This window comes from Hordeum vulgare, chromosome 7H (assembly GCF_904849725.1).
Source record: "Hordeum vulgare subsp. vulgare chromosome 7H, MorexV3_pseudomolecules_assembly, whole genome shotgun sequence".
NCBI classification, from domain to species: Eukaryota; Viridiplantae; Streptophyta; class Magnoliopsida; order Poales; family Poaceae; genus Hordeum; species Hordeum vulgare.
This window is the reverse complement of record NC_058524.1, coordinates 39793899-39938077: the sequence shown is the minus strand read 5'-3', so window position 1 is coordinate 39938077 and position 144179 is coordinate 39793899. Positions and strand designations below refer to the sequence as shown.

The following is a 144179-nucleotide window of genomic DNA, read 5'->3' as shown; positions in this document are numbered from 1 at the left end:
TCTCTACATCATGTCATCTTGCTTAAGGCGTTACTCTGTTCGTCATGAACTCAATACACTAGATGCATGCTGGATAGAGGTCAATGTGTGGAGTAATAGTAGTAGATGCAGAAAGTATCGGTCTACTTGTCTCAGACGTCATGCCTATATGTATGATCGTTGCCTTAGATATCATCATGACTTTGCGCGGTTCTATCAATTGCTCGACAGTAATTTGTTCACCCACCGTAATATTAGCTATTTTGAGAGAAGTCTATAGTGAACATTATGGCCCCGGGGTCTACTCCACACCATATTTTCAGCCTTACTCTTTTTCTTCGTTGCACTTTCCGTCTTCATATCTCACTTTGCAATCAATCTTGAAGGGATTGACAACCCCTTTATAGCGTTGGGTGCAAGCTCTTTGTGTTTGTGCAGGTACTCTGGACTTGACGAGATTCTCCTACTGGATTGATACCTTGGTTCTCAAACTGAGGGAAATACTTACTTCTCCTGTGCTGCATCACCCTTTCCTCTTCAAGGGAAAACCAACGCAAGCTCAACAGACGACACAAGGTTTCCGTCGACGTAGTAGAAGGGTTTCTGGCGCCTTTGCCAAGGAAGGACTTTTTTGCCGTAGCAGAAGAATTTTTGGCTGCCGTTGCCGGGGAGGATCAAGTCAAGTACTCATCCAAGTAAGTGTCGCAAACTCATCTCTTGCATTTACTTTTTTGCCTCTCGTTTTCCTCTCCCCCACTCCTGAAAAAAAATACAAAAATAACTTTGCCTTTTTTGTTTGCCTTTCCTTTGCTTGTGTGCTATGTGCCTTCAATATGCTTGCATATTCGCTTGCTGAAAATCTAGTGATATGGATCCTCACCCACTTGCTAATCTCTTTAAGAGATCCACTTATGTGGAACCAATTGCTAGTGAGTTGAGTGCACTTGACTTTCTCTATGGAGTTTTGCTTGAGACGCGTGATTCTGAAAATCGTGATGAAGAAGTTTATGAAATGATTCACGAGGGCTCCTTGAATGAAAAGCATGATTGCAATGATTTCATTATAAATTCTATTAATGACAATCATGCTAAAAATATGCAAAACCCTAAGCTTAGGGATGCTAGTTTTGCTATGTCCACTACTTGTTGCAATGATATTTGCAATAATATTGAAAGTGGGTTTGGAGAAGTCATGACTTTAGTTGATGATAATCCCACTATTTTTGAAGAGCGTCAACTTTGCATGCATGTGGATCATGAAAATAATATCCTTTGTGATAGCTATTTTGTTGAATTTGATTATGATCCCACATGTAATTGCTATGAGAGAGTAAAATATTGTGGTAGAAACTTTCATGTTACCAAATTACCTCTCGTTATGTGGAGATTGATATTGTCTCTTTCTTCTTCCTTGCATATGGCAACTATTGGTTGTATTGACAATCTGTTTTCCTATAAAATGCCTATGCATAGGAAGTATGTTAGACTTAGATGTGATTTTCACATGCTTTATGATCCTCTCGTTGTGCTTCAATTCTTGTCTTTTGTGTGAGCATCATTGATTTATCAATGCCTAGCTAAGGGCATTAAACAATAGCGCTTGTTGGGAGGCAACCAATGAATTTACCTTTTTCTTTCTGTTTTGTTGCATCCACACCATCATAATTATGTTATGATTATGTTTTTTGTGTTTCTTTTTGAGTTTGAGCCAAGAAAAACCTTTATGACTGGTCTGGGTAATGGTTGTTTGATCCTGCTGGAAAAAGACAGAAACTTTTCGCTCACGCGATGATTTTTCATTTTTATTCAGAAAGAGCTTTTGAGTTGATTCTTTTTGCTACTGGTTGATATGACTTTTTCCCAGGCAGTCGTAATTGTTCCGAAGTTTTGAGGTACCAGAAGTATACGAAGTATACCGATTGCTACAAACTGGTCTGTTTTTGACAGATTCTGTTTTTGTTGAGTTGGTTGCTTGTTTTGATGAAACTATGGATAGTATCGGGGGGGTACTAGCCATAGAAAAGTGAGAATACAGTAGCCTAACACCAATATAAATATAAATCAAGATTTCTACAGTACCTAAAGAGGTGGTAGTTTGTTTTCTTGTGCTAATGTTATCACAAGTTTCTTTTTAAGTTTTGTGTTGTGAAGTTTTCAAGTTTTGGGTGATGTTCTCATGGACAAAGAGATAAGGAGTGGAAAGAGCTCAAGCTTGGGGATGCCCAAAGCATCCCAAGCCAAATTCAAGGACACCAAAAAGCCTAAGCTTGGGGATGCCCCGGGAAGGCATCCCCTCTTTCATCTTCAATCCATCGGTAACATTACTTGGAACTATATTTTTATTCACCACATGATATGTGTTTTGCTTGGAGCGTCTTGTATCGTAGGAGTCTTTTCTTTTTGTTGTGTCACAATCATCCTTGCTGCACACCTTTAGAGAGAGACATGCACTCATCGTGATTTTGCTAGAATGCTCATAGTGCTTCACTTATATCTTTTGAGCTAGATAATTTTGCTCTATGTGCTTCACTTATATCTTTTATAGCACGGCGGTTCGTGACTTGGTAGCGAGATGTTTCAACGTCATACGCCAAGCTAGATCGTTGCACATCCCGGTACACTGTCGGAGGCATTTCCTATAGAGTCATCATCATTCTAAGCTTTGAGCTGTGAGTAAATAAAAGTGTGATGATCATCACTATTAGAGCATTGTCCCATGTGAGAAAATAAAAAAAAGAGGCCAAAGAGACCATACAAAAAAAGAGAAAAAAAAGAGGCCCAAGAGCCCAAATAAAAAAAGGAGAGAAAAAGAGAGAAGGGACAATGCTACAATCTTTTTCCACACTTGTGCTTCATAATAGCACCATGTTCTTCATGATTGAGAGCTGATACGTCCATTTTACATCATGTTTTAACGTAGATATTTATCACTTCTTTCGCTGTTATTTCACTTCACTGTACTATTCTCATGCCTTTTCTCTCTTATTTTGCAAGGTTTACATGAAGAGGGAGAATACCGGCAACTAGAATTCTGGCCTGAAAGTAGAGCAAAGTTGAGGTACCTATTCTGCGCAACTCCAAACGCCGTGAAAATCAACGGAGATTTTTTTCCCAATATATAAAAAATACTGGGCTGAAGAAGTGCCAGAGGAGCGCCAGGGGGTGGCCACAGGCCTGCACGGTGCGGCCACCCCCCCAGGCCGCGCCATGGGGGCTTGTGGGCACCCTGCTGGCCCACTTGCCCCCCTCTTTTGCTATATGGAGTGTTTCGTCCAGAAAAAAAATCAAACGGGAGCTTTTTCGTGGTTTCGCCGCCGCCACGAGGCGGAACTTGAGCAGAACCAATCTAGAGCTCCGGCGGGACGATCCTGCCGGGGAAACTTCCCTCCCGGAGGGGGAAATCGTAGCCATCGTCATCACCAACACTCCTCTCATCGGAGGGGACTCGTCACCATCAACATCTTCATCAGCACCATCTCATCTCCAAACCCTAGTTCATCTCTTGTAACCAATCTCCATCTCACGACTCCGATTGGTACTTGTAAGGTTGCTAGTAGTGTTGATTACTCTTTGTAGTTGATGCTAGTTGGATTGCTTGGTGGAAGAGTTTATGTTCAGATCCTAGATGCTACTCATTACACCTTTGATCATGATTATGATTATGCTTTGTGAGTAGTTACTTTTATTCCTGAGGACATGGGACCAGTCATGCTAATAATAGTCATGTAAATTTGGTATTCGTTCGGTATTTTGATATGTTGTATGTTGTTTTTCCTCTAGTGGTGATATGTGAACGTCGACTACATAACACTTCACCATTATTTGGGCCTAGAGGAAGGCATTGGGAAGTAGTAAGTAGATGATGGGTTGCTAGAGTGACAGAAGCTTAAACCCTAGTTTATGTGTTGCTTCGTCAGGGGCTGATTTGGATCCACTAGTTGAATGCTATGGTTAGACTTTGTCTTAATTCTTCTTTCTTAGTTGCGGATGCTTGCGAGAGGGGTTAATCATAAGTGGGATGCTTGTCCAAGTAAGGGCAGTACCCAAGGGCCAGTCCAACCACATATCAAACTATCAAAGTAACAAATGTGAATCATATGAACATGATGAAACTAGCATGATAGAAATTCCCGTGTGTCCTTGGGAGCGTTTTTCCTCTTATAAGACTTTGTTCAGGCTTGTCCCTTGCTAGAAAAGGGATTGGGCCACTTTGCTGCACCGTTGCTACTTTTGTTACTTGTTGCTTGCTACGAACCATCTCACCACACAATCACTTGTTACCGACAATTTCAGTGCGTGCAGATTTTTCCTTGCTGAAAATCACTTGTCAAATCCTTCTGTTCCTCGTTGGGTTTGACACTCTTACTTATCAAAATAACTACGATTGATTCCCTATACTTGTGGGCCATCAAGACTCTTTTCTGGCGCCGTTGCCGGGGAGTGAAGCGCCTTTGGTAAGTGGAACTTGGTAAGGAAACATTCATATAGTGTGCTGAAATTTCTTGTCACTTGTGACTATGGATACTAATCCTTTGATGGGCTTGTTCGGGGTATCTTCACCTCGAACGGAAGAACAAAGAGTTACTCCTCAACCTGCTGCACCTAATGAAAATATTTGCTTTGAATTTCCTTCGGGTATGCTTGAGAAACTGCTGGCTAATCCTTTTACAGGAGATGGAACATCACATCCAGACTTGCATCTGATCTATGTAGATGAGGTTTGTCGTTTATTTAAGCTTGCAGGTGAGCCCGAGGATGAGGTCAAGAAGAAGGTCTTTCCTTTATCTTTGAAGGATAAGGCGTTGACATGGTATAGGCTATGTGATGATACTGGATCATGGGACTACAATCAGTTGAAATTGGAATTTCATCAAAAGTTTTATCCTATGCATTTAGTACATCGTGATCGGAATTATATTTATAATTTTTGGCCTCGTGACAGAGAAAGCATCGGTCAAGCTTGGGGGAGGCTTAAATCAATGCTATATTCATGCCCCAATCATGAGCTCTCGAGAGAAATTATCATTCAGAACTTCTATGCTCGGCTTTCTCATGATGATCGCACATTGCTTGACACTTCTTGTACCGGTTCTTTTATGAAGAGAGATATTGACTTCAAGTGGAATTTATTGGAGAGAATTAAACGAAACTCTGAAGATTGGGAGCTTGAAGAAGGTAAGGAGTCAGGTATGAATTTCACTTTTGATTGCATTAAATCCTTTGTTGAGACAAATACTTTTTGTGACTTTAACGCTAAGTATGGACTTGACTCTGAGATAGTAGCTTCATTGTGTGAATCCTTTGCTGCTCATATTGATCTCCCCTAAGAGAAGTGGTTTAAATTCCATCCTCCTTTAGAAGTCAACGTAGTTAAACCCACTCCAGTTGAAGATAAAGTTATTGCCTATAATGATCCTATGGTACCCAGTGCTTAGATTGAGAAACCACCTTTCCCTGTTAGGATAAAGGATCATTCCAAAGCTTCAACTGTGATACGTAGAGGCTATATTAGAACACCTACACCCCCTGAGCAAATTAGAGTTGAACCTAGCATTGCTATTATCAAAGATCTTCTTTCTGAAGAAGTTGAGGGACATAATATTCACTTTTGTGAAGATGGTGCTAGAATTGCTAAACCTCACGCTAGAAACAAACATAGGCCTGTTGTTGGCATGCCTGTGGTTTCTGTTAAGATAGGAGATCATTGCTATCATGGTTTATGTGACTTGGGTGCTAGTGTTAGTGCAATACCTCAATACTTATACGATGAAGTCAAAGATGAGATTGCACCTGTTGAGATAGAACCTATAGATGTCACTATCCAGCTTGCCAATAGAGATACTATCTGCCTTGTGGGAATTGTTAGGGATGTTGAAGTCTTGTGTGGTAAAACAAAGTATCGTGCTGATTTCCACGTTCTTGCTACCGCTCAAGATAGCTTTTGTCCCCTCATATTTGGTAGACCTTTTCTCAACACTGTCAATGCTCATATTGATTGCGAGCAGCAAACTGTCACTGTTGGCTTTGAAGGAGTGACACGTGAGTTCAGTTTCTCTAAGTTTGGTAGACAACCTCATGAAAAGGAGTTGCCTAGTAGGGATGAAACTATTGCCTTAGCCTCTATTGTCGTGCCCCCTACTGATCCATTAGAGCAATACTTGCTTGAGCATGAAAATGATATGCATACCGATGAAAGGGATGAAATAGATAGAGTTGTCTTAGAACAATATCCTATCCTTAAGAATAATCTGCCTGTTGAACGGCTTGGGGATCGACCCCCACCAAAGGGTGATCCTGTGTTCAACCTTAAACAGTTGACTGATACTCTTAAGTGTGCCTATCTTGATGAAAAAGAGATATATCATGTTATTATTAGTGCTAGCCTCTCGTAGCATGAAGAAAAGAAGATACTAAAAACTCTCAGGAAGCACCGTGCTGCTATAGGATATACTCTTGATGATCTTAAGGGCATTAGTCCCACTCTATGCCAGCACAAGATCAAAACTGATCCTGAATTCAAACCAGTTGCTGATCATCAAAGGAGATTGAGTCCTAAGATGAAAGAAGTAGTGCGAAAAGAAATAATAAAGCTCCTGGAAGCGGGTATTATCTATCCTGTTGCTCATAGCGATTGGCTGAGTCCGGTGCATTGCGTTCCTAAGAAGGGAGGCATCACCGTTGTCCCTAATGATAAGGATGAGTTGATCCGGCAGAGGATTATTACTGGGTATAGGATGGTGATTGATTTTAGGAAGTTGAATAAGGCCACTAGGAAAGATCATTACCCTTTGCCTTTTATCGACCAAATGCTAGAAAGACTATCCAAACACACACACTTCTGCTTTCTAGACGGTTATTCTGGTTTCTCCAAAATACCAGTTGCAGAATCAGATCAGGAGAAAACCACTTTCACCTGCCCTTTCGGTACCTTTGCTTATAGACGTATGCCTTTTGGCTTATGTAATGCACCTACCACCTTTCAAAGATGTATGATGGCTATATTCTCTGACTTTTGTGAAAAGATTGTTGAGGTTTTCATGGATGACTTCTCCGTTTATGGGTCTTCCTTTGATGATTGCCTCAGCAACCTTGATCGGGTCTTGCAGAGATGTAAAGACACCAATCTTGTCTTGAATTGGGAGAAGTGCCTCTTTATGGTTAATGAAGGCATCGTCTTAGGACATAAAATTTCCGAAAGAGGTATTGAAGTGGATAAGGCTAAGGTTGATGCAATCGAGAAAATGACATACCCCACACGTATTAGAGGGATAAGAAGTTTCCTTGGTCATGCTGGTTTCTATAGAAGGTTCATCAAAGACTTCTCTAAGATTTCTAGGCCTCTTACCAATCTCTTGCAAAAGGATATTCCTTTTGTTTTTGACGATGATTGTGAGGAAGCCTTCGAAATAATTAAGAGGGCTTTGATAACTGCACCTATTGTTCAACCACCTGATTGGAACTTGCCTTTTGAGATCATGTGTGATGCTAGCGATTATGCTGTTGGTGTTGTTCTAGGGCAAAGAGTTAATAAGAAGTTGAATGTTATTCACTATGCTAGTAGAACTCTAGACAGTGCCCAGAGAAACTATGCTACTACACAGAAGGAATTTTTAGTAGTCGTGTTTGCGTGTGAGAAATTCAGGTCTTACATTGTTGATTCCAAAGTCATTATTCACACTGATCACGCTGCTATTAAGTACCTTCTGGAGAAGAAGGACGCTAAACCTAGACTTATCAAATGGGTTCTCTTGCTACAAGAATTTGATCCGCACATTGTTGGCAGAAAGGGTGCTGATAACCCAGTAGCAGATAACTTGTCTAGGTTGGAGAACGTTCTTGATGACCCATAACCTATTGATGATAGCTTTCCCGATGAGAAATTGAATGTCATCAATGCTTCATGTAGTGCACCTGGTATGCTGATTATGCAAACTATATGTGAGCCAAAAGACGCAAACGGTCCCGGCCAAGGTAAGGTGGCAGCCGTGGATTTTACCGTGCGTGAGGCCGCAAAGTGATGTGATGTGTTACAGGCTGGGTTCTTATGACCTAGGATCGGGGTCCCGACAGCTTTGGTATCAGAGTTTGACTGCCTGTAGGATAACCAAGCCAAACTGGTCGATGTTGAGTCTAGCAACTCGTTAGTTACATAAGGGAATTGTTTGTGGAAGGGAACGTAAGGCTCTTTTTACTCCTTTCCTTGTGTCGTTCTTATTCTGAGTCACCCTCTTCTTTATTCTACGGGGTTTACGAATTAGGCTTTCTCATCTATTCATTAGGATGACGAGTTACTATGCTGGAGACATATAGAAAAGTTGTTGTCTTCCTGGATCAGTGTCTCCATAAGAATTCAATGGTTATGTTGTTAGTTTTCTTGCAGGTTGCCTCATATTTCATGCCCATACAGCCGTTATGCTGTCCGAGTTTTCCAAAGTTCCCAAATAGTCTGATGTGATTGCAAATTCCTTCTTTTGTTTCCCAATGTCTTTTGGCCGTACAAAGCACACTAATAATTGTGTTGAGGTACTCTATTACCTCGATGTTTTGTTGATGTATTAGGAAAACATGTTACTCCGAAAACTACCCAATAGTCTAGATGTGTGCTATGTCTTCCAGTGTGATAGTTCTGGCCATCATTTTCGAAAACATCTCATGATGTTATTTAGTTTTTAGGTATTCTATTCTGGGTCATTGAATCCAAGGATCATTCTTCTCATCTCTGTTGACAGTGTTGCTAGTTCCTTTGGGATGATTATAACCTTGTTGTAGCTCCCAAGGTTCATGGTATATCATTTTTCCAACACCATGAATCATCTTTGGCAGAAGTTCTCCGTGAACTAAAGATCATAACAAGAGTGCTCGTGATGAGTTCTCTACTCCATATTGTGATTCTGCCTACTTCGCCCTTCTGCATGGGTTATCCGGAAGAATTATGTTGAAACCGTTCGATATTCTAATCCATTCATCCACAACTCAAGAAACCATGTGCTCTTGAGTTGGCCTTGTCTAGTTGTATTATGACCTTCATCCATGAGAGGATAGTCAAGAATAGTGGTGCATTCGTGTCATTAATGTCTTTTATTTCGTGGTCTGTCAAGTTGTTCTATTCTCCAATGACTGGGAGAAGCAAACTCCAGTACCTCATCCATTTCTTGGATTGGGTCAAAGTAGTTGTATTCCGCAGATCGAAATGCTAAACCAGCTTTTGTTCAGTTCTATCTTGGAGTATTACCCTCTTTTTGTCAAGAATGTCGTGAGAATTGCACCATCTCCTAGGAACTCTTGATGTAGTGATACTTCTCGCTATCATTGTTCATCCCTCGGTTTTCCTGTTGGTTGTAACCGGAATATCGACAAGTGAACCATGATGTGTGAAATCAATACTCCTAGAAATGCCATTGTTTAGTAGTTAATGGACAATAAATTCACTCTTATGGTGATGGTGATTGAATCATCATCCTAAGATTGAGCGTGCTACCTAGTCCATGTTTCATGGTGCACTTTTCGATCGATGGGTTAGGATTGTGTCAATCCCTCGCTATATTGAACACATCATCTTGCCCTGAAAAGCGAGATTGTTCCCGAGCTTAATAATATATGGGTGGTTCGTGATTTTCCGAATATCTTCTCGGAAGTATTACCAGGTTGTTTCCTGACTGTTATGATAGAGCTCGTGATCAAGTTGGTTTTTCTGTAAACTAACCCCTTCTCCAAGAATCCGTATTGGATTCCCCGAGCTAGTTGGTTAATCTAAACAACAACTTGGAGAGTTGGAAGATAAAAGCTTCGCCTAAACTTAGCTCATTTAAAATGGATATTTTTCCTGTTGTGTGAGTCTGAAGAAAGATGATATTTTCATCGGTTGATTCGTGTGATCAATTGTTGCATATATTATCTTGTTCAATTTTGATTTGAGCATGGGCTATTGTCAAATCAAAATCAGAACCAAAGATTGTAGTAACGGTGACTTACTCGTGGATTTCCTTGAGCCTACACTATTGGATTCTTTGATCTGACCAATGCTATTATCTTGCTCACATAGTTGTGGAAATCCATTTATATGGGTATCTTGATGAATTGTTGTTGAGCCCATCGACAACATTCTCATTTGTTCCATGATCTATGTTGGACATTAAGCTAGTGTTGGAAACTTTGTAGACATTGTCTTCGTGTCTCGTGCATGAGGTATATGTTAGGTGTAAGAAGTGAATTCCTCTAATTCATGTGCATCTGATGCAAGTTGTCGCCGTGAATTCGAGAAAAGTTAATTTGTTTTCTTCGGAATCATCTCAAGTCAGTCATGCACGTGCGAAGTATTCTATGGTCTCACATATTAGCTACCTCCATTCCATATGTATCTCCTAGCACACCAAGCCACTAATTGATTTGTTCAAGGAAAAGAAGTTAGGTGTTATTCCCGAAGGGCCCAAACGGAGTTGCACATGGCTTCGATATCCGCAATGATGGTTCCCAAATCAGAACTCAGTAGTGTTTTTTTGTAAAACTTTTTCATGTGCTCATCATTGTCTTGAGCAGAGTGTTCACGTGGGTCTTGCAATCCAGCTCATGTTTTGGAGCTGTCTTCCGTAGTTCATTCCTGAGAGTCTCGCAACGTTATCTTGTCAATTTGTGTTGCAAACCTTCTTTTCGGACATGCTGAGTCTAAAGCATCGTGTCACCAACCGGAGCTGAATCTCAGGCAGTTATAATGGTTGGAACTTTCCCCAAGAATTATAATATTGGTCTCTAGGTAACCCGGTAAAGTGATGTAATGGCTAACACACCTAGCCGGAAGACATAATATTATAATATCTTGTATCAGCAACCTTAGCCATCTCCCCTGAGGACTATGTATGACTTATTTCAAAAGTTGTTCTTCATGGACCTTTTGAGTCCCGAAGTCCGACCTATACTTGATGTGCTAAATATCAAGCATGATCTATAATTGGGTTGTGCTAGTCCATCAAGGAGAACATTAGAAGCGGAGTGCTAAATGTCTCTCGGTCGATCAACCAGATTTCGTTCCCTTGGCACAGCTAAGGAGAAATCTGAGGAAGTGTTGTCTTCCTTTGCATTTGCATCCTCCATCATTGTTCGTCATGGTAGTATGTTGTGTCACCAAGATCTTGGCACAGATATTGGTAAAACTTTGACGAATATGGAAATGCTCAAGTTCTTGAGAGCACGCTCAGGCACTAGGTTATATCCTCGGTAATACTTGGAATGTGCCTTCCATTCACCGAGTTATTCTATAACTCTAGTTTCTTTCCAACTGAGTATGCCATTCTTTCAATTTCCTCCAACAATCATTTGTGAATTGTCTTACTTTGGTATGAAGAGTTTCAATGATATTTGGATCAAAAGTAATTCTTTTGCCACTTCAAGGAATACCTCTATGAGTCATCTTCTAAGGTGCCCCGTTATGGTATGAAGGGCAATTTAATCCTCGCTACTTTGAAACCTTGTCACCATCTGATTTAAGCATGGATTTGTTGCCTACCAATCGCACCTCTGTTATATGTCTCATTTCCTCGTCCGTGTTATGTGTGTTGTGTCTCAGCTCAAGGGACGTTTCCACGTCTCATTCTAAAAATTGATCTTGAGTTGCTCGATCTTGAGGAGATCGAATCTTGTAGAGCCTTCCTGTTCTTTTGTTGTCGAGCTAGATGAAGATCTCAAAGACAAAGATGTCAAGATCAACATGATGCAATGAATCAACACCTTCAAGAAGGGCAATTGGATCGTGAAGATTCTGATAGTCTAGTGCCCCTCTTCCTCTTCTCGACTACGCTTGAATCTCGGGACGAGATTCTTGTTTAGTGGGGGTGAGTTGTCATAGCCCAAGTTTGCCTTGCTTGCCATTGCATTTCATGCATGCATTCAAATTGCATTGAATCTAGAAATGGAAGTGATCAAGCCAAATGAGTTGAAATTGACAAAAAGGCAATAAGAATATTACCTTAAAAGGAACCACAAAAATGTTCCAAATATTTGGGAAAATAGTGACTGGGAATAAATTTGTCAAACCAAATTTCTAAATCACGGGAACTTATGAAAAGGATTTTTGATTGGATTAAATAATTGTTTGGAATGGAGTTATTTTGTTTTCTTTTAAAATAAAATTTCAAAAATGTTGAAACTATTTTGTGGCATTGATTATTTTTATTACTGTCACATAATACTATTTTAGGGTTTTATAAAATGATTAAATGTTTTATTAAAATCCTAAATCTAAATGCCAAAAAGAAATAAAACAAAAATAGGAAAAGAGAGAGAGGGAATTTACCTGTCGCTCACCTGCTGGCCCAGCCCACCAAGGGGGTCTCCCGTGTCGTCTTCCTCCTCGTGCCAGAAGGCAGAGGAGAAGGAAGGCACGGCGCCCCCTCGCCACCTCCTGCTTCCACCTCCTCCCTGCATGTCTGCCTCGTCGCCCTCCTCTCCCTTATCTTCGCGCCGCTGAGCCGTCCCGATCTCCTCCTCTCCATTTCTCCCTCTCTCCCTGTTTCGTCTATTCTCTCGCTGCCATTGTCGAGCACTGCTCAAGTTCATCGCCGTCGACCCCGGCCACCCCTCTCCTCCCTGAAGAGCTCTACGGCTCCGCCCCGACGTGTTGTTTCTCATCGTCAACAACCCTGAGCTCCAGGGCCTCCACGGCGTCGCATCACCGTCTTCTTCCCCTTCGGCCACCGTATCTCGCCGCCGTCGATTCGTCGGCCAAAGAGCCCCTCCAACCTCGTCGATGCTAGGAATGGAACCCCCATGAGCCGCTGACTCTTTCCCCTCTCCTCCCATGCTCTAACGTGCCCCGTAGCCTGTTCCCCCACCGTGGCCGAACTCCGGCGACCTCTCCGCTCGTCGCCGGTGATGCTCCGGTCCACTCTAGCCCCAGTCGTTGCCCCCGCTAGATCGGGTGCTTCGCCAGCTCTCTGTAGCCGTCAACGCATGCAAAATGGGCCTGTGTAGCGCCGTTTAGTTCATCTCCCGCGAGCCTCCGCCGCGCCCCTGGTCGCCGCCGGCCAGGCTCCGGTAGCCCTGACGTGGCCAGTCATTAGCCAGTACTAACCACCACCCCTAGCCACTGCCAGAGGGCCCCACGCCTGGTCAAACCCCAATTAGGGGCTGGTCAGCGCGGGGTTAGCCTCTGGGTCACTGACCAGTGGGCCCCACTGGTCAGGGTTTGACCTGGACCGGCTGGTTGACCTGCTGACGCAGGGATGACATCAGCCTGACGCAGTAATAGCTTTTCTGATTTAATTTAATTCCAGAAAATGCCTAAAACTTCTAAAAATCATAGAAATTAAAATATAACTCGGATGGAAATAATTTATATATGAAAAAGGATCACAAAAATCCAAAGAATCTGATTACGGCATTGTCATGCTGGTTTGAGAAAGTTAACATCAGCAAATAGGCAAAATGATGATTACGGTAAATTTAATAAATAGTTTGGAGTTGGAATTTGATTCCTATTTGAATTCCACTTCAATTACTATGATCAAACATTGGTCAATGTAAATCAGTACCTCAAAATACTAACTCCATGCATGTTGGAACAATTTGTTATGAGCATCAGGTCGAATCAATTATAAGGGTACTTGGAAAAATACCCGGCTTGAAGTGATGTTTGAATCCTAATTCAAACCAACTTCAACTTAAGAAATGATAGCCACATTAGCACTGCCGCCTTTCATTTCATGTCTTGAGCATGCATCATAGTGTTGCATTTCCGTGAAGTAATTGTTGTTCTTTCTTGTTTGCCGGTGTTGTTCCCTCTCGGTAAACGATGTTTCCGACAATATGATCATTGACATTGATGAAGACTCATTGCTATCTTCATACGTGTCAGGCAAGCAAACCCCCCTTGAGCATATTGAAATAAACCCACTCTCTGGCTCCTGCTCTCTTTTACTGCATTAGGACAAACACGATTCAACTGTACATGTTATCGGTAGTTGAACCCATTCCTCTGCATGACCTGATTTTTTCATAGTAAATAGTTGAAACCACTTAGCATGAGTAGCAACTGCTTGAGCCTTGTTGTGCTTACTCATCCATGCTTGTTTACAATGCCTGCTATGCTTAGAGTCGTGTCGGGTCTGACCCATCTGGATGATGAATCAGAATGCTTGTGTTCATGTGCTACAGTGTGAGAGTAAAAGTGTGAATCCGATTTGGTAAAGGTAGCGATGAGAGCCCATGTAGGAGTACATGGTGGGTTGTCTCATTGGGACCGTCCTTAAGAACTGAGTTCTGTGTATGTTATCCAAGACAAGATACTACCATGCATTGGGCCCTGAAATATGACCCCGCTCGGCTTATTAATTGCCTAGATCCCTATCCAGGAGTTGCAATTAGTTTCTGATGTTTGTAGAAAAAGTGTTGGCGGCCGGGTTTAGCTCTGTTCGACGGGGTAGGCTTATCTGCGGTAGATACACAGTGGCACCGTGTACCAAGTGGCACCCGGATGGTGGGCTTGGGAACCCTGCGCACATCTATTGGGGCCATGGAGGAAACCTTGGCCGGACTTCCTTGCGGGTTCAGTCTCAAATAAGCGATAATCCTGGACTAGGGTCTTGTGTGGTTAACGGTCGTGGCCGACACCCACGCCAGTGCTTCCGCTTGAAGGTTGCCGAGATGCATGACGTGCACATGGTGATAAGTGGTGGGAGCTTGTGTGAAGAAGTATACCCCTGCAGGGTGATTTAATCTGTTCGAATAGCCGCGTCCTCGGATATGGACTACTTGGAAACATTACGTGGTACATAGACAATTTAAATGGATACTCTAAAACATGCAAGATAAGTGTGAGTGCTATGGAAGGCCTTCTCGTAGGGAGACGAGAGTGGATCCATAGTGGTGTATTGAATTGGTGAATATGTGGACTCGTGTGCGCTATCCCACCTCAAAGAAAGAACTTGTAGTCGTAGTGCAGGTTAGCCAAGAGTCAAAGTTGGCTTGCTGCAATCAAACCCCACAACCCTTTTCATTGAAACATGATGGATATGTAGATAGTTCTGAAGTAAAACTTGTTGAGTACCTTTGTACTCACGGTTGCTTTATTTATGTTTTTGCATAGAAGACTTGGACTCATTAAAAGGTTCTATGCGATGTGTTCGATGTTGACCAGAATAGCTTGGGAATCCCAGACAAAGGTCTGGCTCCTCTGGTAGGGTCGTAGTAGCTTTCAGGCTCTTCCAGCCACTTTTAGTAGATGTCTGTACCCAGACATGATTTGCTTCCGCTTGTTGTTTGTATGACTTGAGTGTCGGGTCACGAGACCCCTGTTTGTAATATCACACTATGTTGATTCTTATGAGTCCTTAATAAAAGCTTGAGTCATAGAGTTATGTTGTGATGCCATGTTGTATCTACACATATCGTGCATATTGTGTGTATGTTATGAAATGCATTGTATGTGTGGGATTCGACACCTAGTTGTGTGCCTTTAGTAGTACTCTTTACAGGGAAATGCCTCTTTGTGTTTCCATCGGGCCTTGGTAGCTTGCTACTTCTCGGAACACATTGATTGACCGGCATGTATCCTTCTTTGTTGTTGTGTCTGTCCCCTCGGGGAAATGTCACGCGGTGTAATGGAGTCCTTGTAGCTTGCTACGACTCGTCTACACACGTTGATGACCGACACCTGGTTTGCAGGGTTATGTATGCGTGTCCCTGTACGGATGTGCCGCTTGGGTTTATAATTAGTCATGTCGACCCGGGTTCTTGTCGTTTGAACGCTAGCGACACATTCATATACGTGAGCCAAAAGACGCAAACGGTCCCGGCCAAGGTAAGGTGGCAGCCGTGGAGTTTACCGTGCGTGAGGCCGCAAAGTGATGTGATGTGTTACAGGCTGGGTTCTTATGACCTAGGATTGGGGTCCCGACACATGCCAACTTGGAACCTTTTCAGAGTTCATTTCAAATGCTTTTCAATTTCATGGTCTTATAGCTCATAATAATGAGTAAATGCATGAAAAATAACAAATGAAGTCAGAAAGGGTTGTAAATTGATGATGTGGCTTTGAATGGTGCATTTTCAACACAGAAAAACTAAGGAGTTCAAATAAGTTCGAAAAAATGAAATCCTTTTGTAACAAACGAGTTTTCGTATGAAACCGTGATACTTCGAAAGAGATTGTCCGTTTTGTACAAGAAGTGCATCCAGTTTTTGTCGTAACCCTCTCAACTTTCTCGCACATGCTATGTGGGTGAAATGATGATACCATGCCAACTTGGAACCTTTTCAGAGTTCATTACAAATGCTTTTCAATTTCATGGTCTTATAGCTCAAAATAATCAGTAAATGCATGAAACATAACAAATGAAGTCAGAAAGGGTTGTAAATTGATGATGTGGCTTTGAATGGTGCATTTTCAACACAGAAAAACTAAGGAGTTCAAATAAGTTCAAAAAAATGAAATCCCTTTGTAACAGACGAGTTTCCGTATGAAACCCTGATACTTCGAAAGAGATTGTCCGTTTTGTACACGAAGTGCATCCAGTTTTTGCCGTAACCCTCTCAACTTTCTCGCACATGCTATGTGGGTGAAATGATGATACCATGCCAACTTGGAACCTTTTCAGAGTTCATTTGAAATGATTTTCAATTTCATGGTCTTATAGCTCAAAATAATCAGTAAATGCATGAAAAATAACAAATGAAGTCAGAAAGGGTTGTAAATTGATGATGTGGCTTTGAATGGTGCATTTTGAACACAGAAAACTATGGAGTTCAAATAAGTTCAAAAAATGAAATCCCTTTGTAACACACGAGTTTCTGTATGAAACCTTGATACTTCGAAAGAGATTGTCCATTTTGTACACGAAGTGCATCTAGTTTTTGCCGTAACCCTCTCAACTTTCTCGCACATGTTATGTGGGTGAAATGATGATACCATGCCAACTTGGAACCTTTTCAGAGTTCATTTGAAATGCTTTTCAATTTCATGGTCTTATAGCTCAAAATAATCAGTAAATGCATGAAAAATAACAAATGAAGTCAGAAAGGGTTGTAAATTGATGATGTGGCTTTGAATGGTGCATTTTGAACACAGAAAAACTATGGAGTTCAAATAAGTTCAAAAAATGAAATCCCTTTGTAACAGACGAGTTTCTGTATGAAACCATGATACTTCGAAAGAGATGGTCCGTTTTGTACATGAAGTGCATCCAGTTTTTGCCGTAACCCTCTCAACTTTCTCGCACATGCTATGTGGCTGAAATGATGATACCATGCCAACTTGGAACCTTTTGAGAGTTCATTTCAAATGCTTTTCAATTTCATGGTCTTATAGCTCAAAATAATCATTAAATGCATGAAAAATAACAAATGAAGTCAGAAAGGGTTGTAAATTGATGATGTGGCTTTGAATGGTGCATTCTGAACATAGAAAAACTATGGAGTTCAAGTAAGTTCAAAAAATGAAATCCCTTTGTAACAGACGAGTTTTCGGGACTAAAGATCCAGCGAAACCACGTGGCGTGACGCGCAAACACGTGGTGTGCCGCATATGTTATTAGTCCCGGTTCAGGACAAAAACCGAGACTAAAGATCCAGCGAAACCATGTGGCGTGCCGCACAAACACGTGGCATGCCGCATATGTTATTAGTCCCGGTTTTAGATACGAATCGGGACTAAAGGATTGCCTATATAAACCCTCCCCCCTCCCACCCCTCTCCTGTGTTTTTGGGCGTCGAGGTGTGAGCATGCATACCATGCTCTTGCCACTCTAGGTCATGCATATGAGAGAATAAGAATGTCGGCTGTTGTTATGGGGGTCGCTCTTCCTTCTTCTCCTTGTGCTAGATATTTGTTATGCATTAGGGGAAGAAGGAATAGCGGCCATCATTGACGGTCGAAAAATCAGGTAAAGGAGTGTCCACCGTATATGAGAGAAAATTTAATAGCAAAAAGAATTATCATAAAATAAAATTAATAAGTAATTATAAACAAATAAAATAAAATAAATAAGTATTTTGTTGTAAGTAGAAACAAAACAAAATAAGCTAACTAGCACTTTGAATTTAAGTAGAAACAAAACAAAATAAACAAAAGAAAAAATAATCACTAAATGCAACTAAAATTATCAAAGTATTTTCTGTTAAAAATCATTAAAAGCAAAAAATAATTTTGATAAAGAACTTTTTTTGTTAGAAACTTTAATGGCAAAAAGAATTATCATAAAATAAAATAAATAAGTAATTAGAAATAAAAAAATAGAAAAAAAGTATTTTGTTGTAAGGAGAAACAAAACAAAATAAGCTAATTAAAAAAATAAACAAAACAAAATAAAGCAAAAAACAAAACAAAAATAATGGAAAAAAATTTAAAAATAGATGTTCCTCTCCACGTTGCAGCCGCAGCGGAGCTTATAAACAGGCTCGGAAGCCCTTCGCTTGGCGAGGTGGGACTAAACATTCAACCGCACCACGGTTGTGGAAGGCAACCGGTACCAATGCAAAAAAGAAATAAAAGAAATTAACCAAAAAAGAAAACAAAAAAACTGGGAAAAAATAAAAAAAATTGCCACCAACTAGGACACCACGACGTGAATACGACTAGAAACCCATCCATCGTCCAGGATTCAGGCTCGCGGTAGGCCCAGAAGGCCCATCAGGCAAAGCATTAGCAAGTAGGCATGTAAGCTTGCAGTGGAGAGGAGCTCGACAGGGGTGCGGCAGTGGGGCTTATAAACCATTGCGCGCCCCTCTCAACTAGCGAGGTGGGACTAAACTTTGGGCGCGACGCGGGCAACACAAGGGCCTTTGGTACCGGTTCGTGGCTCCAACCGGTACCAATGCACCAACCGGGAGTAAAGGGGGCATTGGTACCGGTTGGTTCCACGAACCGGTACCAATGTCTTTGCTATATAAGCGAGTAGTTGTGAACATTTTGTCAGTTTCTTCGATTCCTCCGACGACGACGCCAGGCTGCCCGAGCTCGCCGTCGTCGCCCCTGCCCCCGACCACGCAGCCGTTGCCCGGCCCGACAACGCCATCGTCGCCCCTGCCCCCCGACCACGCCGTGCGCCCTCGCCGTGCCTCTACCGCGCCCCTACCCGCCCCGTCGACGCCCTTGCCGCCCTTTGCCCCGTCGATCGCCATCGCCCTTGCCCCGACCACGCCGCCGTCGCCCCTGCCCCGACCACGCCGCCGTCGCCGCCCTCTACACCGACGCCGGCGCCGTGCCTCTCCTTGGTCAGGTCGGCGCCGCCCACCCTGTCCTCTCCTTTGTTCATATAAATGATGATTTGTTTTTTGCATTTTTATAAAAATGTATATATGTATGTATGTTCTGTGTGCATCTAAAAGTTATATTTTTAGTACATTTTAGGTTAGTTTTATCTATATATGTTCTCTGATTTACTACATTTTAGGTTAGTTTCATTTTTACAAAAGTTTTATATATTTAGGAGAAGAAGGAAGAGAAGGAAGAAGGAAGAAGAAGAAAAAGTTTTATATATGCAAAAGTTACATTTTTAGAAAAGTATTATATATAGCTAGGAAGATAATGAAGAAGAAGAAAAAGAATGAGAGGAGAAAAAGGAAAATAAGAAGAGGAAGAAAGGAGAAATAAATAAGAAGAGGAAAAAAGAAGAAAAAGAAGAGGAGAAGAAGAAAGGAATAGAGGAGAAAGAAGAAAAAAATAGAAATTTCTATTTTTTTCTTCTTTCTCCTCTATTCCTTTCTTCTTCTCCTTTTTTTTCTTCTTCTTTTTTCTTCGATTGCTTCTCTTCTATTCCTTTCTTCTTCTCCTGTTTTTATTTCTTCTTTTGTCTTCTTATTTTTATCGGGTATGTCGTTGTCGATATACCCCCTCCTGATCGAACTTCAACACGAGGGGGGCGTACCGATATACCCCCTCCCCGATAACATTATTTTCCCATGTATATGTATGTCGCGTCATTGTCGATATAACCCCTTCCCGGATAACTTTGACATGAGGGGCGGTCGATATATATACCCACTCTCGACCGTGACAACTTATACCACGGGAGCACCCCCCTCGGCCCTCTCGCTCGACCAAAACTCTCGAGGACACCCAAACCCTAGAGAAAAAACGATGTTGGTCTCCTACCCCCTCCCGCCACGCCCCTACCGGACAAGCTCTCTCAAGGCCACCCAAATTTACCAAGTTAAAAGAGCGTTGTCGTCGAGGCCACCCCAAACCCTTGAAGCGTTGTGTCGAGGCCACCCCAAACCCTTGAAGCGTTGTCTAGGCCACCCCAAACCCTAGAGAAGCAGCGTCGAGGCCACTAACATGATTCCTTATTGTGATTAGCTATCCAGTTCTATGTTTGCCACTAATATATATTCATCTGTACCATGTTTGAATAATAATTGACATGTTGTAAATATTTGCAGAAACTATGGATCACTCCCGAGAGGAAGAGGAAGAAGCGATGTTGGGGGAGATAATCGCACAAGGAAGTGATGTCATTGTGTCGTTTCTCCGAGACACCGATGGTCTGGAAGGACCGGGTGAATAAGAGGGCTATATTCATGATGATATGGAAGTACCGGCTGAAGAAGAGGGCGTTCACGATGATCTGGAAGGATCGGGTGAAGAAGAGGGCGTTCATGACGGCTCCGTTGACCGAACCGAGTCCGGCCAGGTATATATATATTAGTTAAGCCCGTGCTGACTAGTTAATTGATGCATTCATTTTTTTCATATGTACACATATTAGTTAACTCTCGTCTTTCTTCTTTTTTCTCTAGCCCTCCGGATCGACCTCAACTTCGGTAAAGAAACGAGGCCCGAAGAAAAAGTTGCGCTCGGATGAAAGGTTTGAGATCACAGCAATCGCGCGCGATGGCAAGTCGATTGAACCCATCCAGACAAGGGATGCATTTCGTGCTCAGTGCGGGGTTCTTGTTAGGGACAAGATCTCGATCAGTATCCAGCAATGGTTAAAGCCAAAAAGGAAGACCCTAAGGTGCCGACGTCTTATGTCTCCGATAAACAGAAAGAAGATCTTTGGACAACGCTTAAGGAAAATTTCACCCTATCGCCAGAGGAGGATCCAGAGAAGTCAGTTAAAGAGGAATTGATCAAGTCTCATGCTCTTAAGAAGATGGCAGAACTATTCAGGAGGTGGAAGAATGAGCTGAAAACGTTTGTCGACAAAGAAGAGACACCATAATTCACCGGCCGGTTTGAGAAGATCAGAGATCAATGGCCCGCATTTGTGGCCCACAAGACATCGGAAAAGAGTAAGAAGATGTCACCGAGAAACAAGAAAAATGCTTCGAAGAAGAAGCATCACCATCGCACGGGGTCAGTTGGTTACCTCAAAGCCCGACCTTTGTGGGACAAGGCTGAGAATGACCTGATTGCTAAAGGGGTCGAACCAGAGACACTGAGATGGCCAGACCATTGCCGGACTTGGTTCTTCGGGGTTGGTGGAACCTTGGACCCTGTATCAGGGGAGTGCGTTTGGACAGAAGAGCAACTGCGAATACCCGTCAGGAAGCTGCAGCACTATATCGCCGGCACAGGAAGGGGCGTTCATTCCAAACACAAAGAATGACGAGCTCACAATGGCCCTCGGGAATCCTGAGCACCCTCGACGGACATGAGGCACGCCAGGCTCCCTTCTGTGGAAGGCTGGGTCTCCGGACGCAGGGGGTTACAAAACCCAGGAGAGGAGGAAGAAAGCGGAGCATAGCCAACTACACGCACTGCACGAAAGGGTACAAGGGCTAGAGGAACGAGAAGAAGATCGCAGCAAACGACCTACCGAAGCTTCCCATGAATCTACCCCGCCATCTTAGCGGAGAAGCAGTCTCGCTTCCACCTAGCAGACTCAGCAGCTGGAGCCTATCTTCACGTGCTACCCCGTGGATGCTATCACAGAGTCTCAATATTGCTACCTTATGACGCAATGGATGACATTCAAAGTCAAGGCGGCTGTTGGCTCTGTTATACCTAATGAACCTGGCTCAACCTACCATGGCCAGCCGATTCCAGAAGGATATGCTAGGGTGATGGTGGATCAAATAACGAAAGGATTTGAGGACCTTGAGCTTGACCACCCTACGGGTGAAGGGGAGATTCGGTTGGGTTCTTCTTTGAAGACTCCATGCCTATGGCGGAAGGAGCTCATCCACCTTCCGAACTGGACGCCTCCGCCTCCTCCTCCTCCTCCGGTGAGTCAGGGCCCGCCTCCTCTGGCGAGTGATAAGGGCACTCAGCCTCCTTCTCCGGCGCGTGACGGCACTCCGCCTCCTTCTCCGCCTGCGCCGACGCGCCCGAGCAGCCAGATGCCTCCTCCTTCTCCGCCTCGTCAACAAGGGCTGAAGAGACCCGCCGCCGCTCCGGCTCCTCCGGTGCGTAGTCCTTCTCATCCACCTGGTAAGAAAGGAAAGACAGTCACAGCCGCTCCGTCTGCTCCGACGTGTAGCAGTACAGCCAGAGTCACGCAATACAAATACGGTCCTTCTCTGAAGCCTCTAGAGAAGTTACCATACGAGAGGAGTCCGAAGGAAAACGAGAAGATCGTGGAAGCCTAAGTGAAGAACTTCTTTGAAGGGGTGAAAGCAAAAAAACATCCAGCTCCGGAGGAGAAGATAGATCCGGAAAAAGCAAAGCGTACTCTGGCTGCCCTGAAGAAACCACCAAAGTCTCTGACGAAAGGCAACTATGAGCACATTATTACAAAGTCATTTATCGAAGCGCAACGGTCGGGAAGTACTGTTAGTGATCAAAGGTTAGCAGAACAACGAGCTGTGAAAAAAGTTGCCCAGCTCGGCGAACAAGCGAACCAATCGTTCCGCCCCGCTCAAGGTGTCTAGCGATATCGTCGCTAATCATCCCGGGATCTTGTTGCCTGGTACCAATCCTGCAGATTACCTGCCCGATGATGCACATTTTGATTTATTGGAGGTGGACGAACACAAATACGTGTACGGGAAGCCTCTCGTCAAAGATGAAAGATCTCTAACAACGATGATGCGAAGATTCCATGATTGGTACATGAAAACTTGCAAAGAGTCTGGGGGAGTAATATTTTGACGCTGGGAGTTAGAAAGGAGCATGACCTCATTGGACTTGAACTGTTGATGGTTCCATTTGAGGAGTTCTTCCCGTTTTTCAATCTAAAGGCCCTCGATAAATTAATGATCACTTGCTACTGCCTGTAAGTAGTACTACTTCTGTCATTAAGTCTCTATATATAGGTCAGCTCTTTCATTGCATGTATTTTTAATTATCCTTGCTATATTATATGCATATTGAAGATCGTCAAATTGAAGAAAAGACAAATCGGTGATATTGGGTTCATTAACACAAATCTCGTAGATGCATTTATGATTAAATCTCGAGCCAAAGATACCGAGGCCAACCTGCCACGATCGTTTGTATTGAATCAAAACAAAGCTATAATACTCTTCCCTTATGAATTCCAGTGAGTGTTACTGTCTTGTGCATATTCGGTTTCCCTTATTAGTCAAGGTTATAGTAATGTAATTGATGAGTTATGCATGCGTGCGCAGCTTCCACTATATTCTCCTAGAGATTGAGCTTGAGCAGGGACTAGTAACCGTCTTAGACTCGAGACGAAAAGATCCCAACGAGTATGCGGACATGACTGAAATTCTAGAGAAGTAAGTTAAATCGATCATTATCGCACCATATCGGCAACTTTGTTCATTTCCTGATATCAAGTAATTGTTTTCTTTGTCTGACAGGGTTTGGAAAAAATTCACCGCAAAAACTCCGGGACTGCCAAAGAAGCTGCAATTTAGACACCCGAAAGTAAGTACTATAGTAGCATGTTCCACACATCTCCTAGTGATTCAAGCGCTAGTTTCATCAATACCATTTAGCATGCTTGCTAACTATCAGTTTGATTGACCTCTATTTCTTGTAAAGTGGTTGTGGCAGGAACCAGGGACTGATTACTGTGGATACTACATTTGCGAGTCCATCCGCCACATGACCTGTGAGCGGGGCTACTCTGACGAACAATATGACGTGCGTAAATAATAATATTCACAAATTTATTTTATTACCATCATTTGTGTTCAGTTTCATTTAATCATATATATGTATTGACCCCCTTCTTCAAATTAGATATATCGGATGCGGAATGAACTCCTACCAACAGATCGTATGCGAGGAATTCAAGAGGAATTGGCGGCATTCTTTCTTGACCACGTGATCGCTAAAGACGGAGAATACCATGTGAACCCTAATGAGTTGAATTTTAATTAGGAGATTATATCGTAAGAGATAATTATATTGTATATATGTAGCCAGTAGCGTCAGATAGATATACGAGAACTTGTTGTTCGACCAATCTCTCAGAGAAGGAGAGGTGGTCGATATCACTTCTCTTTGTATGCATATGTTCATGAGGATCTTCTGTTTCCTTCATTTGCTTACTAGCTAGCGTGTCTAGTCCTCTCTATACGTATAGTATGCAGCATCGACCAAGCATGGAGATAAGAGAGGACACTTCTATCTATTCATTAGCTAGCTAACACAATATATGAAACACCTAAATTAACCCCCCAAAACCCCCTAACCCCCCCCCCCCCCTTCAAAAAAACCATCACTTGAAATGCTTACGCGTGGATGCCTTTTGGTCCCGGTTGGTGTCACCAGCCGGGACTAAAGGCCCCCCTGCCCGGGCTCGCCGCACCAGCCACGTGGAGGCCCATCTGTCTCGGTTCGTGTAAGAACCGGGACTAAAGGCCAAGGGTATTAGTAACGACCTTTTAGTCCCGGTTCCAAAACCGGGACAGAAGGCCCTTACGAACCGGGACAAAGGGCCCTTTTTCTACTAGTGCTCTCTCTCTCTCTCTCTCTCTCTCGTGTTCTTGAGATGTCACGATCTTGATGTATCACGGGCTTTGTTAATATAGTCGGATCATATGGTGTTTGTCCCTTGCTATCTCGATGTGATGAATTGAATCTTCCCTTTGAGATTTTTTTTATGTTGAATTGAATATTGGATTTGAGATCACTTGTATGTATTGGTACTCAACTTGCGGATTCGCGTGGTGACAATGTTGTAATGTATGCATTGGGGTTGATAAATGGTCTTCTCCTACTTTCTCCGATAGAAATCTTGGGGTACTCTTCAAAGTTCTTTGTGTTGGATTGAATATGATGAATCTGAAATTGTTTGGTGCATGTCGAATAATTAACCCACGGATACTTTTGGTGACATTGGAGTATCTAGGTAACGTTAGGGTTGATTGATATGTATCATAGGTGTTATTCTAGTACAAACTCTAAGGCTGTTTGTGACACGTATAGGAATATCCCAATAGATTGGTTGGAAACTATAACTTTGAGGTGGTTCTACTACCTACTATAATTTCATCTTATGTTCTCTGCTAGATATGAACTTTGGAGTGATTCTTTATCGCACGTTGAGGTATGATCATATGATTCTATTATGTTAGCATTGTTTAGAGATTGCACTAGTGAAAGTATGAACCCTAGGTCTTATTCCCTAGCATTTATACAACATTTTGCTCGCAGTTTTCCACTTGCTTTCTTGCTGTTTTTATGTTTTAATATTACAAAAACCTATATCTACTATCAATATTGCACTTGTGTCACCATCTCGTTGCCGAACTAGTGCACCTATACAATTTGCCATTGTATTGGGTGTGTTGGGGACACAATAGATTTCTTGTATTTGATTGCATGGTTGTTTGAGAGACTCCATCTTCATCCTACACCTCTCAAAGATTGATAAACCTTGGGTCATCCACTTGAGGGAAATTTGTTGTTGTCCTACAAAACTCTATACTTGGAGGCCCAACAACGTCTACAAGAATAAAATTGGGTAGTAGATATCAGCCCTCACTCGAAAGCATCTAGCTTGATGCCACAACGGCCTTGTCGATGTGTTTGTCATGTGTGCCATCCATGTTCGTCCCGCCATGACTCGTGTCTTCCACAACCCTAAGGCACAATGTCCTCCTCTCACAACATGTGTCCAAGGTCGTTGTACACTAGCTTAATGGGGTAGCTACGGTCCTCCTTGTTTTACCCATTCACCCTGTTGGGATGCTTGTGTGACACTAGTCTGGTGGCGACCACCTCATTGTCCTAGTCTTTCTTGCCAAGATGCTCGTGCTCCACAAGCTTGACGGTGACCGTCTCACCATCCCCACCCTGTTGGATGTTTCAATCATCTATCCTTCATCTGTCACCAACTCGATGACACAATGATCGTCCTTCTATCATCCCTCTCGCGACAATAATTAAGTTTTCTATCAATATCTAATAGCTAGAGTGACCACTGAAAGTTAGCCCCATGAAATTTCGGGATTCAATTAGGTTGGGTTCGACCATCGCCTCAACTCGGAACTTTGACCATGTTCAGTCCCGACAGCATGCATTTTTGTGTCTGTGCAAGCATGAAATCATGAAACCTTGTTTGTGAAAAATGAGAATTTATTTTAGACCAAACAAAATATTTAGGATGAAAGGTGATATTATTGGTAATTTCAGTAAAGTTGAAGGACAAAAGGTGAACTTTCTTGGCCTACGCTTGTCTATCCCTCTTCTTCCTCTGTTTCTTGGCATTATCGCCCCCATGCCAAGTCCTCTCCCTCCTCCTTTCGAGTGTGATGATGAGCCCACCTCCTTCGACTACCTATAATGGGAGTACCTTAAATAGTAACAATACACATATCTAGGCAAAATAGATGATGTGGCAAGTAATTAATGAGGAAAGAGAGGTATGTGGTAACATAATATGTTACTCACACTATGAGTAACATCACACATACCAAGATAAGATGAGTCTACCATCTAATAAATGAAGTGTTGCATGACAATACACATATGTTATTCTCGACTATAGACTAGTAACACATGAATGTTATTACTCTAAGTTACTTCCTACTACGGATAGTCTTCGACCTCGGGCTCCCCATGCACCCACCCGAGAATGTACATCTTCCATCTTCTTAATGTAGCCAATCTCGGCAGATTTCTCATGTCGATGTCGCTGATCTCTCTCATATCGTATTTGCCTCGATCCAACCATACGGATCGGGTTTGCTCTCACCGTCACTACAAGAAATATGCTAATACACGGCACTATATTTTCGTCACTACATCGTCACGGTTTTTAATTTACGACGATCTAACGACAAAAAACTAAGCGTCGAAAACAAAGCATCAAAAACTAACAGCAACGACATTTTGATCGAAATCGTCGTAACTTTTATGACGATTCCTGGATCGTCATAACCTTTACGACAATCCTAAATCATCGTAGGAAATCTAACCCAGTCCTACGTGGTAGTCCTACATGGCAAAATTATGACGAAATCAAAACGTCATGGTTGAAATCAGCCCAACCCATTTCAATTGATCACATGGGCTGGTTTTATTTTTTGGGCTTTTTCTTATTGGGCTTCTTTTTGGGCCTTAGCCTATTTAGAGCCACTTCTAGTATTCTTTCAAAAAATTTGTATCATTATAATTTGGGCCCTGGTCTTTTAGTGCCCAAATACATTTGGTTCAGTTTTCAGTTTTGGTCTTTTTTCATTTTTGAATTCAGCAACTTTTTGTTCCAGAACTTTGTTTCATTTCTATTTTTTGGGCCTTTTCAACCATATTATTTGTCCAATATTAACTCCAACACTATTTCATATTCAAATCAAGAAAACTCCAAGTCGAATTAAAATCATCCATCATATAACATCACATAATACATCTCCCAGTTTACATAACACAATAAGTCATCTCCTAAATACATTTCCTTACACAGGAATATAGCAAAAACAAACAGAATTACACAATCGAACAATGACACATCTGTTATTGTCACTACAATGGACTTCATTCCACTCTCCTATGAGACATGCTCGAGATGCGACAACTTGTCATCCTACAAGTAGACTCTCCTGCAATCATCTCTATCTGAGCCTGAAAGAGCAGCAAATCCAATTTTATTTAGCAGACAACCAACAAATCAATCAATAAGTGATACATGTTTGTATTTTCCGCATTGAGCACCTTTAACTTTGCCATTTGAGAAGGCACAAGTAGATTCGTTATTTCAGATAACAACTGTTCCCTCTTTGTAGTTTCCTCAACTTCCATCTCCGGTAAGAGCTTTCATGACAGCATCACAAGCAGTACTGCGATACTCATACACGTCAAACAGGAAAAATGATGTGATACTAGTAACAAATGAAGAACAACTGTATGCATAGAAAAAAAAGTAAGACAGGACAACTAAATTGCAATGCATCAGACCAACTTAGAGAAATCAAAAATAGCATTTTGGTAGTTCATTTGGTACTGATTCTACATAGCTAGCTACGTGCATTCCTTCCTGCTACTAGATGCTAGAAACTTCACAACATCTTCACAAAAAGTAGCATATTTTAGCTGCATATTCAGTTTGAAACCAGAAGCAAATCTAAAATAGTTATACAGAATACAGGTGGTCGACACCTATGATTAGTTAGTTAGTACACAACTAGCGTAACAAGCACCAAACCTGAAGAAAAAAAGATACAGATCCAAGTCTAGTACTCCACTGTTGCTTTACCACACCATGAAGCATCATCTAAAATAGGCAACAACGAGATCTAAATATTAAAATTTCAGATCTACAACATAAACATGTACTACAACAATACTACTAACAAGTATAAACTCGCTGACAGGGAGCATCAAATCTGAAATGGAAAATGGGAACCAGAGAAGGAGGTATACCTTGCTCTTGCTGACGGAGTTGTTGACGTTGATGGCAGGGAAGAGGAGGGTGTCGTACTCCTGCATCTGGTAGAGCCTCTTGACGCCGGTGGTGGTCTCCTGGGAGACACCGACGAGCCTCTCCTTCATCTTGCGGTACTTGCTGGCGTCGGTCTTGAACTCAGGGTTGTCGATGGACTCCGGATCAGGGACCTTGCCGGACTTCTCGAACTCCTCCTCGGCCTTACGCCCTCGTGGATGAGCAGCGTGGAGTCACCGCCGTCGTCGACGATGAGGTCGGGGCCGCCGTCGGCGCCCCAGTTGAGGTAGCGCTCGGTGCACCACCAGTACTCCTCGAGGGTCTTGCCCTTCCATGCAAAGACAGCGGCCGAGTCACGCGCGATGGAAGCGACGGCGTGGTCTTCGGTGGAGAAGATGTTGTAGCAGCACGAGCGCGACGCCGATCTCGATGAGCACGGCGGTCTAGATGGTCATGTGGAGCGAGTCGGAGATCCGGGCGCCCTTGAAGGGCTGCGAGGGGCCGAACTCGGTGCGACAGGCCATGAGGCCGGGCATCTCCACCTCGGCCAGCTCGAGTTCGAGGCGGCCAAAGTAGGCCTGGGAGAGGTCCTTGACCTTGTATTCCCGACCCGACGAGCACTTCTCCACGGAGAGCGCCATGGAGAAGGTTGGTGGATCGAATCTGGTGGAGGAGGAAGAAGAGTGATTGGAGGGAGGGAGGAGAGGAGGCGGCAATGGTAGAGGGTGGGGGTCGGTGGCGAGGAGGTGGCTGGCGGTGGGATTGGGGTCAATGATAGAAGATTGGATCGAGGGGAGACAAGGGAGGGGAAACTTTGGTTGGGTTGCGGCGGCAGAGGAGAGTGATACGGATCTGGATCGAGCAAGGAGAGGGGCTTGCTAGGGTTTGGGTTGGATTGCTGAAACCTGACACGTGAATGAGAAACGTTCGATCTTTTGGGTGTGGACGGTTCAAATCGGTTATAGTGGGGTGGTCCGTGGGAAGAGCCACGATTGGTTCAGAAAATTTATGATTAAAAATAGTTTGTAAGTACTAAAACTAGGGGAATTTTGTGAAGCAGCTATCAAAAATATTTTGCAAAATAGCACGACTAAATCATTTTTAGGTACATAATTATATATTTAATGAGAGAAACACCAGAAAATTGTAATATATTACACGAAAAATCAATTTCCCATTTTTTGAGTGCCCAAAATAAGTTTTTTTTGTGAAGGACCTACAATATATTTGATGCAAAATTGGACCAAATGAATTTCCTAAAATACTAGGCCATATTTAATGAACAATTGACCAAATGGTTGGATAACAAAAGTTTTGATCCACCTCTCGTGAAAAGACAAAATTGTGCTGATTCCGTAGGAATCGAGACAAATTTGAACTAGAGGTGCCTCATAGTTTGCTCATAATTTTTTCCAAAAATCATTTTTAGATATAGAAGTAGTCATTTAATCAGAGATCCAACAATTTTTTGGATAAATTTAATCCATAACTATGAACGGTCATGCGCGGCGTTTTGACCGCATTTTGAAACGGGCATAAGAAATTCAAAAAAAAATCAAATAAATGCAAAACCTTCGTGTTGTGTCATCATATGTGACCAAGCTACCATGAAAAATAATAAACTTGTAAGATGGCAATTATTTTAAAAAAGTGTTCTCAGAAGTGAGCTCTCGTGTGTGAAGATTCATGGCTTTTAAGCCAAATGATCATTATTATGGCCACATTCATGGCATAGTTTGTTCAAATGATATCATATTGTGCAGAAGGGTGCGTATTGGAATGGCAAACAATGTTGCCTAAGGAAGTTTTAATTTTCTTTGGACCGAAAATTCATTTTCCATTTTTCGAGTACCCAAAATGAGTTTTTTTGTGAAGGACCTACCATATATTTGTCGCAAAATTGGACCAACCCAATTTTCTAAAATACCAGGCCAAATTTAATGGACAATTCAGCAAATGGTTGGGTGTGAAAAGCTTTTATCCATCTCTCGTGAAAAAGACAAATGCTCGTCGACTCAGCTCGAAGCGGGTCAAATTTGAACCGCAACTGCATTATAGCTTGCTCTTTATTTTTCCCTAAAATCATTTCTAGGTACACAAGTATCTATTTCATCAGAGAAACACCAAAAAATTCAAAGATTCAGTCACTAGCTAGGAACGGTCATACCTGCCTTTTTGACCGCATTTGGAAATAGACATGAAAAATTGAAAAAAAATCAAAAAATGGGAAAACCTTCGCATTGTGACATTATATGTGACAAAGTTACAAGGTAAAATAATAACCTTGTAATATGACAATTATTTTTTTAAAGTGTTCTTAGAAATGAGCTATCATGTGTGAAGATTCAATGCTTTCAAGCGAAATGATCAATCTTATGGCCACATTCATGGCATAGTTTTATAAAATGATCTCGTATTGTGCAGTAGGGTGTGTATTGGAATGGCAAACAATGTTGCCTATGGAAGTTTTCCTTTTCTTTGGATGGAAAATTCATTTTCCATTTTTCGAGTATCGAAAATGAGTTTTTTTGTGAAGGACCTACCATATATTTGTTGCAAAATTGTACCAAATCATTTTTAAAACATAATATGACATATTTAATGTACAATTCACCTAATGGTTGGATGTTAAAAGCTTTTATCGACCTCTCGTGAAAAAGACAGATTTTTCGTTGAATCAGTTGGAAGCGGGTCAAATTTGAACTATAGTTGCCTTATAGTTTTCTCTTTATTTATTCCAAAAATCATTTTTAGTTACAAAAGTATCTATTTAATCAGAGAAACACCAAAATATTTCCAAGATTCAACCACTAGGTAGGAACGGTCATACCCGCAGTTTTGATCGTATTTTCAAAAGGCCATGAAAAATTCAAACAAAAATCAGAAAAATGGAAAACCATTGCATTGTGTCATTATATGTGACAAAGTTACTAGGAAAAATAATAAACTTGTAATACGACAATTATTTTTAAGAAGTGTTCTTAGAAATGGGCTAACATGTGTGAATATTCATGGCTTTCAGGCCAAATGATCAATCTTATGGCCACATTCAAGACATAGTTTGTTGAAATGACATAATATTATGCACAAGGGTGCATATTGGAATGGCAAACAATGTTGATTAAGGTATTTTTCATATTTTCTTGTATGTAAAAAATATTTTCCATTTTTAAAGTGCCCAAAATGAATTTTTTTGTGAAGGACCTACCATATTTTGTTTCAAAATTGGACCAAATCATTTTTATAAAATACTAGGCCATATTTAATGTACAATTAAAAAATGGTTGGGTGTTGAAAGCGTTTATCCACCTCTCGTGAAAAAGACAAATTTATGTCGATTCCGTTGTAAGCGGGTTAAATTTGAACTGCAACTGCATTATAGTTTGCTCTTTATTTTTCCCAAAAATCATTTATGGGTACATAAGTATTTACTTAATCAGAAATACATGGTCTGGTGGCTTGACATCGAGGTTTGGATGGTGGTTGAGGGCCCCAACTCCAGAGCGCGTGAACTTGCATGCTAGCCGCATGGTCACCACCTAACCATTGTGTTGCCATGCGTTCTGGGTAGAATAGGCATGTCTGGTGGGTTGGACAATCCCTCGATAGGTGTTAGGAAGAAGAATACAATAGGAGAATCTCACGAGGAGACTGAACTAAGCTCAAGCATGAATTAGCAGCCAAGTGTTTGATTAGCGGTGCGGGTACTGAACATAGACAATGGGCCTAAATTTTGGCTGAGGATGATCATCTACTAAGGAGACTCTCGTGGCAAATTTTGAACTCAAATGGAAGAACCTAGATGGCACTTGCTTTGCAAAGTAACATATTGTGTAGAAATATGGATGTTGAAGCTCGGATCAAATGAATGAATGGATTGAGCTAAAATTTGGTGTATGACGTTAATTTGGGAATATGAAGGCACTCTAAAAAATTATACCATTTGGACATGCAAAAGTGACACTTCCTTCACAATGTGCCAATTTGGACAGAAAATGGCAATTGAAACTGGGCTCACATAGATGATTGGATTGAGCTGAAATTTGGAGGAGGAGGATAATTTGGACACATTAAGGCACTGTAAAAATTTCATAAAATTTGGGTAAACAAAAATTGTACTTCCTTCACAATGCTCTCTACTGAACATAATATTGGGGAAAATATTGAGGGAAATTGGCTGAATTAAATGAGCTAAAATTTGGTGGAGTGAGGTTATATGGTAAGTTTTATTCCGTGGTAAATTTTCATCAACTATAAAGCACTATAAAATGGAGTTGCTTCACAAACTGAAAATATTACCAGAAATAAAGATTGGATGATGAGCTCACATGGATTGTTAGATGGGGCTAAAATTTTGTGGAGAGCTATGTTTTGGGCGCATAGAAGATGTAGAAAAAATTCAACTCATGGGATATTCCTATCTAGTACTTCCTTTACAAGGTTGTTAGCTGAACACAAACTTTGGAAATTTGCTAGCAAAGATTTACTAGTCAAATGGTTATGAAAGTTTTCATGAGAAAATGATTTTGATAGTAAAGAGTGCCCAAAAGATATGAGGGTAATAAAAGAAATAGAAATAGCACTTACTTCACAAAGTGCTATTCTGAACAGAATAGGAAAATGAATGTTGCTGAATTATTTTTGAACTATGGAAGGAAGGGTTTTCACATATTTGAGGAATATATGATCAAAAGTATTTATGAGAATTTTTCGAGATTTTTGGAATGACAGAATATTAGGTTGTTTCACAAACTAGGATGAGGTGGGATAGAATGGACCCACGAGTGACATGTCAACATAGTTAGAACATGTTACGACATTTTTATAATCGTCATAAAAGTTATGACGATCTCATCTTATGCGGTTACGACGTGTTTGACTCACATCGTCGTAATTTATATGTAGATTTGATCCCCTCAAATGGCTTACGACAATCTCGGATAAAATCATCATAGATTTATGACGAATTGATCAACGACATCTTAAAGAACGTCATGTATGAGCATATTTCTTGTAGTGCGTGCCGCCTGGCGCCCTCCTACGCCTCATCATTGTTGTCTTCCTTTGTACACATGTGTATTGCGTTCAAGCTCGGCGAGTAGGAGCAAGCTCCCTGGGCCCCTTCTGCTACAGAGCAGGTATCATCTCTCGTGTCTATCTGACATGCAGTAATTTTTTTGTCTGAGTAGAAAGAAATTATATCTTTCTTTGTAATTATTAATGCACTAAATTGGCTTCATAGCAAATTTCATTCTCCTCATTCTCCTCCTATATGATAGTGTTACTCTGTGCAACTTGTTAAGCATAGATGACCTGTTGAATATAAAAGTTTATCAATCCAACTCTTACCATTTGCAATTGTATATGAAGCACTCCATGTCACATCAAATTGAGTATCCTAGCGTTGAATAAAATAAGATCTGACATACTAACTACTTGTGCAGTACTACATGGAGTTTCTATTTATGAATGTGGAGTTTTATCTTCTTTTCATCTCTTCACACTAGAAGAATTTCACCACCTTCCAGCGAGAAGTGGGTAGGTAAAATAATTTCAGATTTTTTAACCTGTAGAATTTCTAATTAAGGGACTGAAAGTTAGCACGATATTATTTCACCTTTGTACTTGTACTTGAAATACCCTCTCTTACAAAAGTCAATGCTCTTATTGGATACCTTAATGATTTACTATTTATGATACAGGGGCTATTATAACATGCTTACAAATTGCTTCAAGGGTTCTACAGATTTTTTTGGAGGCTTCAAATTGGTCAACATAGCCAGATACAACTGGATCTTTGTTGCCATATATAGGCTTCCCTTGATTCTAGTGTTTCCATATGCATTTGCTTTTAGTTTCTTTTCTTGACGAACTTATTTTAGTTTCTAATTTTGTTACGCTATTTTCCTATCTCTTCCAATGTAGCCCCAATTCTTAGGCCGACAAGGTAAATGCTCATGCCAAAATACAAACGAATTCCAATGTGTAGTGAACTAATGTATATCGAACGGTGCCTTTTGTTTTCTTTTCTTGTGCAATTTCCCCCATTATCTTACTAAAACGATGCTCATACTAACAGGTTATAGATTTGACCAATGGTAACTACAACTCCTGATGGGATGTTGACTTGCCAGTAATGATGGCTTGTCCTTCCATCATTCACATTGCATATATCATCTGAGAGTAGCAGTGACACTGATGTTAAGTTCATTTGCTAATTGGCTCACTATCACGCTACCATGTAAAGTTCTTGTGATAATTCAAACACCGGGAAAAGTGCACTATTCATGTTATTTGCGATACAGTTAACATTCTCCACTAGCAGCCAAATCTCACTAACTTCTGACCATATATAACATTCCTCCAGATTACGTAGTACTCCCTCCATCCAGAAAAATTTGTCGGGGAAATATTTTCGGACGAGGTGAGTATTATGGTGTTACCAAAGTATTTTTAAGCAGTTGCTTGCAGCAAGGAAGAACTGGGAGCAGCCTTTGTTAAAGATTTATAATATGCCGGCTAGGTCATGTAGGTACATAGGTTCATGACTAATACCATTCTAGGACTCAATAGCACTACAGTAAGTACCTATAATCGATGTAGTGAACAATGCAGTAATCTGGGCCTGATGTGATTACCTCCTCGTGCGGTCGTAGGTTGTTGGGGTAAACATGCCACGGGAGCTTTTGGTATAGATATATAATACAGTACTAAGTGCATGCTTTTTGCATATATAAATTCAGGTAAAAATACGATAAACAAATGAAAGTTAAACAAAAGCAACAAAACTCTTTGGATAATAAGAGTACAGAGTCCTTCATTATAGTATAATAGTACAACTTATCCATGCCACATATGAACCTTCCATAAACAAAAATCAATCAAGTAGGACACTTGCCCTAGTAAACTACATGTAGAAGATGATTTAGCTCGACATGGAGCCTATCATAGATTGGCGATATTCTTGGCATGTGCTGCAATACCAGCCAATCCTCTCCTCGCTAACCCAGCACAGTAGAGGCCATTTTCACCTTTCCAATGATTTGGATATTCTTTGATGGACGATCCATTGTCATTTAACATGCTCTCACCATTCTGGACTCAAAAATAACATAGAGCTTGTTAGTTGATTTAACAATCATTACATGAGGAAAACAAACCCAAACACATTCGAACATCAAAAGTATTACCTTGAGCCATATATTTGTCGTGCTTTTGTATCCGGTTGCAAATACAATCATGTCAAAGAAGATTTTTTTACCGCATTTAAATTCAACTATGTTGCCAAAGATCTTATTAGTGCACCCTTGAACCTATAAGAGGTAGATGAATTATTGATAATTTGGCATATCAAATCAACATAGACTACAAATTTATATCATTTCAAGGATATACTCACTTCTATTAAGCCTTTTTTTATTAAACCAACCGTCCCAACATCAATCACTGTGGATCTGCCAGTTTTTGAATTGAGGGCCATCGGACCCATTTTTGGCCTTTAGATGCCATGCCTCGATAGATCTCCAAATATGAAATTTGCACCGATCACAAGGATATTATCCACTAGATTTAGTGGTAGACGGTGAGCAAGTGCCATTCCAAACCGAATTAATTTCTTCGTCATTACATGGATCTGCAACCACAAAACATGTCACACCTCTTATGAAGCATGCATGATAAAATAAAATTTCATAGAATTATGTTCTTTCAAGAGTTCTTTTTTTGTCTTGTACTCCCTTCAGTTGTATAGTTATTTGTGTGAGATATAAAACAGTCCATCCTTCAATTATGTGAAATACTTTCTATTAATAATAACACTGAAAAATTGCATCCCTTCAGTTGGAACTATAACAGGAATTGTGTCCCTATACCCAACGAAAATATGTAACGCATGTACATACCTGGCTTCATATAACAATGGAAGTATTAGCACCATGGGTCGCAAGGTCATAAGCAATTTCCATCCCGGAGTTGCCAGATCCAACTACCAATACATTCTTGCCAGAGTAGCTCTTTCTTGACTTGTAGCTTGAGGAGTGGATGATTTCACCAGAAAAACTTTGGAGTCCAGGGATCATTGGAATATTCTCTGCACTATTCTCACCACTTGCCACAACGAGAAACTTTGCCGTGAACTTGATTGTTGTGCACTTTGCCATGTCTTTTGCAACAATGGACCAACATTTTGTATCATTCTCATATGTGGATGCCTCCACGCTAGTGTGATACTTCGGGCGAATATTTGAACGCTCAACATAGTCATCCAAGTACTTCACAAACAAGGCTTTTGGTATGTATGTTGGTGCATCTACTGGGTATGACATGTGTGGCAACTCACAGAATTCCTTTGCAAGATGCAGCTTGAGGCGATCATACGCACGGTTGCGCCAAAGTGACGCGCCACAGCTCTCACGCTCGAGGATGACATAGGGAATTGACAATTGGCTAAGGCATGCTGCTATTGAGAGGCCTGCTGGTCCAGCACCAACAATCAACACTACAACATTCTCCATTTCAAACACAAGAGTTTAAAAAGTTGTGGGATAGGTGTGGTGGTAGCAGACTGGAGTGCTTGTTTGATTGCTCGACAAATCTTTGGATGATACCCACATATGGGGTCATATATATAATAGTATCTTTCATGTACCAATCTCTAGTTGGATTAAGGGATGGAAAAGGTAAATATTTATTGACGACTTATCTTGATGTGTACATGTATTCATTCTAAAATATGAACTGCTATTGGTGTGAAAGCTGTCCGTATACGGAATAGGCAAGAAACACAGTTTTGATCGATTGTCGTTCCGGCAAACTTATCAACCCGCTTTGGATATGTTTAGATTAAATATCTTTCATGTTTATTTCCTTTCCCATCGTCATCAATGAATATTCTATCGGTCTAATGTTCAAGTGTTTATTTCTTCTCATAGGATAAGGACGAGTCAGACTTCTCCATGCAAAATTATAAGCAAACCTTATTTCGTTTCTCTAAGGTTATGAAAAAACATATATTTTAATACCAAGAATTTGAGATGTTGAAATTCTGGCAATTTCGACATGCATGGAAGCCTTTTTTTATCATAGAATCTAGACGTACTTATTTCATAGGGAGTGTACAAAGTTTATGTAGAGGGATAAGAGCCAAAGAGGGGGGAACTACCTTCTTCCTTTCCTTTACTACGATGCGGCTTTTATCCATGTTTCAGTAAGCAAATGGCTACCCACAACTTGGACTAGCACCTTTTGGCACCCCTCGAGCAACTGTCCTAATGTCGCCAACCTCCTTCACCACCACATTCAACCTAAATAAAAGCATTATCCTTATGTCATTGTTACCATGAGATCAAGGGGTTGTCGACATGGTTGAATTAAGCTTTGACAAAGGGGATCCCCTCGGTCTGTTTGTGCATGAGATACTCAATAACCAAGATTTATGCATGGAAGAACACAAGGATGGGAGGTCATATAGTGGAGATTTTGTCGATGGCTCGGGCGATGTTATTTCTCATCACGCACTCTCTCCCTGTTGTCCTCAACCTTGCTACATGTGTTTTTCCTTTGAGGCTTTCCTTCTCATATCTATGGGTTATGGACCTCCTCCCATTTGTCGAATCGTCATCATGATCAAGGGATCATGGCTTAGCTGGTGCTCGTGTCGGTTTTGCTCCTAGGTAACAGAGAATCCAAGGCATGTACTAGATGCAATTGGTTGAACAGATAGGTATCCAAAATAGATAGGTACCCAAGAATTTGTCCATGATTGTGGGGGCATCAGAATAGGAACCCTGGTTTTGATTGTGTGCCCTCGGACGTGACGAGAAATGAAACGATACATATGCAAACAGAAAAAACATAACAGTTATTTCTTGTTTTCTTCATCGCGAGGCATGGCATGGGCATAGGCGAGGAGGCTGTCATGGCCTTACAAATTTTAGTTTCGCCTGACAAGTGACACGGCAATAGATTTTCTCACCTCAAAGGACTAGTCTTTCTGCATTTACCGAGTAGGTTTAAAGATATTGGTTGCTCTATTAATTTTGACACCACCGATTGATGTACTGTTCTATTTTCTCCTAGTTTCACTCTGGTAGCCATGGATGATCAATTTGAAATATGATTTATCCATTTTAGAACCAATTTCAGGAGAAACCAAAAGGACAAAGAGAAAAGCCAACATGATATGCACAAATTCGACGGTACAACCAAAGAGCAACTCCAAGAAACCTCAAACTCCTAATATTGAGCCTTGTACCTCAATTCAACTTGACATTTCAAATCAGAAATAAGCACAGGCTGTATGATTTCCGACTAAAATCTCTCCTCTGTAACAGTGGAGGACAGTTCTCAGAATAAAACCTCATAGCTAACAAATCCTCATGGATCATGGGTTGCTCATTGCAAATGTGAACCTTTGGTCATGTCAAAAAAGCAAAATCGATCACTTTCATCAGATATCAAGTCATGTTATAGGCAAAGAAAGTTCAACTCGAGCAACACATATAACATGTTTAAACATGGGACACGGTGCCAACCGTATCCCCTTGTGTGCACTGGTGGAGTTTTAGTTACAACATAGGTACCCAGTGAACAAGTAATAGCAGCAGCTGACAACAGCTTTGAGCAACACCCTTTCTTGTGTACATATTGTAGTTAAGTAATAGGGCACATCACTCCCTTCTTCGGGTCTCGATGAGCACGGCGGTCTGGTTGGTCATGTGGAGCGAGCCGGAGATCCGGGCGCCCTTGAAGGGCTGCGAGGGGTCGAACTCGGTGCGGTAGGCCATGAGGCCGGGCATCTCCACCTCGGCCAGCTCGATCTCGTGGCGGCCGAAGTCGGCCTAGGAGAGGTCCTTGACCTTGTAGTCCTGGCCCGACGAGGTCTTCTCCACGGAGAGCGCCATGGAGAAGGTTGGTGGATCGGATCTTATGGAGGAGGAAGAAGAGTGATTGGAGGGAGGGAGGAGAGGAGGCAGCGTTGGTAGAGGGTGGGGGTTGGCGGCGAGGAGGTGGCCGACGGTGGGATCGAGGTCGGGGATAGAAGATTGGATCGAGGGGAGACGAGGGAGGGGAAACTTTGCTTGGGTTGCTCTGGCAGAGGAGAGTGATCCAGATTTGGATCGAGTATGAGAGGGGGCAGCTAGGGTTTGGGTTGGATTGGTGAGACCTCAGAGGTGAATGAGAAACGTTGGATCTTTCTCGTGTGGACGGTTCAGATCTTTTATAGTGGGGTGGTCCGTGGGAAGAGCCATGATTGGTTCAGAAAATTTATGATTTAAAATAGTTTGTAAGTACTAAAACAGGGGAATTTTTTGAAGCAGCTATGAAAAATATTTTGCAAAATAGCACGACTAAATCATTTTTAGGTACGTAATTATATATTTAATGAGAGAAACACCACAAAATTGTAATATATTGCACGAACAATCAATTTCCCATTTTTCGAGTGCCCAAAATAAGTTTTTTTATGAAGGACCTACAATATATTTGATGCAAAATTGGACCAAATGAATTTTCTAAAATACTAGGCCATATTCAATGTACAATTGACCAAATGGTTGGATAACAAAAGTTTTGATCCACCTCTCGTGAAAAAGACAAAATTGTGTCGATTACGTAGGAATCGAGACAAATTTGAACTAGAGGTGCATCATAGTTTGCTCATAATTTTTCCAAAAATCATTTTTAGATATAGAATTAGTCATTTAATCAGAGATCCAACAAATTTTTGGAAAAAATTAACCCATAACTAAGAACGGTCATGCCCGGCATTTTGACCGCATTTTGAAACGGGCATAAGAAATTCAAATTAAAAAAATTAAATAAATGCAAAACCTTCGTGTTGTGTCATCATATGTCACCAAGTTACCACGAAAAATAATTAACTTGTAAGATGGCAATTATTTTTAAAAAGTGTTCTCAGAAGTGAGCTCTCATGTGTGAAAATTCATGGCTTTTAAGCCAAATGATCAATCTTATGGTCACCTTCATGGCATAGTTTGTTCATATGATCTCATATTGTGCAGAAGGGTGCGTATTGGAATGGCAAACAATGTTGCCTAAGGAAGTTTTAATTTTCTTTGGACGGAAAATTCATTTTCCATTTTTCAAGTACCCAAAATGAGTTTTTTTGTGAAGGACCTACCATATATTTGTTGCAAAATTGGACAGGCCCAATTTTCTAAAATACCAAGCCAAATTTAATGGAGAATTCACCAAATGGTTGGTTATGAAAAGCTTTTATCCACCTCTCGTGAAAAAGACAAATGCTTGTCGAATCTGATGGAAGCGGGTCAAATTTGTACTGCAACTGCATTATAGCTTGCTCTTTATTTTTCCCTAAAATGATTTCTAGGTACACAAGTATCTATTTCATGAGAGAAACACCAAAAAATTTCCAAGATTCAACCACTAGATAGGAACGGTCATACCCGCCTTTTTGACCGCATTTGGAAATAGACATGAAAAATTGAAAAAAAAATGAAAAACTGGAAAACCTTCGCATTATGAAATTATATGTGACAAAGTTATGAGGTAAAATATTAACCTTGTAATATAACAATTATTTTTAAAAAGTGTTCTTAGAAATGAGCTATCATGTGTGAAGATTCATGGCTTTCAAGCCAAATAGTCAATCTTATGGCCACATTCATGGCACAGTTTGTTAAAATGATCTCGTATTGTGCACAAGGGTGTGTATTGGAATGGCAAACAATGTTGCCTAAGGAAGTTTCATTTTCTTTGGACGGAAAATTCATTTTCCATTTTCCGAGTACCCAAAATGAGTTTTTTTTGTGAAGGACCTACCATATATTTGTCGCAAAATTGTACCAAATCATTTTTCTAACATAATAGGACATATTTAATGTACAATTAACCTTATTGTTGGGTTCAAAAGCTTTTATCGACCTCTCGTGAAAAAGACAATTTTTTCGTTGAATCAGTTGGAAGCGGGTCAAATTTGAACTACAGTTGCCTTATAGTTTTCTCTTTATTTATTATAAAAATAATTTTTAGTTACAAAAGTATCTATTTAATCACAGAAACACCAAAATATTTCCAAGATTCAACTACTAGGTAGGAACGGTCATACGTGTTGTTTTGACCGTATTTCGAAATGGCCATGAAAAATTCAAAAAAAACAAAAAATGGAAAACCATTGCATTGTGTCATTACATTTGACAAATTTACGAGGAAAAATAATAAACTTGTAATACGACAATTATTTTTAAAAAGTGTTCTTAGAAATGGGCTATCATGTGTGAATATTCATGGCTTTCAAGCCAAATGATCAATCTTATGGCCATATTCATGACATAGTTTGTTGAAATGATATAATATTATGCACAAGGGTGCATATTGGAAAGGCAAACAATGTTGATTAAGGAATTTTTCATATTCCTTGTATGTAAAAATTATTTTCCATTTTTCAAGTGCCCAAAATGAAATTTTTTTGTGAAGGAACTACCATATATTTGTTTCAAAATTGGACCAAATCATTTTTATAAAATACTAGGCCATATTTAATGTACAATTGACAAAATGGTTGGGTGTTAAAAGCTTTTATCCACCTCTCGTGAAAAAGACAAATTTATGTTGATTCCGTTAGAAGCGGGTTAAATTTGAACTGCACCTGCATTATAGTTTGCTCTTTATTTTCCCCAAAAATCATTTATAGGTACATAAGTATCTATTTAATCAGAAATAAATGGTGTGGTGGCTTGACATCGAGGTTTAGATGGTGGTCAAGGGCCCCAACTCCAGAGCGCGTGAACTTGCATGCCAGCCGCATGGTCACCGCCTGACCGTTGCGTTGCCATGCGTTCTGGGTGGAATAGGAATGTCTGGTGGGTTGGAAAATCCGTCGGTAGGTGTTAGGAAGAATAATACAATAGAAGAATATCACTAGGAGACTGAACTAAGCTCAAACATGAATTAGCAGCCAAGTGTTTGATTAGCGATGCGGGTAATGAACATAGACAATGGGCCTAAATTTTGGCTAAGGATGATCATCCACTAAGGAGACTCTCGTCGCCAATTTTTAACTCAAATAGATGAACCTAGATGGCACTTGCTTTGCAAAGTAACACATTGTGCAGAAATATGGATGTTGAAGCTGGGATCAAATGAATGAATGGATTGAGCTAAAATTAGGTGTATGACGTTAATTTGGGAATATGAAGGCACTGTAAAAAAATTATACCATTTGGACATGCCAAAGTGACACTTCCTTCACAATGTGTCAATCTGGACAGAAAATGGTAATTGAAACTGGGCTCACATAGATGATTGGATTGAGCTGAAATTTGGAGGAGGATGATAATTTGGACACATTAAGGCACTGTAAAAATTTCATAAAATTTGGATAAACAAAAATTTTACTTCCTTCAAAATGCTCTCTACTGAACATAATATTGGGGAAAATATTGAGGGAAATTGGCTGAATTAAATGAGCTAAAATTTGGTGGAGTGACGTTATATGGTAAGTTTTATTCCGTGGTAAATTTTCATCAACTATAAAGCACAATAAAATGTAGTTGCTTCACAAACTGAAAATATTACCAGAAATAAAGATTGGGTGATGAGCTCACATGGATTGTTAGATGGGGCTAAAATATTGAGGAGAGCTATGTTTTGGGCACATAGAAGATGTGATAAAAATTCAACTCATGAGGACATTCCTATCTAGTACTTCCTTTACAAGGTTGTTAGCTCAACACAAACTTTGGAAATTTGCTAAGAAAGATTTACTAGTCAAATGGTTACGAAAGTTTTCATGAGGCAATGATTTGGATAGAAAAGAGTGCCCAAAAAATATGAGGGTAATAAAAGAAACAGAAATAGCACTTACTTCACAAAGTGCTATTCTGAACAGAATAGGAAAATGAATGTTGCTGAATTATTTTTGAACTATGGAAGGAAGGGTTTTCACATATTTGAGGAATATATTATCAAAATTATTTATGAGAATTTTTCGTGATTTTTTTGAATGACAGAATAATATGTTGCTTCACAAACTAGGACGAGGTGGGATAGAATGGACCCACGAGTGACATGTCAACATAGTTAGAACATGTTACGACATTATTATAATCGTCATAAAAGTTATGACGATCTCATCTTATGCGGTTACGTCGTTTTTGACTCACATCCTCGTAATTTGTATGTAGATTTGATCCCCTCAAATGGCTTACGACAATCTCGGATGAAATCGTCATAGATTTATGACGAATTCATCAACAATATCTTAAAGAACGTCATGTATGAGCATATTTCTTGTCGTGCGTGCCGCCTGGCGCCCTCCTACGCCTCATCACCGTTTTCTTCCTTTGTACACATGTGTATTGCGTTCAAGCTTAGCGAGTAGGAGCGAGCTCCCTGGGCCCCTTCTGCTACAGAGCAGGTATCCTCTCTCGTCTCTATCTTATTTGAAGTAATTTTTTGTCTGAGTAGAAAGAAATTATATGTTTCTTTGTAATTATTAATGCACGAAATTGGCTTCGTCGAAAATTTCAATCTCCTCAGTTTTCCCCAAACCGGGCTGCTTATGCAAAAAAACAATGAAGAAATAAAAATCCTCCTATATGATAGTGCTACTCTTACCGTTGAATATAAAAGTTTATCAATCCAACTCTTACCATTTGCAATTGGATATGAAGCACTGCATGTCACATCAAACTGAGTAGCCTAGCGTTGAAAAAATTAAGATGTGACATACTAATTACTTGTGCATTACTACATGGAGTTTATGTTTATGAATGTGGAGTTTTATCTTCTTTTCATCTCTTCACACTAGAAGAATTTCACCACCTTCCAGCGAGAAGTGGGTAGGTAAAATAATTTCAGATTTCTTAACCTGTAGAATTTCTAATTAAGGGACTGAAAGTTAGCACGATGTTATTTCACCTTTGTACTTGTACTTGAAATACCCTCTCTTACAGAAGTCGATGCTCTTATTGGATACCTTAATGATTTACTATTTATGATACAAGGGCCATTATAACATGCTTACAAATTGCTTCAAGGGTTCTACAGATTTTCTTGGAGGCTTCAAATTGGTCAACATAGCTAGATACAACTGGATCTTTTTTGCCATATATAGGCTTCCCTTGATTCTAGTGTTTCCATATGCATTTGCTTTTAGTTTCTTTTCTTTACGAATTCGAACTTATTTTAGTTTCTAATTTTGTTACCCTACTTTCCTATCTCTTCCACTTTATCCCCAATTCTCACGCCGACAAGGTAAAATGCTCATGCCAAAATACAAACGAATACCAATGTGTAGTGAATTAATGTATACCGGTGTCTTTTGTTTTCTTTTCTTGTGCAATTTCCCCCATTATCTTACTAAAACGATGATCATACTAATAGGTTATAGATTTGACCAATGGTAACTACAACTCCTCATGGGATGTTGACTTGCCAGTAATGATGGCTTGTCCTTCCATTTGCTAATTGGCTCACTATCACGCTACCATGTAAAGTTCTTGTGATAATTCAAACACCGGGAAAAATGCACTATTCATGTGATTTGCGATACAGTTAACATTCTCCACTAGCAGCCAAATCTCACTAACTTTTGACCATATATAACATTCCTCCGGATTACGTAGTACTCCCTCCATCCAGAAAAACTTGTCTGGGAAATATTTCCGGACGAGGTGAGTATTATGGTGTTACCAAAGTATTTTTAAGCAGTTGCTTGCAGCAAGGAAGAACTGGGAGCAGCCTTTGTTAAAGATTTATAATATGCCCGCTAGGTCATGTAGGTACATAGGTTCATGACTAATACCATTCTAGGACTCAATAGCACTACAGTAAGTACCTATAATCGATGTAGTGAACAATGCAGTAATCTGGGCCTGATGTGATTACCTCCTCGTGCGATCGTAGGTTGTTGGGGTAAACATGCCATGGGAGCTTTTGGTATAGATATATAATACAGTACTAAGTGCATGCTTTTTGCATATATAAATTCAGGTAAAAAATACGATAGACAAATGAAAGTTAAACAAAAGCAACAAAACTCTTTGGACAATAAGAGTACAGAGCCCTTCATTATAGTATAATAGTACAACTTATCCATGCCACATATGAACCTTCCATAAACAAAAATCAATCAAGTAGGACACTTGCCCTAATAAACTACATGTAGAAGATGATTTAGCTCGACATGGAGCCTATCATAGATTTGATGTCATTGGCGGTATTCTTGGCATCTGCTGCAATACCAGCGAATCCTCTCCTCGCTAACCCAGCACAGTAGAGGCCATTTTCACCTTTCCAATGATTTTGATATTCTTTGATGGGCAATCCATTGTCATTTAACATGCTCTCACCATTCTGGATTCAAAAATAACATAGAGCTTGTTAGTTGATTTAACAATCATTACACCAGGAAAACAAACCCAAACACATTCAAACATCAAAAGTATTACCTTGAGCCATATATTTGTCGTGCTTTTGTATCCAGTTTCAAATACAATCATGTCAAAGGAGATTTTTTTACCGCATTTAAATTCAACTATGTTGCCAAAGATCTTATTAGTGCACCCTTGAACCTATAAGAGGTAGATGAATTATTGATAATTTGGCATATCAAATCAACATAGACTACAAATTTATATCATTTCAAGGATATACTCACTTCTATTTTGCCTTTTTTGATTAAACCAACAGTCCCAACATCAATCACTGCGGATCTGCCAGTTTTTGACTTCAGGGCCATTGGACCCATTTTTGGCCTTGTGATGCCATGCCTCGATAGATCTCCAAATATGAAATTTGCAGCCATCACAAGGATATTATCCACTAGATTTAGTGGAAGACGGTGAGCAAGTGTCATACCCAACCGAATTAATTCCTTCGTCATTACATGGATCTGCAACCACAAAACATGTCACACCTCTTATGAAGCATGCATGATAAAATAAAGTTTCATAGAATTATGTTCTTTCAAGAGTACTTTTTTTGTCTTGTACTCCCTTCAGTTGTATAGTTATTTGTGTGAGATATAAAACAGTCCATCCTTCAATTATATGAAATACTTTCTATTAATAATAACACAGAAAAATTGCATCCCTTCAGTTGGAACTATAACAGGAATTGTGTCCCTATACCCAACGAAAATATATAATGCATGTACATACCTGGCTTCGTATAATAATGGAAGTATTAGCACCATGGGTCGCAAGGTCATAAGCAATTTCCATCCCGGAGTTGCCAGATCCAACAACCAATACATTCTTGCCAAAGTAGCTCTTTCCTGACTTGTAGCTTGAGGAGTGGATGATTTCACCAGAAAAACTTTCGAGTCCAGGGATCGTTGGAATATTCTCTGCACTATTCTCACCACTTGCCACAACGAGAAACTTTGCCGTGAACTTGATTGTCGTGCACTTTGCCATGTCTTTTGCAACAATGGACCAACATTTTTTATCATTGTCATATGTGGATGACTCCACGCTAGTGTGATACTTTGGGCAAATATTGAAACGCTCAACATAGTCATCTAAGTACTTCACAAACAAGGCTTTTGGTATGTATGTTGGTGCATCTACTGGGTACGACATGTGTGGCAACTCACAGAACTCCTTTGCAAGATCCAGCTTGAGGCGATCATACGCACGGTTGCGCGAAAGTGACGCGCTACAGCTCTCACGCTCGAGTTTGACATAGGGAATTGACAATTGGCTAAGGCATGCTGCTATTGAGAGGCCTGATGGTCCAGCACCAACAATCAACACTACAACATTCTCCATTTCAAACACAAGAGTTGAAAAGTTGTGGGATAGGTGTGGTGGTAGCAGACTGGAGTGTTTGTTTGATTGCTCGATGAATCTTTGGATGATATCCACATATGGGGTCATATATATACTAGTATCTTTCATGTTCCAATCTCTAGTTGGATTAAGGGATGGAAAAGGTAAATATTTATTGACGACTTACCTTGATGTGTACATGTATTCATTCTAAAATTTGAACTGCTATTGGTGTGAAAGTTGTCCGTATACGGAATAGGCAAGAAACACAGTTTTGATCGATTGTTGTTACGGCAAACTTATCAATCGGCTTTGGATATGTTTAGATTAAATATCTTTCATGTTTCTTTCCTTTCCCATCGTCATCAATGAAAATTCTATCGGTCTAATGTTCAAGTGTTTATTTCTTCTCATAGGATAAGGTCGAGTCAGATTTCTCCACGCAAAATTATAAGCAAACCTTATTTCATTTCTCTAAGGTTAAGAAAAAACGTATATTTTAATAACAAGAATTTGAAATGTTGAAATTCTGGCAATTTCGACATGCATTGAAGCCTTTTTTATCATAGAATCTAGACGTACTTATTTCATAGAGAGTGTACAAAGTTTATGTAGAGGGACAAGAGCCAAAGAGGCGGGAACTACCTTCTTCCTTTCCTTTACTATGATGCGGCTTTTAGCCATGTTGTAGTAAGAAAATGGCTACCCACAACTTGGACTAGCACCTTTTGGCACCCCTCGAGCAACTGTCCTAATGTGGCGAGCCTCCTTCACCACCACATTCAACCTAAATAAAAGCTTTATCGTGATGTCATTGCTACCATGAGATGAAGGGGTTGTCGACATGATTGAATTAAGCTTTGCCAAAGGGGATCCCCTCGGTGTGTTTGTGCATGAAAGACTCAATAACCACGAGTTATGCATGGAAGAACACAAGGATGGGAGGTCATATAGTGGAGATTTTGTCGATGGCTCGGGTGATGTTCTAGCGATGTTATTTCTCATCAGCCAATCTCTCCTTGTTGTCCTCAAACTTACTGCATGTGTTTTTCCTTTGAGGCTTGCCTTCGCGTATCTATGGGTTATGGACCTCCTCCCATTTGTCGAATCGTCATCATGATGAAGGGTTCATGGCTCAGCTGACGCCCGTGTGGGTTTTGCTCCTAGGTAACACAGAATCCAAGGCATGCACTAGATGCAATTGGTTGAACAGATAGGTATCCAAAACAGATAGGTATCCAAGAATTTGTCCGTCATTGTTGGGGCGTCGGAATAGGAACCCTGGTTTTGATTGTGTGCCCTCGGACGTGACGAGAAATAAAATGATACATATGCAAACAGAAAAAACATAACAGTTATTTCTTGTTTTCTTCATCGCGAGGCATGGCATGGGCGTAGGTGAGGAGGTTGTCATGTCCTTACAAATTTTAGTTTCGCCTCACAAGTAACACGGCAATAGATTTTATCACCTCAAAGGACTAGTCTTTTTGCATTTACCAAGTAGGTTTAAAGATAATGTTTGCTCTATTAATTTTGACCCCACCGACTGATGTACGGCTTTATTTTCTCCCAGTTTCACTGTGGTCGCCATGGATGATCAATTTGAAATCTGATTTATCCATTTTAGAACCAATATCAGGAGAAACCAAAAGGACAGAGAGAAAAGCCAATATGATATGCAAAAATTCGACGGTACAACCAAAGAGCAACTCCAAGAAACCTCAAACTCCTGATACTGAACCTTGTACCTCAATTCAACTTGACATTTCAAATCAGAAATAAGCATAGGCTGTATGATTTCCGACTAAAATCTCTCCTCTGGAACAGTGGTGGACAGTTCTCATAATCAAACCTCATAGCTAACAAATCCTCGTGGATCAGGGGTTGCTCATTGCAAATGTGAACCTTTGATCATGTCACAAAAGCAAAATCAATCACTTTCATCAGATGTCAAGTCATGTTATAGGCAAAGAAAGTTCAACTCGAGCAAAACATATAACATGTGTAAACATGGGACACGGTGTCAACCGTATCCCCTTGTGTGCACTGGTGGAGTTTTAGTTACAACATAGGTTCTCGGTGAACAAGTAATAACAGCAGGTGGCAGCAGCTTTCAGTAACGCCCTTTCTTGTGTACATATTGTAGTTAAGTAATAGGGCACATCACTCCCTTCTTCGGCTTTTGTGATGGTGGTGGCGATGGTGATGCTTGGATTTCTTCTTATCTTTCCACTCCTTTCTCTCTTTTTTCTCCGATTTCCTCTCCTTTTTATTTTCCTTCTTCCTGTGTGATTCCGAAGAGCTGGATGCCTTATTATCCAAAAATGTTTCCCTATGCCAAGAATCATCAGGAGACTTAGATCTGAGAAACAGTGGCCTCTCCGGACCTTGTACCCGTCGTTCCCATTTTTCTTCCAAACGTATATCGGGGCTAGGTTCTTTGTCTCGACAACGCGGTGAAGTCTTGAGGTATGGACCAGGTTCATCCATCCTAGAGCCAATGGCCCCTCTTCCTCGCTTTACCCTAACATAGCACCAAATTACATATTTTGTCAACAAAAATGAAAATATGTAACTGATGCAAATGTGCACAAGCTAAAAATAACACTCCCCTTGAAAAACATCACCTGATAGGATATGGCAATCTCAACAGAATAATGTGATACTACGACTATAATACTGCAGATAATTTGCATCGATAGTTTGTCATAAGCAGAGAAATTCTTAGTTATCTGGCAGGTGTCAATCAATATATTGCCCGCTTGTTCTATGAAGAAACTAGTAGACATTTGAACTAACCTTCAATGCAGAAACTTTTCAACTTCATCGTCCCCTAGACCAACATCCTGGTCTGAGTAAGAACTACTATAAGCAGTTCCTTCTTCAATCTTTGAGCTGGAACTCATATTTCTCGAGTCACCTTTGCGTTTCTCCCCTCTAGAGTCACCACGCTCTTTATTTCTTCTTTGCAGCCTAGACTCAAGTTCAAGTTCCTTCTCCCTGGCACGCCACATTTCCTCAACCTCCACAACACGGTTTGCTGCAGGGGAACAATCAAGTGTCAATTTAATAATAAAAATCAATTTCACGATATAATGAGCAATATGAGTTCATAAAAGGACGTGGGGTTTCTACTCCGAGCATATATGGTCACTATATCTGCACCACTGAATGTTATCTTGCAATCTACTCCGGTTCTTTTACCTGGGAAATACTGAGCGGTATTAAGGATGTCATATTCTGTGGGGCAGGGAAACGGCAGAGGTCCGTGGGGCGTGCGAGTCATTAATACTTCCGTTGGAGACTTTGGTGGTGAGCCACGGCTCGTAACGTTTGCTTTAATCTAGTTCATGGAACAGAAAAACAGTTTTCTAGTTAGTAGGGATGGAGAGAGTTCCTCAACTTTTCACATATTTGAGGAATATATGATCAAAATTACTTATGAGAATTTTTCGAGATTTTTTGGTATGACAGAATAGTAGGTTGCTTCAAAAACTAGGATGAGGTGGGATAGAATGGACCCACGAGTGACATATCAACATAGTTAGAACATGTTACGACATTATTATAATCGTCATAAAAGTTATCACGATCTCATTTTATGCGGTTACGACGTTTTTGACTCACATCGTCGTAATTTATATGTAGATTTGATCCCATCAAACGGCTTACGACAATCTCGGATGAAATCGTCATATATTTATGACGAATTCATCAACGACATCTTAAAGAACTCATGTATGAGCATATTTCTTGTAGTGTGTGACGCCTGGCGTGCTCCTACGCCTCATCACCGTTGTGTTCCATTGTACACATGTGTATTGCGTTCAAGCTCAGCGAGTAGGAGCGAGCTCCCTGGGCCCCTTCTGGTACAGAGCAGGTATCCTATCTCGTCTCTATCTGATTTGGACTAATTTTTTATGTGAGTAGAAAGAAATTATATTTTTTTTGTAATTATTAATGCATGAAATTGGCTTCATAGCAAATTTCAATCTCCTCAGTTTTCCCCAAACCGGGCTGCTTATGCAAAAAACAATGAAGAAACAAAAATCCTCCTATATGATAGTGTTACTCTGTGCAACTTGTTAAGCATAGATGACCTGTTGAATATAAAAGTTTATCAATCCAACTCTTACCATTTGCAATTGGATATCAAGCACTGCATGTTACATCAAATTGAGTAGCCTAGCGTTGAAAAAATTAAGATTTGACATACTAATTACTTGTGCATTACTACATGGAGTTCCTGTTTATGAATGTGGAGTTTTATCTTCTTTTCATCTCTTCACACTAGAAGAATTTCACCACCTTCCACTCAGAAGTGGGTAGGTAAAATATTTTCAGATTTCTTAACCTGTAGAATTTCTAATTAAGGGACTGAAAGTTAGCATGACATTATTTCACCTTTGTACTTGTACTTGAAATACCCTCTCTTACAGAAGTTGATGCACTTATTGGATACCTTAATAATTTACTATTTATGATACAGGGGCCATTATAACATGCTTACAAATTGCTTCAAGGGTTCTACAGATTTTCTTGGAGGCTTCAAATTGGTCAACATAGCTAGATACAACTGGATCTTTTTGCCATATATAGGCTTGCCTTGATTCTAGTGTTTCCATATGCATTTGCTTTTCGTTTCTTTTCTTGACAAATTCGAACTTCTTTTAGTTTCTAATTTTGTTATGCTACTTTCCTATCTCTTCCACTGTATCCCCAATTCTCACGCCGACAATGTAAAATGCTCATGCCAAAATACAAACGAATTCCAATGTGTAGTGAATTAATGTAAATCGAACGGTGTCTTTTGTTTTCTTTTCTTGTGCAATTTCCCCCATTATCTTACTAAAACGATGCTCATACTAACAGGTTATAGATTTGACCAATGGTAACTACAACTCCTCATGGGATGTTGACTTGCCAGTAATGATGGCTTGTCCTTCCATCATTCACATTGCATATATCATCTGAGAGTAGGAGTGACACTGATGTTAAGTTCCATTTGCTAACTGGCTCACTATCACGCTACCATGTAAAGTTCTTGTGATAATTCAAACATCGGGAAAAATGTGTTTTTCCTTTGAGGCTTGGCTTCGCATATCCGGGCGCCCTTGAAGGGCTGCGAGGGGTCGAACTCGGTGCGGTAGGCCATGAGGCCGGGCATCTCCACCTCGGCCAGCTCGATCTCGTGGCGGCCGAAGTCGGCCTAGGAGAGGTCCTTGACCTTGTAGTCCTGGCCCGACGAGGTCTTCTCCACGGAGAGCGCCATGGAGAAGGTTGGTGGATCGGATCTTATGGAGGAGGAAGAAGAGTGATTGGAGGGAGGGAGGAGAGGAGGCAGCGTTGGTAGAGGGTGGGGGTTGGCGGCGAGGAGGTGGCCGACGGTGGGATCGAGGTCGGGGATAGAAGATTGGATCGAGGGGAGACGAGGGAGGGGAAACTTTGCTTGGGTTGCTCTGGCAGAGGAGAGTGATCCAGATTTGGATCGAGTATGAGAGGGGGCAGCTAGGGTTTGGGTTGGATTGGTGAGACCTCAGAGGTGAATGAGAAACGTTGGATCTTTCTCGTGTGGACGGTTCAGATCTTTTATAGTGGGGTGGTCCGTGGGAAGAGCCATGATTGGTTCAGAAAATTTATGATTTAAAATAGTTTGTAAGTACTAAAACAGGGGAATTTTTTGAAGCAGCTATGAAAAATATTTTGCAAAATAGCACGACTAAATCATTTTTAGGTACGTAATTATATATTTAATGAGAGAAACACCACAAAATTGTAATATATTGCACGAACAATCAATTTCCCATTTTTCGAGTGCCCAAAATAAGTTTTTTTATGAAGGACCTACAATATATTTGATGCAAAATTGGACCAAATGAATTTTCTAAAATACTAGGCCATATTCAATGTACAATTGACCAAATGGTTGGATAACAAAAGTTTTGATCCACCTCTCGTGAAAAAGACAAAATTGTGTCGATTACGTAGGAATCGAGACAAATTTGAACTAGAGGTGCATCATAGTTTGCTCATAATTTTTCCAAAAATCATTTTTAGATATAGAATTAGTCATTTAATCAGAGATCCAACAAATTTTTGGAAAAAATTAACCCATAACTAAGAACGGTCATGCCCGGCATTTTGACCGCATTTTGAAACGGGCATAAGAAATTCAAATTAAAAAAATTAAATAAATGCAAAACCTTCGTGTTGTGTCATCATATGTCACCAAGTTACCACGAAAAATAATTAACTTGTAAGATGGCAATTATTTTTAAAAAGTGTTCTCAGAAGTGAGCTCTCATGTGTGAAAATTCATGGCTTTTAAGCCAAATGATCAATCTTATGGTCACCTTCATGGCATAGTTTGTTCATATGATCTCATATTGTGCAGAAGGGTGCGTATTGGAATGGCAAACAATGTTGCCTAAGGAAGTTTTAATTTTCTTTGGACGGAAAATTCATTTTCCATTTTTCAAGTACCCAAAATGAGTTTTTTTGTGAAGGACCTACCATATATTTGTTGCAAAATTGGACAGGCCCAATTTTCTAAAATACCAAGCCAAATTTAATGGAGAATTCACCAAATGGTTGGTTATGAAAAGCTTTTATCCACCTCTCGTGAAAAAGACAAATGCTTGTCGAATCTGATGGAAGCGGGTCAAATTTGTACTGCAACTGCATTATAGCTTGCTCTTTATTTTTCCCTAAAATGATTTCTAGGTACACAAGTATCTATTTCATGAGAGAAACACCAAAAAATTTCCAAGATTCAACCACTAGATAGGAACGGTCATACCCGCCTTTTTGACCGCATTTGGAAATAGACATGAAAAATTGAAAAAAAAATGAAAAACTGGAAAACCTTCGCATTATGAAATTATATGTGACAAAGTTATGAGGTAAAATATTAACCTTGTAATATAACAATTATTTTTAAAAAGTGTTCTTAGAAATGAGCTATCATGTGTGAAGATTCATGGCTTTCAAGCCAAATAGTCAATCTTATGGCCACATTCATGGCACAGTTTGTTAAAATGATCTCGTATTGTGCACAAGGGTGTGTATTGGAATGGCAAACAATGTTGCCTAAGGAAGTTTCATTTTCTTTGGACGGAAAATTCATTTTCCATTTTCCGAGTACCCAAAATGAGTTTTTTTTGTGAAGGACCTACCATATATTTGTCGCAAAATTGTACCAAATCATTTTTCTAACATAATAGGACATATTTAATGTACAATTAACCTTATTGTTGGGTTCAAAAGCTTTTATCGACCTCTCGTGAAAAAGACAATTTTTTCGTTGAATCAGTTGGAAGCGGGTCAAATTTGAACTACAGTTGCCTTATAGTTTTCTCTTTATTTATTATAAAAATAATTTTTAGTTACAAAAGTATCTATTTAATCACAGAAACACCAAAATATTTCCAAGATTCAACTACTAGGTAGGAACGGTCATACGTGTTGTTTTGACCGTATTTCGAAATGGCCATGAAAAATTCAAAAAAAACAAAAAATGGAAAACCATTGCATTGTGTCATTACATTTGACAAATTTACGAGGAAAAATAATAAACTTGTAATACGACAATTATTTTTAAAAAGTGTTCTTAGAAATGGGCTATCATGTGTGAATATTCATGGCTTTCAAGCCAAATGATCAATCTTATGGCCATATTCATGACATAGTTTGTTGAAATGATATAATATTATGCACAAGGGTGCATATTGGAAAGGCAAACAATGTTGATTAAGGAATTTTTCATATTCCTTGTATGTAAAAATTATTTTCCATTTTTCAAGTGCCCAAAATGAAATTTTTTTGTGAAGGAACTACCATATATTTGTTTCAAAATTGGACCAAATCATTTTTATAAAATACTAGGCCATATTTAATGTACAATTGACAAAATGGTTGGGTGTTAAAAGCTTTTATCCACCTCTCGTGAAAAAGACAAATTTATGTTGATTCCGTTAGAAGCGGGTTAAATTTGAACTGCACCTGCATTATAGTTTGCTCTTTATTTTCCCCAAAAATCATTTATAGGTACATAAGTATCTATTTAATCAGAAATAAATGGTGTGGTGGCTTGACATCGAGGTTTAGATGGTGGTCAAGGGCCCCAACTCCAGAGCGCGTGAACTTGCATGCCAGCCGCATGGTCACCGCCTGACCGTTGCGTTGCCATGCGTTCTGGGTGGAATAGGAATGTCTGGTGGGTTGGAAAATCCGTCGGTAGGTGTTAGGAAGAATAATACAATAGAAGAATATCACTAGGAGACTGAACTAAGCTCAAACATGAATTAGCAGCCAAGTGTTTGATTAGCGATGCGGGTAATGAACATAGACAATGGGCCTAAATTTTGGCTAAGGATGATCATCCACTAAGGAGACTCTCGTCGCCAATTTTTAACTCAAATAGATGAACCTAGATGGCACTTGCTTTGCAAAGTAACACATTGTGCAGAAATATGGATGTTGAAGCTGGGATCAAATGAATGAATGGATTGAGCTAAAATTAGGTGTATGACGTTAATTTGGGAATATGAAGGCACTGTAAAAAAATTATACCATTTGGACATGCCAAAGTGACACTTCCTTCACAATGTGTCAATCTGGACAGAAAATGGTAATTGAAACTGGGCTCACATAGATGATTGGATTGAGCTGAAATTTGGAGGAGGATGATAATTTGGACACATTAAGGCACTGTAAAAATTTCATAAAATTTGGATAAACAAAAATTTTACTTCCTTCAAAATGCTCTCTACTGAACATAATATTGGGGAAAATATTGAGGGAAATTGGCTGAATTAAATGAGCTAAAATTTGGTGGAGTGACGTTATATGGTAAGTTTTATTCCGTGGTAAATTTTCATCAACTATAAAGCACAATAAAATGTAGTTGCTTCACAAACTGAAAATATTACCAGAAATAAAGATTGGGTGATGAGCTCACATGGATTGTTAGATGGGGCTAAAATATTGAGGAGAGCTATGTTTTGGGCACATAGAAGATGTGATAAAAATTCAACTCATGAGGACATTCCTATCTAGTACTTCCTTTACAAGGTTGTTAGCTCAACACAAACTTTGGAAATTTGCTAAGAAAGATTTACTAGTCAAATGGTTACGAAAGTTTTCATGAGGCAATGATTTGGATAGAAAAGAGTGCCCAAAAAATATGAGGGTAATAAAAGAAACAGAAATAGCACTTACTTCACAAAGTGCTATTCTGAACAGAATAGGAAAATGAATGTTGCTGAATTATTTTTGAACTATGGAAGGAAGGGTTTTCACATATTTGAGGAATATATTATCAAAATTATTTATGAGAATTTTTCGTGATTTTTTTGAATGACAGAATAATATGTTGCTTCACAAACTAGGACGAGGTGGGATAGAATGGACCCACGAGTGACATGTCAACATAGTTAGAACATGTTACGACATTATTATAATCGTCATAAAAGTTATGACGATCTCATCTTATGCGGTTACGTCGTTTTTGACTCACATCCTCGTAATTTGTATGTAGATTTGATCCCCTCAAATGGCTTACGACAATCTCGGATGAAATCGTCATAGATTTATGACGAATTCATCAACAATATCTTAAAGAACGTCATGTATGAGCATATTTCTTGTCGTGCGTGCCGCCTGGCGCCCTCCTACGCCTCATCACCGTTTTCTTCCTTTGTACACATGTGTATTGCGTTCAAGCTTAGCGAGTAGGAGCGAGCTCCCTGGGCCCCTTCTGCTACAGAGCAGGTATCCTCTCTCGTCTCTATCTTATTTGAAGTAATTTTTTGTCTGAGTAGAAAGAAATTATATGTTTCTTTGTAATTATTAATGCACGAAATTGGCTTCGTCGAAAATTTCAATCTCCTCAGTTTTCCCCAAACCGGGCTGCTTATGCAAAAAAACAATGAAGAAATAAAAATCCTCCTATATGATAGTGCTACTCTTACCGTTGAATATAAAAGTTTATCAATCCAACTCTTACCATTTGCAATTGGATATGAAGCACTGCATGTCACATCAAACTGAGTAGCCTAGCGTTGAAAAAATTAAGATGTGACATACTAATTACTTGTGCATTACTACATGGAGTTTATGTTTATGAATGTGGAGTTTTATCTTCTTTTCATCTCTTCACACTAGAAGAATTTCACCACCTTCCAGCGAGAAGTGGGTAGGTAAAATAATTTCAGATTTCTTAACCTGTAGAATTTCTAATTAAGGGACTGAAAGTTAGCACGATGTTATTTCACCTTTGTACTTGTACTTGAAATACCCTCTCTTACAGAAGTCGATGCTCTTATTGGATACCTTAATGATTTACTATTTATGATACAAGGGCCATTATAACATGCTTACAAATTGCTTCAAGGGTTCTACAGATTTTCTTGGAGGCTTCAAATTGGTCAACATAGCTAGATACAACTGGATCTTTTTTGCCATATATAGGCTTCCCTTGATTCTAGTGTTTCCATATGCATTTGCTTTTAGTTTCTTTTCTTTACGAATTCGAACTTATTTTAGTTTCTAATTTTGTTACCCTACTTTCCTATCTCTTCCACTTTATCCCCAATTCTCACGCCGACAAGGTAAAATGCTCATGCCAAAATACAAACGAATACCAATGTGTAGTGAATTAATGTATACCGGTGTCTTTTGTTTTCTTTTCTTGTGCAATTTCCCCCATTATCTTACTAAAACGATGATCATACTAATAGGTTATAGATTTGACCAATGGTAACTACAACTCCTCATGGGATGTTGACTTGCCAGTAATGATGGCTTGTCCTTCCATTTGCTAATTGGCTCACTATCACGCTACCATGTAAAGTTCTTGTGATAATTCAAACACCGGGAAAAATGCACTATTCATGTGATTTGCGATACAGTTAACATTCTCCACTAGCAGCCAAATCTCACTAACTTTTGACCATATATAACATTCCTCCGGATTACGTAGTACTCCCTCCATCCAGAAAAACTTGTCTGGGAAATATTTCCGGACGAGGTGAGTATTATGGTGTTACCAAAGTATTTTTAAGCAGTTGCTTGCAGCAAGGAAGAACTGGGAGCAGCCTTTGTTAAAGATTTATAATATGCCCGCTAGGTCATGTAGGTACATAGGTTCATGACTAATACCATTCTAGGACTCAATAGCACTACAGTAAGTACCTATAATCGATGTAGTGAACAATGCAGTAATCTGGGCCTGATGTGATTACCTCCTCGTGCGATCGTAGGTTGTTGGGGTAAACATGCCATGGGAGCTTTTGGTATAGATATATAATACAGTACTAAGTGCATGCTTTTTGCATATATAAATTCAGGTAAAAAATACGATAGACAAATGAAAGTTAAACAAAAGCAACAAAACTCTTTGGACAATAAGAGTACAGAGCCCTTCATTATAGTATAATAGTACAACTTATCCATGCCACATATGAACCTTCCATAAACAAAAATCAATCAAGTAGGACACTTGCCCTAATAAACTACATGTAGAAGATGATTTAGCTCGACATGGAGCCTATCATAGATTTGATGTCATTGGCGGTATTCTTGGCATCTGCTGCAATACCAGCGAATCCTCTCCTCGCTAACCCAGCACAGTAGAGGCCATTTTCACCTTTCCAATGATTTTGATATTCTTTGATGGGCAATCCATTGTCATTTAACATGCTCTCACCATTCTGGATTCAAAAATAACATAGAGCTTGTTAGTTGATTTAACAATCATTACACCAGGAAAACAAACCCAAACACATTCAAACATCAAAAGTATTACCTTGAGCCATATATTTGTCGTGCTTTTGTATCCAGTTTCAAATACAATCATGTCAAAGGAGATTTTTTTACCGCATTTAAATTCAACTATGTTGCCAAAGATCTTATTAGTGCACCCTTGAACCTATAAGAGGTAGATGAATTATTGATAATTTGGCATATCAAATCAACATAGACTACAAATTTATATCATTTCAAGGATATACTCACTTCTATTTTGCCTTTTTTGATTAAACCAACAGTCCCAACATCAATCACTGCGGATCTGCCAGTTTTTGACTTCAGGGCCATTGGACCCATTTTTGGCCTTGTGATGCCATGCCTCGATAGATCTCCAAATATGAAATTTGCAGCCATCACAAGGATATTATCCACTAGATTTAGTGGAAGACGGTGAGCAAGTGTCATACCCAACCGAATTAATTCCTTCGTCATTACATGGATCTGCAACCACAAAACATGTCACACCTCTTATGAAGCATGCATGATAAAATAAAGTTTCATAGAATTATGTTCTTTCAAGAGTACTTTTTTTGTCTTGTACTCCCTTCAGTTGTATAGTTATTTGTGTGAGATATAAAACAGTCCATCCTTCAATTATATGAAATACTTTCTATTAATAATAACACAGAAAAATTGCATCCCTTCAGTTGGAACTATAACAGGAATTGTGTCCCTATACCCAACGAAAATATATAATGCATGTACATACCTGGCTTCGTATAATAATGGAAGTATTAGCACCATGGGTCGCAAGGTCATAAGCAATTTCCATCCCGGAGTTGCCAGATCCAACAACCAATACATTCTTGCCAAAGTAGCTCTTTCCTGACTTGTAGCTTGAGGAGTGGATGATTTCACCAGAAAAACTTTCGAGTCCAGGGATCGTTGGAATATTCTCTGCACTATTCTCACCACTTGCCACAACGAGAAACTTTGCCGTGAACTTGATTGTCGTGCACTTTGCCATGTCTTTTGCAACAATGGACCAACATTTTTTATCATTGTCATATGTGGATGACTCCACGCTAGTGTGATACTTTGGGCAAATATTGAAACGCTCAACATAGTCATCTAAGTACTTCACAAACAAGGCTTTTGGTATGTATGTTGGTGCATCTACTGGGTACGACATGTGTGGCAACTCACAGAACTCCTTTGCAAGATCCAGCTTGAGGCGATCATACGCACGGTTGCGCGAAAGTGACGCGCTACAGCTCTCACGCTCGAGTTTGACATAGGGAATTGACAATTGGCTAAGGCATGCTGCTATTGAGAGGCCTGATGGTCCAGCACCAACAATCAACACTACAACATTCTCCATTTCAAACACAAGAGTTGAAAAGTTGTGGGATAGGTGTGGTGGTAGCAGACTGGAGTGTTTGTTTGATTGCTCGATGAATCTTTGGATGATATCCACATATGGGGTCATATATATACTAGTATCTTTCATGTTCCAATCTCTAGTTGGATTAAGGGATGGAAAAGGTAAATATTTATTGACGACTTACCTTGATGTGTACATGTATTCATTCTAAAATTTGAACTGCTATTGGTGTGAAAGTTGTCCGTATACGGAATAGGCAAGAAACACAGTTTTGATCGATTGTTGTTACGGCAAACTTATCAATCGGCTTTGGATATGTTTAGATTAAATATCTTTCATGTTTCTTTCCTTTCCCATCGTCATCAATGAAAATTCTATCGGTCTAATGTTCAAGTGTTTATTTCTTCTCATAGGATAAGGTCGAGTCAGATTTCTCCACGCAAAATTATAAGCAAACCTTATTTCATTTCTCTAAGGTTAAGAAAAAACGTATATTTTAATAACAAGAATTTGAAATGTTGAAATTCTGGCAATTTCGACATGCATTGAAGCCTTTTTTATCATAGAATCTAGACGTACTTATTTCATAGAGAGTGTACAAAGTTTATGTAGAGGGACAAGAGCCAAAGAGGCGGGAACTACCTTCTTCCTTTCCTTTACTATGATGCGGCTTTTAGCCATGTTGTAGTAAGAAAATGGCTACCCACAACTTGGACTAGCACCTTTTGGCACCCCTCGAGCAACTGTCCTAATGTGGCGAGCCTCCTTCACCACCACATTCAACCTAAATAAAAGCTTTATCGTGATGTCATTGCTACCATGAGATGAAGGGGTTGTCGACATGATTGAATTAAGCTTTGCCAAAGGGGATCCCCTCGGTGTGTTTGTGCATGAAAGACTCAATAACCACGAGTTATGCATGGAAGAACACAAGGATGGGAGGTCATATAGTGGAGATTTTGTCGATGGCTCGGGTGATGTTCTAGCGATGTTATTTCTCATCAGCCAATCTCTCCTTGTTGTCCTCAAACTTACTGCATGTGTTTTTCCTTTGAGGCTTGCCTTCGCGTATCTATGGGTTATGGACCTCCTCCCATTTGTCGAATCGTCATCATGATGAAGGGTTCATGGCTCAGCTGACGCCCGTGTGGGTTTTGCTCCTAGGTAACACAGAATCCAAGGCATGCACTAGATGCAATTGGTTGAACAGATAGGTATCCAAAACAGATAGGTATCCAAGAATTTGTCCGTCATTGTTGGGGCGTCGGAATAGGAACCCTGGTTTTGATTGTGTGCCCTCGGACGTGACGAGAAATAAAATGATACATATGCAAACAGAAAAAACATAACAGTTATTTCTTGTTTTCTTCATCGCGAGGCATGGCATGGGCGTAGGTGAGGAGGTTGTCATGTCCTTACAAATTTTAGTTTCGCCTCACAAGTAACACGGCAATAGATTTTATCACCTCAAAGGACTAGTCTTTTTGCATTTACCAAGTAGGTTTAAAGATAATGTTTGCTCTATTAATTTTGACCCCACCGACTGATGTACGGCTTTATTTTCTCCCAGTTTCACTGTGGTCGCCATGGATGATCAATTTGAAATCTGATTTATCCATTTTAGAACCAATATCAGGAGAAACCAAAAGGACAGAGAGAAAAGCCAATATGATATGCAAAAATTCGACGGTACAACCAAAGAGCAACTCCAAGAAACCTCAAACTCCTGATACTGAACCTTGTACCTCAATTCAACTTGACATTTCAAATCAGAAATAAGCATAGGCTGTATGATTTCCGACTAAAATCTCTCCTCTGGAACAGTGGTGGACAGTTCTCATAATCAAACCTCATAGCTAACAAATCCTCGTGGATCAGGGGTTGCTCATTGCAAATGTGAACCTTTGATCATGTCACAAAAGCAAAATCAATCACTTTCATCAGATGTCAAGTCATGTTATAGGCAAAGAAAGTTCAACTCGAGCAAAACATATAACATGTGTAAACATGGGACACGGTGTCAACCGTATCCCCTTGTGTGCACTGGTGGAGTTTTAGTTACAACATAGGTTCTCGGTGAACAAGTAATAACAGCAGGTGGCAGCAGCTTTCAGTAACGCCCTTTCTTGTGTACATATTGTAGTTAAGTAATAGGGCACATCACTCCCTTCTTCGGCTTTTGTGATGGTGGTGGCGATGGTGATGCTTGGATTTCTTCTTATCTTTCCACTCCTTTCTCTCTTTTTTCTCCGATTTCCTCTCCTTTTTATTTTCCTTCTTCCTGTGTGATTCCGAAGAGCTGGATGCCTTATTATCCAAAAATGTTTCCCTATGCCAAGAATCATCAGGAGACTTAGATCTGAGAAACAGTGGCCTCTCCGGACCTTGTACCCGTCGTTCCCATTTTTCTTCCAAACGTATATCGGGGCTAGGTTCTTTGTCTCGACAACGCGGTGAAGTCTTGAGGTATGGACCAGGTTCATCCATCCTAGAGCCAATGGCCCCTCTTCCTCGCTTTACCCTAACATAGCACCAAATTACATATTTTGTCAACAAAAATGAAAATATGTAACTGATGCAAATGTGCACAAGCTAAAAATAACACTCCCCTTGAAAAACATCACCTGATAGGATATGGCAATCTCAACAGAATAATGTGATACTACGACTATAATACTGCAGATAATTTGCATCGATAGTTTGTCATAAGCAGAGAAATTCTTAGTTATCTGGCAGGTGTCAATCAATATATTGCCCGCTTGTTCTATGAAGAAACTAGTAGACATTTGAACTAACCTTCAATGCAGAAACTTTTCAACTTCATCGTCCCCTAGACCAACATCCTGGTCTGAGTAAGAACTACTATAAGCAGTTCCTTCTTCAATCTTTGAGCTGGAACTCATATTTCTCGAGTCACCTTTGCGTTTCTCCCCTCTAGAGTCACCACGCTCTTTATTTCTTCTTTGCAGCCTAGACTCAAGTTCAAGTTCCTTCTCCCTGGCACGCCACATTTCCTCAACCTCCACAACACGGTTTGCTGCAGGGGAACAATCAAGTGTCAATTTAATAATAAAAATCAATTTCACGATATAATGAGCAATATGAGTTCATAAAAGGACGTGGGGTTTCTACTCCGAGCATATATGGTCACTATATCTGCACCACTGAATGTTATCTTGCAATCTACTCCGGTTCTTTTACCTGGGAAATACTGAGCGGTATTAAGGATGTCATATTCTGTGGGGCAGGGAAACGGCAGAGGTCCGTGGGGCGTGCGAGTCATTAATACTTCCGTTGGAGACTTTGGTGGTGAGCCACGGCTCGTAACGTTTGCTTTAATCTAGTTCATGGAACAGAAAAACAGTTTTCTAGTTAGTAGGGATGGAGAGAGTTCCTCAACTTTTCACATATTTGAGGAATATATGATCAAAATTACTTATGAGAATTTTTCGAGATTTTTTGGTATGACAGAATAGTAGGTTGCTTCAAAAACTAGGATGAGGTGGGATAGAATGGACCCACGAGTGACATATCAACATAGTTAGAACATGTTACGACATTATTATAATCGTCATAAAAGTTATCACGATCTCATTTTATGCGGTTACGACGTTTTTGACTCACATCGTCGTAATTTATATGTAGATTTGATCCCATCAAACGGCTTACGACAATCTCGGATGAAATCGTCATATATTTATGACGAATTCATCAACGACATCTTAAAGAACTCATGTATGAGCATATTTCTTGTAGTGTGTGACGCCTGGCGTGCTCCTACGCCTCATCACCGTTGTGTTCCATTGTACACATGTGTATTGCGTTCAAGCTCAGCGAGTAGGAGCGAGCTCCCTGGGCCCCTTCTGGTACAGAGCAGGTATCCTATCTCGTCTCTATCTGATTTGGACTAATTTTTTATGTGAGTAGAAAGAAATTATATTTTTTTTGTAATTATTAATGCATGAAATTGGCTTCATAGCAAATTTCAATCTCCTCAGTTTTCCCCAAACCGGGCTGCTTATGCAAAAAACAATGAAGAAACAAAAATCCTCCTATATGATAGTGTTACTCTGTGCAACTTGTTAAGCATAGATGACCTGTTGAATATAAAAGTTTATCAATCCAACTCTTACCATTTGCAATTGGATATCAAGCACTGCATGTTACATCAAATTGAGTAGCCTAGCGTTGAAAAAATTAAGATTTGACATACTAATTACTTGTGCATTACTACATGGAGTTCCTGTTTATGAATGTGGAGTTTTATCTTCTTTTCATCTCTTCACACTAGAAGAATTTCACCACCTTCCACTCAGAAGTGGGTAGGTAAAATATTTTCAGATTTCTTAACCTGTAGAATTTCTAATTAAGGGACTGAAAGTTAGCATGACATTATTTCACCTTTGTACTTGTACTTGAAATACCCTCTCTTACAGAAGTTGATGCACTTATTGGATACCTTAATAATTTACTATTTATGATACAGGGGCCATTATAACATGCTTACAAATTGCTTCAAGGGTTCTACAGATTTTCTTGGAGGCTTCAAATTGGTCAACATAGCTAGATACAACTGGATCTTTTTGCCATATATAGGCTTGCCTTGATTCTAGTGTTTCCATATGCATTTGCTTTTCGTTTCTTTTCTTGACAAATTCGAACTTCTTTTAGTTTCTAATTTTGTTATGCTACTTTCCTATCTCTTCCACTGTATCCCCAATTCTCACGCCGACAATGTAAAATGCTCATGCCAAAATACAAACGAATTCCAATGTGTAGTGAATTAATGTAAATCGAACGGTGTCTTTTGTTTTCTTTTCTTGTGCAATTTCCCCCATTATCTTACTAAAACGATGCTCATACTAACAGGTTATAGATTTGACCAATGGTAACTACAACTCCTCATGGGATGTTGACTTGCCAGTAATGATGGCTTGTCCTTCCATCATTCACATTGCATATATCATCTGAGAGTAGGAGTGACACTGATGTTAAGTTCCATTTGCTAACTGGCTCACTATCACGCTACCATGTAAAGTTCTTGTGATAATTCAAACATCGGGAAAAATGCACTATTTATGTTATTTGCGATACACTTAACATTCTCCACTAGCAGCCAAATCTCACTAACTTATGACCATATATAACATTCCTCCAGATTACGAAGTACTCCCTCCATCCAGAAATACTTGTCTGGGAAATATTTCCGGACGAGGTGATTATTATGGTGTTACCAAAGTATTTTTAAGCAGTTGCTTGCAGCAAGGAAGAACTGGGAGCAGCCTTTGTTAAAGATTTATAATATGCCCGCTAGGTCATGTAGGTACATAGGTTCATGACTAATACCATTCTACGACTCAATAGCACTACATTAAGTACCTATAATCCATGTAGTGAACAATGCAGTAATCTGGGACTGATGTGATTACCTCCTCGTGCGATCGTAGGTTGTTGGGGTAAACATGCCACGGGAGCTTTTGGTATAGATATATAATACAGTACTAAGTGCATGCTTTTTGCATATATAAATTCAGGTAAAAAATACAATAGACAAATAAAAGTTAAACAAAAGCAACAAAGCTCTTTGGACAATAAGAGTACACAACTCTTCATTATAGTATAACAGTACAACTTATCCATGCTACATATGAACCTTCCATAAACAAAAATCAATCAAGTAGGACACTTGCCCTAGTAAACTACATGTAGAAGATGATTTAGCTCGACATGGAGCCTATCATAGATTTGATGACATTGGCGATATTCTTGGCATCTGCTGCAATACCAGCCAATCCTCTCCTCGCTAACCCAGCACAGTAGAGGCCATTTTCACCTTCCAATGATTTGGATATTCTTTGATGGGCAATCCATTGTCATTTAACATGCTCTCACCATTCTGGATTCAAAAATAACATAGAGCTTGTTAGTTGATTTAACAATCATTACACCAGGAAAACAAACCCAAACACATTCAAACATCAAAAGTATTACCTTGAGCCATATATTTGTCGTGCTTTTGTATCCAGTTGCAAATACAATCATGTCAAAGGAGATTTTTTTACCGCATTTAAATTCAACTATGTTGCCAAAGATCTTATTAGTGCACCCTTGAACCTATAAGAGGTAGATGAATTATTGATAATTTGGCATATCAAAGCAAAATAGACTACACATTTATATCATTTCAAGGATCTACTCACTTCTATTATGCCTTTTTTTGATTAAACCAACAGTCCCAACATCAATCACTGCGGATCTGCCAGTTTTTGACTTTAGGGCCATTGGACCCATTTTTGGCCTTGTGATGCCATGCCTCGATAGATCTCCAAATATGAAATTTGCAGCCATCACAAGGATATTATCCACTAGATTTAGTGGAAGACGGTGAGCAAGTGTCATACCCAACCGAATTAGTTCCTTCGTCATTACATGGATCTGCAAACACAAAACATGTCACACCTCTTATGAAGCATGCATGATAAAATAAAATTTCATAGAATTATGTTCTTTCAAGAGTTCTTTTTTTGTCTTGTACTCCCTTCAGTTGTATAGTTATTTGTGTGAGACATAAAACAGTCCATCCTTCAATTATATGAAATACTTTCTATTAATAATAACACAGACAAATTGCATCCCTTCAGTTGGAACTATAACAGGAATTGTGTCCCTATACCCAACGAAAATATATAATGCATGTACATACCTGGCTTCGTATAACAATGGAAGTATTAGCACCATGGGTCGCAAGGTCATAAGCAATTTCCATCCCGGAGTTGCCAGATCCAACGACCAATACATTCTTGCCAGAGTAGCTCTTTCCTGACTTGTAGCTTGAGGAGTGGATGATTTCACCAGAAAAACGTTCGAGTCCAGGGATCGTTGGAATATTCTCTGCACTATTCTCACCACTTGCCACAACGAGAAACTTTGCCGTGCACTTGATTGTTGTGCACTTTGCCATGTCTTTTGCAACAATGGACCAACATTTTTTATCATTGTCATATGTGGATGACTCCACGCTAGTGTGATACTTCGGGCGAATATTGAAACGCTCAACATTGTCATCCAAGTACTTCACAAACAAGGCTTTTGGTATGTATGTTGGTGCATCTACTGGGTACGACATGTGTGGCAACTCACAGAACTCCTTTGCAAGATGCAGCTTGAGGCGATCATACGCACGGTTGCGCCAAAGTGACATGCTACAGCTCTCACGCTCGAGGATAACATAGGGAATTGACAATTGGCTAAGGCATGCTGCTATTGAGAGGCGTGCTGGTCCAGCACCAACAATCAACACTACAACATTCTCCATTTCAAACACAAGAGTTGAAAAGTTGTGGGATAGGCGTGGTGGTAGCAGACTGGAGTGTTTGTTTGATTGCTCGATGAATCTTTGGATGATATCCACATATGGGGTCATATATATACTACTATGTTTCATGTTCCAATCTCTAGTTGGATTAAGGGATGGAAAAGGTAAATATTTATTGACGACTTATCTTGATGTGTACATGTATTCATTCTAAAATTTGAACTGCTATTGGTGTGAAAGTTGTCTGTATACGGAATAGGAAAGAAACAAAGTTTTGATCGATTGTTGTTACGGCAAACTTATCAATCGGCTTTGGATATGTTTAGATTAAAGATCTTTCATGTTTCTTTCCTTTCCCATCGTCATCAATGAAAATTTTATCGGTCTAATGTTCAAGTGTTTATTTCTTCTCATAGTATAAGGACGAGTCAGAGTTCTCCACGCAAAATTATAAGCAAACCTTATTTCATTTCTCTAAGGTTATGAAAAAACATATATTTTAATACCAAGAATTTGAGATGTTGAAATTCTCGCAATTTCTACATGCATGGAAGCCTTTTTTATCATAGAATCTAGACATACTTATTTCATAGAGAGTGTACAAAGTTTATGTAGAGGGACAAGAGCCAAAGAGGGGGGGACTACCTTCTTCCTTTCCTTTACTACGATGCGGCTTTTAGCCATGTTGTAGTAAGCAAATGGCTACCCACAACTTGGACTAGCACCTTTTGGCACCCCTCGAGCAACTGTCCTAATGTGGCGAGCCTCCTTCACCACCACATTCAACCTAAATAAAAGCATTATCGTGATGTCATTGTTATCATGAGATCAAGGGGTTGTCGACATGATTGAATTAAGCTTTGACAAAGGGGATCCCCTCGGTGTGTTTGTGCATGAGAGACTCAATAACCACGAGTTATGCATGGAAGAACCCAAGGATGGGAGGTCATATAGTAGAGATTTTGTCGATGGCTCGCGTGATGTTCTAGCGATGTTATTTCTCATCAGCCACTCTCTCCTTGTTGTCCTCAACCTTACTGCATGTGTTTTTCCTTTGAGGCTTGGCTTCGCATATCTATGGGTTATGGACCTCCTCCCATTTGTCGAGTCGTCATCATGAGGAAGGGTTCATGGCTCAGCTGACGCCCATGTGGGTTTTGCTCCTAGGTAACAAAGAATCCAAGGCATGCACTAGATGCAATTGGTTGAACAGATAGGTATCCAAAACAGATAGGTATCCAAGAATTTGTCCGTGATTGTTGGGGCGTCAGAATAGGAACCCTGGTTTTGATTGTGTGCCCTCGGACGTGACGAGAAATGAAAAGATACATGTGCAAACAGAAAAAACATAACAGTTATTTCTTGTTTTCTTCATCGTGAGGCATGGCATGGGCGTAGGTGAGGAGGTTGTCATGTCCTTACAAATTTTAGTTTCGCCTGACAAGTAACACGGCAATAGATTTTATCACCTCAAAGGACTAGTCTTTTTGCATTTACCAAGTAGGTTTAAAGATATTGGTTGCTATGTTAATTTTGACCCCACCGATTGATGTACTGCTTTATCTTCTCCCAGTTTCACAGTGGTCGCCATGGATGATCAATTTGAAATCTGATTTATCCATTTTAGAACCAATGTCACGAGAAACCAAAAGGACAGAGAGAAAAGCCAATATTATATGCACAAATTCGACGGTACAACCAAAGAGCAACTCCAAGAAACCTCAAACTCCTGATACTGAACCTTGTACCTCAATTCAACTTGACATTTGAAATCAGAAATAAGCATAGGCTGTATGATTTCCGACTAAAATCTCTCCTCTGGAACAGTGGTGGACAGTTCTCATAATCAAACCTCATAGCTAACAAATCCTCGTGGATCAGGGGTTGCTCATTGCAAATGTGAACCTTTGATCATGTCACAAAAGCAAAATCAATCACTTTCATCAGATGTCAAGTCATGTTATAGGCAAAGAAAGTTCAAATCGAGCAACACATATAACATGTTTAAACATGGGACACGGTGCCAACCGTATCCCCTTGTGTGCACTCGTGGAGTTTTAGTTACAACATAGGTTCCCAGTCAACAAGTAATAGCAGCAGCTGGCAGCAGCTTTCAGTAACACCCTTTCTTGTGTACATATTGTAGTTAAGTAATAGGGCACATCACTCCCTTCTTCGGCTTTTGTGATGGTGGTGGCGGTGGTGATGCTTGGATTTCTTCTTATCTTTCCTCTCCTTTCTCTCATTTTTCTCCGTTTTCCTCTACTTTTTATTTTCCTTCTTCCTGTGTGATTCAGAAGAGCTGGATACCTTATTATCCAAAACTGTTTCCCTATGCCAAGAATCATCAGGAGACTTAGATCTCAGAAACAGTGGCCTCTCCGGACCTCGTACCCGTCGTTCTCATTATTCTTCCAAACGTATATGGGGGCTAGGTTCTCTGTCTCGACAATGCGGTGAAGTCTTGAGGTATGGACCAGGTTCATCCATCCTAGAGCCAATGGCCCCTCTTCCTCGCTTTACCCTAACATAGCACCAAATTACATATTTTGTCAACAAAATGAAAATATGTAACTGATGCAAATGTGTGCAAGTTAAACATAACACTCCCCTTGAAAAACATCACCTGATAGGATATGGCAATCTCAACAGAATAATGTGATACTACGACTATAATATTGCAGATAACTTGCATCAATAGTTTGTCATAAGCAGAGAAATTCTTAGTTATCTGGCACGTGTCAATCAATATATTGCCCGCTTGTTCTATGAAGAAACTAGTAGACATTTAAACTAACCTTGAATGCAGAAACTTATCAACTTCATCGTCCCCTAGACCAACATCCTGGTCTGAGTAAGAACTACTATAAGCTGTTCCTTCTTCAATCTTTGAGCTGGAACTCATATTTCTCGAGTCACCTTTACGTTTATCCCCTCTAGAGTCACCATGCTCTTTATTTCTTATTTTCAGCCTAGACTCAAGTTCAAGTTCCTTCTCCCTGGCACGCCACATTTCATCAACCTCCACAACACGATTTGCTGCACGGGGACAATCAAGTGTCAATTTAATAATAAAATTCAATTTCACGATATAATGAGCAATATGAGTTCAAAAAAGACGTGGGGTTTCTACTCCGAGCATATATGGTCACTATATCTACACCACTGAATGTTGTCTCGCAATCTGCTCCAGTTCTTTTACCTGGGAAATACTGAGCGGTATTAAGGGTGTCATATTCTGTCGGGCAATGAAACGGCAGACGTCCGTGGGGCGTGCGAGTCATTGTTACTTCCGTTGGAGACTTTGGTGGTGAGGCACGGCTCGTAACGTTTGCTTTAATCTAGTTCATGGAACAGAAAAACAGTTTTCTGGTTAGTAGGGATGGAGAGAGTTCCTCAACTTTTCACACATTTGAGGAATATATGATCAAAATTATTTATGAGAATTTTTTGGAATGACAGAATAGTAGGTTGCTTCACAAACTAGGATGAGGTGGGATAGAATGGACCCACGAGTGACATATCAACATAGTTAGAACATGTTACGACATTATTATAATCATCATAAAAGTTATGACGATCTCATCTTATGCGGTTACAACGTTTTTTGACTCACATCATCGTAATTTATATGTAGATTTGATCCTCTCAAACGGCTTACGACAACCTCGGATGAAATCGTCATAGATTTATGACGAATTCATCAACGACATCTTAAAGAACTCATGTATGAGCATATTTCTTGTAGTGCGTGACGCCTGACGCGCTCCTACGTCTCATCACCGTTGTCTTCCTTTGTACACATGTGTATTGCGTTCAAGCTCAGCGATTAGGAGCGAGCTCCGTGGGCCCCTTCTGCTACACAGCAGGTATCCTCTCTCGTCTCTATCTGATTTGGACTAATTTTTTGTCCGAGTAGAAAGAAATTATATCTTTTTGTAATTATTAATGCACGAAATTGGCTTCGTAGCAAATTTCAATCTCGTCAGTTTTCCCCAAACCAGGCTGCTTATGCAAAAAACAATGAAGAAACAAAAATCCTCCTATATGATAGTGCTACTCTATGCAACTTGTTAAGCATAGATGACCTGTTGAATATAAATGTTTATCAATCCAACTCTTACCATTTGCAATTGGATATCAAGCACTGCATGTTACATCAAATTGAGTAGCCTAGCATTGAAAAAATTAAGATCTGACATACTAATTACTTGTGCACTACTACATGGAGTTTCTGTTTATGAATGTGGAGTTTTATCTTCTTTTCATCTCTTCACACTAGAAGAATTTCACCACCTTCCAGCGAGAAGTGGGTAGGTAAAATATTTTCAGATTTCTTAACCTGTAGAATTTCTATTTAAGGGACTGAAAGTTAGCACGATATTATTTCACCTTTGTACTTGTACTTGAAATACCCTCTCTTGCAAAAGTTGATGCTCCTATTGGATACCTTAATGATTTACTATTTATGATACACGGGCCATTATAAAATGCTTACAAATTGCTTCAAGGGTTCTACAGATTTTCTTGGAGGCTTCAAATTGGTCAACATAGCTAGATACAACTGGATTTTTTTGCCATATATAGGCTTCCCTTGATTCTAGTGTTTCCATATGCATTTGCTTTTAGTTTCTTTTCTTGACAAATTCGAACTTCTTTTAGTTTCTAATTTTGTTACGCTACTTTTCTATCTCTTCCACTGTATCCCCAATTCTCACGCCGACAATGTAAAATGCTCATGCCAAAATACAAACGAATTCCAATGTGTAGTGAATTAATGTATATCGAACGGTGTATTTTGTTTTCTTCTATTGTGCAATTTCCCCCATTATCTTACTAAAACGATGCTCATACTAACAGGTTATAGATTTGACCAATGGTAACTACAACTCCTCATGGGATGTTGACTTGCCAGTAATGATGGCTTGTCCTTCCATCATTCACATTGCATAAATCATCTGAGAGTAGCAATGACACTGATATTAAGTTCCATTTGCTAACTGGATCACTATCACGCTACCATGTAAAGTTCTTGTGATAATTCAAACATCGGGATAAATGCACTATTCATGTTATTTGCGATACACTTAACATTCTACACTAGCAGCCAAATCTCACTAACTTTTGACCATATATAACATTCCTCCAGATTACGTAGTACTCCCTCCATCCATAAAAACTTGTGTGGGAAATATTTCCGGACGAGGTGAGTATTATGGTGTTACCAAAGTATTTTTAAGCAGTTGCTTGCAGCAAGGAACAACTGGGAGCAGCCTTTGTTAAAGATTTATAATATGCCCGCTAGGTCATGTAGGTACATAGGTTCATGACTAATACCATTCTAGGACTCAATAGCACTACAGTAAGTACCTATAATCGATGTAGTGAACAATGCAGCAATCTGGGCCTGATGTGATTACCTCCTCGTGCGATCGTAGGTTGTTGGGGTAAACATGCCACGGGAGCTTTTGGTATAGATATATAATACAGTAGCTTTTTGCATATATAAATTCAAGTAAAAAATACGATAGACAAATGAAAGTTAAACAAAAGCAACAAAGCTCTTTGGACAATAAGAGTATAGAGCCCTTCATTATAGTATAACAGTACAACTTATCCATGCCACATATGAACCTTCCATAAACAAAAATCAATCAAGTAGGACACTTGCCCTCGTAAACTACATGTAGAAGATGATTTAGCTCGACATGGAGCCTATCATAGATTTGATGTCATTGGCGATATTCTTGGCATCTACTGCAATACCAGCCAATCCTCTCATCGCTAACCCAGCACAGTAGAGGCCATTTTCACCTTTCCAATGATTTGGATATTCTTTGATGGGCAATCCATTCTCATTATTCTGGATTCAAAAATAACATAGAGCTTGTTAGTTGATTTAACAATCATTACACCAGGAAAACAAACCCAAACACATTCAAACATCAAAATTATTACCTTGAGCCATATATTTTTCGTGCTTTTGTATCCAGTTGCAAATACAATCATGTCAAAGGAGATTTTTTTACCGCATTTAAATTCAACTATGTTGCCAAAGATCTTATTAGTGCACCCTTGAACCTATAAGAGGTAGATGAATTATTGATAATTTGGCATATCAAATCAACATAGACTACACATTTATATCATTTCAAGGATCTACTCACTTCTATTATGCCTTTTTTGATTAAACCAACAGTCCCAACATCAATCACTGCGGATCTGCCAGTTTTTGACTTCAGGGCCATTGGACCCATTTTTGGCCTTGTGATGCCATGCCTCGATAGATCTCCAAATATGAAATTTGCAGCCATCACAAGGATATTATCCACTAGATTTAGTGGAAGACGGTGAGCAAGTGTCATACCCAACCGAATTAATTCCTTCGTCATTACATGGATCTGCAACCACAAAACATGTCACACCACTTATGAAGCATGCATGATAAAATAAAATTTCATAGAATTATGTTCTTTCAAGAGTTCTTTTTTTGTCTTGTACTCCCTTCAGTTGTATAGTTATTTGTGTGAGATATAAAACAGTCCATCCTTCAATTATATGAAATACTTTCTATTAATAATAACACAGAAAAATTGCATCCCTTCAGTTGGAACTATAACAGGAATTGTGTCCCTATACCCAACGAAAATATATAATGCATGTACATACCTCGCTTCGTACAACAATGGAAGTATTAGCACCATGGGTCGCAAGGTCATAAGCAATTTCCATCCCGGAGTTGCCAGATCCAACGACCAATACATTCTTGCCAGAGTAGCTCTTTCCTGACTTGTAGCTTGAGGAGTGGATGATTTCACCAGAAAAACTTTCGAGTCCAGGGATCGTTGGAATATTCTCTGCACTATTCTCACCACTTGCCACAACGAGAAACTTTGCCGTGAACTTGATTGTTGTGCACTTTGCCATGTCTTTTGCAACAATGGACCAACATTTTTTATCATTGTCATATGTGGATGACTCCACGCTAGTGTAATACTTCGGGCGAATATTGAAACGCTCAACATAGTCATCCAAGTACTTCACAAACAAGGCTTTTGGTATGTATGTTGGTGCATCTACTGGGTACGACATGTGTGGCAACTCACAGAACTCCTTTGCAAGATGCAGCTTGAGGCGATCATACGCACGGTTGCGCCAAAGTGACGCGCTACAACTCTTACGCTCGAGGATGACATAGGGAATTGACAATTGGCTAAGGCATGCTCCTATTGAGAGGCCTGCTGGTCCAGCACCAACAATCAACACTACAACATTCTCCATTTCAAACACAAGAGTTGAAAAATTGTGGGATAGGCGTGGTGGTAGCAGACTGGAGTGTTTGTTTGATTGCTCGATGAATCTTTGGATGATATCCACATATGGGGTCATATATATACTAGTATGTTTCATGTTCCAATCTCTAGTTGGATTAAGGGATGGAAAAGGTAAATATTTATTGACGACTTATCTTGATGTGTACATGTATTCATTCTAAAATTTGAACTGCTATTGGTGTGAAAGTTGTCTGTATACGGAATAGGCAAGAAACAAAGTTTTGATCGATTGTTGTTACGGCAAACTTATCAATCGGCTTTGGATATGTTTAGATTAAAGATCTTTCATGTTTCTTTCCTTTGCCATCGTCATCAATGAAAATTTTATCAGTCTAATGTTCAAGTGTGTATTTCTTCTCATAGGATAAGGACGAGTCAGATTTCTCCACGCAAAATTATAAGCAAACCTTATTTCATTTATCTAAGGTTACGAAAAAACATATATTTTAATACCAAGAATTTGAGATGCTGAAATTCTCGTAATTTCTACATGCATGGAAGCCTTTTTTTATCATAGAATCTAGACGTACTTATTTCATAGAGAGTGTACAAAGTTTATGTAGAGGGACAAGAGCCAAAGAGGCGGGGAACTACCTTCTTCCTTTCCTTTACTACGATGCGGCTTTTAGCCATGTTGTAGTAAGCAAATGGCTACCCACAACTTGGACTAGCACCTTTTGGCACCCCTCGAGCAACTGTCCTAATGTGGCGAGCCTCCTTCACCACCACATTCAACCTAAATAAAAGCATTATCGTGATGTCATTGTTATCATGAGATCAAGGGGTTGTCGACATGATTGAATTAAGCTTTGACAAAGGGGATCCCCTCGGTGTCTTTGTGCATGAGAGACTCAATAACCACGAGTTATGCATGGAAGAACCCAAGGATGGGAGGTCATATAGTGGAGATTTTGTCGATGGCTCGGGTGATGTTCTAGCGATGTTACTTCTCATCAGCCACTCTCTCCTTGTTGTCCTCAACCTTACTGCATGTGTTTTTCCTTTGAGGCTTGGCTTCGCATATCTATGGGTTATGGACCTCCTCCCATTTGTCGAGTCGTCATCATGATGAAGGGTTCATGGCTCAGCTGACGCCCGTGTGGGTTTTGGTCCTAGGTAACAGAGGATCCAGGGCATGCACTAGATGCAATTGGTTGAACAGATAGGTATCCAAAACAGATAGGTATCCAAGAATTTGTCCGTGATTGTTGGGGTGTCAGAATAGGAACCCTGGTTTTCATTGTGTGCCCTCGTACGTGACGAGAAATGAAAAGATACATGTGCAAACAGAAAAAAACATAACAGTTATTTCTTGTTTTCTTCATCGTGAGGCATGGCATGGGCGTAGGTGAGGAGGTTGTCATGTCCTTACAAATTTTAGTTTCGCCTGACAATTAACACGGCAATAGATTTTATCACCTCAAAGGACTAGTCTTTTTGCATTTACCAAGTAGGTTTAAAGATAATGGTTGCTCTATTAATTTTGACCCCACCAATTGATGTACGGCTTTATTTTCTCCCAGTTTCACTGTGGTCGCCATGGATGATCAATTTGAAATCTGATTTATCCATTTTAGAACCAATGTCACGAGAAACCAAAAGGATAGAGAGAAAAGCCAATATTATATGCACAAATTCGACGGTACAACCAAAGAGCAACTCCAAGAAACCTCAAACTCCTGATACTGAACCTTGTACCTCAATTCAACTTGACATTTCAAATCAGAAATAAGCATAGGCTGTATGATTTCCGACTAAAATCTCTCCTCTGGAACAGTGGTCGACAGTTCTCATAATCAAACCTCATAGCTAACAAATCCTCGTGCATCAGGGGTTGCTCATTGCAAATGTGAACCTTTGATCATGTCACAAAAGCAAAATCATCACTTTCATGAGATGTCAAGTCATGTTATAGGCAAAGAAAGTTCAACTCGAGCAACATATATGACATGTTTAAACATGGGACACGGTGCCAACCGTATCCCCTTGTATGCACTGGTGGAGTTTTAGTTACAACATAGGTTCCCAGTGAACAAGCAATAGCAGCAGGTGGCAGCAGCTTTCAGTAACACCCTTTCTTGTGTACATATTGTAGTTAAGTAATAGGGCACATCACTCCCTTCTTCGGCTTTTGTGATGGTGGTGGCGGTGGTGATGCTTGGATTTCTTCTTATCTTTCCTCTCCTTTCTCTCTTTTTTCTCCGATTTCCTCTCCTTTTTATTTTCCTTCTTCCTCTGTGATTCAGAAGAGTTGGATGCCTTATTATCCAAAATTGTTTCCCTATGCCAAGAATCATCAGGAGACTTAGATCTCAGAAACAGTGGCCTCTCCGGACCTTGTACCCGTCGTTCCCATTATTCTTCCAAACGTATATTGGGGCTAGGTTCTCTGTCTCGACAATGCGGTGAAGTCTTGAGGTATGGACCAGGTTCATCCATCCTAGAGCCAATGGCCCCTCTTCCTCGCTTTACCCTAACATAGCACCAAATTACATATTTTGTCAACAAAATGAAAATATGTAACTGATGCAAATGTGTGCAAGTTAAACATAACACTCCCCTTGAAAAACATCACCTGATAGGATATGGCAATCTCAACACAATAATGTGATACTACGACTATAATATTGCAGATAACTTGCATCAATAGTTTGTCATAAGCAGAGAAATTCTTAGTTATCTGGCAGGTGTCAATCAATATATTGCCCGCTTGTTCTATGAAGAAACTAGTAGACATTTAAACTAACCTTGAATGTAGAAACTTTTCAACTTCATCGTCCCCTAGACCAACATCCTGGTCTGAGTAAGAACTACTATAAGCAGTTCCTTCTTCAATCTTTGAGCTGGAATTCATATTTCTCGAGTCACCTTTACGTTTCTCCCCTCTAGAGTCACCATGCTCTTTATTTTTTATTTTTATCCTAGACTCAAGTTCAAGTTCCTTCTCCCTGGCACGCCACATTTCATCAACCTCCACAACACGATTTGCTGCACGGGGACAATCAAGTGTCAATTTAATAATAAAATTCAATTTCACGATATAATGAGCAATATGAGTTCAAAAAGGACGTGGGGTTTCTACTCCGAGCATATATGGTCACTATATCTACACCACTGAATGTTGTCTCGCAATCTGCTCTGGTTCTTTTACCTGGGAAATACTGAGCGGTATTAAGGGTGTCATATTCTGTGGGGCAGGGAAACGACAGACGTCCGTGGGGCGTGCGAGTCATTGTTACTTCCGTTGGAGACTTTGGTGGTGAGCCACGGCTCGTAACGTTTGTTTTAATCTAGTTCATGGAACAGAAAAACAGTTTTCTGGTTAGTAGGGATGGAGAGAGTTCCTCACCTTTTCACATATTTGAGGAATATATGATCAAAATTATTTATGAGAATTTTTCGAGATTTTTTGGAATGACAGAATAGTAGGTTGCTTCACAAACTAGGATGAGGTGGGATAGAATTGACCCACGAGTGACATATCAACATAGTTAGAACATGTTACGACATTATTATAATCGTCATAAAAGTTATGACGATCTCATCTTATGCGGTTACAACGTTTTTTGACTCACATCATCGTAATTTATATGTAGATTTGATCCCCTCAAACGGCTTACGACAACCTCGGATGAAATCGTCATAGATTTATGACGAATTCATCAACGACATCTTAAAGAACGTCATGTATGAGCATATTTCTTGTAGTGTGTGACGCCTGGCGCGCTCCTATGTCTCATCACCGTTGTCTTCCTTTGTACACATGTGTATTGCGTTCAAGCTCACTGAGTAGGAGCGAGCTCCCTGGGCCCCTTCTGCTACAGAGCAGGTATCCTCTCTCGTCTCTATCTGATTTGGACTAATTTTTTGTGTGAGTAGAAAGAAATTATATCTTTTTTGTAATTATTAATGCACGAAATTGGCTTCGTAGCAAATTTCAATCTCGTCAGTTTTCCCCAAACCGGGCTGCTTATGCAAAAAACAATGAAGAAACAAAAATCCTCCTATATGATAGTGCTACTCTATGCAACTTGTTAAGCATAGATCACGTGTTGAATATAAAAGTTTATCAATCCAACTCTTACCATTTGCAATTGGATATCAAGCACTCCATGTTACATCAAATTGAGTAGCCTAGCGTTGAAAAAATTAAGATCTGACATACTAATTACTTGTGCATTACTACATGGAGTTTCTGTTTATGAATGTGGAGTTTTATCTTCTTTTCATCTCTTCACACTAGAAGAATTTCACCACCTTCCAGCGAGAAGTGGGTAGGTAAAATATTTTCAGATTTCTTAACCTGTAGAATTTCTATTTAAGGGACTGAAAGTTAGCACGATATTATTTCACCTTTGTACTTGTACTTGAAATACCCTCTCTTACAGAAGTCGATGCTCTTATAGGATACCTTAATGATTTACTATTTATGATACACGGGCCATTATAACATGCTTACAAATTGCTCCAAGGGTTCTACAGATTTTCTTGGAGGCTTCAAATTGGTCAACATAGCTAGATACAACTGGATCTTTTTTGCCATATATAGGCTTCCCTTGATTCTAGTGTTGCCATATGCATTTGCTTTTAGTTTCTTTTCTTGATGAATTCGAACTTCTTTTAGTTTCTAATTTTGTTACACTATTTTCCTATCTCTTCCACTGTATCCCCAATTCTCACGCCAACAAGGTAAAATGCTCATGCCAAAATACAAACGAATTCCAATGTGTAGTGAATTAATGTATATCGAACGGTGTCTTTTGATTTCTTTTCTTGTGAAATTTCCCCCATTATCTTACTAAAACGATGCTCATACTAACAGGTTATAGATTTGACCAATGGTAACTACAACTCCTCATGGGATGTTGACTTGCCAGTAATGATGGCTTGTCCTTCCATCATTCACATTGCATATATTATCTCAGAGTAGCAGTAACACTGATGTTAAGTTCCATTTGCTAACTAGCTCACTATCACGCTACCATGTAAAGTTCTTGTGATAATTCAAACACCGGGAAAATGCACTATTCATGTTATTTGTGATACAGTTAACATTCTCCACTAGCAGCCAAATCTCACTAACTTTTGACCATATATAACATTCCTCCAGATTACGTAGTACTCCCTCCATCCAGAAAAACTTGTCTCGGAAATATTTCCGGACGAGGTGAGTATTATGGTGTTACCAAAGTATTTTTAAGCAGTTGCTTGCAGCAAGGAAGAACTGGGAGCAGCCTTTGTTAAAGATTTGTAATATGCCCACTAGGTCATGTAGGTACATAGGTTCATGACTAATACCATTCTAGGATTCAATAGCACTACAGTAAGTACCTATAATCGATGTAGTGAACAATGCAGTAATCTGGGCCTGATGTGATTACCTCCTCGTGCGATCGTAGGTTGTTGGGGTAAACATGCCACGGGAGCTTTTGGTATAGATATATAATACAGTACTAAGTGCATGCTTTTGCATATATAAATTCAGGTAAAAAATGCGATAGACAAATGAAAGTTAAACAAAAGCAACAAAGCTCTTTGGACAATAAGAGTACAGAGCCCTTCATTATAGTATAACAGTACAACTTATCCATGCCACATATGAACCTTCCATAAATAAAAATCAATCAAGTAGGACACTTGCCCTAGTAAACTACATGTAGAAGATGATTTAGCTCGACATGGAGCCTATCATAGATTTGATGTCATTGGTAATATTCTTGGCATCTGCTGCAATACCAGCCAATCCTCTCCTCGCTAACCCAGCACAGTAGAGGCCATTTTCACCTTTCCAATGATTTGGATATTCTTTGATGGGCAATCCATTGTCATTTAACATGCTCTCACCATTCTGGATTCAAAAATAACATAGAGCTTGTTAGTTGATTTAACAATCATTACACCAGGAAAACAAACCCAAACACATTCAAACATCAAAAGTATTACCTTGAGCCATATATTTGTCGTGCTTTTGTATCCAGTTGCAAATACAATCATGTCAAAGGAGATTTTTTTACCGCATTTAAATTCAACTATGTTGCCAAAGATCTTATTAGTGCACCCTTGAACCTATAAGAGGTAGATGAATTATTGATAATTTGGCATATCAAATCAGCATAGACTACAAATTTATATCATTTCAAGGATATACTCACTTCTATTATGCCTTTTTTGATTAAACCAACAGTCCCAACATCAATCACTGCGGATCTGCCAGTTTTTGACTTCAGGGCCATTGGACCCATTTTTGGCCTTGTGATGCCATGCCTCGATAGATCTCCAAATATGAAATTTGCAGCCATCACAAGGATATTATCCACTAGATTTAGTGGAGGACGGTGAGCAAGTGTCATACCCAACCGAATTAATTCCTTCGTCATTACATGGATCTGCAACCACAAAACATGTCACACCTCTTATGAAGCATGCATGATAAAATAAAATTTCATAGAATTATGTTCTTTCAAGAGTTCTTTTTTTTGTCTTGTACTCCCTTCAGTTGTATAGTTATTTGTGTGAGATATAAAACAGCCCATCCTTCAATTATATGAAATACTTTCTATTAATAATAACACAGAAAAATTGCATCCCTTCAGTTGGAACTATAACAGGAATTGTGTCCCTATACCCAACGAAAATATATAATGCATGTACATACTTGGCTTCGTATAATAATGGAAGTATTAGCACCATGGGTCGCAATGTCATAAGCAATTTCCATCCCGGAGTTGCCAGATCCAACGACCAATACATTCTTGCGAGAGTAGCTCTTTCCTGACTTGTAGCTTGAGGAGTGGATGATTTCACCAGAAAAACTTTCGAGTCCAGGGATCGTTGGAATATTCTCTGCACTATTCTCACCACTTGCCACAACGAGAAACTTTGTCGTGAACTTGATTGTTGTGCACTTTGTCATGTCTTTTGCAACAATGGACCAACATTTTTTATCATTGTCATATGTGGATGACTCCACGCTAGTGTGATACTTCGGGCGAATATTGAAACGCTCAACATAGTCATCCAAGTACTTCACAAACAAGGCTTTTGGTATGTATGTTGGTGCATCTACTGGGTACGACATGTGTGGCAACTCACAGAACTCCTTTGCAAGATGTAGCTTGAGGCGATCATACGCACGGTTGCGCCAAAGTGAAGCGTTGCAGCTCTCACGCTCGAGGATGACATAGGTAATTGAAAATTGGCTAAGGCATGCTGCTATTGAGAGGTCTCCTGGTCTAGCACCAACAATCAACAATACAACATTCTCCATTTCAAACACAAGAGTTGAAAAAGTTGTGGGATAGGTGTGGTGGTAGCAGACTGGAGTGTTTGTTTGATTGATCGGTGAATCTTTGAATGATATCCACATATGGGGTCATATATATACTAGTATCTTTCATGTTCCAATCTCTAGTTGGATTAAGGGATGGAAAAGGTAAATATTTATTGATGACTTATCTTGATGTGTACATGTATTCATTCTTAAATTTGAACTGCTATTGGTGTGAAAGTTGTCCGCATACGGAATAGGCAAGAAACAAAGTTTTGATCGATTGTTGTTACGGAAAACTTATCAACCGACTTTGGATATGTTTAGATTAAAGATCTTTCATGTTTCTTTCCTTTCCCATCGTCATCAATGAAAATTCTATCGGTCTAATGTCCAAGTGTTTATTTCTTCTCATAGGATAAGGACGAGTCAGATTTCTCCACGCAAAATTATAAGCAAACCTTATTTCATTTCTCTAAGGTTATGAAAAACATATTTTTTAATACCAAGAATTTGAAATGTTGAAACTCTGGCAATTTCGACATGCATGGAAGCCTTTTTATCATAGAATCTAGACGTACTTATTTCATAGAGAGTGTACAAAGTTTATGTAGAGGGACAAGAGCCAAAGAGGGGGGAACTACCCTCTTCCTTTCCTTTACTACGATGCGGCTTTTAGCCATGTTGTGTAAGCAAATGGCTACCCACAACTTGGACTAGCACCTTTTGGCACCCCTCGAGCAACTCTCCTAATGTGGCCAGCCTCCTTCACCACCACATTAAACCTAAATAAAAGCATTATCGTTATGTCATTGTTACCATGAGATCAAGGGGTTGTCGACATGATTGAATGTGCATGAGAGACTCAATAACCACGAGTTATGCATGGAAGAACACAAAGGATGGGAGGTCATATAGTGGAGATTTTGTCGATGGCTCGGGCAATGTTCTAGCGATGTTATTTCTCATGAGCCACTCTCTCCTTGTTGTCCTCAACCTTACTGCATGTGTTTTTCCTTTGAGACTTGCCTTCGCATATCTATGGGTTATGGACCTCCTCCCATTTGTCGAATCGTCATCATGATGAAGGGTTCATGGCTCAGCCGACGCCCGTGTGGGTTTTGTTCCTAGGTAATAGAGAATCCAAGGCATGCACTAGATGCAATTGGTTGAACAGATAGGTATCCAAAACAAATAGGTATCCAAGAATTTGTCCGTGATTGTTGGGGCGTCAGAATAGGAACCCTGGTTTTAATTGTGTGCCCTCGGACATGACGAGAAATGAAAAGATACATATGCAAACAGAAAAAACATAACAGTTATTTCTTGTTTTCTTCATCGCGAGGCATGGCATGGGCGTAGGTGAGGAGGCTGTCATGTCCTTACAAATTTTAGTTTCGCGTGACAAGTAACACGGCAATAGATTTTATCACCTCAAAGGACTAGTCTTTTTGCATTTACCAAGTACTCCCTCCGTTCCTAAATATAAGATCTTTTAAAAATTGTACTATAAACTACATACGGCTGTCATGTCCTTACAAATTTTAGTTTCGCGTGACAAGTAACACGTCAATAGATTTTATCACCTCAAAGGACTAGTCTTTTTGCATTTACCAAGTACTCCCTCCGTTTCTAAATATAAGACATTTTAAAGATTGTATTCTAAACTACATACGGATGTACATAGACATATTTTAAAGTATAGATTCACTCATTTTGCTTCGTATTTGAAATCTCTAAAAGGTCTTATATTTTGGAACGGAGGGAGTAGGTTTAAAGATATTGGTAGCTCTGTTAATTTTGACCCCACCGATTGATGTACTGCTTTATTTGTCGCCATGGATGATCAATTTGAAATCTGATTTATCCATTTTAGAACCAATGTCACGAGAAACCAAAAGGACAGAGAGAAAAGCCAATATGATATGCACAAATTCGACGGTACAACCAAAGAGCAACTCCAAGAAACCTCAAACTCCTGATACTGAACCTTGTACCTCAATTCAACTTGACATTTCAAATCAGAAATAAGCACAGGCTGTATGATTTCCGACTAAAATCTCTCCTCTGGAACAGTGGTGGACAGTTCTCAGAATCAAACCTCATAGCTAACAAATCCTCGTGGATCAGGGGTTGCTCATTGCAAATGTGAACCTTTGATCATGTCACAAAAGCAAAATCGATCACTTTCATCAGATGTCAAGTCATGTTATAGGCAAAGAAAGTTCAACTCGAGCAACACATATGACATGTTTAAACATGGGACACGGTGCCAACCGTATCCCCTTGTGTGCACTGGTGGAGTTTTATTTACAACATAGGTTCCCAGTGAACAAGTAATAGCAGCAGCTGGCAGCAGCTTTCAGTAACACCCTTTCTTGTGTACATATTGTAGTTAAGTAATAGGGCACATCACTCCCTTCTTCGGCTTTTGTGATGGTGGTGGCGGTGGTGATGCTTGGATTTCTTCTTATCTTTCCTCTCCTTTCTCTCTTTTTTCTCCGATTTCCTCTCCTTTTTATTTTCCTTCTTCCTGTGTGATTCAGAAGAGCTGGATGCCTTATTATCCAAAAATGTTTCCCTATGCCAAGAATCATCAGTAGACTTAGATCTCAGAAACAGTGGCCTCTCCGGACCTTGTACCCGTCGTTCCCATTTTTCTTCCAAACGTATATCGGGGCTAGGTTCTCTGTCTCGACAATGCGGTGAAGTCTTGAGGTATGGACCAGGTTCATCCATCCTAGAGCCAATGGCCCCTCTTCCTCGCTTTACCCTAACATAGCACCAAATTACATATTTTGTCAACAAAAATGAAAATATGTAACTGATGCAAATGTGCGCAAGTGAAACATAACACTCCCCTTGAAAAACATCACCTGATAGGATATGGCAATCTCAACAGAATAATGTGATACTACGACTATAATACTGTAGATAATTTGCATCAATAGTTTGTCATAAGCAGAGAAATTCTTAGTTATCTGGCAGGTGTTGATCAATATATTGCCCGCCCGCTTGTTCTATGAAGAAACTAGTAGACATTTAAACTAACCTTGAATGCAGAAACTTTTCAACTTCATCGTCCCCTAGACCAACATCCTGGTCTGAGTAAGAACTACTATAAGCAGTTCCTTCTTCAATCTTTGAGCTGGAACTCATATTTCTCGAGTCACCTTTGCGTTTCTCCCCTCTAGAGTCACCATGCTCTTTATTTCTTCTTTTCAGCCTAGACTCAAGTTCAAGTTCCTTCTCCCTGGCACGCCACATTTCATCAACCTCCACAACACGGTTTGCTGCAGGGGGGACAATCAAGTGTCAATTTAATAATAAAATTCAATTTCACGATATAATGAGCAATATGAGTTCAAAAAAGGACGTGGGGTTTCTCCTCCAAGCATATATGGTCACTATATCTGCACCACTGAATGTTGTCTCGCAATCTGCTCCGGTTCTTTTACCTGGGAAATACTGAGCGGTATTAAGGGTGTCATATTCTGTGGGGCAGGGAAACGGCAGACGTCCGTGGGGCATGCGAGTCATTGTTACTTCCGTTGGAGACTTTGGTGGTGAGCCACGGCTCGTAACGTTTGCTTTAATCTAATTCATGGAACAGAAAAAACAGTTTTCTGGTTAGTAGGGATGGAGAGAGTTCCTCAACTTTTCCATTGCGAACCAGGAGATTGGAGACGCGAAGCAGTTCGAAGGTGCAGCTTGATGTGCACCTACCGGAGGCTGCTGAGCTTGGTCTTGCTGGGCGACGGGATGGTATTCGAGCTCGGCAACGTAGCCTTACGGAGTGCATGTACTGATAAGGCTAGCAGGAATTAGATTTAGGCTATAGTCGAGTTATTACATATAGATTTGTGGCAAGGGATCTTTCTTGATGCACTTGTAGATCCGGGTGCTAGAGACGAAGTTGATGACCTTGTCCCGGCAAGAAATCAGCGGGAGGATTTTGTTGGTAGCTGAGGACGAGGCAGCAGTTGACATCTGCGGTGGGTGGCAGGGAGGACAATCGAGGATTAGGAAGGGAGTGAGTTTTTTTTTGGGGGCGGGGGGGGGGGGGGGGCGTAAGGACGCCAGCGGGCTCTAAAAACAGGCTCGGGGACAAGCGGTGCAAGACACACGATGTATCCAGGTTCGGGGCCCTCCGTGGGAGGTAACACCCCTAGTCCTGCTGGTTTTGATCGGGGGCAACGCTGGGGGAGCCGGCGGAGCCCCCGAGCCTAAGGAGCCAAAGGGATCCGCGGGCACGAAGATCGACGCCGATTCCGGAGACGGATTGGTTGATGGTTTGTGCAACTACTCGAGAGCGACGCCGACTAGGAGCGCCTAACTGGTGGAGCCGATTTTTGCCATTGCGTCCGCCGCCTTGTTGTCCGCCCGGGGGACGTGGTGAAACTCACAGCCCTCGAAGGAGCCGGTGAGCTGTTAGACGAGGAAGCAGTAGCCGGCCATGTTGGCGTCTCTGGTGTCCCATTTGCCAGAGACTTGCTGCACCACGATGTCCGAGTCCCAAAGCAAAGGATTCGCCGGATGCCGATTTCCCTGGCGAGTCGGAGGCCGTGGACGAGCGCCTCATACTCGGCCACATTGTTGGAGACGGCGAAGTGGATCTGGAGAGCGTACTTGAGCTGGTCCTCTTTTGGGGACGACAGGACGATGTCGGCTCCCAAGCCGGTTCGCATCTTGGAGCCGTCGAAGTGCATGCGCCAGTGCGTGGAGTCCGGAGGCAACGGCACAAATTAGGTCTCGGCCCAGTCAACGAGGAAGTCGGCCACCGTCTGAGACTTGATGGCAGTGCACAGCTCATACTGGATGTCGTGTTTGGCGATGGCGATGGTTCACTTGGTGATCCGGCCGGTGTCGTCCCGGTTGCCCATGATTTCTGAAAGCGGAGTCGTGCTCACCACGGTGATGGTGTGTTCCTGGAAGTATTGCTTCAGCTTCTTGGCGGCAAAGTATATGTCATAGCACATCCTCTGGTAATGAGGGTAGTTCTGCTTGGAGGCGGAAAGGACCTCACTCAGATGGTAGACAGGGCGTTGAACAGGCAACGCCCTGCCCTCCTCAGGCCGCTCCACCACTAGAACGACGCTGATCACGCGTGTGGTTGCCACGATGTACGTGAGCATAGGCTCCTTTTCGGCTGGCGCGGCCAAGACGGGCGCGCTGGATAGGGCGCGTTTGAGGTTGCGAAATGATTTATCCGCCTGGTCGGCCCATTCGAACTTGGTCGTCTTCTTCATGAGCTGGTAAAGGGGCAGCGCCTTCTCACCGAGCCGGCTGACGAACCGACTGAGCGAGGCCAGGCAACCAGCAAACTTCTGGACGTCGCGGAGCTTCGTGGGCTTGTGCATGCGCTCGATGGCCTTGATCTTCTCCGGGTTGGCTTCGATGTCGCGCGCGGACACGAAGAAACCCAGGAGCTGGCCGGCTGGCATGCCGAAGACGCATTTCTCCGGGTTGAGCCGGACCTTTTACTCGCGCAGGTTGGCGAAAGTCTCCCGGAGATCGTCGAGGAGGCTAAAGTGCTTCTTGGATTTGACGATGATGTTGTCGACGTAGATGTGCACGTTTCTGCTGATTTGGGGTAGGAGGCACTTCTGCATGCAACGCTGGAAGGTGGCGCATGCATTCTTCAAGCCGAACGACATAGTGACATAGCAGTAGGCTCCGAATGGGATGATGAAGGAGGTCTTCAACCGGTCGGTCGGATCCAGCTTGATCTGGTGGTAGCAGAAATAGGCGTCCAAGAAGGACAGCAAATCAAAGCCAGCTGTGGAGTCGATCACTTGATCGATCCGGGGCGAGGCGAATGGCTCCTTTGGTCATGACTTGTTCAGCCTAGTGTAGTCGATACACATGCGCCATGTTTTGTTCTTCTTCAGCACCAAGACTGGGTTGGCCAGCCAGTCCGGGTGAAAAACTTCCATGACGAAACCGGTTGCGAACGCGATCTGTTCTCCTATAGTACGCCGCTTCTTCTCAGAGAAACGGCGCAGGGGTTGCTTGACCAGCTTTGCATCCGGTCGCACATGAAGCTTGTGCTCGGCGTACTTCCTCGAAATACCAGACATGTACTTGGGTGACCATGCAAAGATGTCCCGATTCTCAAGGAGGAAGTCGACGAGCTCGCCTTCCTATTTGCTGCTGAGGGTGGCGTCGATGGTGATGCACTGCTTCGGGTTGACCGAGTCGAGTGGCACCTGCTTGGTGTCCTTGGACGGCTGGAACGTCTCCTCGCTGGTCGGCTAGGACGGGGGAGTCGGCACGGCCGGCTGCTCGATGGCCTGGGCCATGAGTCGGTCGAGAGTTTCTCCTCCGCGATCACCAACGCCTCGGCCAGCCGGCTACTGTCACGCACGCACTCGATTGATTTCTTGTACTCGCCGGCTACGGTGATGATGCCCTTGGGACCCGGCATCTTCATCTTGAGGTAGGCGTACTGGGGGATCGCCATGAATTTGGCAAGCGTCGGCCTACCCAGCAGCGCATGGTAGGGGTTGTTGAGCTCCACCACCTCGAACCATACCAGCTCGCGGCGGAAGTGGGCCTTGTCGCCGAAAAGGGCATCGAGCTGGATTTTGCCATTAGGGGAGCAGGATTGCCCTAGCACGATGCCGTGGAAAACCGTCCGGGTCGGCTTCATGTCTTTTTCCCTGAGCCCCAGCTTGAGCAACGTGTCGCAGTAGAGAATGTTGATGCTACTGCCGCCGTCGACCAGCACCCGCGAGAACCGGCAGATGAGCCCGCAAGAACGAGGGCGTAGCTGCCAGGGTTTGGCATTACGGTCGGGTGGTCCGCCAGGCTCCAGGTAAGCGGCTTCTCGGACCAGTGCATGTACTGGGGGACCAAGGGCACGGTGGTGTCCACCTCGTTCCGACGTTATCGCTAGTTGTGCTTGTCGCTGCCTTCACTCGTGAAGACGACATAGGCCCCGTCCTGGTCGAGGAACTAGTCGCGGAGGCGGCCGTCGTTGGGGGGAGCCGGCGCCGAAACCGACGCAGGAGCCGAAACTTGAGCCGGAGGTGGAGCGGTCGGAAGGCCCTCACCTCGGGCCAGTCGCTGGGAGAAGCTGCACTGCTGGAGCGTGTGTGTAGCCGGCTTCGCCCCGAAGTGCATCTTGCAAGGTGCGTCGAGCATCTGCTCGAAGGTGAGCTTAGGCTGCCAGGTGCCCTTCCGGCTCGCTGGCGCTGGCTGGCGGCCTGGGCAGCCGGTTGCTCTTCCTCAATGGTAGCGACCTGCTTGTTCCCGTACCGGGGATCCGGCTGGTCAGTCTTCCGCTTGTTGTTCTGCTGTCGCCGGCTTTCGGCAACTGGTCGTGGGGTAGCCGGCGGTGGGGTGGCCTTGCCGGTTGCGGTGACCTTGATCCGCATCACGGAGTCGACCGTGGCGTATTTGTCCGCCTTGGCCATGAGCTTCACCCTCGATGAAGTATTGGATGGCCGAAAGGGCTTGCCCGCCGCTTGGACGCACATGTGCACCCCTTCGCAAGAGTTACGCAGCTCGATCCAACGCGTGAGGTAGTCGCAAAAGGGCTTGTCCGCCGCTTGGACGCACATGGCTAGCTCGCAGGGACCACCGGGGCGCTTGTAGGTGCCGGTGAAGTTGCGCACCAACGCTTCCTCAAAGTCTACCCAAGCATTGATGTTGCCGGCCGGCAAGCTGTTAAGCCAAGTTCGGGCCGAGCCGGTCAACATGAGGGGGACGTAGCGCACCGCAACAGCTTGTTTCCCCTGGCGATGCAGACTGCGATGGTGCAATCGATCAGCCAATCTTCAGGCTTAGTCGTACCGTTGTACTTTGGAGTGTCTCGAGGAAGCGTGAAGCCGGTGGGAAACGGCTCCTCGTGAATCCGGGGGCCGAAGCACGCCAGACCGATCTGGCCCTCCTTGAGGAGGGCGGATTGGGCCCAGCCGGTCGAGACGAAGGCGGGCTTTGTTCTTTCTTAGGGGACGCGCGGTCGGAGCCGAGCCATGAGCTCGGCCCGGACAGATGGAGCCGACGAGCGTGCCCGCTCTTGCCGTGGAGGTGCGGTGTAGGCGCGAGCTGACCGGCCGCCTCCCTCGGGGGCGTCATTGCGCCCGATGGAGACTGTCGGCTGCTCGATCCCGCGTTGGGAGCGCCTGCCGCAGCTCCCATCGGCGCGCCGACCGGAGCCGCGAGGGGAGGAAGAGTGTTGGGCCTGCTATCGGCCACTGGCAGCCCGCAGCTCGGCCCGGACAGATGGAGCCGACGAGCGTGCCCGCTCTTGCCGTGGAGGTGCGGTGTAGGCGCGAGCTGACCGGCCGCCTCCCTCGGGGGCGTCATTGCGCCCGATGGAGACTGTCGGCTGCTCGATCCCGCGTTGGGAGCGCCTGCCGCAGCTCCCATCGGCGCGCCGACCGGAGCCACGAGGGGAGGAAGAGTGTTGGGCCTGCTATCGGCCACTGGCAGCCCGCTGGTCCTCGTCCTCGAGGTGGGGAGACTCGAAGCCAGAATGGGTCGGGTCGAGGCAAGCCTCCTGCAATTGGCAGCGATGATGAGGTCTTGGATGTGCTTTTCCTGCTGCCCACGCCCCTCGCCCTCCATGGTGGCCAAATCCTCGTAGGCCACTTGGGCGGCCCTCATGTTGGCCGCAGGGGTGTCGTAGGTGGGCAGCCTGCCGCCTAGGATCTCGACGACTACGCGGCCGCGGCTATGAACCTCACCGCGCCGGCTGGGCTCGTCGCCAGCCGAGGTGAGACTATAGGCGGAGTTGTACTCAAGCTGCAGACTCCATCCAACGTCGGCCGCTCGCGAGGGAGGTGGCCTCCGCGAGCAGCTGCTTGCGAGCCATCTCCAGCTCGGTTGTGGCTGCGGCCGGGTTGGCCGTTTGCGCGATGAGGGTGCTCAGCCCCTGAAGAGTGGAGCGGAGAGGATCGGAAAGGACCAGGACGAGCCACGATGACGGTTGCATGCGCGTCACCCCTGGCGCGAGACGCAACGGCAGTTGCGTCCGCCTGCGCCCTAGCGCGATTGGAGCTCGTGGAGGAGTAGCCATTACCTCCGCGAGGACGCGGAGGTCGATGGCACCTCTCGAGACGGTTGCCCTTGCGAAGGATGGCGGATCGGTGCAGTTGAGCACCTCGTTGGGGTACTCGTCGAACGTCGACGCGGCGTCGAGCCGCGGCTTGTTGAAGAGCACGCAGAGATCGCCGACATCGAGCGAGGCGTGACCTCAGCACGTCTTGTCGGAGGAACCGATGGCGAGGCCTGCGGAGCAGGTGAAGCCGGGGTTGAGCGTCACGGAAGTTTCCGCAAAGGAGAGCTCCACAAGCGTGCTGATTAGTCCGGACGCGATGCGCCCGGCAAAGTAGGCTGAGGGTCCCGCCCGGAGCGTGACTCCGGTCATCGCCGTGGACGACCCCATGGTGGTTGCCAACTGTCGTCGTTTTCTCACGACAGATGCCATGGGTGGCAAATTGAGAGTGGTTGGGGCCGTAAGCGCCGGCAGGCTCCGGAAATGGGATCGGGGACAAGCGGTGTGAGACACACGATGTACCCAGGTCCGGGCCCTCCGTGGGAGGTAACACCCCTAGTCCTGTTGGTTTGGTTGCTAAACCGAATGGGATTACAATGGTGCTCCTTGAGTTGTGCGACGGAGGAGGAAGAAGCTGGTAGCCTTCTCTACCTCTCCTGTATGGGTGTGTGTGTGTGTGTGATTGGTCGACGCCTTGCATGGGGCGATACCAAGGGATTTTATAGGCCAACCCCCTGGCTTGCAATAAGCATAAAAGGTACCGGCAGGACCCGGCTGGCAACCTCTAGCCGGCCACGGGGGCCCCCGATTGAGGGGTCATGTCGCGTGTAGGGCCCGCCGGCTGCAGGGTCCCATCGGGAGCCGGGGCTCGCCGGCCAGTTGCTGCTATTGGTGCGTGCTCGTCACGCAGTGATACGGGCCGCACCGTGTGTCATCGTCTTGTGGCAGCCGGCTGCAGTCAGCGGTACGGCCGGCTGCACTGTAGCCACGCCGGGGCAGGTAATGGAGTGGATGGGAGGCGTGTTGCCACTGTGCCACCTCGACTGGTCGCAGTCGGCGAGGGTCAGTGGTACGACCGCCACTACTGTAGCCAAGCACGGTCAGGTTAGCGGTACCTGGGCCACTGTAGCCACGCCTTTGATGATGCGTCCCTGACGCGCTTGTCAGGGTGATGTGACTAGGGCTGACCCATCCGGCTGGCGGGACGTAGTCGAGCCGGATGGAGAACGACTCAGCCACGAGCCGGCTCGGCTACGCAGCCGGCCAGGGGCAACCGGCCTTCTGGGGAGAAGAGGCCACCCTGTGTTGTTTTTTTAAGGCGGATGGGGAAGTGCTCGAATTTGCCTAGCCCGGGGTTATCCCCCCGTCATATATAGGTAGGAGAAGAATCTTGAAGGGGGAAGTTGCTACTGGAAGTGAATTTGTTTCTGTGATATTTTTTATGGAAGTTTCTAAATGGATTGCATTAATGGGACTGCTCAGGATGATGGAGAAAGGTGCAGATGGCCCACCGTGAAACGATGTCTGAGCCAGAAGACATCTGTAGGTATCTAGCACAATAACTCAGCGACCAGTGTGGGCCAGATCAACAGTGAAGGAGGAAATACCGATCTTTATACAAGGTATAGTGCCAGAACGTCCATGGATCTAGGAGAAATAACATACGAGATAAGCGGAGCATCTGTGCTCGCCCACAAATTTACACTTCCAGTTCAAAAATACTTATAAAGTACTTCCTCCGTCCAGAATTACTTGTCGCACAAATGTATAAAAATGGATGTATCTAGAACTAAAATATATCTAGATACATTCATTCCTAAGACAAGTATTTCCGGACAGAGGGAGTAGTCATTAATGCTTATTTAGTTAACCACGCCGAGTTAGAGGAAGCAATTTAAAGTGGTGCCTACATGATTGCAAATTTGTAACTGCCTTCAATTGTTGTGATTAGTTTTGGATGAATTCTCCTAATGAGAAGGTTTCAAGGACATAAAAAACATTTTCTTCAGTAAAAAAGCATGATTACAGCTGCTTTGATCAGGTAATCAACACAAGGAGACAAGGATACTGTAAAAGAAACATGATGCTAACCTTGTTGAACTCCACGAACTGTGGCTGTGAGGAACCGGGAGTTTGGACGATGCCTGACATTGGGCTTCCGCAAATATGCATGAACACCTTCCCTGTCAGCCTCGGACTGTAATCTCCGTGCTTCTTCAAGGAGTAATGAAGCTAGACGATTCTCTGTGTCAAGATCCATTGCCCAATTTGAACTTCAGCAACTATGAAGACAGAAATGAAATATTTAGTACATTAAACAATACTCTGATCTAAAGCAACATCAAATGAACAATTTATTAGCTGTGAAATCACAAGTTTGACAGAAGGGCGGACATGGCGCGGTGGGTAGAGTCTCTCCGCTTGTGGCCTGGACCAGGAGGTCCTGGGTTCGAACCAGCCTCCTTGCAGAATTATTATGCAAGAGTAAGGCATCCAGAAATTGTCTTCCCCAGACCACACCTTGTGTGGGAGCTTTCAGCACACAAGTATTGATAGTGAGGTTCTACAAACTGAATTTTACAACAAAAATCCAATTTTCACACCATATTTAATGTTTGATAAAAAAAATACTGCTCCATCTGCCTTTAAATACAAGGCCACTATCAAAAATACAATTTGTATCTATACAAGGCCACTATCTCTTCCCGAGAAGAATTGATTAGATTTTTGCCTCGTATGATGGTGCTTATCCTTATTAGTGAAAACATTGCATGCAGCCATAGAGAAAGAGGCACCACATGCAAAAAGTTTAATTAGCCAAGAACATGGGAGGTTTTCCACACAATTAACTGTGCTATTTATTAGTTGGTTTTGTTTTCTTGGTATCTGAAAAACGATATAGTGGTCTTGTATACAAAACAGAGGGAGTATAAATTATTAACAAAAGTGGGGATTTTGGACTAGCCTCCTACGTTAGGCCCCTCCCAATGATCAACCTTATACAGGTGCTAAGGCTGTCATGTAGGCAAAGAAGCCGATGTGGCAAGCTAATTAATAGGAAAAAGATGAGTGTGGTGACCCCAGGAAGAAACAACGCTAAGTGCATGAACCTAGGCAAAACACTTAAATGAAAGAAGCCCACCAATGCATGAACAACTTTAGTTGCAAAATCATTAAATGAAGGATGTTTAGCAACAAGTTAAACACGGATGCATTGGGGGCTTTAGTTGCTACACTTTTTAATGTGCTTAGCACCTCATGTAAGCACCTTCGCATTGGAAGAGGCCTTAGATTACCACTTTAAATGTTACTACCTGTTCGGCTGGATTAATAAACTGCCTATAGTTATGAAGAAATTTTAAATCCTTGTGTACACCATGCAGAGTTTGGCCCACATTTATGCCATAGCATAGGTTCGATCAGAAGCAAGCTGCATGATTCAAGACAGGCCAGTAGTGCAAGTAAAGATGCAACAGGACAAGCAGCATGGATCTGGTCCGTTCAAAACGACAAGGTGCAGGTAATGCTCACATGTGGGCTCTCTTGCATATAAACAAAGCCGCGATGATTAACTGTTGTGCCAATCGGTCCCACACAAAAATGAGCCCATTCTAACAAAATCAATCCTACAAGCTAACGAATCTGACCAATTAGTTATTGTAAGATGGACATCCATCAAACTAAAAAAGAAACTGCTCAACCTCAACAATCTGCAGGATTTAGAACAGCAAAAGACACAAAGCAGAAATTTTCCTACCATCTACGAATAGGAGCAGACTAACAGGCAGTTCAGCAACCCTCCACTCCTCATAATTCTAAAATCTCCACTCCACTTTCCATTTTGGAATTTGGCAAAACATTCGGCCGCCAGCTCCACCCCCTCTGTATATTACAGAGTTTTTCTCAATGAACAACCATTGGTGTCGGACAGACAAAGTTGTACGGGCAAGGTTGCAAGTGCACTTTGCAAATATATGTACCCAACATATTCAAATAGTACAAATTTCGCCACAAGGGAACACTGCAAATATTTCAAGTGGATACAGATTTAAATAGCACAAATGTCACAGTACAATGATATGCCGAATATTGAATGATCATGAGAATCTTTGGCATTACAAAACACTGAACCAACAAAATCATACAACAAGTGTACTCGGTCGTCGATTTCAAACCAAAAGTCATACAACAATATCACAGCAAATTATTACAAAACTGTTGCTGTTTGTCAAAACCGAGCCGGCCATGGAGCTAGGGTCGAGCAGAAGGCGGGGTCAGGAGCTCACCTCGCTGTCGCTGGTGAAGATCTGCTGGTGCCGGTGAAGAGCGGATCCGCCCTCACACGGATGAAGGACGCGGGATCCCGACGTGGAGCAGCGGAGGGCGTCGCCGTCGGCGAAGGGTGAAGGGGGCGCGCGGATCAGGACGATGGAAGGGACCGGGGAGGCGCGGGATCCGAACAAAAAACAGCGGACAAGCGCGGGGGTGTTGAGGGGAGGGTCCGGAGGAGCAGCGGAGAGCGGCGGGGATGGGCGGGGCGCCGGTGGTTCGGCGGCGAGCTAGGGCTGGGTCGCCGCCGACAGCCTGGGAAGGGAGGACGGGAGGCAGCCTGCGGGAGATAGAAAAAAAAATCGGAATGGAGCTTGGGGATTATTTTTTTCCAAGGTATACACACTCGTGGTCACAAGCGATACGGAAACGGACCAGATCGTCTTAATCGCCCGGCCCGCCGTAGCACATTTAGTAAACGGGTCAAAGAGATGATAAACAGTTTCGACAAATTATTCTCGCAAATGTTATAAGTAACAATGATAGATAATTTTATATCAAGATAATTTATAACAAGTGACAAATAACAATAGTAATAAGTATGTAATAAGATCCTACTACTTCTCACGAACTCCCTCGGAAAAGTAGGATCGCACGAGGTGATCAAGGGAGGCGACCAAGGTTCCCTTGCGTGCCACCGGTGACGCCTCTGATTCCCTCTCTCTTCGTCGGCCGCTCCGGCGGTGGGAGGGAGGGGGAACCTCGGCTCTGTTCGCTAGGTGGGTGTGTGGTACGGTTAGGAAGGAGGGAGACGTGATACGTCTCCAACGTATCTATAATTTTTTGATGGTTACATGTTATTATCTTGTCAAACTTTGTATTTTATCATTATTAGAGCATTATCTCATGTGAGGAAATTAAAAAAGATACCAAAGTTGCTCACAAAAAAAATATGGAAAAAGACCAAAGTGCCCAAACAAAAAAAGAAAAAGAATGAAGGGACAATGCTACTATTTCTTTCCACACTTGTGCTTCATAATAGCACAATGTTCTTCATGATTGAGAGCCTCTCGTTTTGTCACCACCATATGCTAGTGGAAATTTTCATTATATAACTTGGTTTGTATATTCCAATGATGAGCTTTCTCAAAATTGTCCTAGGTCTTCGTGAGCAAGCAAGTTGGATGCACACGCACTAGTTCTCCTTTTGAGCTTTCACATACTTATAGCTCTAGTGCATTCGTTGTATGGCAATCCCTACTCATTCATATTGATATCTATTAATGGGCATCTCCATAGCCCTTTGATACACCGAGTCGATGTGACCATCTCCTCCTTTTTGCTCACAACCTCCACCACACTCTATTCCACCTATAGTGCTATATCCATGGCTCACGCTCATGTATTGCGTGAGAGTGGAAAAAGGTCTGAGAAAATAAGAGTGCGAAAACAATTACTTGGCCAATACCGGGGTTGTGCATGATTTAAATTAGTTGTGTGGGGATGATGGAGCATAGCCAAGACTATATGTTTTTATAGGGATAACTTTCTTCGGCCTTGTTATTTCGAAAGTTCATGATTACCTTACTAGTTTGCTTGAAGTATTATTTTTTTCATGTCAATAGCAAACTATTGTTTTGAATCTTACGGATCTTTTTATTGATGTCACATGAAAGTAGTTACAAAGGACAACTATGCTAGGTAGCATTCCACATCAAAAATTCAGTCTTTATCACTTCCCTACTCGAGGACGAGCGGGAGTTAAGCTTGGGGATGCTTGATACGTCTCCAACGTTTCTATAATTTTTGATGGTTCCATACTATTATCTTGTCAAACTTTAGATATTTTGTATGCCTTTTATATATTTTTTGGGACTAACTTATTAACTCGGTGTCAAGTGTCAGTTCCTGTTTTTTCCGTGCTATTGACCCTTTTCAAAGAAGAATTTTAAACGGTGTTCAAACGGAATAAAACTTTCGAAAAGATTTTTTCCGGAACAGAAGATACGCAAGGGACGTGAGAACCAAAGCTGAGGCCACCAAGGGAGGACAAGCCCTCTAGGTGCGGACGGGGGGGCGCGCCTAGCAGGCTTGTGGCCCCCCCGTGGCTCGTCTGCCCTACTTCTTCCGCCTATAAATCCACGAAAAATCCAAAACCACGAGAGATATTCACGAAAAAAAATTCCGCCGCCGCAAGCTTCTATCTCCGCAAGATCCCATCTGGGGCACGTTCTGGTCCCCTGTCGGAGGGGGGATTCGGATACGGAAGGCTTCTTCATCAACACCATGACCTCTCTAATGATGCGTGAGTAGTTCACCATAGACCTTCGGGTCCATAGCTAGTAGCTAGATGGCTTCTTCTCTCTCTTGGATCTTTAATACAAAGTTCTCCATGATCTTCATGGAGATCTATCCGATGTAATCTTCTTTTGCTGTGTGTTTGTCGAGATCCGATGAATTGTGGATTTATGATCAGATTATCTATGAATCTTATTTGAGTTTCTTCTGATCTCTTATATGCATTATTTCATATCCTTGTAATTCTCTTCGAGTTGTGGGTTTTGTTTGCCCAACTTGATCTATGATTCTTGCAATGGGAGAAGTGCTTGGTTTAGGGTCCATACCGTGCGGTGACCTCACCCAGTGACAGAAGGGGTAGCGAGGCACGCATCGTGTTGTTGCCATCAAGGGTAAAAAGATGGGGTTTACATCATTGGTTTGAGTTTATCCCTCTACATCATGTCGTCTTGCTTAAGGCGTTATTCCGTTTGTCATGAACTCAATACACTAGATGCATGCTGGATAGCGGTCGATGTGTGGAGTAATAGTAGTAGATGCAGACAGTATCGGTCTACTTGTCTCGGACATGATGCCTATATGTATTATCATTGCCTTAGATATCGTCATGACTTTGCGCGGTTCTATCAATTGCTCGACAGTAATTTGTTCACCCACCATAATATTTGCTATTTTGAGAGAAGCCTCTAGTGAACACTATGGCCCCCGGGTCTACTTCACATCATATTTGTAGCCTTACACTTTTACTTCGTTGCACTTTCCGCCTTCAGATCTCACTTTGTAATCAATCTTGAAGGGATTGACAACCCCTTTATAGCGTTGGGTGCAAGCTTGTTTGTGTTTGCGCAGGTACTCTGGACACTTGGCTTGATTCTCCTACTGGATCGATACCTTGGTGCTTAAAAATGAGGGAAATACTTACTGCTACTGTGTTGCATCATCCTTTCCTCTTCAAGGGAAAAACCAACGCAAGCTCAAGAGGTAGCAAGACGCCGTCAAGGCCGTTGCGGTGGTGTCGCGTCGGAATAAGTTTCTCCGGGCTCCGTTCACGGTCAGGCGAGGCTTTTGCCTTCGTCTAGGAGCCAGCGGGGTTGGGGATCCCCGGATCTCGTCGAGGTCGCGGGCTATGGTGGTTGGAGGTCCATTGGCGCTGGCCGTTTGGGTCCTCAGATGGGCGATGGATGCAGGAAGACAAAGACCCTTCTTCTTCCTTGTTGGTACGATTTTTTGATGTTGTTCTTCTCCTTCCTCTGCGTTGATGCTGGTGGGAGATCTTGCTTTGTCCGGGCGGATGGCCCGGCCACGGTGCTGGACCGGTCGGATGACTCGAGTTCTCTTCCTTTCGGAAGGGACACTTTTCGCGGTACTCAAAGCCAAAAGATGGCGACAGTTGTTGCAGGTGTGTTGGATTGATGTCCATGCCCTCTCAGCGCTGGTGTCAAGTAAGGAGGAAACAGCGTGGCGGCAATTGTACCATGGTCGAAGATGATGACCTGCTTGCGACTAGTTGTAGATCCTTTTACTGCAGGGGTCTTCTCTCAAGATTCAGGGATGATGACACAGGGCTCCGAAGATCCTCTTGTTATGGTTGTCTTAGGTACTCTAGGTGTTCAAGGTCCTCCGTGTTTGCGTTTCAGTGTGCTTGTAAGGGTCGACTTCATTGTACTGATTCGTGATATGAATGAAAAAAACTCTCAAAAAAAGTATGTAATAAGATAGTCCAATCCTTTTTATAGCAAAGGACAGGCCTGAGAATACCCTTATATGAGGCAAGCTCTTCCAAGGACACATGAAATTTTTTGTTTACTCGTGTTCATCATATTGAGTTGATTCGCGTTCGTGTAACGCCTAAGATGCGGTCCTATCCTTATTTGGCGCGAGGGCCTCGATAGGGATAAAAACGCATCTCGTCATTTCGCAAAAATGGATATCGTTACAAGTTGGTATCAGAGCATAGAAGAGGAGAAAAAAGAATTCTTCTCTCTGATATATAACTAGACTCAAAGCAGACTTGTAACGCCCAAGATGTGGTCCTATCCTTATTTTGGCGCGAGGGCCTCGACAGGGATAAAAACGCATCCCGTCATTTTGCAAGAATGGATATCGTTACAAGTTGATATCAGAGCATACAAGAGGAGAAAAAAGAATTCTTCTCTCCGATATATAACTAGACTCAAAGCAGACTTCTAACGCCCAAGATGCGGTCCTATCCTTATTTTGGCGCAAGGGCCTCGATAGGGATAGAAACGCATCTCGTCGTTTCGCAAGAATGAATATCGTTACAGTTCGTTACTTTGATAATTTAATATGTGGATGGAACGGTGCTAAGGTGATGTTCTCATTTGAACAAGCACCCCATTTATGATTACCTCATCTCGCAAGTATCCGCAACTACGAAAAGAAATTAAGATAAATCTATTCATAACATAAAATGTATGGATCCAAATCATCCTCTCATGAAGCAACTCATAATTTGGGGTTTAAGTTTCTGTCACTCTCGCAACCCATCATCTTATTGTTACTCCATAATGTCTTTCTACATACTCATAACTTGGCCCGGGCATAAAAACCGACCAACTGAGCACCGAACCGATAAAACCGAATTTTTGGTTTTTGTAAGTGCTACAGTAAAATCCAATTTCCCCTTTTAATAATCAAATTAAAATTCATCGGTTCGATGGAAAACCGTGCAACCGAAACAAAAAACCAAAGCACGAGGGATCTAGCCTTCCTCGCAAAAATAGGCTTCCTCACGTCGCATGTCAGGCTCATGTCGCCGGTCGCTCGTGTTGACAGGACCACACACGTGTTTCCGTCAACGCGCGAGCTTTTGCATAGGCGACATGCCCAGTGCGAGCTAAGCCAGCCGATTAGAGCCTTCTATGTCTAGGATCGGGCCTCCACATAAACTACAAGGCCCAAACGCGTTAGTGGAATGTGCACGGAAAGAAAAAGACTTATTTTTAGTACCACATCGAGTAGCTACGCTCGATGGGATGAGGTGCTCGCTAATATAAGAGGTCATGGGTGGTATGTATAGACGCACTGACAGCTGTGTTGTACTACAACAAATCGTTCGGTATAAAACTAAAAACCGAACTGGATTTTCAATGAGCTGTTTTGAGTTGCTATTTTTGGTTATTAGTTTTGCTAACTGAATTGAACAAAATACTGAACAGTATAAACCGATTTTTTGGTTTCTACTGTCCTACTCGTAATATTGTGAAGTGTCGTGTAGTCGACATTCACACGACATCACTAAGAAAATCAATAACATACACATCATTAAAATATTGAACAAATATATCAATTTTACATGATTACTTATAATAAGACTTCTTCCATGTCCTTAGGAAAAATATCGAATGAATATCAATTTCACATGATTACTTATAACAAGACTTCTCTCATGTCCTCGGGAACAATAGTAACTACTCACACCTTATAAACATGCTCAAGGTTAGAGGTATAATAATGATGATCAAGGATCTGAACATAATATCTTTCACCAAGTAAATCCATTAGCATCAACTACGAGATGTAATCAACACTACTACTAACCCACAAATACCAATATGAGATTTTGAGACAAAGATTGAATACAAGAGATGAGATGGTGTTGGTGAAGATGTTGATGAAGATTGGTCCTCCGACGAAGGAGGAAGCGTTGATGATGACAATGTCTTTGATTTCCCACTCCCGGAGGGGAATTCCCCTAGCAGAATTTCTTTGTCGGAGAGAAAAAGGGCATGTGCCCAGGTTTTCGCCTCTAGATGGTGACGCTTCATCCTGAAAGTATCCTTATGAAATTTTTTCTAAGGTAAAGCGCATCATATAGGAGAAGAGAGGGGTCAGAAAACCTGCTGGAGCCCACAAGCCATCAAGGCGCGCCACGGGGTGGGCTTGCATCGTTGGCTTGCTCCCAACACGTGCCCCCTATGATATATTTTTGGCCCAATAATTCTCATATATTCCATAAACAATCTTCATAAAATTTCACGTCATTTGGAGTCGAGTGATTTTTAGCTTTTTTCTTGGTTTTCAAGTCCAGAATTCCAGTTTCGAGTAATCTCCCTTTTGTGATGTACCTTGTATATTCAGAATTCTATCATAATGAGGAATAATAGACAAGAATGTCAGAAATATCAATAAGAATTCATGATGCAAAATGGACGTATCAACTCCCTCAATCTTAGACCTTGTTTGTCCTCAAGCGAAAGCCGAACTTGATAATAATGATCACATAATTTGACAGAGAGGTGTCGACAAAAACAGAATAAATATGAGAGCATCATGAATATTAACATAACAACAAGTTTTTCATCATATAGCTTTTCATAAACAAGTAACAATCTATCCACAACATTGTAGTGTGAAGCATAAACTTTATTGGTAAACAACAAATTATGTCCTAGTCATTGAGACAATCATAATTCATTACATTCAGAGAAGAGTTTGTGTAAGAGCTTTCATATTAGCAAGTTAACATACTCAACTATCATTTATTCTTCTATGGTTGTTCACGCTCATTGTATATTTTTGGAGCTAATGTTTTCATCACACACATAGGAGGATCGGGGTTTATTATTTTGTCACCTAACTTATTTACCTCAAGGATGATGTCAACAATAATGGTTCATGATTACCTATATATATAGGAGTAGGATTTTCTATCATAGCTTGCCACAAAAGTAGTTAAGGTTTTCGACGGTGTAGAAGCTTCTAAAAATTCTGAAAAAAATACTGAAACACCACACCTATAATGTGATAGTATATATACTATTTTATCATTATAAATATGTTGATATACTATTATAAGATACACCAAAGTAAGTTATAAGAAAAAAAATGTAAGTTAGCCAATGGTTTTATTATATTTTTAAAATACGTATATATTTGTACGTAAAAATAAGCATACTCAAAATATGATGCATATTACCTAAAAAGTAGTATAAGTACTATCTAAATATTTTTATATAATACATACTACGCATACATACTTTTCGATTTGATAAATAATACATATAACATACAAAACTTAAATGGTGATAACCATTGTTAAGGAGTTTTAGTATTAGTCTAGGAGTTTTATTAGGCTATATTTCCTTTATTTGGACCTCAAGCCATGTGTAATATATATATATATATATGACTCATGGGCTATGTAATAGAGATAAGTTGCATATTTCCTAACAACAATTACCGGTGGTAGATAAAATTTGTTCTGTCTTTACTCAATGATCAATAAAGATATACTATTTGGGAAATGCATTGGAACTCTTGGGTGCCACACACCACTATATGAAAGTAGCATTAAAAGAATACTAGAAAATTTAAAAAAAACAAAAATTTTGAGATATGAAACATGGGTGCCATTCTACATCCATGTCCACTTCCGTGGGGAATGGGTGCCCATGGTATCAGTTGCGCTGGAATATACGATCGGACATATGATTTTTTTTATACATATGATTTTTTGTCTTTTTACTGACATTGCCATGGGCACCCATTCCCCAGAAAACTGGACACGGGTGTACAACGGACACCCATGTTTCATACTTCAAAGTTTCAGAATTTTTGAAAATCCCTAATATGTTTTTTATGTTATACTTATAGGATGTGTGACACCCGAGAGCCACAAATCCTCTTCCTATAATGTTTCCATTACTTGTCCTCTCGTTTTACTTTAACACATACCATAGGAAAAAACTATTGCTTCTCCAATCATGTGAATAATTCTTGTCACAGGTACAACTATTGCTTCTCCGATCATGTGAATAATCCTTGTCATAGGTTTTTGGGTGTCATTTAAAATCGTTAGTAGTAAATATGGATGCAAGTGTTACAAAGAAAATAAAATTTAGACAGCTAGATAAGGAAGTAAAAGTTGTTCGGTCTTCAAATAGAAAAACAAAATTTAAGGGAATAGTTTGATGTGTCTTTTCATTTCGGAATCAGATTACTTCCCTTATTTTCTCGTTGTGAATGCATCCACACATCAACTTAAAAAAGCATTCTTATCTACTACCCCTATAAAAACACGAAAGGGGCATATCCAAAGCATATCAACCATGTAATCACTACATCTAATGGCCAAAAGTCTTTCAATGTTTAACACCAATCACGGTTCCCCCGAAGTATTGATGATGTGCTGACGCGGCGTGATCACCATTATTTGTGTGCATGCCTCTATTATCCACTAGTGGCCCGGGGGTGGATCAGCGAAGACGTTCTCCTCCTCCTTTCCCCGCACCACCTCCTGTGACATTATTGAGCTACGCACAACCTCCTCCAGCCTGGTCTGGCTGCGTAGGGCTATGTCCTGTTTTGGAACTCAGATTCAACCTTCCCTAACGTTTGTGCACACGCCACCTATGTCCAGTCCTGCTACCTCCTTGCCACCTGACTTGGGGCCAAGCCCTGCTGCTGAACTGGGAGAGGAACCCCACATTTCTATCCACGTGCCACACCTGTTGGCCTCGCCGCTGGTCAGTTTCAGGGACGATTCGGGGGCAGCCTCACCGGTTGCGGGTGTGGTTGCCACTCCCTTGTTCGTGCAGGCAGCACCCCCATCCTTGCTGACCCAGCCTCCACTCCACGAAGGCGTCCTACTGCTAGGAGGAAGACACTGGCGGTGAGGGTCACCGGCTTTAACATCAACCCGCGCAACCCTCGGTTGCAAGCCAAAAATCGGGACATGCCGATGGCTCAGCCGGCTGAGCAGCTGCTCTGCCAAAGAATGGGGATTGTGGGTGATGGGGAAATGGTCATTCAAGAAGCTCTGAGCGACTGAGCCGCTAAGTTGCCATGTTCCAAGTCCAGCTGTCAGGTTCTGATGTTGCTGCCCTCCGAGCTCTCTTCAGGATGGACTGCGATCTTGCGGCGGCTCTGGAGGAAGCGTTGCTGATGCACGATGGTGATGCAAGGCGGGAATTGGTCGGCCAACCGGCTTGCGGGGCTGCGGACGCGGTCTGATGAACCTTAGCCGCCCCGAAGTATTGTAGTTCTCATGTTATGCATCCACCATTGTATGTTGCTATGCCTGTTTGTGGTTGTGTTGCTTAGCTGCTTCTTGTTGCCCCGGTGAGGCGAGTTAAACTTGTCATGTTACTTGGTTGCTGCCATATCGATGTTGCGAGAAGTTACCCATGAATAGGCACAACCTCAGTATTCTGAACTGGAATGTTCGAGGGCTGAACCGTCCAAATAGAAGAGCCACTATCAATGATACTGTCGCAGCTTCGGCTTGCCACTTAGCGTGCTTCCAGGAGACAAAGCTGGAACTGGTGGACCCCATGGTCGCATCCTTCTTGGGCGACTACAGGCTAAATGGCTTCGCGCAAAGACCTGTTATTGGCATGCGTGGCGGAATCCTCCTTCTTTGAGATGAAGATCATCTCAAGCTGGAAAACGTGCACTTTGGAACATACTCCCTCTCAGCGAAGATCACCCTTATCAGTTCCAGTGCCTCATTCAACCTAACCACGGTCGTAAAAAGTTGAAGAAAAGAGTGGTCGCCCTGGTTGTGATGGAAAGGGCTAAAAAGAACTCACGAATAACAAATATCAAAGAGGGGGATGCAAACACCCGTTTCGTCCATCTTCGGATCAACAGGAGGCGACGGGTAAACCTTATTCAAAGCAAAATAACCCTGCATGAACAACAATTCCTCGAAGCAGTAACGTTCGATGAATAGTAACCCGTATGAACAGTTCTTTCTTGATATATATTTTTGTCCCTTCTCCCTGAATTTTAAAACGAAATAGTTCCGTGTATTCCCCCCTTTTCTGAAATTAAAATTAAATAGTTAAAATTTACAAAAAAACATTTCCCCGCATTTTAAAACATGAACACTACCCTTCGTTGAACAGTACTTTCTTGTTTTTTTAACCTTTTCCTTGAGTTTTAAAACAAAATAATGCCATGCATTTCCCGCCTTTTTTACCCCACCCTTTTTCAAAATTATCTTTATTTAAACCCCCTTTTAAAAATAATTAAAAGGTTAAAAATTACAAAAAAACATTTCTCTGATTTATGGCCAGGGCTCTCCCGTGCACGACACCTAATATTACCTCACTTTTCTACAAAAAATAATAGTGGGTAAACGATAACTATAGGTAACCAATAATTATGACAAACCATTTTTCACAATTTCTTCCAAATGGAAAGATAAAATTACCAAAACAATATAAAAACAAATATTACATATAAACAAATTTGCCAAATGACGGGCTTAAACTCTGCCCACTAGTGCTTATCTACTACCCCTATAAAAACACGAATTGGGCATATCCAAAGCATATCAACCATCTAATCACTACATCTAATGGCCAAAAGTCTTTCAATGTTTAACACCAACCACGGTTCCTCCGAAGTATTGATGATCTCCTGACGCGGCGTGATCACCATTATTTGTGTGCATGCCTCTATTATCCACTAGTGGCCCGGGGGTGGATCAGCGAGGACGTTCTCCTCCTCCTTTCCCCGCACCACCTCCTGTGACATTATTGAGCTACGCACAACCTCCTCCAGCCTGGTCTGGCTGCGCAGGGCTATGTCCTGTTTTGGAACTCAGATTCAGCCTTCCCTAACGTTTGTGCACACGCCACCTATGTCCAGTCCTGCTACCTCCTTGCCACCTGACTTGGGGCCAAGTCCTGCTGCTGAACTGGGAGAGGAACCCCGCACTCCTGTCCACGTGCCACACCTGGTGGCCTCGCCGCTGGTCAGTTTCAGGGACGATTCGGGGGCAGCCTCACTGGTTGCGGGTGTGGTTGCCACTCCCTTGTTCGTGCAGGCAGCACCCCCATCCTTGCTGACCCAGCCTCCACTCCACGAAGGCGTCCTACTGCTAGGAGGAAGACACTGGCGGCAAGGGTCACCGGCTTTAACATCAACCCGCGCAGCCCTCGGTTGCGAGCCAAAAATCGGGACATGCCCATGGCTCAGCTGGCTGAGCAGCTGCTCTGCCAAAGAATGGGGATTGTGGGTGATGGGGAAATGGTCATTCAAGAAGCTCTAAGCGACTGAGCCGCTAGGTTGCCATGTTCCAAGGCCAGCTGCCGGGTTCTGATGTTTCTGCCCTCCGAGCTCTCTTCAGGATGGACTGCGATCTGGCGGTGGATGTGGAGGAAGAGTTGCTGCTGCACGATGTTGATGCAGGGCCGGAATTGGTCGGCCAACCGGCTGGCGGGGCTGAGGACGCGGTCTGATGAACCTTAGCCGCCCGAAGTATTGTAGTTCTCATGTTATGCATCCACCATTGTATGTTGCTATGCCTGTTTGTGGCTGTGCTGCTCAGCTGCGTCCTGTTGCCCCGGTGAGGCGAGTTAAACTTGTCATGTTGCTTGGTTGCTGCCATATCGATGTTGTGAGAAGTTACCCATGAATAGGCACAACCTCAATATTCTGAACTGGAATGTTCGAGGGCTGAACCGTCCAAATAGAAGAGCCACTATCAATGATACTGTCGCAGCTTCGGCTTGCCACTTAGCGTGCTTCCAGGAGACAAAGCTGGAACTGGTGGACCCCATGGTCACATCCTTCTTGGGCGACTACAGGCTAAATGGCTTCGCGCAAAGACCTGTTATTTGTTGGAAATATGCCCTAGAGGCAATAATAAATTAGTTATTATTATATTTCTTAGTTCATGATAATCGTTTATTATCCATGCTATAATTGTATTGATTGGAAACACAATACTTGTGTGGATACATAGACAAAACACTGTCCCTAGTAAGCCTCTAGTTGACTAGCTCGTTGATCAAAGATGGTCAAGGTTTCCTGGCATGGGCAAGTGTTGTCACTTGATAACGGGATCACATCATTAGGAGAATCATGTGATGGACTAGACCCAAACTATTAGACGTAGCATGTTGACCGTGTCATTTTGTTGCTACTGTTTTCTGCGTGTCAAGTATTTATTCCTATGACCATGAGATCATATAACTCACTGACACCGGAGGAATGCTTTGTGTGTATCAAACGTCGCAACGTAACTGGGTGACTATAAAGATGCTCTACAAGTACCTCCGAAGGTGTTAGTTGAGTTAGTATGGATCAAGACTGGGATTTGTCACTCCGTGTGACGGAGAGGTATCTCGGGGCCCACTCGGTAATACAACATCACACACAAGCCTTGCAAGCAATGTGACTTAGTGTAAGTTGCGGGATCTTGTATTACGGAACGAGTAAAGAGACTTGCCGGTAAACGAGATTGAAATAGTTATGCGGATACTGACGATCGAATCTCGGGCAAGTAACATACCGAAGGACAAAGGGAATGACATACGGGATTATATGAATCCTTGGCACTGAGGTTCAAACGATAAGATCTTCGTAGAATATGTAGGATCCAATATGGGCATCCAGGTCCCGCTATTGGATATTGACCGAGGAGTCTCTCGGGTCATGTCTACATAGTTCTCGAACCCGCAGGGTCTGCACACTTAAGGTTCGACGTTGTTTTATGCGTATTTGAGTTATATGGTTGGTTACCGAATGTTGTTCGGAGTCCCGGATGAGATCACGGACGTCACGAGGGTTTCCGAAATGGTCCGGAAACAAAAATTGATATATAGGATGACCTCATTTGATTACCGGAAGGTTTTCGGAGTTACCGGGAATGTACCGGGAATGACGAATGGGTTCCGGGAGTTCACCGGGGGGGGCAACCCACCCCGGGGAAGCCCATAGGCCATGAGGATGGCGCACCAGCCCTTAGTGGGCTGGTGGGACAGCCCAAAAGGGCCCTATGCGCCATACAAAGGAAAATCAAAGAGAAAGAAAAAAAAGGGAGGTGGGAAGGAAGGGAAGGACTCCCACCCACCAAACCAAGTCCAATTCGGTTTGGGGGGGGAGCCTTCCCCCCTTGGACTCGGCCGACCCCCTTGGGGCTCCTTGAGCCCCAAGGCAAGGTCCCCTCCCTCCCACCTATATATACGGAGGTATTGGGGCTGATTTGAGACGACTTTTCCACGGCAGCCCGACCACATACCTCCACGGTTTTTCCTCTAGATCGTGTTTCTGCGGAGCTCGGGCGGAGCCCTGCTGAGACAAGGTCATCACCAACCTCCGGAGCGCCGTCATGCTGCCGGAGAACTCTTCTACCTCTCCGTCTCTCTTGCTGTATCAAGAAGGCCGAGATCATCGTCAAGATGTACGTGTGCTGAACGCGGAGGTGCCGTCCGTTCGGTACTAGATCGTGGGACTGATCGCGGGATTGTTCGCGGGGCGGATCGAGGGACGTGAGGACGTTCCACTACATCAACCGTGTTCACTAACGCTTCTGCTGTACGATCTACAAGGGTACTTAGATCACTCATCCCCTCTCGTAGATGGACATCACCATGATAGGTCTTCGTGCGCGTAGGATTTTTTTTGTTTCCCATGCGACGTTCCCCAACATTATTGGCATGCGTGGCGGAATCCTCCTTCTTTGAGATGAAGATCATCTCAAGCTGGAAAAAACATGCACTTTGGAACATACTCCCTCTCGGCGAAGATCACCCTTATCAGTTCGAGTGCCTCATCCAACCTAACCACGGTCGTAAAAAGTTGAAGAAAAGAGTGGTCGCCCTGGCTGTGATGGAAAGGGCTAAAAAGAACTCACGAATAACAAATATCAAAGAGGGGGATGCAAACACCCGTTTCGTCCATCTTCGGATCAACGAGAGGCGACGGGTAAACCTTATTCAAAACGAAATAACCCTGTATGAACAACAATTCATGTAAGCAGTAACGTTCGATGAATAGTAACCCATATGAACAGTTCTTTCTTGATATTTTTTTTGTCCCTTCTCCCTGAATTTTAAAACGAAATAGTTCCCTGTATTTCGCCCCTTTTCTGAAATTAAAATTAAATAGTTAAAATTTACAAAAAAAATATTTCCCCCATTTTAAAACATGAACAGTACCCTTCGTTGAACAGTGCTTTCTTGTTTTTTTAACCTTTTCCTTGAGTTTTAAAACAAAATAATGCCCTGCATTTCCCCCCTTTTTTACCCCACCCTTTTTCAAAATTATCTTTATCTAAACCCCCTTTTAAAAATAATTAAAAGGTGAAAAATTACAAAAAAACATTTCTCTGACTTATGGCCAAGGCTCTCCCGTGCACGACACCTAATATTACCTCACTTTTCTACAAAAAATAATGGTGGGTAAACGATAACTATAGGTAACCAATAATTATAACAAACCATTTTTCACAATTTCTTCCAAATGGGAAGATAAAATTACCAAAAATATATAAAAACGAATATTACATACAAACAAATTTGCCAAATGACGGGCTTAAACTCTGCCCACTAGTGCTTATCTACTACCCCTATAAAAATACGAGTGGGGCATATCCAAAGCATATCAACCATCTAATCACTACATCTAATGGCCAAAAGTCTTTCAATGTTTAACACCAACCACGGTTCCTCCGAAGTATTGATGATCTGCTAACGCAATGTGATCACCATTATTTGTGTGCATGCCTCTGTTATCCACTAGTGGCCCGGGGGTGGATCAGCGAGGACGTTCTCCTCCTCCTTTCCCCGCACCACCTCCTGTGACATTATTGAGCTACGCACGACCTCCTCCAGCCTGGTTTGGCTGCGCAGGCTATGTCCTGTTTTGGAACTCAGATTCAGCCTTCCCTAACGTTTGTGCACACGCCACCTATGTCCAGTCCTGCTACCTCCTTGCCACCTGACTTGGGGCCAAGCCCTGCTGCTGAAATGGGAGAGGAACCCCGCACTCCTGTCCACGTGCCACACCTGGTGGCCTCGCCGCTGGTCAGTTTCAGGGACGATTCGGGGGCAGCCTCACCGGTTGCGGGTGTGGTTGCCACTCCCTTGTTCGTGCAGGCAACACCCCCATCCTTGCTGACCCAGCCTCCACTCCACGAAGGCGTCCTACTGCTAGGAGGAAGACACTGCCGGCGAGGGTCACCGGCTTTAACATCAACCCGCGCAGCCCTCGGTTGCAAGCCAAAAATCGGGACATGCCCATGGCTCAGCTCGCTGAGCAGCTGCTCTGCCAAAGAATGGGGATTGTGGGTGATGGGGAAATGGTCATTCAAGAAGCTCTGAGCGACTGAGCCGCTAAGTTGCCATGTTCCAAGGCCAGCTGTCGGGTTCTGATGTTGCTGCCCTCCGAGCTCTCTTCAGGATGGACTGCGATCTGGCGGTGGCTCTGGAGGAAGCGTTGCTGCTGCACGATGTTGATGCAGGGCCGGAATTGGTCGGCCAACCGGCTGGCGGGGCTGCGGACGCGGTCTGATGAACCTTAGCCGCCCCGAAGTATTGTAGTTCTCATGTTATGCATCCACCATTGTATGTTGCTATGCCTGTTTGTGGCTGTGCTGCTAAGGTGACGGGAGGCGACGGGTAAACCTTATTCAAAGGCTCAAGCATGGCCTTGGCTGGGTGACTAGCCATGACCAGAAGAGTGGCATTATCCAGTGGCATTTCGCTAGCATCATCAAAAAGGGCCTGACACGCTCCAAATCTATCAACTCGGCTGCCATCCCCGCGTACAGGCCATGACCTCTCCGACCTTGGCGAGGCCAACACGGAAGAGGAAGTCATGAATGCAATCTCCACTCTCCCTGGCGATAAGGCCCTGGGACCAGATGGATTCACTGGGAAATTCTTTAAGGTTTGCTGGGACATTGCCAAAAAGGATGTCATGCTCGTGATTAACAAGTTCTCTAACCTACACGCGGACAACCTTCATTTGCTAAACTCGGCGAATATTGCCCTCATCCCCAAAAAAGATGGCACTGAAGATATCTCAGATTTTAGACCCATCGGTTTGATTCACGCCGTTGCAAAGCTCATTGCCAAAATCCTTGCAACTCTCTTGTCTTGTCATATGAAGAAGATCGTCGCCATTGCGCAAAGCTCCTTCATCAAGACAAGAAGTATACATGACAACTTCCTATACGTCCGAAACTTGGCCAGAAAATTCCACCGCAAAAAGAAACCTATGCTTCTCTTCAAGCTTGATATCGAGAAAGCTTTTGACTCCATCAGATGGATTACTTAATGGAGTTGCTGCCACATCATGGCTTCCCGAGTAGATTTCGAAGATGGATTTCGAAACTATTTGTTGGAAATATGCCGTAGAGGCAATAATAAAATAGTTATTATTATATTTCCTTGTTGAAGATAATCATTTATTATCCATGCTATAGAATTGTATTGAATGGAAACTCAGATACATGTGTGGATACATAGACAACACACTGTCCCTAGTAAGCCTCTGGGAATCCAAGTCGACTTGATGTTGGAGTTGGATTGCAGCGGAGCGATGGAGAACCTTCGGGTCCTCTAGGCCCTCTCCCTGCCTTGGATTGTGTTTTCCAAAAATGTTCATAAATTTGAATAATTGTTCGCAAGCCTTAAAAAATATTTTAATTTTCATAAAATGTTCACAACTAAGTGTTTGCATTCTCAAAAAGTGTTCATTTTTTCTTTCAAAAACATGAATTTGAAAAACAAATATTAAGAAAAACTAGAAAAAAATGGCCGCAACAAACTTGCTCACTATAGCAACCAAGCCACTACAGGGCATTAGTAAGAGTATCGATCCCACATGAAGCACATGAAATGATCTTCGTCTCTTATATAGAGGTTTATAGAAACTAGATGACCTGTTGCATCAATTGACGCACAGACTTCAACCTGCAAGTTAAGCGAACTATGTGAAATTCTTTGATAGTCGTCAAGTAAAAGGAGATATTTTTGCAATTTTTGTTATAGCCCTTGCGGCTAGTGAAGGCGCTATTGGACTATCCATTCTTTCTTCCATCATTTATAACATGAAATTCACTCGTATCAATCAGTCTAATTTAATGAATAATTATACTTTTTAATAATTAGTAAAATGGAAGTCAAGTGAACTATTTGAAAAGACCAAGAAGGGAAGCAACTAATACAATCAAAAAACAATTGTTTGATGGATGTTTGTATCTGCATCACCCCAAAGCTTTACGATGTCTTCTTAACACCGATAAAAAAATTTGTTTGTCTTTTCCTGAAAGGTCAACATTAACAATCATAGGATTTTTCTCGGTTTCATCCATAAAGTCATACCTTAATCTTTTAGGTAATGGTTTGAGGGTAGGAGATGGCAAATATTTGTCTCGTTTTTCCAATAACTTTCGTGGTACATGATGTGTTTGTCCGGGACCGACACTTGCCGTGTTGCCGAGTGCCCGTCAAGCCAGTCGGACCCCATGTGTCGACATCTTCAACCCTAGTCAGCTTGGTTCATTTGCGCGTGGTGGGGATAAAACCCAAAAAACGCGTGAAGAAAGGCGGCACCACAACCCATAGTGTCAACTGCTAGCTATAATGTTGTCACATCATATATAGTCACCACTTACAGTCCCGTGAGCTTGTCATTCCCTCGTACATCTTCTGGCCTCATCCCAAAGCTTTGTGGGCCCAAAATATTTAAGAAAAAATCATCAAAAAGTTTCATCATGTTTGAACTCCGTCTGGTATTGATTTTCTGCAAAAGTTAAAAACACACAAAAAACAGAAACTGACACTAGCCGCTGAGTTAATAAGTTGGTCCCAAAAAAGATATAAAATAACATATTATTGCATATAAAGCATTCAAGATTGATAATACAATAACATCGAACAATAAAAAATTATTCATATGTTGGAAACGTATCTAGGCCCAACAAAGTCTACAAAAATAAAGTTGTGTAGTAGGCATCAAACTATTTTTGGCGCCGTTGTCGGGGAGGTGAGTGCTTGAAGGTATTTTCTTTAGATATTGCAACTCAATCTTTTAGTTTCTTATTTATCACTAGTTTGGTTTATAAAATAAAACTATAAAAATGAAAGTGAAGTTGCGTCAAATTCTTTATCTTTATGATGTTTTTCTTGAAAACATGGAATCTGAAAATTGTGCTAAAGTGGTAGAAGAAGAATTTGACAAGATGTTTAATGGGAGTTCCTTGAATGATAAGAACGAGTGCAATATTTTTAGTATGGTTTCTACGAATATCCATAATGCTAATGACGATTGCACTAGTCATGATAAAATTTCTGAAAAACGATTTCCTATAAGCATGTCAATTATTGCGGAGAGCATAAGTCTTGTGAAGACGTGTCAATTAGGGATGCTAAATATTGTAAGAAGCATAAACATGACATAACTAAATGGTTGATTAATATATTAGATCTATATGCTAAAGAATTATGTTCTTTTCATTCCATTACTTGCGAACTTTGCAATAATGTTGGTCTCCTTAATTTTTAATTTATGCATTTTCATGATCAATTCATGGCCAAATATTGTAATGACTTGATCACCCTTGAACATTATAATGAACTTAGTCTATTTTGGGGGTGTGAAGATTGGGGATACTATGTTTGATGATAATGACATGTTTGAGAATTTATTTGCTACAAATTATGATTGTCCTAAGTTTTGGGGATGCTAAGTTTATTGAACATGATCTTTTCAACCTCCCTACTTTTGATAAGCAAACTTATTATGATGAACATTATAATGAACTTAGTTTATTTTGGGGGTGGGAATATTAGGCATGTTATGTTTGATGAGAAGGACATGTTTGAGAATGTATGCTACAAATTATGCTTATCCTAAGTGTTGGGGCATAGTTTATACCTAAGTAATTTTGGTGATTGATGACAGTACCGCAAAGGACTAACCGTGTGTGTTAAGATTTCAGATATCACACGTCAATGACACAAAACGACTCACCCCCTCTTTCATGGAACAGAAGCAGGGTGTACTCTACGATTCTCCTTATTTGAGTAATAGGAAAGCCGTACTATTAAGAGGGGAACCGTAGTGGAAAGGTTTGGGTGGAATCAATCTTGCACGCGCACACTTCACCTCCTTTCCCCCTTGCTGGCAACTTTGGAGTGGCTCCCGCCTTTGTGTTTCTCTCTTCTTTGCAAATGGTCCCTCAGCGGTAGTACCGCTGGGCCTAGCGGTAGTACCGCTAGCCCTAGCGATAGTACCGCTGGAGTGCTAGTGGTAGTAACGCTGCAGCCAGCGGTAGTACCGCTAGCTGGCGGTAGTACCGCCCCTGGTCAGCGGTAGTACCGCTCCACGAGCTTAGTACCGCCTTCCTAGCGGTTGTACTTGGACGGACCTTTTTGCGAAGACTTTCTTGGCGGTGGTAGTGCTTATGCACTACCATGGGCCCAGCGGTAGTACCGCTGCAGCCAGCGATAGTACCGCTGGAGCGCCAGCGGAGTACCGCTGCATCCAACGGTAGTACCGCTAGGCACGGGCTCTGAGTGGGAAAACGGTTGGATTCCACCCCCACTATATAAGGGGTTCTTCTAGCTGTGGAACCTTATCTCTTACCCTCCCAAGCTCCATTGTTGCTTCCTAAGCTCAAAAGTGCCCGATCTCTCTCCCTAGCCAATCAAACTTGTTGATTATTTAGGGATTGGTTGAGAAGGCCTAGATCTACACTTCCACCAAGAGAAAAGTTGATTCCCCCACCAATCCCTTGCGGATCTTGTTACTCTTGGGTGTTTGAGCATCCTAGATGGTTGAGGTCACCTCGAAGCCACATTCCATTGTGGTGAAGCTCCGTGGTCTTGTTGGGAGCCTCCAAGCTTTGTGTGGAGTTTGCCCCAACCTCGTTTGTAAAGGTTCGGTCGCCGCCTTCAAGGGCACCTATAGTGGAATCACGGTACCTTGCATCGTGCGAGGGCGTGAGGAGAATACGGTGGCCTTAGTGGCTTATTGGGGAGCATTGTGCCTCCACACCGCTCCAACGGAGACGTACTTCCTGTCAAAGGGAAGGAACTTCGGTAACACATCCTCGTCTTCATTGGTTCCACTTGTGGTTATCTCTAACCTTTACTTTGTGTATGCTTATGTTGTTGTCTATCTCTTACTTGTCTTAGTAGCTCTCGTTGTTAGCTTCATTACAGTTCACCCCATTGTTGTTATATTTGTGAACCCGTATGTTGTTTACCTAGATTAATTAAAAAGTGGTCGTTGCCTATTCACCCCCCCCCTCTAGTCAACCATATCGATCCTTTCAATTGGTATCAAAGCCACGTCTCTTTATTAAGGGTTTCACCACCCGAAGAGTATGGAAGGCGAAGAGGGAATTAACCATGGGCAACCCGAGGCCATGGACTTGACTTCAGTCACAAGGGACGACTTGAATACGGCTATGACCGCCCTCAAGACGTCCTTGACGAACGAAGTCAAGACCATGCTTAAAGAGTTAATTGAGGGATTTAAAAGTCCACCCGAACCGGCGTTAGTGGTTAAACCCACCATCACTGATTCGGAGGCCAATTCCTCTAAGGAAGCGGCTAAAGGTATGCGACCTTCCTCATCTCACGAAAAGGATGGGACTGGAACCTATGCCTCAGTTCCACCCCCATAGTATATGGAGGATCCGTTCCCACACCGCGTCTTAACCCTGTTGGTCCTCCTCCTAAGCTTGTGAAAGGTGACTTTGCTAACTGGGTATTTTCTATTAAGTCTCATTTGAATCACAGCTCAACAAATTTGTGGAGAATCATCGAGCAAGGATATTATCCCCATGATCCAAGCAACTTCACTCCAAGAGAAGATGCAGACAAGCAATACAATCACTCCGCTTTGTTCATTCTCCAGTCCGCAGTGCCACCTGAAGATCTTCCTCACCTACGTCCCTTCACTTTGGCCAAGGATTGTTGGGAGCATATTATGGTGTTGTACAAGGGAAGCTCAAGCATTCAACGATCCAACTATGAAGTGATACTTGATAAGGCCGATGAGTTTGTGATGAAGGAAGACGAGGACCCTCGTGATCTCTATCGGAGGGTGACTCCTATTGTTGTGGCAGTCAAGGATCATGGGAGCAAGGATGTGGATGATACATGGGTCAAGCGCAAGTTTCTCAAAGCCATCATGCCTTTCAACAAAGCCATGTCATCTGTCATTCCTCAGCGGCCAGACTTCCACTCCTTGTCTTCCAGTGAGGTGTTGGATGAATTTATTGCAATGTCAATCATGAACGAAACAACTGACAATGCACTTGCTCGTGTTCGCTCAAAGACAACTTCACCCAACCTTGCGTTAAAAGCAAAAGCAATGTTTGAAGAAGAAGAAGAGGATGAGGAAGAGGAGAGCTGCCCTGAAGACACAAAGTATGCCTATCATGAGCACATGGCTCTTGCGTCAAGGAAATTCTGGGGCAACAAGAGGAACTCAAGACCCACCTTCACCAAGAACAACTCGAGTGGATTCAAACCCAAGCAACGAGTGAGGACATGTTATAACCGTTGTAACGTGAGCCACTTCGTGGCCGAATGTCCCTATGAGAAAAGGGAAGACAACGGGGTCAGGCTCATTCGCAAAGACAAAACCAAATCATTTCCAATCAAGAACAACTTTGTGAAGAAACCCCACCCAAAAGGGATGGTGGCCCTTGAAGAGTACCCTTCCAATGATGATGATGATGATGATACAGTGGCAACGACAACTGTTGCTATTGCCCGTACCTCTCCCCAGAAGGTGTCTCTCTTCAACGCCCCCAACGAGAACCACATCACCAAGTGCCTCACGGAAAAAGGTATCAATCAGGTAACCCCCATCATTAAGACCAACATCTCTACTGCTCCTTCATTGTTAAATTGTGTTGATGATAGTGATGTTGGGGAACTTAATGAGCATGATCTTGACAAGTTTCTGTGCACTATTAAGGGAGAATCCAAGAAGCATTTTGTTGCTCTCTTGGAACAACTGGGTGAGGCCAATGACCTCATTGAGTCTCATGAGGAGACCATCTCCGAGCTTCAGGGACACAGTCGTGACTATGCTGATGAAATTACTGAATTATCTATTGCTCTAGAAAAGGAGCGCACTCTTCGTTTGGCTTTTGAGGAGTCATATAACGATGACTGCTCTAAAATGCAAAAGAAACTAGATGATGATGTTGTTCTTACTCGTATGCTTAAGTCTGAAAAGTATGCTCTTGGGGTTGGCCATGAAAGACTCAAAGTGGGTGTTCATTTCTCTCTGAAAGAGTCTCATGATCAACTCCAAGCAAAGCTTACCAATGAGATCTCTACTTGTCCTCCCTTTGTGTTAATTGATAATGCTTGTGCAACTAATCCCTGTTGTGAGCATGTACATCTTGTGGAGGAAAATGCCAAGATAAAGGAGAAACTTGAGAAGGGCCTTGTGGCATGCATACAAGGTGAGAAGAGCCTGAACAACCTCTTGAGCACTCAAAAAGGTGTTGTAGGAAAGGAGGGACTTGGACTTACCTCCAAGTCAAAAGGTAAAAGGAGGAACAGGAACAAACGATCTCCTACCCTCATGGACATCTTTGTCAAAGAGGGTGAGGGGACTCAGAAGGTGAACAGGAACAAGGTGAACGATGGAAACCTCAAGAAGGGCAAAACCATTCCTACTAACACAACCGACAAACTCAATTCTTCTTATGTCTTATGTCGTGCTAGTGATGGGCATGTTTATGCCAGATTTGTTGGTTCCTACGATGAGTACATTGAATGGGCTATCTGGGTTCCTAAGACCCTTGTCTCTAACATGAAAGGACCCATTAAAAAATGGGTACCTAAAACCAAGCCTTGATCTATTGCAGGAGTTTGCTTCCGGTGGGGTGTCATGGTTGCTCGATAGTGGAGCAACAAATCATATGACCGGAAGCAAGGACTTAGTGGTGGATGTGCATCCTTCTCCATCTATGCCCACCCATGTCCAATTCGCCGATGCATCCTCATCAAAGGTATTGGGATTTGGTAAGGTGGTCGTCTCTCAAGAGTTATCTATTGAGAAGGTCATGCTTGTTGAGTCACTTGCCTACAATTTACTTTCGGTTCGTCAACTTGCAATTATGGGTTTTCCACATTCTTTAATCTTGATATTGTGGTCCTCCTGTGGAGCAAGACTCTTAAAGTAGCCTATGTTGGATATGTCGAAAATGGTCTTTATGTGGTGAGCTTCTCAAAGCGACCCACTAAGACCGCGACGTGTTTAATGGCTAAAGTTGATGTGGGCTGGCTTTGGCATCGCCGTTTAGCTCATGTCAATATGAGATCTTTGCAAAGTCTTCTAACAGGGGACCATATTCGTTGACTAACAAATGTGAGTTTTGCTAAAGATCGTGCTTGCAGTGCCTGCATTGAAGGAAAGATTCATGAAACTGCTCATTGTCCAACGACTCTCATCTACACTAAGAGGCATTGGAGCTCCTCCATATGGATCTGTTTGGCCCTCCATCATTTGATAGTCTTGGAGGCAGAAAGTACTACTTGGTGATTGTTGACGACTACTCAAGATACACCTGGGTATATTTCTTCAAAAGGAAGAGTGAAACTCAACAAACTGTCATCAACTTTGCTAATGAAGCTCAACGTCAACATGAAGCAAAGATCTTGATGATTAGAAGTGACAACGGCACCGAGTTCAAGAACTACACCTTGGATGAGTTTCTAGGTGATGAGGGAATAAAACATCAATATTCAGCACCATATACCCCTCAACAAAACGGCATGGCAGAAAGGAAGAACCGGACCATGATAGACGCTGCAAGAACAATGATGGCGGAATTCAAATCTCCATATAACTTTTGGGCAGAGGCCATCAACACAGCATGTCATGCGTCCAATCGGCTCTATATCCGCACAGGCTTGAACAAGACTCCATATGAGATTCTAACTAGAAACAAACCCAATCTCAAGTACTTCCAGGTATTCGGTTGTAAGTGTTTCATGCTCAAGAAAGGTGCATGTTTAGCTAAATTTGATTCTAGAGCACATGAGGGCATCTTTGTTGGTTATGCTACAAACTCTCATGCTTACTATGTCCTCAACAAGTCCACCGGACTCATTGAGGAGATGTGTAACATGGAGTTTGATGAAAATAATGGCTCCCAAGTGGAGAAAAGTGGTCTTTGTGATGTAGGTGATGAAATTCCTCCCCAAGTCATAAGAAGAATGGGGATTGGTCAAATACTCCCCATTGAGGAACCCCTTGTGGCCGAAGGAGAAGGACAATGCTCTACTCAAATGGAGCCATCACCTCCACAAGCCCCACACGCTTCCGATGAACAAAGAGAAGACTCTCAACAAAATGAACAAGCTCAAGGTCAAGATAAATTGCCCAACAATGATGATGTGTCCCATGATATTCAAGCACTCACCCAAGGCTCCGAACCTGCTCATGATCAAGATCAAGTGCAAGCACGAGATCCAGACCAAGTAGAAGCACAAGATCAAGATCAAGAGCAACCACAAATACAAGAACAAACAAGTGAACCTACTCAAGTCGAAAGTCAAGATGATCAGGATACTGTCTCACAATTCCCTTCTGCAGCACCAACAGCCGGTGCCAAGGGAGGCTCAAGACGCAAGGGCAAGCAAAGTAAACAAGTCGATGCTCCCTAGTTATCCAATGAAGAACTCTTGGAGCGTCGAGCAACCAAGATTGCGAACAAGCTGAGAGTCAAGTCACATCTTATGAAGAATGTACTTGGCAGTTTAAAAAGGGGAGTATCCACCCGTCAACAGATTTGGAATTATTGTGAGCATCACGCGTTTGTTTCGTATTGTGAACCTCAACAGGTACAGGAAGCGCTCGATGATGAGGATTGGCTTATGGCCATGCATGAAGAACTTAACAACTTCGAGCGCAACCAAGTCTGGGATTTAGTGCCAAGGCCAACGGAGGACCATAATGTCATCGGGACCAAATGGATATTCAAGAACAAGCAAGATGCCAATGGGATTGTGATTCAAAACAAGGCAAGATTGGTGGCTCAAGGCTACTCCCAAGTCGAGGGTATCGACTACGGTGAAACCTTTGCCCCTGTTGCTCGTCTAGAATCTATTCGCATGTTGCTTGCATTTGCTTCTCATCATAACTTCAAATTACAACAAATGGATGTGAAAAGTGCCTTTCTTAATGGTCCTTTAAATGAGTTGGTCTATGCCAAACAACCCCCGGGATTCGAACATCCCAAGCTCCCCAATCATGTGTACAAACTTAATAAGGCACTCTATGGCCTTAAACAAGCCCCACGTGCGTGGTATGAGTATCTTACTGAGTTGTTACAAGATCGTGGGTTTGAAATTGGGAAGATAGATCCCACTCTTTTTACTAAGAGGGTTAAAGGGGATTTGTTCATATGCCAACTATATGTTGATGATATTATCTTTGGCTCTCCTAACATTTCCTTCAATGAAGAATTTGCCACACTAATGACTGAGAAATTTGAGATGTCCATGATGGGAGAGTTGAAGTTCTTCCTCGGGTTCGAGATTAAATAAGGCCTAGAAGGGACCTTCATCAAACAAGCCAAGTACACTCAAGACATGCTCAAACGGTTCGAGCTTGAAGATGTCAAACCGGTCAAGTTCCCCATGCCAACAAGATGCAAGCTTGACAGTGATCCCAATGGTAAAGCAGTGGATCAAAAGGTATATCGCTCCATGATTGGATCCCTCCTTTACCTTTGTGCATCTAGACCAGATATTATGTTGAGTGTAGGGATATGTGCACGATTTCAATCCACACCAAAAGAAAATCATTATATGGCTGTTAAGCGAATCTTTCGATATTTGGCTCATACCCCAAACTTTGGCCTATGGTATCCCAAAGGAGCAAACTTCAACCAAGTTGGCTATTCTGACTCAGATTGGGCTGGAGATTGTGTGGAGAGGAAGTCAACTTCCGGAGGATGCCAATTCCTTGGTCGCTCACTGGTAAGTTGGTCTTCAAAGAAGCAGAATTGCGTCTCTCTATCATCCACCGAAGCTGAGTATGTGGCAGCTGCAAGTTGTTGTGCACAATTGCTATGGATGAGGCAAACTTTAAAGGATTACGGTGTCACTTGTGACAAAGTGCCTCTTCTATGTGACAATCAAAGTGCTATCAAGATTTTCCTCAACCCAGTGCAACATAGCAAAACCAAGCATATTGATATTCGCCATCACTTCATTCGTGAACATATCAAGTTAGGTGATATTGAGGTTCACTTCATCCACACTGAAGAGCAACTTGCAGATATTTTCACTAAGCCCCTAGATGAAGCAAGGTTCCGGGAGTTAAGGCATGAGCTAAATATCATTGATTCAAGTAATGTGGATTGAAGCTAGGCACGTTGCACCTTACTATGCATTCTATCTTGTTCTAGATGTAGGCATGGACATAGGGGGAGTGTTATTCTCTCAATGAACTCTTCCTTCCCCCATTATGCATAAATCGATCTAGTCTTTCACTTTAGCCATTGCCAAACGACACCTGTGCTTCAAAGACGAGCGTTGGTCATGAACCCAAGGATAATTCTTCGCGGTGTCATACCTTTGTCTCAAACATAGGTGGCCTCGGCCACCGCCCCCCACCTTTCTCTCATATGGAAGAAAGGATACAAAATGAAAAGTCAGTATATCTTGCTGGTGCTATCTTCTTATTTTCACTAACTTGTCATTTTCCCACGTTCTTATCATCTCCTAGGTCCCGTTGTGACATTTGCAGCGGTACTACCGCCAGGGTAGCGGTACTACCGCTAGGACCCCAGCAGTACTACCGCCAGGGGTAGCGGTACTACCGCCAGGACCCTAGCGGTACTACCGCCAGGACCCTAGCGGTACTACCGCTAGGGATAGCGGTACTACCGCCAGGACCCCAGTCTACCACGACCTAACTAGGACATTTTTAGGGTTGTCTCAAGGGGGAGCGATACTACCGCCAGGACACTAGCGGTACTACCGCCAGGTAGCAGTACTACCGCCAGGACCACAGCGGTACTACCGCTGGCACGTACCCCTTGGGCTATATAAAGGAGGGGGAGCCCGTTTTTCCTGCCTCTTTCTTCTTCCTCGTGGCTCCTCCCTCCCCAACCCCGAACTCCCCTATTTGGATCTCTATCCGTGGAGCCCCTTCTCTCCGTTGAGTTGGAGGGTTTGCTCCACTTCTCCTTCCTCCTCCAAGTGCTATGGACCCTAGTAAAGCTCCTCCCTTTCTTCTCTTGGTTGATGTTTTCTTGTTCTAGGGTTAGGAGCATTGGTGGTTTGGATCCATGTCTTTGATATTGTGCTTTGTTCTTGGATGGCATGAAGGAGATATTCGAGGGGAGTGTAGGTCCTATGAATCTTTGCTTTTATATTGCCATGCCCTAGGATTTTCATGTTTTAGATCAAGCACTTCTTCTATGTTTGGATTAGATCTAAAACTTGCATTCTCTTGACTAGGCATGTCCTTATTTAAATGGTACTTGTGATCCTTATGTGGTTAGGGTTGTGGTGGAGTTCTTAGTGATTATACACAACCCATGGCCCTCGTAAATTCCATGTAGCCATCTCTATGGGTTCGTTTCATATTCAGATATGAAAATCAAACCCCAGCGGTACTACCGCCAGGGGTAGCGGTACTACCGTCAGGACCCAGCGGTATTATCGCCAGGGGTAGCGGTACTACCGCCAGGACCCCAGCGGTACTACCGCCAAGGTAGCGGTACTACCGCGAGGACCCCAGCGGTACTACTGCCAGGGGTAGCGGTACTACCACCAGGAGGATACTCTGTTTCTTCTTTTCATGTGCTTGGCAATGAGTGTTTACTTTATGCCTCTTCTTGTTCATTGCCTTGACTCCTTCTGTCGCTCTTTTTCGGTGTGTGTTTTGTGTCACAGGTGGTGCTCACCGCTCGAACCCCCCACGGGACACACAGTCAAAGCATTATCGCAATCCCGAGGCTCCAGAGGGCTCTGCCACTTTAGGTCTGCAACCCAACAAGAAGGCCTTCAAGAAGGCCGCTCACAAGGACAAGGGGGTCAACGTTCGCACTATGCCCCCTAAGGATTTTCTGCGGTTCCACAACCAAAACCACTATCTCCAAGAGAGGGCTGTGATCAGGAATGTCGAGCATGTTTGGGCAACGGATCACTGCAGGATCTATCGTGACATCATCAAGCATTTCAAGAAGAGTTTTGTTCCAGTTCAGTGGATTGACTTGGCTCACCTTCAGCGGAACCTGGATTACTTTGGTGACGCTCTCTCTCTGATTGACAAGCTGGGCATTAAGGAGATCATCTCCTTCAAGAAAGACTTTGATCCAAATGTTGTTGCCCAGTTCTATGTCACGGTTCACTTCTCGCCTGATGACGAGCGCTCCCTGGTTTGGATGACTGGGACTCAGAAGATGACCGGTTCCTGGCGTGAATTCATGGCATTTCTCAAGGTTGATTTTCAGGGAGCTGACACTCCACTTGGGCCGCATCCTCATGCTGCAGCTCCCACTGATAGGGCCTCCGCCAAGGACAGGTTGCAGCAGCTCTATGTGAAGAAAGGTGTGCTCCCCAGACATCTGGATATCATGCATTGGATCTTCCGCAACACCCTCTTTCCTCGCATTGGCAACTTCGACGAGGTACACGGCTCTCTGGCTGAGATGCTTCTGCTCTGTGAGGAGGCTATGACTAAGGAGTCTGCCCCTCTCGATATTTCTGATGTGATGTTCACTGAGCTCTGGAACTGCATCATGATGCGCAAGGTTCCCATCTACGAGCCCTACTTGTTTGCTTATATCCGTCAGAAGTGGGAAGACACCTATCCGCTTGAAGAGTTCCACATTCAGGCTGACTACTTTGTGCACGATCTGATCAAGCTCCGCATCAAGGACAAATGGGCCAACCCATCAACTTCATCTCAGCACATGGACACTGACACAGAGACTGCTGCTGACAAAGGAACCGCTTCTTAGTCCCGCTCTTCTTCCATGCCATCTTGGGCCGTGAATCTGCAAGATAAGATGAAGACTCTCTTCTGTATGCAGGCTAAGGGACAGTATCAGATGCATGTGGCCTAGAAGGAGAATCGTCAGAGGCACAAGCGTGTCCTGAGGACACTTGACGTTGACATCTCCAGCGGATCAGAGGACGACATCACTCCAGAGTCTGCTTGGATGCGGGCTCAAGGTTACCAGTGGTCTGATGCAGAGGAGGAGGAGGACAATGGAGAGGGGCAGGACGATCCGGATGCTACGGACGAGTCTGGGATGATGAGGATGAGGAGTGACCACCTGTGGTGTTAGGTGTGCCCCTTTTTGGTGTCTTGTGCCAAAGGGGGAGAGAGTCTAGGAGCTGGATTTGATTTGAGAGTTGAACTTTGCTTAGCTTTGCTTATCTTTCGTGTTTGCTTCGAACTTGGTTTGCTTCTATTTTGCCATCTTTGCTTTGTGTGACGTGAGACATGAACTAGTGTGAGATTTATTTCCATCATATGTTGTGAGTCATATGCTCCTTATTTTTCTATATCTCTACCTTTTTGCTCACATGTTATTCACTGTGCAAATCCGGTATTGTCATCAATCCACCAAAAAGGAGGAGATTGTTGGGGCATAGTTTATGCCTAAGTAATTTTGGTGATTGATGATAGTACCGCAAAGGACTAACCGTGTGTGTTAAGATTTCAGATATCACACGTCAACGGCACAAGATGACTCGCCCCCTCTTTCATGGAACAGAAGCACGATGTACTCTACGATTCTCCTTATTTGAGTCATAGGAAAGCCGTACTATTAAGAGGGGAACCGTAGTGGAAAGGTTTGGGTGGAATCAATCTTGCACGCGCACACTTCACCTCCTTTCCCCCTTGCCGGCAACTTTGGAGTGGTTCCCGCCTTTGTGTTTCTCTCTTCTTTGCAAATGGCCCCTCAGCGGTAGTACCGCTGGAGTGCTAGCGGTAGTACTGCTAGCCCTAGCGGTAGTACCGCTGGAGTGCTAGCGGTAGTACCGCTGCAGCCAGCGGTAGTACCGCTAGCTGGCGGTAGTACCGCCCCTGGTCAGCGGTAGTACCGCTCCACGAGCTTAGTACCGCCTTCCTAGCGGTTGTACTTGGACGGACCTTTTTGCGAAGACTTTCTTGGCGGTGGTAGTGCTTATGCACTACCATGGGCCCAGCGGTAGTACCGCTGCATCCAGCGGTAGTACCGCTAGGCACGGGCTGTGAGTGGGAAAACGGTTGGATTCCCCCCCCCCACTATATAAGGGGTTCTTCTAGCTGCAGAACCTTATCTCTTACCCTCCCAAGCTCCATTGTTGCTCTCTAAGCTCAAAAGTGCCCGATCTCTCTCCCTCGCCAATCAAACTTGTTGATTCTTTAGGGATTGGTTGAGAAGGCCTAGATCTACACTTCCACCAAGAGAAAAGTTGATTCCCCCACCAATCCCTTGCGGATCTTGTTACTCTTGGGTGTTTGAGCATCCTAGACGGTTGAGGTCACCTCGAAGCCACATTCCATTATGGTGAAGCTTCGTGGTCTTGTTGGGAGCCTCCAAGCTTTGTGTGGAGTTTGCCCCAACCTCGTTTGTAAAGGTTCGGTCGCCGCCTTCAAGGGAACCTATAGTGGAATCACGGTACCTTGCATCGTCCGAGGGCGTGAGGAGAATACGGTGGCCTTAGTGGCTTATTGGGGAGCATTGTGCCTCCACACCGCTCCAACAGAGACGTACTTCCTGTCAAAGGGAAGGAACTTCGGTAACACATCGTCGTCTTCATTGGTTCCACTTGTGGTTATCTCTAACCTTTACTTTGTGTATGTTTATATTGTTGTCTATCTCTTACTTGTCTTAGTAGCTCTCGTTGTTAGCTTCATTACGGTTCACCCCATTGTTGTTATATTTGTGAAACCGTATGTTGTTTACCCTAACTTGCTAAGATTAATTAAAAAGTGGTCATTGCCTATTCACCCCCACCCCCTGTAGTCAACCATATCGATCCTTGCACTAAGCTTACGGATGCTAAGTTTAATGAAGATGATATTTTAGTCCCCCTACTTTTGATAAGCAAACTTATTATGATGATTACATGCCTCCTACTTATGATGATGAAACTGAGTTTGGAAGAGTGTCAACTCTACATAATGATCCCACTATTTTAGAGGGTGTTGAATCTTATTACAATAATTATAAAACTAGATTTAGAGAGCTCATTATTTCATTTAGTGAAGATTCCACTATTTTAGAAGAGGTTTCAATTGATTATGATGAGGGCAAGTTGCTACTTACAATGATGACTGTGACGAAACTTATATTATAAAAAGTAGTTATAACCTTTCTTCTAAAACTTGTCATAATTACGAATATCCTTTTACCAAAATTACTCTTTTAATGTGGAATCAATTTATAGTGTTCAAGTTTTATACGACACCCCCACTATTATTAATTAGAGGATTTTTGCTTATGTGGAGAGTAATAAATTTTTTATGCTTGTGGATCGTGAAAAATATGTTTTGTGTGATAGACATATTGTTGAGTTTATTCATGATGCTACTGAAAATTATTATAAGATGGGACGGTATGCTTATATATATTTGAACAACATCAAGTTTCCTCTCTTCCTATTGAAAGTTTTGAAGTTGCACTTGTTATGCTTTCCTATGTTAGCTTTTTTGTGCTTCAGTAAATTGTTTTCTTACAAAAACCATATGCATAGGAAGTTGGTTAGGATTAAATGTGTTTGATGTATGTTCATAATGCTCTCTTTATGTTTTGATTCTTACTTTTATGTGAGCATCATTGAAATTATCAATGCCTAGCTAAAAGAGATTAAACAAGATTGCTTGTTAGGAGACAATCCAATATTTATCTGTTGGCAATATTCCCCAGAGGAAATAATAAATTGGTTATTATCATATTTCCTTGTTCATTATAATCGTCTATTGTCCATTCTAGAATTCTATTGATCGGAAACTCAGATAGATGTGTGGATACATAGACGACACTGTGTTCCTAGTGATCCTCTACTAGACTAGCTTGTTGATCAAAGATGGTTAAGGTTTCCTTGTAGTGGCGGGCGTCTGCAGGGGCTTGCTTAGTACGTGGGCTTCTCAGGCTTCGATGGGCTCGGCGGGCCTGTCCTGGGCCCGAGCGGTCCGCGGTGGAGAGGAGAGAGGAGGTGGCGGGGCTGGATGCTAGGTGGCGGCATACGGTTGGCTGGGAGTGGCGGTTGGGGGCGGCGCTGAAAAGACCTCGATGACGCCTAGAGGGGGGGGTGAATAGGCTATTTAAAAACTTCTTCGGATTTGGCTTGAACCTTAATGCGGAAATAAACTAAGAGGGTACTTGTTAAGCACAAATCCTAAATGCACTAGGCACTGCAACGTGTATCAACAACACGATCTACCAAGATGGACACAATACAGTTACTAACAAGCACAAGTAAGTTACACAAACTTACTTGAGCTATATCACACGACAAGTAGGTGAACGACACAAGATACTAGATCACACTATATCACACGATATATCAAAAGCTGCAAGTGTGAACGTGTGGATATAGAGGGTATGCTTGAATGATTAATCTTGTACAAGAAATAGCCAACACAATATAATGAGCACAACCAATATGCAATGTATGTATGCTCAAATAACACAAGTAAACCACAAGTAAGGAGTTAGGGTTAAGGATAACCAAGGTCACTGAGACGAAGATGTATCCCGATGTTCACTTCCTTGGAGGGAAGCTAGTCACCGTTAGAGAGGTGGATGTTACCACGAAGGCACACCAATGCCACGAAGGCTCACCCTATTCTCCCTTTGAGATAACACCACGAAGGCGTTTCTCAACCACTAGTGGTAAGCCTTTGAGGTGGCTTCCAAACCCTCACAAACTTTTCCGGGGGAAATCACACGGATTGATTCCTCTCCGAAGAACTCCTACCGCCTAGGAGTCTCCAACCTCCAAGAGTAACAAGATCACGGGGAATGCTCAAAACTTGCTCAAATCACAAATAGCTTGGGTTGAGAGAAGGAGAGGGAGACGATCTATCTTTTGATTGGAACAACTCTCAAAGGGGCTCACAAATGCTCTTGGGATCTAAGATTTGGAGTGAGCAAATGTGTGTGAGGTGGAAATGTGTTCTTATGAGGATAAGGCTGTATTGGGCAACCCTCTCACGAAGTGGGAGGGGGTATTTATAGTGGGGAGAGAAAAAGAGCCGTTGGGGACACTTTAAGTCACACAGGGTCCGGACGTCCGACAGTTGTCGGAAGTCCGGGCGTCCGCGAGGGGTCGGACGTCCGACAGGGGTCGGTCGTCCGAGGCCTGTAGATACGACTGAAACTATTTTGAATTAAACAGCGACCGGACGTCCGACACGGGTCGGTCGTCTGAGGCCTGTAGATAACACTAAACCTACGTTGAATTTATCAGCCACCGGACGTCCGAAGAGGACCGGAAATCCGAGTTATACAGCTCAACTTCTACTGGTGGTAGGTTCCGGATTTCCGACGGGTGTCGGACGTCCGGCGCTCGGACGTCCGGAGGGAGCCGGATTTCCGAGATATAGAACTCAACTTCTACTGGTGCAGGCTTCCGGATTTCCGAAGCTGGTCGGATATCCGGGCCTCGGACGTCCGGAGGAGGCCGGAAGTCCGGACCTCGGACGTCCGGAGGAGGCCGGATGTCCGAGGAACTGGTCCTGTTTTCTGATAACAGCAGAGCAGTGGAGATGTGGTATGAGCAGAACAATGGAGATGTAGTTTGAGCAAGTTCATCGCAAAACCTATGATCCCCTCTTAATAGTGCGGGATCCCTAAAGACTCAAGAATCATAAAAGGGGTACTGATGATCCATACTTGAGTGTATACTTTTATTTGCTCATCATCACTCCGCACAACTAACGTCAAAGGAACTGATACCTTTGAGTTAGCCCTTTCACTTGAGCTTGATGTTGTTGTTCCTTCTTGGCTCAAGTTGAAAGCACGACCTGATGAAGTCTTCAAGTAGCTCTCCCATACTCAATGTGGAAAGCCTAGCTTATGTATTCATCTTCATTTGTCCACCATGTGAACATCCACAAGAATCAAGCATGTAGTGCTGAGGAATTCTTATCTTGATCTTGTCCTTGTTAGCACATGAGGTTGTCCTTATCAACACAAGATCATTGACAATAGTTTCAATGATATATTCGTGATGATCCGCTTGAACTTGCACACCACAATCTTGATGATGATCACCACTTGACGTCATCCTTCATGGGTTGTCTGAGATCTTCCTTTTGACGCAAGCCCAATGGAAGCATACCTAACCCCCAGATAGGAGTCTCACAAAGACCATGGGTTAGTACACAAACACGTAATGGACAATGCTTACCATACCATGGGATCACTTGATCCCTCTCGGTACATCTTATACGCTTTGTGTGTTGATCATCTTGATTTACTCTTTGTATGAGATCTTGATCAACCTAGTGTTTCTATGACCATTCTTTGGATAATACCTTGAATAACGTCTTGGTCATCATATAAACTCCTTGAACCCAACAGATGGATTTCAAGAAGTGCCTATGGACAAATCCTATAAATATAACTTAAGGCAACCATTAGTCCATAGGAATTGTCATCAATTTCCAAAACCACATATGGAGATATATGCTCTAACAATCTCCCCCATTTTGGTAATTGAAGACAACCACTTCAAGAGAGTTTATATAAGGAAATAAGCATAACCAAGCGCACACATACAAGGTAATAATGCATGTGTGCAAGATGTAAATGCTTACGCAATAAAAGCAAACCCCTCTAAACATATCCAAAGTAAACTCTCTAAAATTCTCCCCCATTGGCATTGATTGCCAAAATGGACGACAAGTTTAGAAAGCCAAAATAGTAGGTGGTCCTCCAAAAAGTGTGTACTTCTGAGAAAATGAGTGCAGAAAAATACACAAATGCAATGATAAGTAGTTGGAGGAAAACAGACTATATTGAGGACCCAAAGATTGGAAATAAAAGGATCGTATGCCACAAAGACATACAAATATAGAGGTAAGCAATCAAAGAATTCCAGATGGAACAAACAATCATATGGTCCTTCAAACCACATGAACAAATATATTATGATAGAGGCAACATAGTGCTTTATCAAAAACTAGAGAAGCTCCCCATGATTTGTGCACTAATATGAGATTTTTGTATTTGACACAGGTGCACAAAGTAGGATCGTTGCTCCCCCAGAATTAATAGAAACACACAACGAGTGCAAGAAGATAGATGAGACAATAAGCATATCAATTGCACAAAACTAATGGTTGAGCAACATGTAAAGGTAACAACTTAAGAATAAGCTCAACCAAAGTAATGTGTGTGAGTCATGGCAAAGCACTTGAGAAGACTTAAGATAAGGATGAGCATTACTCACCAACATAGTCTTGATGAATATGAGATACAAAGTGCAAGACATATCATTCCCACACACACACTAGAAAATGGGTTCACAAGCTTACTAATAAACAAAATAAGAACCAACGCTTGTGACAACCCATTGTGAAGATAGGAAGTAAGGACCTTGTCAATAGAAGGGATACTAGTTGAAATGGCAAAACCCTACTCAAGACAAGCACGGGGAAAAAATAATCTTCACTGCCAAAGAGTGCATCAAGATGTAGAAATAAGATGCGCACTCAAAACAAATCCTTTCACGAAGCCATCAAAAAAACTTGAAAGAGGAAATGCAACGATGGACGTGAAAGAAAAGAGGATATCAATTAGAGACGTAACTTCTCTCATGTGTAAAAGATTCTAAGTAGAAGACAATCATGATGATATATATCCACAAAGAAGGATGTACACACGAAATGGTTACAAGAAGGAACAAACTAGATATCCAAAAAGGAAGTCATAAATAGATCAATGAGATCTTTTGCTTGGAAGCATAGCACATTGCCTAATATTTTCTTATTTTACAATATGAACTTCCAACATACGAACATCAAAGACATCCCAACTAGTAGTAAGACATCATCGTTCGGATGCTTTGAGAAAGCAAACAAGTACTGCGAGAACAAATCAAGAATTCATGCCATGATGCAACCTGAAAAGGAAAGACAGGTTGGGTCCTTTGCAAGAAAAGAATGCATGAAGTGGATACTTGTTACCGAGACAACATTGGATTGATGTAGTAGATAGTTGTTCTTTGATCATCCTAACTTGGCTCCAATAATCACATGGTCTTAACATCTTCCTTATAGGTGAGCCGAGCATCCAATCCATTTCCAGTTGTTCCTGGAACAACAAAACAAACAAAATGGTGCCCAAACTCATTGGGACCAAAGAGTTAGAAAACCAGCAATGCATAGGACAAACTCCACATACATATGTGCATATAGATATGAATTTGAATTTCATGCACACTTTTAGCCAATTTATGACAAGGTGGAGTTTCCCCTATATACTGGGTCAAAGAAGGAAAGCAAGCAAAAGAAGTTGTATATAGTAGCTAGATACGCATGCTCAAGACTCTTAAGAATCAACTCAACACAAAGTTGATAAGTCACCAAAAGACAAGATATCAAGTGATAATAAGATCCTAAAACAAAATAGCTATCACTTGAAGGATATCAATTAAAAGATACCTCAAGGAATGAGATATCCATTGACACATGCCAAATAGAAGACAACAAGAAACCAATTGAAGGAAAACAAACACGAGGTTTCTAGTTTCCAAAAGAGAGCTAGGTTCCAACAAACCAAGCCCTCGACAAATTTTCATGATGGCACAAAGCATCATAAAGAGCAAGACTTGCCTCCCATCAACACACACTTGATGGGGATCAAAAGATTTTATGATGGGTGAATAAAGAGAGTGTTCTAAAGAAAATAGGATAGCTCCCCCAAGGGACCTGCATTATATAGAATTTGCATTTAAATACAAAACGCACACGATGGGATCATCACTTTCTATATATCTATAAAAGCACTAGACAGGTTAGAATATATCCATAAGAGGCAAGGAAGACAAACCAAACAGAAAATCCAATGTAAAGATGATTAGCAATTCCAATCACATGATGGGAATACCATTTGTCAAGGACAAGAAGTATTTTCGAAATGATACTCATTGGTAGATCACAAATATATCCAAGATTATATTTACCCATAAAACGCAAGCAAATGACACTTGTAGAGATAACATGCCACCTAGGAACAGGATAATTTACAATATCAACACTAAGTGGCAACACCTCAAATGTACACATTTTCTAGGTTTGTAATATGCACATAGCATATTACTTCCCCATAATGTGATAAACCAACAATATTAACAAGTGGCAAATTGAAACCAACAAGAGATAATTAATGGACCATATAGAATTTGAATTTCTCATGAGTAAGATATACCACATAGAAACTAGATAATCTTGAAATATCAAAACTAAGTGGTATTCCCCATGTATACACATTTATAGGATTGAGAGGTGTGCAAAGCACATCACTCCCCCACAATGGGATAATCCATTAATCTCTCACAAGAGCCAACAAAAATACAAACAAGACACAAAAGGCTCAATACAAGACTCACATGTACATGATATGCAAACCAACATACCCATACTCGATTACTCAAGATAAGCAAGTTGGAAGCACAACATATACAAACGCATGCAAGGTACAAAACCACAACATGCAAAGGGGCAAGCACCTAACAATGTAAACAGTTTAAGTATAAGTTACCGTAAGGAGGCACATTGGATATAAGATAGAAACTCGACAATCCAAATGACTTGGCTTGAGATAATATGAATGATGAAGACCCCTTAATTCTTCATTATGTATCCAAGTCTCTAATGTCCTCCATAGTCACCTATTGATCAAGTTTGAGCTTGTTGGTCCCCAACTACGTTGGGTCCTAAGAGGTTAATCACAATAGGCTTGGCAACCCAAATGGTTCTTTTCTTGACACCATTTTGAGTACCAACAAACTTGGCAAACACATTGCCAACCTTATCCTTCCCAAGGGAATAGGTATCATCAATAGTGATTGGGTTGGATAAGTTACCTCTCGTGCAAGACGAAGCGACGTGACCCTTCTCACGACATAAGTAGCAACATCTACCCTTTGTTTTCTTCCCAGTTGATTTCTCACCTTGGGGAGTGTTGGTTTGGGTCTTATTGGGAAGAGGCCTTCCTTCAACTTGTAGTTGAATATGTGATTGAGTTTGTGGTCGCTTCCCTTGTTGCTTGTGACTTTGAGACTTCGTCTTCAGAGGGCAAGATCTAACATGGTGCCCTTTAACTTTGCACTTGAAGCAAATGATTTTGGCCGAATTCTTGACTTGTTCTAGGCCCCTCTTGTTCTTGTTTGAGTTTACTCCAACACCATTTTTGTCATTCAGAGATGTTTGCTCACACAGGACATTGTTGAGTGTGGACATCCCTTCATGACACTGTTCCAAGTCTTTCTTCAAAGAAGTGACTTGGGCCTTGAGCTCTTCGATTTCCTCTGCACGGTTAGTATCAATGCAATTACTAGAGGAAGTGTAAGCTTCAAATTTAGAGCAACAAGACAAGGAAAGTAATTCATCACACGAGGTAGCAACATTGTGAGTAGACGAATTACGAGGACTAGCACATGGAAAAATAGTACTTTGACTATAAGTAGTGCCATTGTCCACATGAGGCTCGCTTGATGTTACCTTGGTGATGATAGCCTCATGAGCTAACTTTTGCACATTATGGGATGTTAGAAGATCGGCATGAGAGCTTGTGAGCATTACATGGTTTTCTTCCAACTTCCCATAATTGCTAGTTAGTAAATCAAGTTGAGCACGTAGCTCAACATTCTCCTTCAATGTTGATACTTCAAATGAGGTAGAGTTATATGTACAAGTATTATCAACAATATGAGAGGAGTAAGTAGCAAATAGAGACTTCTCATGAGTAGATTGAAGCTCCTCATAGATCTCCGAGGTTTTGATGAGCTCTCCCTTGACATTATTGCATTCAAGGAGAAGGACCTCAAAATCCTTTTTAAGTTTATCATGAGCAACTTCAATCTCTCCTTTTGAAGATCTTAAGTCTCTACATGCTTGATGACTCTTCTCAAGTTCATGTTCAAGTTGTTCACTTTTAGCTTGTTCATGATTAAGTGAATCATTAAAATTTTCAAAGTAAGCAAGAACATCTTGGAATCTTTGAAGAGCGTTATTTTTAGCTTTATGAAGAATTTTACTGATCACATAGATATTTTCAGTCAAGTCATCATCATCATCCTCATCGCAAATATCATCGTTATCGCACAGGGAAGATGATACCTCATTATTACCTCTTGCCATGAGGCACATGTGAACTGGAGGAGTTGATGATGATTCTTTTGGTGAATTAGATTCTTCATTAGTCAAAAGTACTTCATATTTCTTGATATCCCCTAAATGATTAGTCATAGAGAAACTAGGGAGAAACAAGATATTTTGATCAAGAGGACACGAGGAAGCAGGCATATCACCACAGACATTTGTCGAGGAATCTTTAGGTGAAATGCATGACCTATCAGCACAATAATTTACACTATGTGTGGTGCTAGATATGCTCGTGTCCATAGAGGCTATGACATTTTCATCAACATATATTTCTTCACTCACCATGTCATTACCTTGTGAGATTGAAGATACTGAGGTGTGCAAGCAATCGGATACGGAAGTAGTGGTGGACTCTTTAAGATCGAAAAGAGTGAAGAGCTCATGTACCAACTCCTTCATCATAATACCGTCTTCATCAAGATTGGACCCACCATATATATCTTCAAGTTTAGACGAAACTTCATGAGCTGACTTGCAAGTCGAGATAGACTTAAACACTTCAGGACTTATGGTTCGATGAATGGCAAGAAAGGCCTCACAATCAAGATACATTTCATTAGTAGATGAAGATGCATCATCCTTTTTGTCGGCAATCCCTACGAGAACAATTCGTAAAGTATTTGGGCCCATGGCCCGAAAGTGATGAAGCATACGAATTCTCCATAGGGTATAATTTGTGCCATCAAAGTCAAAGATGCCATTGTGCACTAATCCAATAGTCGACATCGATACTCTTTAGGTCGTGAAACCTAATTAAAGAGAGACCTAGCTCTGATACCAATTGAAAAGACCTCGATGACGCCTAGAGGGGGGGGTGAATAGGCTATTTAAAAACTTCTTCAGATTTGGCTTGAACCTTAATGCGGAAATAAACTAAGAGGGTACTTGTTAAGCAAAAATCCTAAATGCACTAGGCACTGCAACGTGTATCAACAACACGATCTACCAAGATGGACACAATACAGTTACTAACAAGCACAAGTAAGTTACACAAACTTACTTGAGCTATATCACACGACAAGTAGGTGAACGACACAAGATACTAGATCACACTATATCACACGATATATCAAAAGCTGCAAGTGTGAACGTGTGGATATAGAGGGTATGCTTGAATGATTAATCTTGTACAAGAAATAGCCAACACAATATAATGAGCACAATCAATATGCAATGTATGTATGCTCAAATAACACAAGTAAACCACAAGTAAGGAGTTAGGGTTAAGGATAACCAAGGTCACTGAGACGAAGATGTATCCCGATGTTCACTTCCTTGGAGGGAAGCTAGTCACCGTTAGAGAGGTGGATGTTACCACGAAGGCACACCAACTCCACGAAGGCTCACCCTATTCTCCCTTTGAGATAACACCACGAAGGCGTTTCTCAACCACTAGTGGTAAGCCTTTGAGGTGGCTTCCAAACCCTCACAAACTTTTCCGGGGGAAATCACACGGATTGATTCCTCTCCGAAGAACTCCTACCGCCTAGGAGTCTCCAACCTCCAAGAGTAACAAGATCACGGAGAATGCTCAAAACTTGCTCAAATCACAAATAGCTTGGGTTGAGAGAAGGAGAGGGAGACGATCTATCTTTTGATTGGAACAACTCTCAAAGGGCTCACAAATGCTCTTGGGATCTAAGATTTGGAGTGAGCAAATGTGTGTGAGGTGGAAATGTGTTCTTATGAGGATAAGGCTGTATTGGGCAACCCTCTCACGAAGTGGGAGGGGGGTATTTATAGTGGGGAGAGAAAAAGAGCCGTTGGGGACACTTTAAGTCACACAGGGTCCGGACGTCCGACAGTTGTCGGAAGTCCGGGCGTCCGCGGGGGGTCGGACGTCCGACAGGGGTCGGTCGTCCGAGGCCTGTAGATACGACTGAAACTATTTTGAATTAAACAGCGACCGGATGTCCGACACGGGTCGGTCGTCTGAGGCCTGTAGATATGACTGAACCTATGTTGAATTTATCAGCCACCGGACGTTCGAAGAGGACCGGAAATCCGAGTTATACAGCTCAACTTCTATTGGTGGTAGGTTCCGGATTTCCTACGGGTGTCGGACGTCCGGTGCTCGGACGTCCGGAGGGAGCCGGATTTCCGAGATATAGAACTCAACTTCTACTGGTGCAGGCTTCCGGATTTCCGAAGCTGGTCGGATATCCGGGCCTCGGACGTCCGGAGGAGGCCGGATGTCCGGGCCTCGGACGTCCGGAGGAGGCCGGATGTCCGAGGCACTGGTCCTGTTTACTGATAACAGCAGAGCTGTGGAGATGTGGTATGAGCAGAACAATGAAGATGTAGTTTGAGCAAGTTCATCGCAAAACATGTGATCCCCTCTTAATAGTGTGGGATCCCTAAAGACTCAAGAATCATAAAAGGGGTACTGATGATCCATACTTGAGTGTATACTTTTATTTGCTGATCATCACTCCGCACAACTAACGTCAAAGGAACTGATACCTTTGAGTTAGCCCTTTCACTTAAGCTTGATGTTGTTGTTCCTTCTTGGCTCAAGTTGAAAGCACGACCTGATGAAGTCTTCAAGTAGCTCTCCCATACTCAATGTGGAAAGCCTAGATTATGTATTCATCTTCATTTGTCCACCATGTGAACATCCACAAGAATCAAGCATGTAGTGCTGAGGAATTCTTATCTTGATCTTGTCCTTGTTAGCACATGAGGTTGTCCTTATCAACACAAGATCATTGACAATAGTTTCAATGATATATTCGTGATGATCCGCTTGAACTTGCACACCACAATCTTGATGACGATCACCACTTGACGTCATCCTTCATGGGTTGTATGAGATCTTCCTTTTGACACAAGCCCAATGGAAGCACACCTAACCCCCACATAGGAGTCTCACAAAGACCATGGGTTAGTACACAAACACGTAATGGACAATGCTTACCATACCATGGGATCACTTGATCCCTCTCGGTACATCTTATACGCTTTGTGTGTTGATCATCTTGATTTACTCTTTGTCTGAGATCTTGACCAACCTAGTGTTTCTATGACCATTCTTTGGATAATACCTTGAATAACGTCTTGGTCATCATATAAACTCCTTGAACCCAACAAATGGATTTCAAGAAGTGCCTATGGACAAATCCTATAAATATAACTTAAGGCAACCATTAGTCCATAGGAATTGTCATCAATTTCCAAAACCACATATGGAGATATATGCTCTAACAGGCGCAACCCATAGCTGGCTGCCAAGTGGTTGCGTGGGGGTGGCCGAGCGTGGATTTCGAGGTGGAGGCGGCTGGAGGTTAGGGGGCTAGGGTTTTGTCTATGGTTGTCCAAAAATGGACTAGAGGGGGTCTATATATATAGTAAGGGGGCTAGAGTTTGAGGGTTTTGCTCCGTTTACGGACCATTCGATCTTGATCGCACGGTCCGGAAGCGGAGGGGGGCTAGGTGGGCTAGTGGACTGTGTAGGGGCTGAGAAGATAAGGAACTTTGTGGCCCGTGACAGGTTTTAAAACACCGAAACATCTCACAAATAAACCGACGATAGTGCTATTATATGTTTAATGGTTCGGGTATCAAACGAACTCCGAATGCGATAAAATTCGGCTCGCCGTCTACCTACACTATATCGAGACCGCACGCTAACTTTTGACCCGTTCTGAGAATATTTTATATGCACTTTTCAAAATAATATTTGAACAATGCCGCGGACACGTGCATGTGTGTTTGGCCACGAAAGTGTCAGCGACAAGAATATAGAGAAGGGAAACTACAAATGGATGCAAGTTTTGAAAAATGACAGCAGCGGAGTGTCGCCGCAGTGCGAATGATGCGATGAAGAATGCGAGAACCAAATAAGTAATACATCAATATTGAAATAAATGGAATCTTCTGAAGCGTCGGTCCGATCTGTTACAAGTTCACACTTATTTACATGGACACTTTCCTTTTATAATCAAGAGGGGGGGATACCTTCCTCTCTGGGGTGGGGTGTTGGCTCTATACTACAAAGGGCATGAACTATGGATGCGTCATGCTAGTGATGCCTCATGCTCCACGTAGATGAAGTAACTAGGCCGCCTTCTCTCTCTTCGTAGTTTCTTTTCATCATCCATGGCCAATTCCCCCACCCTCATGTTCATGCATTTTCATGATTTTCTATTGCCACTCTCCTTTTTCTTTCTCTCTCTTCTCCTTTCCCCTTTTCTTCATCTTTTGCCATGGAAGAAGCGGGTTTCACTATATGAGGCAGGTTCCTTCTAAAAGTAGCTGATTAAGCTCATTTGGACTACTTTGGCTGATGTGGCGGGCTAGGGCAGCCGTCGAGCATGGAACATTGGCCATGCCCTAATGGCGTCATGAGGTATAAACATCAGACCGAGTAACCATTGTAAATTGGTTCTTCCTTACACTTTTCACTTCAAAAATGTATTAGAGTAAATAGACACACAAAAATCCCATTGACAATTTTATTGAAGATAAGAGGAATATGAACTCTTTGTGACCTATCGATAGCGAATGCATCTGCTTGTATGATTAACATTGGTTTGAATATAATATTAGAATTTCACTGCAAAAGGAAAATTACTAACTTGTTCTCAAGATCGGATCAGGACAGTTAACATGTTTGGCAAACAAAAATCACACCATGACAAATGCAAATGTTGTACTTGAGGATTATACAATTCAAGTTATAGTAGTACAAGGAAGAGGATAGAGAACAATTATATCGTTTTCTTCCTTTTCTTTTGTGAGATGTTATTATTTTACCAATATAAAAGGATTCTTTTAGATGAGAAAGGGTGCAATGCATGAAAGAACAACATAATTAAGAACACAATGAATACTTCATTATCTCCCGAGGGGCTATTGCTAAGATCATCTCTTCGGTAATCATCCAAAAAATGCAGAAGTTAACCGTGAAATTACTCCTATGCAGTATGCTGGAGTACGTGCCTCTTGGGAGCCTTTGGGTCGAAGAGTGCTCTTTGTGTCATCCATTTCATGGTGGCATGACGGATGGGCCTCCGGGGGCTCTCTGTATCATCTCTAAGATTGGACACTTGGATCCATCCAACTATTTACTTCCCGAGGTGGTCGTGGACCTAGATTGAGGTCACCTATGTGTCACATAACTCAAAGATTTGCTTGGCAATGGAGTTGAAGTGCATCCCCATGAATCCCTTCACAGTCCTCACTCCACCAATGATGATTCCACACATCCCATCAATCACGAACATGGAGAAAAAAAGGATGCTATTTCATTGTGTTCCCTTTCCGACCTCCTTAATCAGTGCATTTGCGGCCTTAGTGGTTGCCTTGGTCGGTGGTGCATGCATAGGCATCACTAAAGATGGTTGCACAACAAGCCCCTCAAACACATATCTGAATTAGGAGGCGTCTGCTCGGATACAGGTTGAGAGTTCTCGACATAGGAGGAATAAAACTAGTTTATATTCACTTATGTTTTTGTTATCCATGTGGAGATAGAAAGTATATATCTTACTCTAATTATCCTAAAGCCTATAATCGTTAAGTTAATTGACTATGTTTTACATTCGAAGCCATGCGACATGCAGGAAGAACGTGTCACATACCAAGCCTTCCCTTCAAATCGCCAACAACAATGGAGACGGACAGATCACACATCGATGCCACACGACAAGAATGAATCATGCAACCCACTCAGCGCTGCCGACTAAAACCACATAAAAAAACCCAGGAAACACGAAAACCCGAACCATAAATAAACCGTCACACCTCCTACCCCTATAAATAGCATGGGCGCACCCGCCCGCACATGAGGTGCCGACACCATCCGGTGACGCGTACACGGCCACTCGCAGACACATAGGCGGCGACACACCAACTAGTGTCGTCACCATCGAGAAGGCGCCCTCGACCGCGCCACGCCCATCACCCATCATCACATCGGTGGCAAGGAGCCGGTCATACTGTCGCCGACGCCACCACCACCACCACCGCCATCTTATTCATTTCGTCATATCCATTTCGTGGATCTATCCGCACTCCTAGAACGCATGTGGGATGGACTATAGCTTATCTTTTCAGGGATGGGATGGTCTATAACTCTATATATGCAGTCTTTATGTCCATAGGGTATTCTTTTCTCTAGAGAGGTTGATGGTCCGTCCCATTTCCCAGTTGGAGTAAAAAAAACCCTCTTTCCATAGCCGTCCCGTCGGCCACTCGCAGCCGCCGCTCGCACGCGCGCTGCCAGCCATCTCCATCCTCCCTCCCCCACCCCCACCCCCACCTCCACGCAGGCCGGCACGGCAGCCCCATCCATTCCCATCCCCATCCCCATCCCCAGCCCAGAAACTGAAGGGGAGAGAGAGGGGAGGGGGAGCTACCACACCACCACACCGCACCGCACCACCTAAACAAAACAGGAGGCGGAAAGCGACCAAATCTCGCGAGCGAATTCCCCTCCCCTCCCCCCCACGCGCGCGATCCGGGCGGAGATGGACGCCGGCGGGGCGCAGCCGCCGGACGCGGAGATGGCGGAGGCCGGGGGGGCCGCCGCGGCGGCCGCCGCGGCGGGGGCGCCGGGCGGCGCCATGGAGAACATCCAGGCCACGCTCAGCCACGGCGGGAGGTTCATCCAGTACAACATCTTCGGCAACGTCTTCGAGGTCACCGCCAAGTACAAGCCCCCCATCCTCCCCATCGGCAAGGGCGCCTACGGCATCGTCTGGTACGCCCCATCCCCATCCCCATCCCCCTTCTTTCCCCTCCGTCTCCGTCCCCGTCTCCGGCTGACTCACCGACCGACTGACAGCTCCGCGCTCAACTCCGAGACGGGGGAGCAGGTGGCCATCAAGAAGATCGCCAACGCCTTCGACAACAAGATCGACGCCAAGCGCACGCTGCGGGAGATCAAGCTGCTCCGCCACATGGACCACGAGAATGTCAGTCCCCCGCCCCCGATCCGCCCCCCCTCCCTCCATTTTTTCCCTTCCTTTCGCGCGTTGAATGCTCGTTATGCTGGCTGGTTGGTTGCATTGAATGGAACAGGTGGTTAGGTTTTAGCCGCCGAATGATTGGGTTCGCTGACAGCTCCGTGGCCGACTGCCTAATCCGGGGGCTGGCTTTTCCTTCCTCTTCTTTTCCCAGAGCTTCAGGAATAGCAACCGTAGGCACGCCTTTAAAGAGCCCACCAACCTCTTGGGATGCGATTCATTGTGTGTTCTTCCTCGGCGCACCTGGAGCAGCAGCACCTGCTCCTACCGCTAGATCCCGCTGATGTCAAAAGCTGCCTCAGGACCAATCTATCCGCCTGTGTCCCTTTTGCTGCCTAGCTCCTCCGAATCCAGTGGAAGTGAACGCACAGTTCCTAGGCTGGGGGTTACTACTGTTTGAAAGTTCTTATTAGGATGTTGGACTTGGATCTTTCCATTCCAGTGTCCTGTGATAACTAAACTATCTAAGACAAGGAACCGACATCTGAGTTAGGCATCTTGGGTTTCTTCATGTGCCCCGTGTAGAAAGCTTTGACATTCTTCCTGTAATATGAAATAACTCATGCTTTGGCGTGTATTTGAGAGGAAAAAAAATGCATTTTGGAAAGACAGCTGTGCTAGGAGTTAGACTAGAGATGCAGAGTATCTTGACGGCCTGCCTTGGGCACCATAGCGTATGCTCTGAGATGTGCTGAGTTGAAGTTTGGATGATGCTAAGTAATCTGCTACCAATAAGAGCATGAAGAGAATAGGACCCCTTTGGCTTTCTATTCCTTGTTTCATCAATCATTGTCGTTTGCAGATTGCTTATTCTCGTTGAAGATTTTCAGAGTGAAACTGGTTTTTGGCTAATATCCTGCGTAAGCTAGGGTTTCAGATTTTAATGCTCCACTGGAATAGACAAAACTTCTTTGAGAGTTTGACCGTCGGAATAATTAAGTCTGTTAGTAGTGAAATGTTGGATTAGGCAAGGTCTGATTAATAACGGAAATGCTTGTCGACACGTGCTTTATACGCTGTCAGCTGTAAGTGTATCACCTGCTGTAGCAACTATAAATGCAGAAGTTTTCCGTTACGAGATCCTGTACTTTGTTTTTTTTATGCTGCGAACGAGGATTCCTCACAAGAGTTGCCGGAGACGGTTGTTGGTGGCTGGCACAAAAGCTGAAATGGGCAGCATGGCGGCACCAGTGGGTGGCTCAATAGTTAGCTCTTGTGAACGGACAGAGCAACGGCCACATTGCCTAATCATTTGTTCCCAGGAAGTAATTAGACTTTTCAGTGGGCTTAAGGCCTGGTAACAGAACCATAGCACAGGAGAGAACATCCTGACCATAAAGAAAAACAACACACAGGACCACTAACGGCACACATTTGCCTTTATAGTAGCTATGGCATGTGATACGCTTCCCTGTCAGTTATTTATGTACAAAACTTCCATAACTGTATGATGCTGTCTTATTCATTCTTATTCTCCACGTCAACCCCCAAAAGGCTGAGCTACATAATAAAGCCATAGAGATTTGGAGATCCTGTATTCCTGTAGCTATATTAGAAGCTTTACTTTATCATTATGTAAGGAGAAGTGCTCCCTCTTGGTCCCAAAAGCACAGAAAATTACATTTCCAACTTTTGGAAAAAAAGGAACGATTTTGTTAATGTACCTGTGCAATATGCGTACAAAAATGCATGCCTTGCACAAGTTTTTGGTAGTACACATATTGTTTTACAATGTACATCAAAATGTCCCCTCTTTTGGAAAATTGCGAATGCATTTTTTTCACCACGGAACATGTATAGCTAGGAATTGCCTATTGTTCACCTCCTAAACCAAGTAATATTCGGCTTGGCACAACTACTTGGTTGATGCACTTGTTTCATCTATGCTACCTACCTACTTGTATCTTGTTTGTTGTAGTGTACACATACATACCTTAACTCTTAGCTGTACTCGGTATATCCATGCTCTAAGCAGCAATGACTGGTCATATCCATGCTCTAAGCAGCAATGACTGCTCATATCCATGCTCTAAGCA

The 144179-nt window shown here is 42.3% G+C and overlaps 7 protein-coding genes and 5 pseudogenes across 7 annotated transcripts in view; 1 reads left to right on the top strand and 11 right to left on the bottom strand.

Moving 5' to 3' along the window:
- Positions 1-28282: 28282 nt before the first annotated feature.
- Positions 28283-29344, bottom strand: LOC123408178 (annotated as a pseudogene).
- A 6304-nt stretch (positions 29345-35648) lies between these two features.
- On the bottom strand, positions 35649-37216 carry LOC123408177 (annotated as a pseudogene).
- An 8647-nt stretch (positions 37217-45863) lies between these two features.
- On the bottom strand, positions 45864-47547 carry LOC123413406 (probable indole-3-pyruvate monooxygenase YUCCA10). The gene is made up of 4 exons (XM_045106340.1): positions 46850-47547; positions 46348-46581; positions 46139-46261; positions 45864-46043 (listed from the first exon to the last, which is right to left on the bottom strand). The coding sequence occupies exons 1-4, from the start codon at positions 47459-47461 to the stop codon at positions 45864-45866; spliced, it is 1149 nt and encodes a 382-aa protein (XP_044962275.1). The 5' UTR covers positions 47462-47547.
- Positions 47548-58992: 11445 nt separating this feature from the next.
- On the bottom strand, positions 58993-60676 carry LOC123413407 (probable indole-3-pyruvate monooxygenase YUCCA10). The gene is made up of 4 exons (XM_045106341.1): positions 59979-60676; positions 59477-59710; positions 59268-59390; positions 58993-59172 (listed from the first exon to the last, which is right to left on the bottom strand). The coding sequence occupies exons 1-4, from the start codon at positions 60588-60590 to the stop codon at positions 58993-58995; spliced, it is 1149 nt and encodes a 382-aa protein (XP_044962276.1). The 5' UTR covers positions 60591-60676.
- Positions 60677-62732: 2056 nt separating this feature from the next.
- LOC123408175 lies at positions 62733-63876 on the bottom strand (annotated as a pseudogene).
- Positions 63877-66396: 2520 nt separating this feature from the next.
- On the bottom strand, positions 66397-67908 carry LOC123410111 (probable indole-3-pyruvate monooxygenase YUCCA11). The gene is made up of 4 exons (XM_045102999.1): positions 67297-67908; positions 66794-67028; positions 66571-66700; positions 66397-66478 (listed from the first exon to the last, which is right to left on the bottom strand). Exons 1-4 carry the CDS (start codon positions 67906-67908, stop codon positions 66397-66399), a joined length of 1059 nt encoding a protein of 352 aa, XP_044958934.1.
- A 1938-nt stretch (positions 67909-69846) lies between these two features.
- Positions 69847-71192, bottom strand: LOC123408174 (annotated as a pseudogene).
- Positions 71193-73599: 2407 nt separating this feature from the next.
- On the bottom strand, positions 73600-75204 carry LOC123410110 (probable indole-3-pyruvate monooxygenase YUCCA11). The gene is made up of 4 exons (XM_045102998.1): positions 74578-75204; positions 74076-74309; positions 73867-73989; positions 73600-73771 (listed from the first exon to the last, which is right to left on the bottom strand). Exons 1-4 carry the CDS (start codon positions 75187-75189, stop codon positions 73607-73609), a joined length of 1134 nt encoding a protein of 377 aa, XP_044958933.1. The 5' UTR covers positions 75190-75204; the 3' UTR covers positions 73600-73606.
- A 1932-nt stretch (positions 75205-77136) lies between these two features.
- Positions 77137-78475, bottom strand: LOC123408173 (annotated as a pseudogene).
- A 2435-nt stretch (positions 78476-80910) lies between these two features.
- On the bottom strand, positions 80911-82548 carry LOC123410109 (probable indole-3-pyruvate monooxygenase YUCCA10). Its single transcript, XM_045102997.1, has 4 exons — positions 81898-82548; positions 81395-81628; positions 81186-81308; positions 80911-81090 (listed from the first exon to the last, which is right to left on the bottom strand). The coding sequence occupies exons 1-4, from the start codon at positions 82507-82509 to the stop codon at positions 80911-80913; spliced, it is 1149 nt and encodes a 382-aa protein (XP_044958932.1). The 5' UTR covers positions 82510-82548.
- Positions 82549-84674: 2126 nt separating this feature from the next.
- Positions 84675-96193, bottom strand: LOC123410108 (nucleolar protein 58). Its single transcript, XM_045102996.1, has 4 exons — positions 95800-96193; positions 93605-93795; positions 85562-85802; positions 84675-85282 (listed from the first exon to the last, which is right to left on the bottom strand). Exons 2-4 carry the CDS (start codon positions 93771-93773, stop codon positions 84922-84924), a joined length of 771 nt encoding a protein of 256 aa, XP_044958931.1. The 5' UTR covers positions 93774-93795; positions 95800-96193; the 3' UTR covers positions 84675-84921.
- A 45308-nt stretch (positions 96194-141501) lies between these two features.
- The window catches only part of LOC123407173 (mitogen-activated protein kinase 1), a 7720-nt gene continuing 5042 nt past the window's right edge, over positions 141502-144179 (top strand). The window contains exons 1-2 of the mRNA XM_045100250.1: positions 141502-141878; positions 141963-142092. Of these exons, the coding sequence (XP_044956185.1) occupies positions 141646-141878; positions 141963-142092 (363 nt within the window). The 5' untranslated portion in view covers positions 141502-141645. The remainder of the gene's footprint in view (positions 141879-141962; positions 142093-144179) is intronic.

Bases quoted from the DNA above. Each gene is read 5' to 3' on its own strand.
- LOC123413406 (XM_045106340.1), bottom strand. From the start codon at position 47,461: ATGGAGAATGTTGTAGTGTTGATTGTTGGTGCTGGACCATCAGGCCTC. The intron at 46,582-46,849 runs GTATGTACATGC...TTGTGGTTGCAG, and splicing joins CCATTATTATACGAAGCCAG to ATCCATGTAATGACGAAGGA. The intron at 46,044-46,138 runs GTAATACTTTTG...TTTTGAATCCAG, and splicing joins CGACAAATATATGGCTCAAG to AATGGTGAGAGCATGTTAAA.
- LOC123413407 (XM_045106341.1), bottom strand. From the start codon at position 60,590: ATGGAGAATGTTGTAGTGTTGATTGTTGGTGCTGGACCATCAGGCCTC. The intron at 59,391-59,476 runs GTGAGTATATCC...TACCTCTTATAG, and splicing joins TCAAAAAAGGCAAAATAGAA to GTTCAAGGGTGCACTAATAA. The intron at 59,173-59,267 runs GTAATACTTTTG...TTTTGAATCCAG, and splicing joins CGACAAATATATGGCTCAAG to AATGGTGAGAGCATGTTAAA.
- LOC123410111 (XM_045102999.1), bottom strand. From the start codon at position 67,908: ATGGAGAATGTTGTAGTGTTGATTGTTGGTGCTGGACCAGCACGCCTC. The intron at 66,701-66,793 runs GTGAGTAGATCC...TATAGGTTCAAG, and splicing joins CAAAAAAAGGCATAATAGAA to GGTGCACTAATAAGATCTTT. The intron at 66,479-66,570 runs GTTTGAATGTGT...GAATGGTGAGAG, and splicing joins CTCAAGGTAATACTTTTGAT to CATGTTAAATGACAATGGAT.
- LOC123410110 (XM_045102998.1), bottom strand. From the start codon at position 75,189: ATGGAGAATGTTGTAGTGTTGATTGTTGGTGCTGGACCAGCAGGCCTC. The intron at 74,310-74,577 runs GTATGTACATGC...TTGTGGTTGCAG, and splicing joins CCATTGTTGTACGAAGCGAG to ATCCATGTAATGACGAAGGA. The intron at 73,772-73,866 runs GTAATAATTTTG...TTTTGAATCCAG, and splicing joins CGAAAAATATATGGCTCAAG to AATAATGAGAATGGATTGCC.
- LOC123410109 (XM_045102997.1), bottom strand. From the start codon at position 82,509: ATGGAGAATGTTGTATTGTTGATTGTTGGTGCTAGACCAGGAGACCTC. The intron at 81,629-81,897 runs GTATGTACATGC...TTGTGGTTGCAG, and splicing joins CCATTATTATACGAAGCCAA to ATCCATGTAATGACGAAGGA. The intron at 81,091-81,185 runs GTAATACTTTTG...TTTTGAATCCAG, and splicing joins CGACAAATATATGGCTCAAG to AATGGTGAGAGCATGTTAAA.
- LOC123410108 (XM_045102996.1), bottom strand. From the start codon at position 93,773: ATGGATCTTGACACAGAGAATCGTCTAGCTTCATTACTCCTTGAAGAA. The intron at 85,803-93,604 runs GTTAGCATCATG...TCCCCCCTGCAG, and splicing joins AGTTCGTGGAGTTCAACAAG to CAAACCGTGTTGTGGAGGTT. The intron at 85,283-85,561 runs GTTAGTTTAAAT...GTGCTATGTTAG, and splicing joins GAAAAGTTTCTGCATTCAAG to GGTAAAGCGAGGAAGAGGGG.